The sequence below is a fragment of the Orcinus orca genome, chromosome 1, assembly GCF_937001465.1.
Source record: "Orcinus orca chromosome 1, mOrcOrc1.1, whole genome shotgun sequence".
Taxonomy (NCBI): domain Eukaryota; kingdom Metazoa; phylum Chordata; class Mammalia; order Artiodactyla; family Delphinidae; genus Orcinus; species Orcinus orca.
Window position 1 is genome coordinate 154,650,064 of NC_064559.1, and position 144,179 is coordinate 154,794,242.

General features: G+C 39.9%; 2 protein-coding genes across 5 annotated transcripts; one reads left to right on the plus strand and one right to left on the minus strand.

Moving 5' to 3' along the window:
• Positions 1-10,093: 10,093 nt before the first annotated feature.
• Positions 10,094-26,480, plus strand: SERBP1 (SERPINE1 mRNA binding protein 1). Of its 4 annotated transcripts, none has more exons than XM_004280761.3 (8): positions 10,094-10,536; positions 14,327-14,477; positions 14,974-15,114; positions 15,245-15,316; positions 15,957-16,031; positions 18,739-18,916; positions 22,477-22,650; positions 24,242-24,637. In XM_004280761.3, the coding sequence occupies exons 1-8, from the start codon at positions 10,224-10,226 to the stop codon at positions 24,296-24,298; spliced, it is 1,161 nt and encodes a 386-aa protein (XP_004280809.1). In that variant the 5' UTR covers positions 10,094-10,223; the 3' UTR covers positions 24,299-24,637. The 4 variants fall into 4 exon arrangements, with proteins under 4 accessions (XP_004280809.1, XP_004280808.1, XP_004280807.1 ...); XM_004280760.4 differs by having other exon boundaries at positions 10,112-10,536; positions 15,227-15,316; XM_004280759.3 differs by having other exon boundaries at positions 10,114-10,536; positions 15,912-16,031; positions 24,242-26,480.
• A 3,978-nt stretch (positions 26,481-30,458) lies between these two features.
• On the minus strand, positions 30,459-114,769 carry IL12RB2 (interleukin 12 receptor subunit beta 2). The gene is made up of 16 exons (XM_004280762.4): positions 114,661-114,769; positions 103,469-103,580; positions 101,732-102,019; positions 94,750-94,864; positions 93,656-93,840; positions 92,295-92,437; positions 91,033-91,183; positions 81,986-82,065; positions 69,056-69,275; positions 54,664-54,864; positions 51,183-51,281; positions 50,934-51,092; positions 46,780-46,917; positions 44,627-44,717; positions 42,162-42,261; positions 30,459-37,851 (listed from the first exon to the last, which is right to left on the minus strand). Exons 2-16 carry the CDS (start codon positions 103,542-103,544, stop codon positions 37,312-37,314), a joined length of 2,586 nt encoding a protein of 861 aa, XP_004280810.1. The 5' UTR covers positions 103,545-103,580; positions 114,661-114,769; the 3' UTR covers positions 30,459-37,311.
• Positions 114,770-144,179: the final 29,410 nt, after the last annotated feature.

Consider the following 144,179-nt stretch of genomic DNA (forward strand, 5'->3'; position numbering starts at 1 on the left):
ACCTTGTTGGAGAAGAGCTCCTAAAACCATCCAATTTTTAGACTGCTGGTATAAATTTCCCCAGAGGATTATCTTGTGGTAGGCCAATCCCTTGTGCTTGTGGCTGGGTAGCTTTCAGCAAGGCCTCTCATCTGACATTTGGCATTTTTCCTGGCAGGCAGCCAAGGAGACTGAGTATTTCTCTGTTTTCTTTTACTTTCATTCTTAACCATTTCCTCTCAAAATAAACAAAAAAGAACTTGGGGATTTTACTAGTGGAAATGTATCTTAAAAAGCTGTTTCTGAGGGAAATTTTGTAGCTAGAGGGGAAAGGGGGGAAAAGGAGATTTAGGGAATGGAGGAAACAGAGCCCTTACAATTATTAACAGAATTCAGAATTCCCTTGAGCTAGAAAGGTTCCATCTAATTTTAAAAGTTGTTTAAATTCCTCAAAAGAGAGGTATTCTGTAAGTATAAATATATGGTCAGGCACCTCTTAATGAGCTATGGAGAATCTCTAACGTGATTATTTATTTGTGCTGTGTCCCCAACATTTCCCTTTAGCAAATGTTTACAATGACCTTCTCTTTCCTAACATTTAATTCCCAAACTTGATAAAAAGTAGAATTGGCTTAAGTTTGGATGCTTTCTCTTCCCTCTTCTACTCATTTAGAAAGGTGTTAGCAGCTATTCATAAACCACTGAAATGATTATTTGGTTTTAGTGAAACTCCCCAAGAAAAAACTTTTTCCTCCTTTTTTTTTTTAGCATGCCTTGCTTTGTTTTAAGTGTTTTACAAGTATTAACTCATTGAATCCTCACAAACCTAAGAGATCTCTAACAATTACATCCCTATTTAACAGATAAGAAACCTGAGGCTTAGAGAGGTTAAGAACCAGGCCCCAGGTCAGTGGGGTGATGGTTTGATGCGAGGGCCTTTTTTCACACAGTCCCAGGATCAAGACCAGGCTCTGCCACCTCCCAGCATGACTGGCCAACTCACAATTGCTTATACTGCCTGTAACATGCTTGAAGCTCCCACAGTATTTCAACCAATCCCAGTGAAATCTGACATTATTCCCCTGAGAAATTAAGCGCATGCCAGTTCCTAATGGACTTTCTATCTTCCCTCCTTAAATAGGCTAACAACTCCTTTTGCTCCTGTAGAGGTTGGAAAGGATTCTATTTGTTCATTCCTTCACTTGACAGACACTCACACACAGGCAGTATGGCATAGCGTCAGAGTGCGGACATTGGAACCAGACTACTTTGTCTGAATTGTGGCTTTGCCATTTACTTGCTCAAGGTCACACAGCTTGTTAGTGAATCTTTCTGTGCCTCAGGTCTCTTACGTAAAATGGGTTAATGATTACACTGACCTCACACAATTATTATGAATTTAAAATGAGTTAATCTATATTAAATACTTAGTACTGTGCATGGCACAAGTAAATGCTCAATAAGCACAAAGTATCATTGAACAGCTACTTAGGAAATAGAAGTATGCCAGGCACTGCAAATAAAAGCACTTGAAATCTAGTGAGAAATAGAGGGCACATTCCGTCAATAGATCCACTCATGTGCTAAGCACCAGGCATTGGGGGGCATAACAGCTAAACAAAACACCCCCACCACAAATATTTACAAACTACTAGAAGAGGTAAATAGACAAATAATGACAGTGCAATGTAATAAGTACTGCAAATAGAGTAGAAATGAGTTATATTAGAGCATAAGAGCGGGTAGGGGTGCATGACATTTGAAGGTTGGAGGAGGCTTCTTCCAGGAAGTGAACTGAAGGTAAGACCTGATGGATGAGAAGGAATTTGCCACATATTACTAGAACAGGATGTGAATTGTAAGGTGTATAAAGAGCATGGAGCACGTGCATGGGATAGTGTGAGTAGTTTTACCTGGCTTAAGGAATCGGGTGCATGGGGCAGGAGGCAGGAAGAAGGTGAGGAGGCTGGAAAGAAGATACCACCAGATTATTAAAGGCCTTCGGGGCTTTGCTGAGGACTTTGGACTTTATCCTGTAAGTAACAGGGAGCCATGAAAAGCTGTCAAGTCTGGGAGTAATATGATCAGATAATCCAGACCTGATGAGATTTGAAGTCAGGGCCACAGTGATACTCCTAGAGAGATATGAAGGCCTGCATTGCAGTGCTGGCCATGGGGATGGAGAAGAAGAGGTATCTGGGAGATAATACGAAGAATTGTTAGAGTGTGATGACTGATTAGAACAGAATGGAAGGGCAGAATATCCTACATTGCCCTCTAAAGTAATATCCTTTTAGCTATGATGGGTACTTAGTTGGAAAAGTTTGAGGAGTACAGGTGGCATAATGGAAAGAACATGAATTTTTGGAGCCGCATGCAACTGAATTCAAATCTAGTCTCTACCATTTGTTGGTTTCATGTTTAGTGTAGATAACAATCCTACTTCAAAGTCTGTTATATAATAACATAAGCATGTAAAACACCTAGTACAGTGCCGGGCACATAGTACGCATGATCATTGTATTCTGGGATTATAAAATAAGACACAATCAGAGGTTCATGCCAGACAGCAGTGGTCCTTAGTCTTTTGAATGTCTTAGCTATTCATTAAAAAACAAAAAACTTTACAGAGATACCATCACATACCATCAATTCACCCATTTAAAGTTTACAATTTAATGTTTTCTAGTATATTCAGAGTTGTACAACTATCACCACAAGCTAATTTTAGAACTTTTTTTTTTTTTTGGCCAAGTGTCCTGTGGGATCTCAGCTGTATGACCAGGGATTGAACCTGGGCCATGGCAGTGAAAGAGCTGAATTCTAACCACTAGACCACCAGGGAACTCCCAAATTTTTGAACATTTCAATCACCCCTAAGAGAAACTCCACACCCATTAGCAGTCACTACCCATTCGTCCCCAAGCCCCTCCACGGGTGTAGGCTGCCACTACGAGAATCTGCTTTCTGTTTCTACATATTTGCTCTTAAATTCTTCAAAAGATCTGATGAAAGCAAGGTCTATTCTGGGAATATGCAAAATTTTGTATGGAATTTCTAGGAAAGCAGAGGCCCCAGCTTAAATTTAAAAGGAATACCCTTAACAAATTCAAACCCAATCTCTACAAAGTTGGCACTAGAGGAAGAAACTCCCTGTGGTGACAGTGGGCAGCAAGGCCTTGTAGCCCTCACTCCTGTGTCTCTGCCTAACCTGAGATCTCTGCACACACACAACTTGCTCTAAAATTTCTACACATAATCTCCACGTGTGAATGTCAGCCACAAGGATCCATCTCCTATAACCTCACCATTTGTTTCTTCTGGGAGCAGCAGAAACCTAAGAGATTCCAGCCAGCAATCAAGAGTAGTGTCTCTGAGGATTGGTTTAAGCTATTGTGATAACAGCTCCTATTCATTCGGTGCTTATTATGTCTGAGCATTGCACTTATAATTAACTCTACTGATTTTTCAATTTTAGGGATACCACCTGCACATGTACTATTTCAGTTTTTTGGTAGCTCCTGGTAAATAATATGATATCACCATGAAGAAACCTTCTGCCAACAATCTTTGTTTGGTACTGTTACATCTAACCTACTTCACAGAAGCCAAGAACAGTCAGAGTACGGAGAGGGAACTTTTAGTGAAAAAAAGCAATGTTTGAGCTCCTATGGGATCAATAAGAATGCCTTTGCGCTCTCAATGCCTAAAGTATCAGGTTAAAACTTCAAGAATGTGTTGACCTGGCTTCTTTCAGAATAACAAATGAGAATTTTGATTACAGAATATTTTTAAAAGATTTATTATTTATTTATTTATTTATGGCTGCATCAGGTCTTAGTTGTGGCACGCGGGATCTTCGCTGAGGCATGCAAGATCTTTCGTTGCGGCACAGGCTTCTCTCTAGTTGTGGTGTGTGGGTTTTCTCTTCTCTAGTTGTGGCACACTGGCTCCAGGGCATGTGGGCTCTGTAGTTTGCGGCACGCAGCCTCTCTAGTTGAGGCACGCGAGCTCAGTAGTTATGGCATGTGGGCTTAGTTGCCCCACGGCATGTGGATCTTAGTTCCCTGACCAGGGATGGAACCTGCGTCCCCTGCAATGTAAGGTGGATTCTTTACCACTGGACCACCAGGGAAGTCCCCAGAATATTTTATATTGTAAGCTTTATTACCATGTTAGTTTCTTCTTCTTTTTTAAAAGTTATTTATTTTATTTATTTTTATTTTTGGCTGCGTTGGGTCTTTGTTGCTGCATGCGTGTTTTCTCTAGTTGCGGCGAGCAGGGCTATTCTACGTTGCGGTGCGCAGGCTTCTCATTGTGGCTGCTTCTCTTGTTGCAGAGCATGGGCTCTAGGCGTGCAGGCTCAGTAGTTGTGGCTCGCAGGCTCTAGAGCTCAGGTTCAGTAGTTGTGGCACGTGTGCTTAGTTGCTCCGCGGCATGTGGGATCTTCCCGGACCAGGGCTTAAACCCGTGTCCCCCCCATTGCACAGGTGGATTCTTAACCACTGCGCAACCAGGGAAGCCCAAGGGATTCTTCTTGGCAGAGAAAATTAGAAGCAATCTGAAAGCACATACAGACTAAATTACCTTTGTATTCACTGTAAGATCTGTCTTCCAGTTCGCCACTCCAACCTCATGCTCATCTGGCTACACACTCAGAGATTTTTGGTTTTGCTTTTGTTTTTTGTCTTGGAATCTACAAGCTCCTTCCTACTTCATGTTCTCTTGCTTGCTGTTTCCTCAGCTTTTTCTTAAAGTCTTTGCAAGGCTGGTTTCTTCTCATTGTTCAGGCCTTAGCTCAGAGGGCTTTCTGACCATACAATCCAAAACAGTTGTCCCTTCCTCACATTATGCTCTCATAGTAGGTACCATTCTCTGAAAATGATGTCAGTGACATTTATTTACTTGTTTATTCTTTGCTTCTTTCCACCAGCATGTAAAGTCCACGAAGACCAGGGCCTTGCCTGTTTTGTTCACCACAGAATCCCTAGGACTCAGAGCAGTGCTTGACATACAGGTGGATGTTCAATAAATAGTTGTTGAATTAAATGTTTATTATCAAAATGAATAAATAGTATTAAGTGTGAAATATATTTTCTGTTTTCAAAGGGGTTTATACAGGTGCATTTGGAACTTCATTGGATGTATTTAAACCTAAAAACTTGCAATTTATTGTAATGTCCAAAATAAAATGTTTTTAAAATAGTAAGATGAAAAATAACCACCTTTTTTTTCCTTCTAAAATTTTTCTTTGGGTTTGACATATTCAAAATTAATTTAAATTAAAAGGAAGGGGAATACATGGAACAAAAAAATTAGTTTTAAATGGATTATAGGCCTAAATGTAAGAGCCAATACTATTTTAAAAATCTATAAAACTTTTAGAAGAAAACATAGGAGTAAATCTTTGTGATTTTGGGTTAGGCAAAGGCTTGTTAGATATGACAACAAAAGCACAAGTGACCAAAGAAAAATAGATAAATTGGACTTCATCACAAAAGACCATATCAAATTAAAAAGGTTTTATGCTGCAAAGGATACCACCAAGAAAGTGAAAAGTCAGCCCACAGAACTGGGACAAAATATGTAAATCATATAACTGATAAGGCCCTTGATCTAGAATACATGAAGAATTTTTATAACTCAATAATTAAAAAATAAATATACTAGTTAGAAAATAGCAAAGATCTAAATAGACCTTCTCCAAAGAAGATATACAAATGGGCAATAAGCATGTTAAAGATGCTCAACATCATTAGCCATTAGGGAAATACAAATCAAAACTACAATGAGATACCACTTCACACCCACTAGGATGGCTATAATCAAAAGACAAACACACAGGATATGGAGAATTTGGAACCCTCATAATTGTTGGTGGGATTGTAAAATGGTGCACGCTCTTTGGAAAACAGTCTGGCTCCTAAAAATGTTAAACAGAGTTACCATATGACCTAGCAATTCCATTCCTAGATATATATCCAAAAGAAATGAAAGCATATGTCCATACAAGTTCTACAAACAAATATTCATAACAGCATTATTCATAATAGCCAAAAAGCAGAAGTACCCAGATGTCTATCAACCGGTGAATGTATAAATAAAACACAGTCTATCTATACAATGGAATATTATTTATTCACAAAAAGGAATGAAGTACTGATACATGCAACAACATGGATGAAGTTAGAAAATATTATGCTAAGTGAAAAGAAGCCAGTCACAAGAGACCACATGAACCCATTTCTATGAAATGTCCAGAATAAACAAATCTATGAGACAGTAAGTAGATTAGTGGTTGCCCAGGGCTGGGGGTGGAGGGAATGGGGGAGTGACAGTTAATGAGTATGGGTTTCTTTTGGGGGTGATAAAAATGTTCTAAAATTAGGTAATGGTAATAGCTGCACAACTCTGTGAATATCCTAAAAACTTTTGAATAGTACTCTTTAGATGGGTGAATTCTATGCTGTGTGAATTATGTTTCAATAAAGTTGTGTGTGTGTGTTTTTTTTAAGAGTACAATGTAAGGGAAAAAAGGAAGGGAAGCTTAAAATCAAGAGTATCAACCTTCAAAGAAAGTTTGAGGTGACAAAATAGAGAGTGTAACATTTCTATTTTTAGCTTTGATATCCTAATTTTAGCAAGAGCCTAGACTTGAATATTATATTTAGCATTCCATACTCAGACATGGCGGATTTGCCCTTTTCTTCATAAGAACCACCTTTATTGCTTTTGTTTTAAAAATGCATTATATAGAGTACACTAAAAATCAGATTCTCTTATTTACATTTATATGATACCTGTATCCAGTGTCCCCAAAGTGTTATAATAGAATAATAGTTTTCTTTTGCTACAGGTGGTAGCCATGAAAGACTTTGTTCTCTCTATCATGCCACTCACAAGTATAACAGGCTGTGAGATCAGACTGTCTGGACTCTTCTAGGCAATATGAATTTGGGAGAGGCACTTAACCACAGTTTCCCCATGTGTAAAAGGGGAGTAGAGTAATATTATTTACTCCATAATGTTGTTCTGAGAATTAAAGGAAATGACTCATGCAAGGTATTCAGCACAGTGTCAAGTGCATAGCAAATGCTCAAACTGTAGTCCTTGTTAGTAATTACTATTATAATATAGCAACAGTTAGTAACAGAGACTTGAGATTTAGAAATAGGTAAAAAACAAGTTGTAATGTGGTTGACAACTGAGTATTAGCATCCTAAAAACAAGTGAGGGCCGGAAGGAGGTATAATATTCCATTTCTCAGTTACATTAACATCAGGCAACTATATTGGATATTTAATCAAGGTATTTGGATAGTTTTCAGCATTTACTGCTAGAAAACTCTAGAGAGCTTGCTATAGATAAGGCTGTGAAGTTGCACAAGTATTTTTCAGAGAACAATATGTGATTCAAGCATCACTACAGAGAGCTGATATTTTAAGCTACATTTCTAATCAGTGATATCTTATACCATGTCACCTTACAACTCCTGCCATTCATTTGAATAAGTCTGCAAGAAGTCTCCTTTTCCTTCTCTCTTGAGGTTTATTTGGCCAATATTTTTTCTATTGAGAGTAGCAGGAACTTTTAAATATTTTTAAAGACTATTTCAACTTCTCAGAAGAAAGGAAACATTTGCAAAAATAATTACATATAAAATAAAATTGTGAGATGTAAAAGAATTAGCATTTGGAGCTTTATTTGTATACTTTAAAAATGGGCTTTAAGGGCTTGCCTGGTGGCGCAGTGGTTGAGAGTCCGCCTGCCGATGCAGGGGACGCGGGTTCGTGCCCCGGTCCGGGAGGATCCCACGTTCCGCGGAGTGGCTGGGCCCGTGAGCCATGGCCGCTGAGCCTGCACGTCCGGAGCCGGTGCTCCGCAAAGGTAGAAAGTTCCTGTATTAACCAAAATTCCAGGAGAGACAAAAGGGAGAGAAGGAAGTTGAAAGTGCTTACAAATTTTTCCCGTTTTTCCCCAAACGTTTATTTATATTTTTACGTTATATTAATAGATAAAGTCCCTGAGGAGCATGACTGAAACTCAAAAATTCATAGCCATACAATTTCCCTACATGTAGCATATCTTTAAGTATTCTTGTTGTAAGAGTGCTTGGTGGTCATAAAGATCTGTCTGAGGAAATCAGAGACCTGTACATAGGATAAAAAACAACTAAGGACAGGCCTGCCCCACCCCCCAGACTGTGGTAGGAGTGGGTAAGTTACTTAGTCCCTCTGTGCTTCATTTTCCTCACCTTAAAAAGGCAATATAATACCTTTCTCATAGAGTTGACGTGAGGCTTAAATGAGATCACACATGTAAAGTGCACCAAGTACCTAATAAAATATAAAGTTTTAGCTCCTGACATTGTTGTGGCAGTGGTCAGAAAGGGGCAAGAGGAGGAGGTGTAGCAGATGTCTCAAAGATGCAGATATTAACAGCCCTTGGTAAAGAGAAAGATGTTGATAAAGCAGGGAGATCTTCCAAATGGCACTTGCGCTATTTTCAAAGGGGCATGAAGAGTATAGTCAAACACTCCTTGTCCTTTGTCTTGGTAGGAGCTACAAGAGCCAGAGCTCATGGAAGGAGGTGGGGTCTCTGTGTGAGATGGGAGTGTGTATGGCAGGGACTGAGGCGACAGAGAAATAGGTGACTTTGAGGAATGGGGGCTGGATTTAGAAGTAAGAAAAACACTAGGCTTGCTGCCACATGCTTGTAACACGACTCTTATTTTCCCTGTTAAGGAACTGATTTAAATTCTGCTCAGAAGTCGATAAGATTCCATTTGGCCATGTGACATACCCTGCCTGACATGCAACAATATTTAAATCTTATTAAATACTGTAAATTAACTTATGTTGACTGACTTCTATCAGAAATCAGAGTCTGGATTAAAGAGCTGATGTCAAGAGTCTCAGAGTGGAGTTAGAAGACTGGGTTAACTCCTGGCACTAGCACTTAAAAAGATGTGAATGTGGTACTGTGAAATGGGAAAATCACCTACCTAACAAGTTGTTGTCGACATTAAGGTTGTTCATAGCACCTGGAACATAGAGATGCATTTTTCTATATTTTATGTTAATGGAAAAAGGTTTTAAAATTATGATAGTACACTTACAGCGTTACCAAATATGCCTGAATACGCACTGACACTCTATTACATTAATGGACTTTAATATTCTCAACTAATATCAATGCTTTTAGTAATGACAGTTAATTCGCTGATATTATTTTCCTCCCCTCACTGCACCTCTCAGCAGACCACACATTCAGATGCTCTAAAATGTTATTTCTTGAGCACTTTTTACTGACACCCAATCCTTGGCTTGCCGTACACTAAAGGACAATTGGATTGACTCTAGAAAGTGTTTCTACAAACAGTGCCTTTTCGAGGCTTGCCCAGCGTCTGGCTAGTGTTGCAGTGTCAGCAGTTTACTTCAATTAAAGCACTAGTGGCAACACGGCATTCTTCACACAAGAAAAGAGCGCAACACTCACATATGATAGTTCAACTTGTCTTTTGGGTTGATTCTGCTGCTCGAGTTCAGTCCCCGCGAGAGGAAGCGTATTCCGCCTCATATTAAACAGAAGAGCCTCAATTCATTATTGGGGCTGCAGGAGGGCGACTCCAGCAACTGATCAGCTAGGGACTTGACACAGAGCGGGTCCTGCCTTCGTGAGGCAAGTGCGGCACCTCAGCAACCCTCCAGCCCTGGAAGTTTGTGAGTCTCCACTTGTAAGACTGGTAGTCACCTTGACCTCCCGGACAGGTGGGGAAAGTTAGCCCTGGGCCAGAGGCGGGACGTAAAAGCGAAAGCTCAGAACTTTCCCGAGCAAAACAAGCCGTTTTCCTGTTTTCAGCGCAGCTCGAGACCCGGAGAGTTTAAGGGTGGCGAGAGCAGGTGGCAGGGCTCCGCCCACCACCACTCTTCTCCTCCCTCTGCTTGCTGCTCCACTCCCTCGGTGAGGTCCCGCCTCTGAGGCGCGCGCGAAGAGTTGTCGCGCCGTGTGTTCTGGGAATTGTAGTCCTAACGCTGGGAGCCGCCTCGGGAGAGGCGACTTCGGCCTACACACCCCATGGTACCGCGCGGCGCTGGCCGCTCCCGGATGTCTGCCTGGCGCCGGAAGAGAAGACGGCCCCCCTCTCTCGGCCCGGCCATCTTGTGGGAAGAGCTGAAGCAGGCGCTCTTGGCTCGGCGCGGCCCGCTGCAATCCGTGGAGGAACGCGCCGCCGAGCCACCATCATGCCTGGGCACTTACAAGAAGGCTTCGGCTGCGTGGTCACCAACCGATTCGACCAGTTATTTGACGACGAATCGGACCCCTTCGAGGTGTTGAAGGCAGCAGAGAACAAGAAAAAAGAAGCCGGCGGGGGCGGCGTTGGGGGCCCTGGGGCCAAGAGCGCAGCTCAGGCCGCAGCCCAGACAAACTCCAACGCGGCGGGCAAACAGCTGCGTAAAGAGTCCCAGAAAGACCGCAAGAACCCGCTGCCCCCCAACGTCGGCGTGGTTGACAAGAAGGAGGAGACGCAGCCGCCCGTGGCGCTTAAGAAAGAAGGTAAAGCTGTGGTGGAAGGTGGGGGAGACCCGGGATGGAGGGAAGGAGCGAGGGGACTGGCGGCTACCACTGGCTTCTGGAGCTCCGAGGGTCCGCGGGAGACTTGGCCGCCGATTTCTTCGCGTTTCCCCCGCCTGATGAAAGCCAGGTCCTGCGAAGGTGCTGGGAGCGTGGTAGCCACAAGTTCAAACCGCCACCTGCAAGGATCCTGGAGCCACCCCTTCCCGCCTCAGGTTCTGAGCGGAGGAGCGTGGTCGGGATCCTGGGAGGCTGTTGTCTTCCCGCCGGATTCCTTGGCGGGCGAGCGCATGGGCCGAGGTTCGGGGAAGGGAGCTCCTTTTCGGAGCGTTTGTTGTTAATGGGATGGTGGGGCCTCCGCGGCTTCTTCCTGCTCAGAGCTTTCTCTCAGCCCGCCGCTCTGAGGTGCGGTTGTGTCTTTTAGGCTCCTGCCCTGCCGTCTTGTCCCAGGGTGGCGTGGGGTACCCCCGAGAAAAGCTGGGGGTCGGAGTTTCCACCTACGCCCCCCCCGCTACGTTCGAGCCTATCGGATGTTGTGGAGCAAGGTGCCCTTTTAGGTGCCTCCTGTGCTTTATCGTTATCCCCTCGCCCGCACCACTATTGCAAACTTAATAACTTGCTGGAGTGCGTCAGGCTGTTGGGAGGGAGAGAAATTTGGCCACCCTGGATTGAGCAGAAGCGGGAATTCTGAATGAAGATTGGTGATGGCAGGAAATCCTGAAGCTCGTCCTCGGGTCACGATCTTTTTCTCCGGCCGGACCCCCCGCATGCAGTGTTTCATGTGGTGTGGCCTGGCCTGGGCCTCGTGGTGCAAAGAGTGCCGAGGCTGTCACAGCGTTTAGCTGCTGCAGAGCCTTTTGGAGTGCAGCTTTTTCTCCCCATGTGCGTGAAGCATGGTCAGGATTTCATTGGCGGGTAGTAGTTGCTTCCAGGTCACTGTAAACTTCTCAGGACTGTCTTGAACTTGGTTTTTGCTCTCTCACTCGTTACTGGTTTGTCTTTTGTGATGGATGAGAAAGCAAAACAGTGGGGGATTAGAAAAAGTGTACACGATCCGTAATAAGTAGGTGTAGGACTTAAGCTTTGAAGCTTAAAGGTTTCCTTTATGTGTTGAAAATTGAAATTTTGCCACGTGCTTCTGAAAGGAGTTCTCATTAGCTTTAGTCGAATTTGATAACATTCAACTAATTTAAATTAAAAAAATCAAAACAATTGTGTTAGGTTTTGGTTTAGAATTTTTAGAAAATACAGAGAGCTTTGTGAGGCTTGGGGTGAAGAACCTAGGTGGTAAATAAAACAGTTGTATTAAAATTACAGGTTGGGGAGGGAAGCACAAGTTGGAGTATTAGAAAGCATGTATATACATCGTTTAGACTAAATATTCAGCTAAGTTTTATAGCAATCTGTAGCACAATGTAATAAATCTAATTTCTATGTTAAGGAACACTGGTTTGTGTATTTATTTAAACTGCTCAAGTTTACCTCCTTCATCACACTAATCCAAAGAAAGTACGTGAAAAAATGGAATCTGAAGTGTGTTCACCCCTTTTGAATTTTTGAAACATAAAGCATGGTTTAAACCCCTCATATGTTTTGATCATAAAGCCCATTTTTGAAATAAGCTCTTAGCGGGAACCTAGTATTTTAAATTACAAAGTTAAAAATTCATTTCATAAATTTATGACCAGGACCGAGTTCAACATTCAATAGTCTTTCCTTGGGAAAACTTCCATTATTACCTATCAACATTTTCCTTAGGTCAGCATTTCAGAGCACACTTAACCTTAAATTGCATAAAACACAAGCCTATAAAAATATTGAATGAAAAAAAATCGTTTTGAGGCCTTACCTCTTAGCAGTCAATTCTGGGCATTGGGGAAGGATAGACCTGTAAACAAAGTCCCTGCCTCTTGTCATGGGATTGATTGTTAACCTGATCATGTGTTCCTTGCCTTTGAATAGAGGTCCTGGCATGATCCTAGACTTACTTGCCTTAGATGTGTGTTTGATGTTTATATTCTTTGAATTTTGTAGTTTGTCTTTTGGCCATTTGAGGAACTTGAGAATTGACACCATCTACTCATTTGTTTTTTTAATGTTAGAAGCCTGGAATCTAGTGAAAATCAAGAGACGCTTGCATTTTTAAATGTCAGTCATTGGGTGGATTTATTTTGTAAGTGTTGTAGATTCTGTAAGCCTGATACTGGATATTGGGGTGGGGAAGCAAGCCATTGTTCAGTTGGGTGTGTGGCTTGGATATTATAAGGACTGGTTCCATAGCTCCACCCTAATACACTACCTCTGATGAAATTTATTTAAAATGCCTTGGTGTAAGATCTAAGATTTCTGGTCTGTCCTGAGAGTGTATGGAATGGACCTTAAAATTTCACTGAAGAGTTTGACATTTACCGTTTGACTTTGGCTACCAGCAGCCGAACAATTGGGGGCATCCTGGTGGTGTTACACTTTCTTAGAAAGAACCAGAGTGAACCAACTTAATTTCTTGCGAAACCAATTCCTCAGGTGCTTTTTGACTTTGTCAGAAATTGTGGATTGGGAATTAGAGCATACCTAAAATATTAGTCATGAATTTAACCATCAATCTACTTATTATCTTTAAGGCTACCAGTAATGCATATTGGTTGCCTTTCTGGCCTCTGACACTAACAGGAAAAAAGTAATGAATGAAGGGGGAAATCAGTAAATGCTTCAGCCATCACTTAGTTTCACAAGCTTCTATTTCTGTGTCTTGCTTAAAAGGGGTCCTTTTGTGTATGTGGTTTTTAAAGATTCTTTGGAAACGAAGATACTTGAAAGGGCAAACCAAAAAAATCTCCATAATAATAAAATAAGTGGACTATTTCCTGTTGGTTGCATAACAGTATGTTTTAAAAGTTAGGTGTGGTATGTATGTATATGTATACATATATATGTATGTAGACTGCAACAGGAGAGGAAAATGGTACTTTTTTGCTGTTATATAGCTATCTTCAACTATAGAGAAAATTTTTTATTGAAGTATAGTTGATTTACAATGTGTCAATTTGTGCTGTACAGTGAAATGATTCATCGATTATACATATATACATTCTTTTTTCTAATATATTCTTTTCCATTATGGTTTATCACAGGATATTGAATATATCAATAGTTCCCCGTGTTCTACAGTAAGACCTTGTTATCCATCAGAGATGTAATCTTAAATGCCATTTGTTTTCCTTTCAGTTTTGTAATTTCATAGAATCATCAGTCTTTTTACTCTGTTCTTTTTCTCCCCCTCCAGATTATATAAAATAAAATAATGTCTTCACTGGGGTTTTTTGGGGGGTCTTTACCTGGTGATTGTGTTGGTTTGCTTGGTTATTATTTATGAATGGCTAATGGTGTTATCTTTGGTATCTTTAAAACCAAAATGTATCATTTGCTTAAAATTTCTTTAAATTTAGAATTTTAAATTAAGAGACTGGCATCTTGAAAAGTGAGAGAAATAATGGCTACCCAAATGACTTCCAGGTCAGTTATAGAGAATGCTTTAGGGGAAAAAAGTGATTTGGCAAACTGAATGGAAGTTTGAAACAAGTTTATTTAAATAGGAATTTTTCTGAAGTACCTTGTTACACTTTAGAGATGCCCAGTGTTAGCCTTTTTCAGTGGGAAGTGCTAGTTAATGGACTTAAAGAGTAAATTTTTTTTTCTTTTAACAGCCTAGGCCTAGTTTTTTGTGTTACAAAAAATAATTTGCTTACGTGGTTTTTTTTTTAAATCATTTTAGGAATAAGACGCGTTGGAAGAAGACCTGATCAGCAACTTCAGGGTGAAGGGAAGATAATTGATAGGAGACCAGAAAGGCGACCACCTCGTGAACGACGATTTGAAAAACCACTTGAAGAAAAGGGTGAAGGAGGAGAATTTTCAGTTGATAGGCAAGATTGTTTCTTAATCTCTTCATGTTTTGTCAGTTTATAGAGAGACATCTTAACACAGATAAATTGAGCATAATTGCCAGGAAGCAGTGTGGCTAGTTAATTTTATCAGTTTTTCTAGCGAAACGTCTAAGTATGTGTTGTTGTTCTTAGGACATTTTGGTAACAGTTTTTAGTATTCAAACTTAGATTTCTTGTAATGAAACACTTCAGTTATGAAGGTTACATGTGTTTATTTTAATTTTTATGTATATTGGTGAATAGCAGTTTTACTAGATTATAATGTGAAATGAGTAACAAGGAAGAAGTATATGCATTAGTAGTAAAGTTTTAGAGAATGTCAAAGTAATTTTCTTACGTTGGGGAGTTTCCTAGTTTTGATTTCCTTTGGGATATGAGCCAGTAAATATGTTCCTGCATCTTTGAGCCTTTGAATTTCCCTTCTTCCTTTTACCAGAAACCTTAGAAGTATATAATATTTTTTTATTTGTTACAGACCGATTATTGACCGGCCTATCCGAGGCCGTGGTGGTCTTGGAAGAGGTCGAGGAGGTCGTGGACGAGGAATGGGCCGGGGAGATGGCTTTGATTCTCGTGGCAAACGTGAATTTGATAGGCATAGTGGAAGTGATAGATCGTAAGTCTTATATTGGTTTTTATTATACTTTTATATTTGAAGCTACTACTTTAATAAAACAAAATTTAAATTTCTAGAACTAAAGAGTATTATGTTAACTCAGTTTTGTTAGTTCTTTTTCACATTACAGTGGCCTGAAGCATGAGGACAAGCGTGGAGGTAGCGGATCTCACAACTGGGGAACTGTCAAAGATGAATTAACGTTGGTATTCTGGTTTTTTTAAATAAATACTTCTAATAAAATTGATCTTATACCTTACTAGAGGTTTGCCCATTAAATTTTTACTTGTCCCTGGGACAAGGATGGATGCTCTTATCTCAGAGCTACTTCCTTACAAGATAATGAATGCTTTTTTGGATATGTTTGGATTATAATGTATCAAATGACCAGTTTTTCTATGTTTCAAAAATATATGGTACTAATTTTTCTTTTCATATGGATGTATAGGTTTTATTGAAATCCTATTTTGAGGTTATTTGGGTATTATGTTATTGTATGTTTCTTATTTAATAATTCTTATTCTAGCTATTGACCCCTTTGGTGATGACAAAAATTTGAAAAGCCAGTAAGGCTTTATTTTAGAACTAACTGCTGTCATACTACTTTTTGAGTAATGTACTTGAGCTATAACTTGGATCAGTATACATTTTTAAATTATTTTCTCTTAGTGGTCTACTGGGGAGTAAATTTAGTAGGAAAAGACATTGGGAATGTGAGAATTTTAAAATATTTCTGTGAAGACTTTCAGCTACATGTAAATGGACCTAGATGCCTTTTTTTTTCTTTCTTTCCTTAGAGAGTCCCCCAAATACATTCAGAAACCAATATCTTATAATTGCAGTGACTTGGAGCAATCAAATGTGACTGAGGAAACACCTGAAGGTGAAGAACATCCAGTTGCGGACACTGAAAATAAGTAAGTGATTTGTGTGTACGGTAGCGGTAATGCTCGAGCATTGAAATGTTTGGGGTTTAACAAGAAAACAACCTGTAGGCTTAATGCTATTATTTATTTGCTTTTTAAAAGGAGAGACTTTATTGTACTCCATTCCCTCAAATAGTGTTTAGAGGAGTGGTTTACAAATGTATATGTTGGGCTCTAATGGTTTGACAAATAGAAGTGGTTATTTCTATTTGAAGTTACCATTGTCATCTTAAAAAGATACGGAAGATACGTATTTTAGTAAATCCTGTTAACCCTAAGCACAAAAATAGCTGTTTTAACCTGAGAAATATTTGGAACTCGTAGTTCAAAGTACTTTGGACTCTATGTAACTATACAAATTTTATTCTAATACAGTTTAAAATGAGAAAACATGACCATTTTAAAATTAGTTGCTCCATCTCCTTGAAGTTTTTTTTTCCATCAACATAGAATTTGGAACATAGCATTATTGGCTTGTTTTAAAATGTGTGAGGAGAGCAAGCACCAGAATATGTTGTCAGTTCACTAGAAGACGGTTTTGAAATTGTTTGTTCAAGGGTGTGGGAGAGTTTTAAAGACTCAAGTTATGCTAGTAGAAATAATTTAATGCCTTCCTCTGGTTTCCATCAATACAAGCAGAAGTTATATGCCAGGCATTTCTTTCGGTATGTGGTTTAAAGTCTTGCATTACAGATTATTTAGGTCACTAATTCTTAATCAGGGCATATTCAAATCATTTAGGGAGGCAATGCTTTTCTAAACTTCTCTTTTTCTCCAGAAAGAGTTGTTCTTACAGTGAACCACTATTAATGATTGGAAAATCATATTTTGTGGATTTGTTTGAATAAGGAATAATAATCAATTTACTATTGGAGAGAGTAGATAAAAATACATGGTGTTAAGTGATGTGTAGAACTTGGTAATATAAATTCATTTATACGAAACTGTGGAGTCTTAATTTTGTGTGGTAAACAATGAAATTGTGATAGGTGAGATAGATGAACCTTACGTAACATTAAGTACTTTACAAAGCTCAACATAAATGTTGTTCCCTTAATGAAGAGTTCATGTTTAACTCACTTTAAGAGTAATCTGGGGGGCTTCCCTGGTGGTGCAGTGGTTGAGAGTCTGCCTGCCGATGCAGGGGACACGGGTTCATGCCCCGGTCCGGGAGGATCCCACATGCCGCGGAGCAGCTGGGCCTGTGAGCCATGGCCGCTGAGCCTGCGTGTCCGGAGCCTGTGCTCTGCAACGGGAGAGGCCACAACAGTGAGAGGCCCGCGAACCCCCGCTCCCCTCCGCCTGCAAAAAAAAGAGTAATCTGACAAGATTATAACTTTATCAGAAGGAAAGGATGTTATTGATAGGGTATTGGAAGCAAGTCCTTAGCTCAGTTCCCAGGACTAAAAAGGGGGTATTGGGTCTAAAGACCATGATGATGACATTAGAACAGCCTCTAGTCTTACCCCAGAATAGGGGAGAATCTGAACATAGTATTATGTCTTGCATGTGCAGGTGTAAATTTAAGAAACAGCTTTGCCTGAATTTGATTAGCTTCCTTATGTATAGTTCTAGAGCTTCTGTTTTGTCTCATTTGATCCTTACAATCCTACCCTTGACGGTAGGTGTCATGGTTTCATGATATGATAAAGGTATGCTGAGTTCTTTTCTTGGCTGTGGTACAACTTACGAGTAGCCTAGGACCTTTTTTCAGTCTTTAGTTTTCTGATATGTAAACTGACAGGGTTGGACTTTACAGTCTAGATCTCATCAATTCAGTGTATACTTGGTCTGGGAAGTTTTAAGATGGGATTTGTCAAACAGTAAAGAGTAGTAGCACAGACAGGAGATATTTGAGCAAGGCTAACTGAATCACCTGCTATCTTTGGAAAGCAATGCTCCCAAAATAGCAAACAACTTGTTTGGTGACAATTGGAAATTGAGATTAAATAGTGGATTCCTAGGCCCATGCTTTGTTTCTGTAAAAAGGGAAAGGGATAATATGTAATAGTTATAGCCTGAGAATTATATTTAGAAATAACTAATTTGGTGTTAAGCATTGAAACCAGTATTTTGTAGAAACTTCCATTACTAGTGAAACTGTAGTCTTGTTTTCATATACCGATTCGTTTGAAAGTTGGAGTATATAACGTTAAGATCTGTAGAAATTAAAGATTTGCCTTAAGTGTTAAAGGATAGGGGAACAGTTCTTTTATATTCTAGAATATGAAACTTGGTTGCTTATGGATGTCCTAGATGATTACATTCATATATGTTATAAATTATGTATTGTGAAAAATTATGGAAATTAAAAAATGTGTTTTAGGAGAAGTTAGGTTAATGATTTTAATCACATAGTGTAAGTTTTAAAAACAGTAGTATGGTTTTAAAAATGTGTTCTAGGTTTGATATAGCCAATTCAAGATTGTGTTACTGATAGATGATCATTTAAGAGTTTATGAAGATGAATTGTATGTTCCTTAGTTATCCACGCTTTCAGTAATTCAAACATTGGATTCCTGGTCTCTGCCAAGTCACATGTTAGCCACTGGGTTACAAAGAAAACGGTGATTCTCCTGTCCTTGGGTAATCTAGAAGATTACCAACCAGCCAAGGTTAACTTCCTTACTTATAATTGTAAGTTATATGATTTTATAAGCCCCTTACCACGTGTAAAACTTAAAACATTTTCACACAGGGAGAATGAAGTTGAAGAAGTAAAGGAAGAAGGCCCAAAAGAAATGACTTTGGATGAATGGAAGGCTATTCAAAATAAGGACCGGGCAAAAGTAGAATTTAATATCCGAAAACCAAATGAAGGTGCTGATGGGCAGTGGAAGAAGGGATTTGTTCTTCATAAGTCAAAGAGTGAAGAGGTAAAATGAAGTTTTGTGGTGTTTGAAAATGTTCAGATGTCTTGAATTGCATTTACAATTTTTGTGTTAAAATTTCACGTGGGTAATCTGTTTATAGGATTATTTGAGGCAGATAAATTGCCCCAAGAGGAAAATAAACTGCATTATCATATAGTCTAAGAAATTATTCTTTCAAATTTGTGTAATATTTTAAAAAATCTTACCTAACGGAGTCATTAAGACTTGTATTAGGTTAGGCGGTTTGCATTTTTATGTGGGAAACTGTCTGCATATGCCATATATAATATCCAGGAATCTTTATCCTTCTTTACTGAGGAGTGATGTCTTGTAAAGACCAGAGAATTAATTTATGAGTTTCCTTTCCTTAGGAAACAAGGAAACTAATGAAAATATTTGAGAAAAACATGTGTGGCTTTTGATTTGGTAGCTTCTATTTAAGCCTTGGGGCACATTCTTAGAGGAAAATCTCACTGCTGTATCCTTTTAGGGTTTGTGTAAGTATGAGATTTTAGTCACAAAGTTAAATTGAAATGTTATGAAGGCAACCTGTAATAAAAAGATTCAATAAAATCCACATTTTAATTTTCTAAACAAAAAAATAGCTGTGAAATAAACTTGGAAATACTTTTAAATAAAATAGAGGTTTGGAGATGATTTTTTTTTTAAACTTTTTTTGTTGTTGCTGCTGTTGTTTTTTGCGGTACGCGGGCCTCTCACTGTTGTGGCCTCTCCCGTTGCGGAGCACAGGCTCCGGACGCGCAGGCCCAGCGGCCATGGCTCACGGGCCTAGCCGCTCCGCGGCATGTGGGATCTTCCTGGACCAGGGCACGAACCCGTGTCCCCTGCATCGGCAGGCGGACTCTCAACCACCGCGCCACCAGGGAAGCCCTGGAGATGATTTTTTAAACATTGACTTCATGAAGGTAGTATAAATGAGGATATTGTCAATTCCTGTAGGGAAGAAAAAACATCTTCCTTCATTAGAATGCTTTTGGTTATTTTTTTGTAGTTCTTGGAGACAAAGTTGTTTTGTGTATCTGTAAAACAAAGAGAATTCTTTATTTAAAGAACCATGAAAGTTCACTTCGGGGAGATTGTTCATTTGAACTAATTATTAAACTGTTCAGGTTAATGTGAAAGAGGTTTACCTTGGCACCTTGGAGACAATTATTCATGACCTTTTTGGGGTCCCGATGGAACTTTTCTCCAGAATAGGACACACAGATATAAAATGTTCTGATATATTGTATCATTAGTATCATTAATACCCTGAAGCCTCTTCATGCATTTTTTAGACATCAGGTTAGGTGTCCCAGCTTTAAGTATTATTTTACATCGAGCTTTTAAGAAATAACTATTATACAAGGTGATGTATATAATTAGAAATTTTAGAAAATTATAAAATGTGAAATTGCTGGTGAGTAATCTTGAAATCAGGACATTTTCATTATCAAGCCACTTTTGTATGTTTGGACCCTTATAGTTATGCTGCCTTTGTGATGTACGTACATGAAATCCAGCCTTACTGGCATATATGGCCTTATCATTTGAATACAGATTGATCCCAACTTAGAACTTTTTGGTTTTTTGATTTTAAAATGGTGTGAAAACAATGCACATATAGTAGAAACCATAGTTCAAATTTTGAATTTAGATCTCCCAGGCTGAATATGCAGTACTCGCTACTCTTTTGTGATGCTGGGCAGTGGCAGCGAGCTGCAGTTCCCAGTCAGCCTCCTGATCATGAGGGTAAACTGATACACTTAAAACCATTCTGTTTTTCACTTTCAATACTGCATTTAATAAATTATGTGAGATATTTAACAGTTTATTATAAAATAGGCTTTGTGGTTTTGTGTTAGATGATTTTGCTCAACTATAGGCTAATGTAAATGTCCTGAGCACATTTAAGGTAGGCTAGGCCAAACTGTGATGTTTGGTGAGTTAGGTGTATTAAATGTATTTTGGATTTAAAGATATTCAGGTTTTATCAGGATGCAACACCATTGTAATTTGAGAAAGATCGGTATGATAGGTCTTCAAGTTTGTTGTATACAGTGCTTTAAGTACTCTTTCTCTTTTACTTATCTTCATCTTCACAACAAATATGAAGTAGTTAGGGAAAGAAAGAAACTTTGAGAAATGGAGAACTGAATTATTGACAGCTGAGACCAGAGCTCTTATTTCCTCATTGTCATACAGTGCTCTAGAAAAAAAACTTTGTAAAAAATTTATCCTACTAGTTAACTTGAAGGTTGGGGATGTAACCTGAACATCCAGACTTCCTCTTTATTATTATAGTAAAACCTTCAAGATGTTTTCAGTAGTATATCAACTTAAGTTTTTTTGTTTCTGTGCTCTGGAAACCTATAAATGCTTTTAATTGATAAATTGATATCATTGCAATAGCTAACGTTTAAAATCAGAGACTTAGTATATATCATTGACTTTAATTTGCTAGTGATTTTGTGGGTTTGCATCTGTGTTTTATGCTCCTTTATAATATTTTAAAAAGAATCTTCTGTTGCCTTTAAAGTTCACCTAAAGGGATGACATTTAATTTGGGTATTCGATGATTAAAGGAATGAAAATCTGTGTAAAAATACAAAATTTATTTGTACTTAAAAGGTAATTATTAACAGTTGTAATATTACAAGCTATTTAGAAAGAGTGAAATATCTCTTCAGAAAAGAGGATTATATGTGTATTTAGAAAAATTAAAACATACTTTAAATTAGTATGAGAAGTTTCTAACTAGAAGATTAAAACCCATTCACCCCAAGCATACAAAAGAGATCAGATATTAAGCAGTGTAAAATTCTCTGGCCTTTTTTTGCAGAGTCCATTATGTAGCTTAGGATCTGGGTTTCCCAAATATGATGACTTCATTTTTAAGAAGGTTCCTGTGGTAAATTTAAGGCATGGTTTTATTTGTGCACAGCTTTTCAAGGTTCCTTTCTTATGTAACGTTGTGTTTCACTTGAATTTGTAGTTCTCCAATTTATATGGAAGAACACATAGTTATATATGAACAGAAAAGCATTTTGAGAAGTTTATATATAATTTCTTTCCCAGGTCATAGTTGGAAGAGTATAGAGCAAAAGTTCTCTTTAAAACTTAAATATTCAATAATGTCTCTAATAGAAATATATACCATCTATCCAAGTCTTCCTCAGAGGTTCACATTGGAATGCTAATCTGAAGGGCATATTTTAAATGTACTTATTCATACTTCACTGCTAAAGATGATGATTCAGTAGGTGTGAGATGGGGCCCAGCCACTTGAATAATTGTGATTATATCTCTAATCAAGACTTGATAATATCATCTATAATTTAAAGTTAAGGGAACATGAAATAGAGAAAAGTGAAGGGAATTATTCCTCCTAGATTACTGTAGCTGATCCCAAAGCTTACTTATTACCTGTAGAGGTGTTTCTATATTTTTTCACACAAAGAGCAGGTTGGATTTTTGGTCTTTTTAGGAGAAAACTCATTATTTAGAAGTGTGCAACATTACTTTCCTATTAATCATCCAGTGGCCTTCACTTAAATTTTTAGGCTCATGCTGAAGACTCGGTTATGGATCACCATTTCCGGAAGCCAGCAAATGATATAACGTCTCAGCTGGAGATCAATTTTGGAGACCTTGGCCGCCCAGGACGTGGTGGCAGGGGAGGACGAGGTGGCCGTGGGCGTGGTGGACGTCCAAACCGTGGCATCAGGACTGACAAGGTAGTTTTAAGGCTTCTTTTACCCTTTTAAGTAATTCGAGGACCTCTTTCCATATATCACTGCCCTAGGTCCTTTTGGGGACATAAGTCGAAGAAGAAAAAGGTTGACATGCATGCCTTTAAGAAATTGCATTTTAGGTTATATTTTTTGTTTAAAGCACTTATGTGACTGAATAGTGCTGCCAGTAGTTAAGTTTACCACCCTTCATCGAGTACTTATCTGGTGCCAGTTATGGTACTGTGCTAAAAAAACAAAAACAAACAAAAACCCCACCATTTTACAGAAGATGAAATTCAGGTGAAGGGAACCAAGGTAATTCTTGGCCTTTGGTAAGGTCTGCCTGAAATGCCAAATACTTACTTTGCCTTGACAAATCTTCACTGCTTTTTAGGGCTCAGCTTAATAAAACCTTTGTTTCCTTTGTATAATTTTGTGGCATTGACTGATTGTTTTTTGTTCATGAGAGCTGTTCTGTAAGTTGGGATTCATTTGTGTCCTATTTTCTGTAATCTCCATTGCCTTGTACTAAGTGTGACAAAAAACAAATTCTTCTGAAATACGTTGATAGAAGCCCTAGTAATTGGTAGATTTGAAATGATCTGTCGGATGCCAAAGTCCATGGTTTTAATGACTAGATGTTACTAAAGTATTAGCGATAACTTGGGTTAGTTTATTGTCTCTTATGGTCTACCTAGGAAACAACCATAATGTCCTCCTGAATTCTCAACACCTGATATGCAAATTGGGGGACCCATCTGCTTGATTGAGTCTGCCAATGTTTGATTATAGTGGTAACTTAATATCCTAGATTTTATGGTCACCCATAACAATGTAGTGATTTTTTATTTCTTTCTGTGACATGGGTTCTTTTTAAAGGCATTGTGTATATGGATCTTTTCAATACTTTTTTGTTTTGTAAAAATTTGTATTTTGACTGTAAATAGCCATGAATGTGCTGCTTCAGTAATTGTAATTGGTTTCTTAGCCTGCTGTCATATTGCTGCCATTCTTATTTAGCAAGTGGGGAAAATAAAAGGATACTGAACAACTGAGTAAGAATCCACATACATAACCTTGTGTGAATCTACTTGTGTGATTTATTAGAAAAATAACCCATGCTGTTGCCTAGGGAGTTTTCTGAGATCTTGATAGAAATTTAGGACAAGGCTCATTGCAAATATTTGTAGTCCTATTCTTTTTTTTTTTTTAATTGGAGTATAGTTGGTTTACAATGTTGTCAGTTTCTGGTGTACAGCAAAGTGAATCAGTTATACATATATCCACTCATTTTTAGATTCTTTTCCCATATAGGTCATTACAGAGTATTGAGTAGAGTTTCCTGTGCTATACAGTAGGTCCTTATTAAGTATCTGTTTTATATATAGTAGTGTATATATGCCAATCCCAATCTCTCCCCAACTGTAGTCCTATTCTGATCCATAATTTTGCCTTTCAAAAGTAAAAGCTTTGACATATTTTACTTATTGTAATAAGACTAAGTTTTTTCCAGAATTCTGTGTCTAAATGTAGACACTGGAAATATATTAATAAGATTTGAAAATCTTTAATTTTGCTTCTGTTTCTTTTTCAGTCAAGTGCTTCTGCTCCTGATGTGGATGACCCAGAGGCATTCCCAGCTCTGGCTTAACTGGATGCCATAAGACAACCCTGGTTCCTTGTGGACCCTCCTCTTTGAGGCTTGCATGCTTAAGGATCCCAAACGACTAAGAAATTTAAAAAAAAAAAAAAAAAAAAAAGACTGTCATTCATACCATTCACACCTAAAGACTGAATTTTATCTGTTTTGAAAATGAACTTCTCCTGCTACACAGAAGTAACAATATGGTAGTCAGTTTTGTATTTAGGAAATGTATTGGTAGCGGGGATGTTTTCATAATTTTCAGAGATTATGCATTCTTCATGAATACTTTTGTATTGCTGCTTGCAAATATGCATTTCCAAACTTGAAATATAGGTGTGAACAGTGTGTACCAGTTTAAAGCTTTCACTTCATTTGTGTTTTTTAATTAAGGATTTAGATGTTCCCCCTATTACAAACTGGTTTTAAATATTGGACATAATAGCAGTTTTAATACCTGCTTTGCATTTTCACACATGGTCAACTGAGACATGTAAACTTTGATTGTCAAATTTTATGCTGTGTGGAATACTAACTACTTTATGTATTTTAACTTAGTTTTAATATTTTCATTTCTGGGGATAAGGTCTTTTTTCACTTCTCATGATAGCTGTTATATATGCTAGATCTTTATATACAAAAATATCCGTACTTGAACAAATTCAAAGCACATTGGTTTATTAACCCTTGCTCCTGCATGGTTCATTAGGTTCAATTTATAATTGATTCACAATTTTAATTACATTTACTTTTAAAATATGTCACTTTCCTGTTTTAAAAACCAATCTAGACACCTTACTGGTGAAAGTTGTTTAAGCTACTTATTGTTGATAGACACATACTGTCAAGTGAAGTAGTTTTATGGGTGTTGGGTTTTTCCTCCTCCAGTAGGGTGGGTGGAACAAGTTAATTTGGCTAATGCTTAATATTTAAACTGCTCTGTAAAGTAAGTGGCCGCTCAGTATGATTTGTATGTGTGAAAGGTCCCAAATCAAAATTGTACATCCATAATCAACCCTTCAACCCTTGTTCTAAAGAAACCAAAGGGCACTGGTTAGTATGGTAAGTGGGGGGGTATGTTAATTTTTGGAATTTGGAAAGCAGACAGCTTTACTTTATAAGGTTGGAACAGCAGCACCATCCATGAAATACAAACCAAAAATTTTACTGTTTCTGAATTTCCTATATTGCTATTCATTTTGGTCTTAAGTTGATAGATTCCACAGAAAGTGATAAGTATCTTTTACCTCTTCCTCCCTTAGAGAATTAGGTTAATAATGGATTTCTTGATCGAGAGCATCACCACTGACTAAAACATACATGGAGAGAATAATCAAACAGGCTTTCTAGGACCTTTTTTTTTTAAGTCTTCTGCAACATTTATTGATAAACAGGAAAGGGGTTTTATTTACAGTTTTGAAGATCTTTTTGTCACTATTATTAGTAATTTTCTATCTATGGTAATGTCCAGTTTTTAAAATACTTTATGATTTAAGACTTTAAATCATAAAATGTCTGTTTAGCTGATTAGTTCTCCCCTATACTTCTAAATGAGAAATTGTACAGTACAAGAGTTGTTCATTGGGATTAGATTTATTAACCTAGTTACCTACTAGTTTGACATCTTAGGAAGGAGGTAATTGGTTTTTTTTTAATGATGGATAAACTTGTGCTGGTGTTTTGGATCTTATGATGCTGAGCATGTTCTGCACTGGTGCTAATGTTTAACATAATTTTATATTTACAAACATACCTGCTACCCAGAGGCAAGTATTAATTTAGTCCATATGGACTTTTACCCCTCTTGAGATTGCAACATACACACTCCTAAACACACTCATACATAAGTGTGTTTAGACTTAGAAGTATCTTAACTCATTTCTGGACATGAATGTGTTATAAACCTCCTGATTCTAGCAACATATAAAAAAACACTGCTATTAAAAACCCATCACAAGTTCTATTCATTGTCAGCCATTGCTGGCATTCTGTCACTAGAGAATACACAGCAATATCTGGTATGTTGCAAGCTTTCAAGATAGCTTGGAATTTAAAAGTTGGTCCATTAGTTGTATCTGATGGATGTAAATTTGCCTCCTAGTTCACTTTGTGTCAAGAGCTAAAACTGTGAACCTAACTTTCTCTTATTGGTGGGTAATAACTGAAAATAAAGATTTTATTTTCATGCTCACTTCTTAAAAGTCATAAAAACAATCAAATAGGAGCCCATTTATCGTCATGTGTTTTCTGACTATGTGTGCACCCCCAAGGGTAATGCTCATATTTCTTTTTTCCTCCTTAAACTTAGGTTTTGTTTATGTGGGGTGTTTATTAAACTAGGCTGTCAACATTTGGGAGGGATACCTATTTTAATTATTATAATAAGAAAGTTCTTGTAAAATGAATTTCAAGGACTGACAAGACAATTGGCATTTCTTTTTAGCAAACCATGTTTTTGAGCGTGAAGGTTAACCATACTGAATGTCGGGGGGTCGTTTGTTTTTTGGTGGCTGATAGAATGTTCTAATGAACTTTTATCTTGATGCTTTTAAATGGAAATAATGCCAGAGCTTATATTTTTTATTAACATGTTTCCAGTTTGCATTGATGATTGGGATGAGGTCTCTTTTTTTATAATTAAATGTTTTGAGACCTGTGCAGAGTTATGAAAGATTTTAATATGTGTCGCTAGGCACTATACGTCTAAGTTTACTCAGTTTTATTTAAAAAGTGGAGGCAGGACATATATCTAGTTGTAAATACATTTGGGGCTTGTTGGTGTGGGTGTGGAGGGAGAATATTAAGTGTTCATTTTGATTGTGTTATTTTTCGAATTGCTGTAGATGGTTGTCCTGAAATAGAAAAATTTTGTTATGCTGTTAGGGAGTTGCATAGAAAGTCTGAATACGGTATATTGGATTTTTAAAATATATTTTTAAGAGCACTAGCATTATATGGAAAGAATCAACAAATAGTAAAGGGCTAAATAAAAACTTAGAAATGTGGAGCTACTAGAACTGGAATGATTTTGACTTTAAGGTAAGATCATATCAGGTATACTAATGAACATCTGTATCCCAACGTTGAAGTAATTGGTAAAGCAAATTCTCAGGCTCTCAGATGCCTGTAGTTCTACTTTGTAAAGAAAATAAATAAATGCTTAGAAAATAGATTCTAATGCAGACATTTGTAATTCTGCTGAGATTAACGTGTAAATAAATGTTTAGGGAGTCGGAACACTTACAAGCCACATCTCCAGGTTCACTGGAGAAAGCCCGGAACGTGATGACTAGAATGCTTTACAGTAGTAACAAGGCAGTAAAATCCCTAGTCAGATTTTCAGTTCTAGTAATTAGTGAAATAATCTATAAACATTGTAAAACTATCAGGTTTTACCATTGAGCTGTATGTTAAGTGGCAGCTTTCAGAAATTTGGGCTCAATGATTTTTTGCTCAGCCTGGGTTTACCTATGACATGTTCTCTCAGCTTCAGAATCTTACTTGATGTAAGTTAGACAAATAGAGAAGTGATCGAAATAAGTCAAGCTGAGAGGAATGCATTAGATCAGTAATATGGGGAAAGGTTGTAACCTAAAGGATAAGCTTAATTTCAGAAAGTGATTAGGATATAAATTATTGAAATCATTACTAACATTGGAAATGAGTAATGAGTATCATTTAAATAAGTGCTATGTCTAAGCCAGGGGTCAACAGATTTCAGCCTGTGGCCTGTTTTTGTATGGCTCCTGAGCTAAGAATGGCTTCTACATTTTAAAAGGATTAAAAATTATTCTATAAAGATGTGTGTAGCCCACAAAGCTTAAAACATCTGGTCCTTTACAGAAAATGTTTGCTGACCCCTGATCTAAGCATCACTCTCAGGTCAACATATAAGTTCTTTTTTTAAAAAAAAAAAGTTTACTTCCAGGTACAGATTAAATCACCCTACCTCCTGGGAAGTTGTGAAATTAGAAGTATTAAAAAACATTTTTTTTTACCCCTTACCTCTAATCAGAATAAGGGCAAGATACTTGATAGCTTCTTAGTAAAGAAGATCTTGTTATTTAAAAAATTGTTTAGCTTGCAAATTCTGAAAGCTGTTAGGAAAGTATAAATTTGCTAAAACAGTATATTTAGTGCCCGATTATAGTTTTTCACATTTAGTGGCACTTAACCACTTAGTGCTAAGATAATTCTGTTGTGCTAATTTTGACTTTTCCGTAAGATGACAATTATGAGTATTTTGTATAGGTAAGAAAACTAATGTCTCTAACTCCATAGGTTGACTGGGGTGGGAATTAATGGCTTCTGAGGACTGCATTTCTCAGCTTAACCAGGAGGTTATCTGGGCAGAATCTAGCTTTTGTGCCATTACTTCCGTCTTAAATAACGGAGTCAGTTGTTCGCTTCTGTCGTACAAAATAACTGGAAGTCAGTTCGCTTTGAAATGGAAGGAAAGAAAAGGTGAGAAACGGCCTGTTCAAGTTAGAAAATAATTTACCAAATTACATTTTTGTTGGAGATGTTAATTACATAGGTAGTGTTAAATCAGTAACATTTGTCCCTTTTATTGCCCATTGAGGAGGGTATGACAGTTCTATTGCACTTGAATGTGTATTCTGGCACTTGAAGGTGTACTCTAAGTCTTGTGCTTGGAAAACATAAAAGAGATACTTGCTGATAACTAATCTGACAATTCTGGTTCATAATGGATTTTTAAAAACTTTACAGACAGTACCTAAAGTGATGAGAATTGCTCTGAACTGATCTTGCTGTGGCTTTACTCCTTAAATAGCTGCTTTAGTGTTACTGGTATGGAAATGTGAAAAGCAAAGGGCTAGTGAATATTTAGGATTTTGTTATTTGGAGAACTGAGAAGTTATTTGGGAAGTAGTTTGTTTGGACAGTATTGTTTACACTATATACAATACATAGTATAATATACACTGTATATAGTTTACACTGTCACCTTAATTGCAATTGTAGTTGATTTCTCTTACAGATTTTAGGACCTAGAAAGAGCTTCAATTTGAAGAAATGGCACAGGTTTTCATCTACCTAGAATGGAGATTTTGTGTAAAGTGATGCAGTTGAACTTGGTTCTTGACATTGCCCAGAATTTTGTCAGATTGGATCTCAAGTTGATGAATAATGTCAGAAATTATGGGAACTTTTACATGTTGAATTCGTTGTTTCACACCTTGGGTGTAATAATCTATAGTGAAATGTTACTTTGTTTGGCAGCCATACTGACAAAAGTTAGATGAGCACATGTTTAGGCATTTTGTCAAAGTGCTCAGGGGTTGACTAAACACATCAACGAAGATGGTAGAATCCTCCCCACCCCCCCCCCAACACTATTTCATAGCTGAAAATGTGTAGGCTTACATGACTGGCAAAATGAACTAAACACAGAAAACCTTTCTGTTTAGAGATACAGTGGTTTGTCTTTTCTGTGGAAATTCTGAATTTCCAGTGAAGCTTCCACATTTTTTTTTCCCAGTAAAAGAGGAAGACCTTTTCCTAAAAACTACAGATAATTTGGTTTCAGCTTGCTCTTGTGTACTTGTTTATCAAGGCTTCACTTAGGTGCTACAGTTGTAGTAGCTTCTTAAATATGCCATGGAAGACTGGATTGGATAAAACTACTTTTCATGCAGGTGTTCATTGGTCACTAATCATACGAGGAAAATCAGCATACCCAGCCACGTATATTGTGTGTGCTTCAGACCACTGTGTTTTGTTCATAACAGTATCCCTTGAAGATTGAGTGGCACTTTGTCACTGTATCGACAAAATCCAGTAGATGAAAGTGTTCAACATTGAACAGTTGGATTGGCCCACCCCCACTCAGCCCCGCATTTTGAGTCAAATGGTAGAGCTGGAAGTCACGTTGACAGAAATAGAGAAGTGCTTTGGAGGCTGTATGATACCAGGTGAAAATATTTGCTTGAAGAACTTAAACCAGCACCTCAATTACAGCAAAGCATGGATGTTCCCCCCACCTTTTTTTTCAGGATCATCAGTTTCTTGCTACTTAAGAGTTATTAAACTTTAAAAATAACTGCAGATTTTTAGAGGAAAAAGTTTGAAGAGTATCTGTAGCTGGAGAAATTACTGAATTATCCTTTCTACTTATTTTATCTATTTTAAGTATGTCAAAAGTGGGTTTTGTTTTTTCTTTTACATCTATACAACTGCTCTGAAAGCTATCCTGCCATAGACCAGAGGGAGTCTAAAGGGAGTGTTCATAGGTATGCAAAGGAATCCAGTCATATGCAGTTGTTAAAGTGAAAGGAGAGAAAACTTAGAAAACTAGTATTTTCTACAGTATTGTGAAAAGGCAAATGGTCTTTTAACTCCCTTTGTGATGGGGTAAAGTAAGATTTCTGCTTCTAAATGAATTCTTGTGGCATCCTATTTTCACCTTGAGAGATTTTTTTGTCTAGGGATGAGGGTCTCCAGGCTCTTCGCTTTGAATAGCACAGGAAAAACCCTCTAGTTAACACAGGCTACATTTTCAGCTAATGTGCAGGAGGATATATAGTTGACATTTTAGTAAGTGAGTTAGATTTTGTTTCCTAAAGGAACAAGTGTGTTTCGTTACTAATAATTTCTATCCAATTTCAGAAGAATGTTTTTGCAGTTTTCTGAACTTGCAAAAATGTTTCAGCTTGTGGGTGTTCTACCTTTCTGGTGAAAATTCAGGGCCTTTGAAAACAATTTAGTCTCTGTGAGAATCTCATAACAGCTTTTATAAGTATTTCATTGGGTCCAATTACCTATGGGTAGCAAAATATGTGAAATTGGAAAAGGGAAGGTATTGTGGGCCTCACCTGACATTCTCTTGCCTAGGCAAGGCCCAGGTCTCTTGTGGAAGAATTCCGTACAGTTGTGGAAATTGAAAAGTGGCCAGAATTGATGTAAAGGAACCCCAAGGTAGCACATAATAGGTTTGTATGTTTCTTGGAGATTCGGAGCCAAATTAAGAATGGTTTTGCCACTTGTAAATAAAAGAAAGGACGATTAACAAAATGTGGAGCCAGTTACCATAGAATGAAGGAAAGGCATTTATGTTTCAACAGTTCATACAAGCAACACAGTTGAGTCAAATGCAGCCCTACTTTTTACTTAAGAAATAACCATGTTTGGAAAAAATCAGGTAAGTTGGATGGGGTTATAGTTATTTTAATTAAAGAGAGAACACACTGCTCTGGTTACTTTTCTCTTTCTTTGAAAGGCATAATGTTTTCATAGTTTTAAATACTTACCAATTTCCTTAAAATAATGGACTTTCTCAGGAGTGTTATTTCCCTTCTGTGGCCTTACACAGTGTGCCTTGTATTGTAGGATTTAGATTAGCTGGGTAGATAAGTTAGCAAATTCAAGAGTGCCAAATTTGTTCTGGTGTCATGCTTTTTGGGTAGATTTCTCAAGAACCAAGAAGGCTCTAGAACTTTAGAAGTACAGAGATGCCAGTTTTTGGTTACCTAGTAACAATAGCTTCAAAGATTTTTATGGACTCACAGTTACAGTCAACTACAGTCAGAACCCTAATCGATATAAATTTGTTGTGTAGTCACTTGCACAGAAAAGAATTAAAGTAGTTGAAAATTATGCTCTAAAACCAGACCGGTATCAGGTACTAATTGTGTGACTTTGGTTAAGTTACTTGTATCACAGTTTCCTCATCTCTATAGTGGAGATAACACCTACCTTAAACCAGTCATGGTGAGAACCGTCTTACACCCCTTAAAAACTGCATGTATTAAGTACTGTGTTAGAGGTCATTGATCATTATTAACAATTACTGTTAGAATGGGAATAAGGCAAAATTTGGCTTTTTATATAAACTTTGTATTTCAAAGATCCATTGCTTCAGTTATTACTCTAACATCCCCCCCCTCCCCCCGCCTCACCTAGTGTGGAAGCTACTTTGTCTTTTCTACCCTCTGACTGGAGTATTAAGGGTCGAAGTGCCAGACAGGAGGTGGAGGATGAAAGAGACATGGGCCATAAAGAAAGTGGTGAGTGTCTGTCATTAGGACCCACTGTCTCAGGTCTTTGGAAAGAAATTGGTAATATTTTATATTTCATTGACTCTCCACTTCTAACAGTAATGAGCCTTTGTGATGAAAGGAATGCAAAAGTGTAATTTAAAAACCTGTGGCTGGATGTAGTCACTGTTAGCATTTTGGTGTATATTTAGATTTTTTTTTGCATTGCTTTATAAAAGTGAGATGATTCTATTCAGCCGTTTTAACCACTTGCATGTCAGACATTTTTATGTTTTTTTTAAAAGGCTGCATAGTATGCTTTGCATCAATTCTAAGACGCATCCCAATTTCAGTCACGTTAAAATTATGTGGAGGGGGCGGGGAAGTGTGCACCATAGCAATCAATGGCATATTACAGTTTAATTTGCATTTTTCCCTATTCATAGCAAAGTAATGAGGTGTCCCCTAAAATTGGTGGCGTCTTAGACTCCATGAAATTCAGTGATTGATTGTATGCGTGATTTAACCATGTCCCTACTGAAGGGCATTTAGGTTCCTCTCCCTATTATAATCAATGCTGTGATAAATCTTTTATAGACTATGATATTTGTACTGTTCTTTAGTCTACATTGCTAGTCAAATTTTATTGAATATTGCCCAGGTGCCTCCAGAAAAGAGCCAACTAACATTCCTGTAGCCAACCGCAGTTCTCTGATTAATAGTCGCTAATTTTTTCATTACTGTTGCTAATTTGGTAAGGGAAAAATGGTACTTAATTTTTATTTCTTTGATTACAGCTGGGGGTTTTTTATGCTTATCGGACATTTATATGTATTTTATGAGTTGCTCCATTTTTCTTTGAAGTGTTGGCTTTTATCATATTGATCTGTAAGAGTGCCTTATTAAGTATCTTGGCATGTCTTGCAAATACTTTTATCTAACTTGGTGTGTGTGTTTTGCAAAGTTTTAATTGGAAATTTATTCCTGTGTAGGCTGTGATGTAAAAATATGACTTGTTTCTTTCTATCATCAGTTGGCCAGTTGATTAAATTGCTTATCTTTTTTTTTTCTTTTAGGTTGAAGAAGAGGCCTTTCTGATCTCTTTTATTCTAGAGATTGATTAATTTGAGGGTTCACCTATTAGCCTTTCATAAGGGTGGATAATGTGAGTGTCTTTGTGTCCTGCAGGCTAGGAAGAGAACAACAGGGCTTCTTTGGAGGGCCTGAGCTGGGACAGATGACAACTACGTCAGGTGAAAGAAAAAGAGCTTGATCGAGAAAACCAAGAATCAAACACGGGGGGGATTGACTAGAATAGAATGTGCCTAGTTTGGCATTTCTTTGACTGGCCTCTGGGAATTGGAGAGTTGCAGCTGTAGGCTATTAATGGAAGCTGAGAAATTGGGACAGGGTGGAGGGGAAAAGGCACTAAAGGGAAGGAACTAGATAACACCAGTTTGGCTTTCCTATTGCCTATAAGGAAAACAGAGGCCCAGGAAATAGAATTTCTGGCTTCTGGAAAAGAGGGCCCTTTTAATTCAGGGTAATGATCTGTACACAGGAATTGGTAGAGATTCCCATGAATTCATTGAGAATGAACTTGGACTATTTGTAGTATTTAGGTCCCAGAGAATTAAGGAATTTGATGTGTTTTAGTAGAGCAGAGATTTCTGGGTTGGCTTTTGGATATAAGGAGAGAGGATTTAAAGAGTTGCAATTTTCCTGAGGAATGAAAGCCTGGCTATATGAATATTAGTGAGCTCTACCTAGTCCTGGTAAACTAGGCAATCTGATTTGGGATTTTGACTGTGTGTGGGCAGAAAGGGAGATAACAAAAACTTTGGGGCAAGGGCAGAATGAGGTTACCCATCCTGTCATTCACGGAAAGAGGACATTTTATCTGGCAGGGTGAGCAGCCAAAGGCATGTTCAAATATGTTTTTAATATAAGAAACTGCTACATGTTTTACAATAGTGCTGTCAATAAACGGTAGGGTAGAATGGGGGTTGGGAATGAAGAGATTACAAGCAAATGCAATTGTCTCAATAAAGAGGAAGCAGGCACAGCTGGACTGGCTTCTGGAATAGAAGGAACAAGGTGGAAGTAGTGGCAGAAGACATCTTTTACTTTTTATTGATAGCCTACTATGGACCAGGCATGGTGCTGGAGATTGCCATGGTTCCTGCTTTCCAGCTATTTGCAGTCCACTAGAGGAAGTAAGTGCATCATGCTAGGGGAGCACTGAGGAGGCCTCTGCATCCTTAGAAGGAGCCTTTAGGGGTCAAGGAACTCTCCCTTAAAAAATTTTTTTTCACCTTTCAGGAAAGCAAGTGAGGACTGCAGTACCACCTGGAGTTTTAAGGGAGGGGAAAAGGTGTGGAGGGGAAAAGGGAGACTGGGGCCTGTGTGTTGAGGCCAAAGGGGTAAGGCAGCGGTCCCAAACCTTTTTGGCACCAGGGACTGGTTTCGTGGAAGACAGTTTTTCCGTAGACGGGGGTAGGGTGGGGGGAGGGGGGATGGTTTCGGGATGATTCAAGCACATTACGTTTATTGTGCACTTTATTTCTATTACTATTACATTGTAATAAATAATGAAATAATTATACAGCTCACCATAATGCAGAATCAGTGGGAGCCCTGAGCTAGTTTTCACTTGCCGCTCACTGATAGGGTTTTGATATGAGTCTGCAAGCAATTGATTTATTATGGTCTCCGTGCAGTCAAACCTCTCTGCTAATGATAATCTGTATTTGCAGACGCTCCCCAGAGCTAGCATCACTGCCTCAGCTCCACCTCAGATCATCAGGCATTAGATTCTCAACCTAGATCTCTCGCATGTGCAGTTCACAGTAGGGTTTGCGCTCCTATGAGAATCTAATGCCGCCACTGATCTAACAGGAGGCGGAGCTCAGGCAGTAATGCCAGCGATGGGAAGCAGCTGTAAATACAGATGAAGCTTCGCTCGCTTGCCCGCTGCTCACCTCCTGCTGTGCGACCCGGTTCCTAAGAGGCCATGGGCCGGTACCTGTCCATGGCCTGGGGCTTGCGGACCCCCGGGGTAGGGGAAGAGTGACTAAGATGGCTATCAGGTAATCAAAAGGAAAGTAAATATAGGAAAAGCAGGTATTGCAAGAAAGAAAAGTTGGCTCTTATTGTCAAGAGGTGATAGGTTGGCCTGCTTCTGAGGTGGCAGCTTTGTCATGGCCCATTGCAAACAGTCAAGGGGCTCCACATCCTGGGTGCAGACAAGCCAGTACTGAAGCTGCTGAGATGCAGGGAACCATGGTATGGGGGTGCTACACAGCAGCTAAATAGAGTAGAATGGAGATGTAAGGAAGAAGCTTAAGCTTTTCAAATTAAGCTCGGAAGAACTAAACGTGTTAGTCTGGAATAGCAGGAGGCATGGATGAAGTGTTGAACAAACAGAGCAAATGCTCATTTCAATTTCTAGAGCTCTGAGGGACATCTGGTAAACCAAAGCTGCCTCAGCTCCAGTGTTTGAGTGGGATGGTGGTAGGGTGTATGACCCAGGCTTGACAGGGATTTAAGAAAAAGGTTTCTGGACCTTTCATCCCATTTGTTTGCAAAGAGTACCATTAGCATGTAGACTAAGAGTCTTCTCTATCAACTTAGCAGAAGTGCCTATAGTTAAGGGATAGAGGCAGTGATGGGTGAAGGGAGGATGATAAGCCAGAGGCCATATCTTTAAAGTTTTCCAAGTTCATGCTGGGGAAAAGAGAATTATCTTCCATGCTCAACTTGAACTGTCTGAGGACCAGCTCAAGAGTTTTCTTGAGGAAGGAAAGCAGGATGCCTTCAGAAGGGATGACTTATGAGTGCAATCTAGGCAGTTTGGTCTTAGACCCTGAGGTAGCCCTGGTCCTAAAGGCAGTATGAGCTGCAGCAGAAAGAAGAGGGAAACACAAGGGGTCAGAGAAGCTTTGGCCCACTCTTTTACAAGACATTGGATTTCAGAGAGGGGAGGCTGCTTGCCCAGGGTCCTACAGTGGGTTTAGCAGTAGCTTTCCACCATCAAGCTGCTTTCACTGAAAAAGGGTGAAGGCAAAAGAAAACAAACGGGCAAAACTAAGGAAAAGGTACATTCTTAGGCTTCTACAAATAAGGACAACCATGACCATCTTGGGAGCCCTTTTATATTGGTGTTCACTGGGGTCTTTTATGCCTGCATATGTAAAACTAGGTCGATCTGTTTTGAAGGTACCCAGTAATTCTCACTAATATGTCCATCATTTAGAGTTGTGCTCTCCAATACAGTGGCCAAGTGTCATATGTGACTAATTACAATAAAAAGTCAATTCCTCAGTCATACTAGAGATACATCCCTAAGTAATCAATGGCCAATGTGGTTAGTATCTGTTGGATCAAACAGGGCAGCTATACATAGAACATTTCTATCTCAGGCCTATTGGACGGTACTGATCTAGACATAAGACCTGGTTTGTAGTAGCTGCTTTATAAGTTGACCCTTAAACAATGTGGGGGTTGGGGTGCCAACTCCCCTGTGCAGTTGAGAATCTGCATATAACTTTTAGCTGGCCTTCCTCATCTGTGGTTCTGCATCCATGGGCTCATCCAGCAATGGATCATGTAGTACTGTAGAATTTATTATTTAAAAAAATCTGTATATAGGTGGACCCATGCAGCTCAAACATATTATTCAGGGTCAACAGTAAATAGTTGTTGGATGAATGGTCCTCCGGACTGTCTGCCATTGCTAGTAAGAGTTTTGGTTTCCACTCTTGCCTTTCTCCTTTCTGGCCAACATAGCCAAGAAAGTTGCAGGAACCCAGATTGGAGTCTCTAGGTCCACACAGCAGAGGATGTGATCTTAAGGCTCTGGAGAAGGCAAGATGAGGTATCTTGAGATGAGATTCCCCCTGAGTTGGCTTGCCTGCCCTCTAGCTGCAACCAGACGTAACAACCACTGGAGCAGGTGGCTGGGGAGATGGGGCACGCTGTGCCACTTGGAGGCACATCGACTTTCCAAACTTCAAGCTTTGCCACTCAGAGCATGAGGGAGCCACACCCCATCTTTAACTGATCCAGAGTCAACTTTTTACCACAGGAGGAGGTGAGTGGGTGAAGGGAACTCGAGGGGAAAATGGAAAGAGAGATGTGCTGAGGCAGTTCTTCCCAAGGGTCAATTATGGGAGGCTCACGTGAAGGGAGATAATCTATGTTGGAGGGTAAGTAGCCCTCATGGGCAGGAAGGTAGTCCACTGGGAGGACTGTCGAGGAGCTGGCTGGGTTTCCCGGTGTTGAGTCGGGGCCCTTGCTCCCCAGCACCTTGTACAGATCCACCCCTTGTCCTGTCTCTGCTGTGAGAGCTCTCAGAGGTGGGGGGCTCGAGGCACTGTATCCTGTGTCTTCCTCAGAGGTATAGTGACCTTGGACTCCTTGTCCCTTTTCTGGCCAGTTGGGGTGATGGGAACGTCTGAAGGCTGGGGTCACTTGGTGAAGGACTTTGTTGATGACCAGGATCTCAGGTTCCTCGGGAGTGGGCCAGTCTGTCAGGAGCCTATCCAAGGCCAGCTGCGTCTCCTCCTGAAAAAGGGGAGGAAGAAACTCATGTGGCTATGTTGAGTAAGTAGCCATGACGACCGACTTCTCCAGGGTTCCAAAAGGCCTGGCAGCCTGCACTGCCTAGTCAGCTCGAGGTGGAACACTGTGGGCCTTTACTTTGTGAGGTAAGAGAAGCAGTTAACATTGCTGGGGAGGCAGACAGGCAGGAGCCGTGGACTCCTGTCAACCCCAGCCAGTGAGCGATTCGCTACCCTGCTCAACCTTCAACTAGACTTGTTTCTGGTGAGTCAAACTGCACCAGCTGCTTTTCCTCTAGCAGAGAGGGTACGATGGTGTGCAAAGGAAGGGCTGAGCTTGCATCTGTCTGGGGATGAGGCACAGAAGAATTTAAAAGAGTCACACTAGGGCTGAATCCTGAGAGATGTATAGTATTTTCCAGGTAAGGAGGTGGTGGGCAAGGAGAATTGGTCTATTCTGGAACCTGCTAGTTCTTTCTTAGGACAGACACACTGAGGCTTCAGAAATAGAAGGAGGTCACATGTTGAAGGGACTTTTATGGGATGCTAAAGAGTTTGGGCTTTGATACAACTACTGAAGGTTTTTTGTCAGGGTAATATCCTTGTCAGTTATGCTCATAAGAAAGAACCCTCTGGAATAACTTTTTTGGAAATGATGTTCATCCTTTCTTCCCTACAGCTAATTTCAGTTGGTACTTTTCTTGGTTTGTCTTTCTCGACATCTAATTGGTTACCAGCTCTTCAGTGTCATATCTTTCCTTTCCAAACTTATTACTGATTCCTGAGTCAAGTTCAAGCACTTTATTAACATTTCTTTTTACAGGCTTTATTGGGCTCTCTTTACGTCCTTGAAACTATGTTTTATGCTGACTGCTTGATCTTTCTGAAGCAGATCTCCAAAGCCTGCTTTCATGAAGCCCCTAGTGACTGTTCCCTCCACTGGATTCCTACAACAGCAAAGAAGCCACCTGTTAGGTTCTTAGCACAAGAAGCTTTATGCTGTCACTTTTTTTTTTTTTTTTTTTAACATGTCTGTAAGCTATCTGCAAGTAGGGACCATGCCTTAAGGGAGGAGGAGAATAACAAAAAATAGCATTAGGACAGGGCAAACCCTGAGGACTAGTCCCAACTCGGAGACTCTACGGCTTGGGAAAACTCAGTCTACCTGTCTGGACTTTGGATCCCTCATCTGTCGGATGCCAAGTTGTGCAAGAATGGTTTGGTTTGGACTGGCCTCTGATGTCCCCACCCTTGCCTTGAGCATGGCAGTGGTCCCCAAAGTGAATGACGATGCTGTCTTAGGGTAAACTTCTGCAAAGGGCGCTGAGCAGCCAGAGGGTACGTGTGTACTTTTCTTTTGGGAGCCTGCTTTTTCCCTATCGCTATGCAAACTGGCCCTGGCACATTGGTCTGGCTTGGAACGTGACTGGCAGCGGCCAAAGTGCTGAGACCACTGCTATGGAAGAGATCTCACTGGATGAGGATCACGTTGTTTTCACAGTGCAAGGCTCTGCCTTCTTGAAAGCTCTGGCAGTATCAATAGAGGCTGTTCCTCAGAGCTTTTACAAAGCAGCCCCCCTGGCTGACAAGTCCTGGGGCAAGGCGTCTTGGACCACTAATAACTCAGGTACATCATGGAAACTATTTTAAGCTTTTACAAGCTCAAAATAGATAACATCCCAGTGATCCCCTTTATGACTGGGCCTTTCCCTCTAGAGCTTTAAGACCCATGGCTTTTTAGCCACATTTTAAGAAATGGTAGGGGGATGTAAAGTCTGAGAACTTAAAGCACATTTTGTTGGAGGTGAAAGACTATTGTGTTTCTGATGTCTGCCCCAGCCTGTCACCAGGAGAGCAGTTTGGGTCTTTAAAAACAGTCTACCCCTTCAAGGGTCAAGTGACATGGGGTTCTGAGGCTGCCACAAGGCCATCATAGATGGCATGTTTAATTTTTTTTTATTTTCTAATTTACTGGTTATTTTTGCAAAAGAAATATATGCACATAGTTTTGTAAAAAAATTTTTTTAAGTTCAAAGGGAATTTGTAATAAAAATTAAGTGGGCTTCATGCCTACAGCTGCCTCCCCAAAGGCAACCACCATTATCAGTTTCATATTTAGGCTTCCAGAAATATCCTGTGTACATGTTGGAGACTGTGTGTGTGTGTATAAAATCATCTTTTTATACAAATGAGAACCCACTTTAGACAATTAGTACAAACTTTGCTTTTTTTCACTTTTAAATATATTAGAGATGTTAGACACATATAGATCTCATTTTTTTTGAGTAGTTGCATAACATCCTGTTGTACAGATATACCCAAATGTTTAACCTAGCCCCCTGGTGGCAGGTTACGTTATGGCTTCTATTTATAATGCTGCAATGAACATACTCATACTGTACAACTTTGGGCATGTGTATGGCAATTTGTTATTTTTTCCATGTGTTACTTTCTCTAACTCTTTGTCTTTCTCAGCATCTCTTCTAGGCTTTTATGGGCTCTTCAGTGGCTCTGCATGCCTCTGTATCCCCTCATGTCCAGGCAGTGGCAAATAGAGGCCATGATGCCACAGCTACCAGCTTGGGAGCCAGGTGTCAGCGACTGACCCAGAGCTGCTTCTCACTGTGCTATTTCAGGCTTTTAGGACATGGGACTGTGGAATCTCCACATTGGAAGAGAGAGATCTTAGAGCTCAGTTGATTCAGTTCCTGGTACCTGAATCCCCTCTAATACTAGCAGTGGCATCCTTATTGAGTGCCTTCCCATAGGTCATCACAATATTGCCACCAAGTGAGGGCCCAGTGTGTGAACACCTCTTGAGTCAGTCTGTTCAGCGCAGAGGTTTTGACTGCTGGAAACACACCCCTCACCCTGTGCTTAAGATCTTTTAGAACGTATAGTATAATGGAGGACAGCACATCCTGCTTGTATGTGAATCCAGGGTCCACCTACTAGCTGACTAACACTGGGCAAGTTACTGAGTCCTCTGTCCCTCACTTTCCTCATCTGAAAAATGGGGATAATAATATTACAATCTCATAAAGCTGTTGTACAGATTAGGTGTTAATGCATGAAAATTTTTTTTTAAGTGCCTGGCATAGAGAAAGTAATGTATGTTATGTGTATATATAAATGTAAATATATTATTATGTAATACTGTTGTATATCATATATAATTATATGTCATGTATAATCAAATATATATCAAACATCTATCATATATACGACATATACACGCACATACATATACTGTTATTATTATACTGTTCTTGCTACTGTAACTTAACAGCAACAAAACTCCTCAATAGAGAGAGGAGACTTCAAGTGTAAATTTTCCTGGGAAGAAAATGAATGATCTTTGCCTTGTATGAGCCATGTGCTTTACATGGCATCTTACTTAGTCTTCACAACAATATACATGAGAGATATTGTCAATTCCTATTTTACGGAGGATGAAACTAAGGCTCATGTCATCGGGCAAGCGCTCAAGGGTCATTGACATAGTAAGTGGCAGAGGTGGCCTTATTTCAAAGGCATTAAACTGCGGTGACTTAACTTCCTACGGAGGCAGACATGGCTGGGACCAGCTCTTTCTCTGAGAGGCGGCTGGTACCACTGGCTTCTGGATGAGGCATGGGTGACTGAAGAGAAGAATCTTGGAGGAGGAGGGCTATACGATGCGAGAGTGCGGGGCTGCCGAGGCGCCGGGTGATGGGAAGAATGTGGGCACCCCTCTCCTCCCCTTCAAGACCCTCCGTCAGAGACAGACCCTGCTGCCCGCTGTGAGCTGCTCTTCCCTCCTAGGACTGTGGCAGCCGCTCCCTGCGTGTCCTTTACTCCCAGCACGCTCATCTGCAGCTGAGCAACCTCTCCTGCCTTCAAACCTTTTCAATGGAATGACTTACTGGCTTCCTGCCAAGACCAAAATAGTCTGGGCTCTATTTATCTGTTCTGTGCTCACACAGGATGGGGAACATCACAGTAAAGCTTCAGTGCTCTTGAATTTGGATGAGCCAATGCTCAGACTAGTGCTTGGCAAATATATTTGCTTTTAAAATTTCTTTTGAAGTGAGCTGAGGTGAGGAGAGGAACAGAAGGCATAGAGAGGAATGAAAAGTTATGGGTCTTTTAGTCTTGGTCATAAGCTTCAGAAAATTCCTGTGCATGGGAGTGATGACTCAGATGGTAACCTAGCACTCGTGATAAGCAGCTTATCCATAGGATCTAAACAGGTTTCCCTGTACTACAATGAAAGACTTAGATGTACTGATCACCAGAACCCCATCGACTGACCACTAAGGCTTTATACCTTACCTCCACAATGGGATATTTCTTGGCCCAAGTGCTATTCGCTGGGTCTGGAATTTCTTTGCTACACCACTGAGGTCTGAGGGCCAAAAGGAGAACAAATACCCTGCAGGTAAAGAAAACAGTGACATGGGTTAAGTGGGCACAAGGTGGCATGGAAGCACAGTGACTTCAGTGTAGGGGTATGCAAATGAGTAAAATGTAAACACTGCAGGAGAAAGATGATGCATCGTCCAAGTCTGGACTAGTTTTCTGTGAAGTTTGGATAGATGATAAAGACTCGTGGTGCAACCGCTTAGGGTTTGCTAAATAAACTAGGGAACTTTTGCTCGGTGTAATGTTTAGCTATCACTAAGCAGCCAAGCACTCACTCAACAAACGTTGATTGAATCCTTAATGTATGACCAGCACAGTGCCACATGCTGGGGATAAAACAGCAGACAAGAGGACATGGTCAATACCCTTGGGGAGATTACTGTTTATATTTAGTAAATTAGAATGTTTATAAAGAGCTTGTAATGAAAACAAAGAGTAAAACGGGATACAGGTGGTATAAACAGCTTGGACATAACCAATTAAAAAAATGCCAAAAAAAAAAATACCAATATGGAAATATCCAAACTATTAAAGTAGTTGTATTTGGTGATCAGAGGGTCTTTTTATTCTTTCCACATCTCTGGGTTTTGAAAATATTTTAAAGTGAGTTTATTATGTGGAAGAAAAAATCCTAAAAATGTTTCTCATATGCATATGACTTAACTATTTTGACTTTTTAAAAAAAATTTCAAGACCAATATGAAGCATTTTTAAAGACTTGGCTTTAACACACTTTGTTTAATAAGAAAAGTAAGCTTCTGGCACGTGCTCAACCCTTTGAAACAAGAGATGAGGCCATGTGACTAGGTTTTTTCCAAAGAAATGTGAGCAGAGGTACCTGTGACCTAGTATAGATCATGCAGATGAGGAAAGTACCCAAGGGATGGTGGGCCAATAAAGTGGAAGACAATTGGATCCCTAAATGACAGTGTGGAGCAGAGCTGCCAACCAATCTGGATGACATACCTTAGAACTATTATATAGGAGAAAAATGAGCTATTTTATTAAAGCCACTATATTTGGGGGCTCTTTTTTTTCTTTAACAGCAGAAGCCTCCACCCTAACTGATACTATTTCCCTGAAGAGAGGATGCATGTGATCCTAGTTGACTCTTTGAGTTCAACTTTTTCAAAGTCTACCTAAAGAGAGCTCTGCTTTGAATTATCTATCACATATGGGGGAACTTCAATAAATGGAAAACCTTTCAGACAGGTTCAATGACTAGTAGAATGACTTTGAGCTAGTTTTATTTTGACCTCTTCTCCTACATTACACAACATCTGAAGAAAACTATTGAATAACTCATTTAAAAAATTCTCTTTACCAAATAATACATGTTTAAAGAAATTTTAGGAAATACAGTTAAATAGAACTAAAAGCACTATGATTCTATCCCCTGTTATAACCACCATTAATGTTTTAGTGTATGTCCTTGGAGCAGACAGTATTAACTGCCGTCCAATACCCATTTTCCCCTCTTAGAAAGGGGACCCTGATTTACTGGGACAACAATAAGCCCAGCTAAAAGGCCACAGTCTTAAGCCTTCCTTGCCTCACCAAGTTCTGGCTAATGAGAGGTAACCTAAAGTGCCATGTGTGACTTCTTCATGTGTCTTGAAAAGGTGGGTGTGGGCACCTCCCCTCTCCCTGTAGTTGTAGAATGCAGGCACGATGGCCATAGTTCCTGCAGCCATTGGACCATGAGGTGAACTTGATGATGAAAGCCAATGTCGGGATAGTGAAGCAGAAAAAGAAGGAGCCTAGGTCTCTGATGACTGGGGACCTCCTACACCAGCCGTTACCTGAGTTTACTTACTTTACCTGGGTGAGAAACTTAGCTCATTTGTCATATTTTTATGTTACATACAACCAAATTAAATGCTAACTAATATAACTTGCGTGTCTGTGGGCACGTGTGTATGCACTATTTTTTAAAAATGAAAGTACATGTTTTGCAACCTGCTTTTTAAAATGTAATATAGCAAATATTCATACCATTTAATTTTCTTCTACATCTTTAATGAATGCATAGTATGCTGTATAGCATGAAATATACTGTGATTTATTTAACCAATCCCACGTCGTTAGGCATTTAGGTTGCTTCAAATTGTTTTCCTTCTATGAACGATACTTCAGTGAACATAGTTGCCACTAAATATCTGTATATACCTATGATATACTTAGATGGGAATTGCTAGGTGAAATGTTTAATATTTTTTAAAATTAAACATATACTGTCAACCCAAAAAGGTGACTATATTTAGTGTGCTACCAGCGATGTAGGAGAGTAACCATTTTTTTGACCCATAGCAGCAACAGCTATTATATGAAAAAAAAAAAAAATTTACCAAAGTTGGCAGGTGTAATGAACTTACTTTTGCCGGAAGCAACGCACTGAGAGAACGCCCACCATGATGACACCCATGCAAATGCTTGGTGCCACAAATGTGCTCCAATTGGCTTTACCTGAAACGAAAAGTTAGCATACCCTGTGACTGAGTTATCGTCAATGAACATTTCTAAATACTGACTGTTGTGTGAACCCGCTGGGCTTTACCCACAGCTCCTGGATAGCTAGACTCAGGAACAAGGCCAACTCTCTTTCGCCCATTGAAGAAGGAAGAAAGGGCCCAAAGGGGCCAATACTAAGGTTCAAAGGAAGGAGCTCCAGCCCTACAAGGGCTTCTTCCTCTAATAGGTGCAGAAGGAAAGGGAGTGTGGTATACAAAGCACTGGTTGTGAACTGGAAGCCCTGGATTCCATTCCTAACTCTGCCGCTGACTGATGTGTGGACCTCAGATTCCTGATCTACAAAAGGTGAACGATGACATCTACCTTGCAGGTTGTTGTGAACATTAGAGATGGTGTATTTAAAGGGCACAGCCATGTACTTGAACAGAGGAGGCCTCAAGAAATGGTAGCTATTAATTTTACCAAACCATTGGATAAGCCCTCTGTCTACCTAGGGTCTTTGAAATTGTTCTGATTCCTTCCTATGACATGTAAATATTTCACTACGTGTTGGAATTTTTCATTAATTCATCCAACATGTATTGAATGTAAACCATGTAACAGGCCAGATTAGGTGCTGTAATACACAGGTGAATGGGACATAGGCTCTGAAGACAGTCCAGGAGACAGATGTGTAAACACGTAAACAGTAAACCATGATGCCACGGGATACATGTAAAAACAGCATGTACAAGGCTGTGTCACAGAGAACAGCATGGGAAATGGCTTCACGAGCAGCTCAGGAAGGTTTCCCAAAAGGCAGGATGTCAAAAGTTTAGAGTCGGATGGCTAGGAGTTGGCTAAGTGGACAAATTAGGGAAGTGCAGACTAGACAGCAAGCACGGAAGGAGGAAAGAGCGAGTGCTTCAGCAACCGCAAATAGTCTGGCCTTGCTTTCCAGTATGAATGATGAGTATGCGGCAGACAACAAAGCTAGATGGATGAACAGGACCAGGTCGTGCAGGGCTTGGTAACAAAGCAGTTATTTCGTGTTGAGTGCCTGGTAGTATGGCCAGGTACAGGCGTGTAAAGCAGTCACATTACATGGTTGTGGGCAGGATTAAACGAGTAAACGTATGTGTTACATGTGTTGAATTGTGTCCTCCCACCCCCAAAATTCATATATTGAAGTTCTAACTCAGTAAGTACCTCAGAAAGTGACCTTATTTGTAAATAGGGTCATTGCAGAGGTAATTAGTTAAGACAGGTCAGGCTGGAGTAGGGTGGCCCCTAGTCTGACATGACTGGTATCCTTGTAAAAAGGGCAATTTTGAACAAAGAGAAACACACAAGGAAAACTTTAAGTGAGATGAAGGTAGAGATCTAGAAACCAAGGAATGCCGAAGATTGCCCCCAGTCGCTAGGTGAGAGGCGTGGAACAGATTCTCTCATAGCCCTTGGAGGAAGCCAACTCTGTTGACACCTTGATCTCAGACTTCCAGCCTCCAGAACTGTGAAGAAATGAATTTCTGTTGTTTAAGCCACTCAGTTTGTGGTACTTTGTTACAAGAGCCCCAGCAAACTGATGCAGTATTCAAAGAGCTTAACACAGTGCCTGGCACATAACTATCTGATATGCAGTAGCTGTATTATTTTTGGGATTATTCTCATCATTCATTGAACAGATATTCATTTAACAAGTACTATGTGCTGGGTGCCATTCTAGACCTTGATGATAGAGATTAAACAGATACTAGTCCCTGCCTGTTGGATTCAGAGTTTTGAATAGGGGTCAAGTATAGCGCATTATGAAGGAAATATGGATGTGCATTTGGGAAGGCTTTCTGGAGGGGGCAACATTTTTGCTGAGTTTAGAAAAACGAGTAGACACTGTCTCCAAGCAGGCAATGTAATGGTAGGGCACTCTGGTTAGAGGAAATAGGAAGGGCAAAGGTATAGCAGCAAGAAAGTAATTAGTGAATTACAGAAAATCTGATAATCTCCATATCAAGGAGTGGGAGTATACTCCTGTATAGGAATTCACAGTGGACTTGCCCTCTCTAAGGGTGGTTCTTACCTTGCAGACAAAATTCTCTTTCATTTCCTTGGGGGCTTTCACCAGCAGCTGTCAGAGCTGTCATCCATAGAATGTATGTCACTCTGGGCCGCAGGCTGTCTATGGGATGAGAATTTGGGGAGACCCTATAGGGAATTTCTGAAAGGAAGATAAATATAAAGGTTAAGGCACAAATTAAAGGAAATATCTGAATGTGGGCTCTTACTCATTTTTATTTGTTAATGCTTCATTTAATTTGAAAGAGGAAAGCACATTGCTGCTTTAAAGTAGTCCTAATTCATTAATACTTAACACTTTAAAAGGCCCTAGGCACTGTCATTTATGACAGCACCACTTCACAGCATATCAGAAGAATTACATTTTTTTCCTGTGGTAAAATCTTTTCAAAGAATTTTTATTATTTTGCTTTTGAAACTATTTAGCTGTAGTAACTTCTTCTATTTCCTATGACTATAATGTTTCCGACATTTATCAGGTATATTTGAGAACTCCTGGGGAGGAAACTAAATGTACAAATTATTTTCAATGGAATTTTTAAGCAAGCTAAGTTTAGCAATTAATGAAATAGACATTTAATAACATTTATTAATTCTGACTTTCTTTTTTGGTAAGTTCTGGGTACTGGTCTTAGTGGGTTTAATCATTGATCTGCTTCAATTTGACATAAAATCTAAAAAATGAGAACAATGGTACTTAGATTTATTTTGGTAGTTCAAGGCTAGACTGTCAGTTCTTTATGCTTTTAACACCCCTGCAGGTTCTCAGCAAGTAAGATTTTGGTTTTTGAGCAATGTGTTTATGCTGTTTTTTTCCTCCAAGAGATAGGAATATCGGTAGCCTTTAGTAAATAGGCAGTCTCCTCCTCCACGGATCTGCTGGGTGTGAGTTTTGGAGTGACCTCTCAAAAACTAAGGGGGGCTATAAAATCGAGGCAAGAACTTTGACAGGTGTAGCCTACTGGTTTGCTCAGCAGACTCGTGTGTGTGCTGGTGATCAAAGTGGAAACTAGAACTCAGCACTTTGTGCCTCAACATTTACTGTCTCACAAACCCCAGGGCAAGTCAGATCTTGACCTTGTTTGCTGAATTTATTTCAACAGTCACACATATTTATTGAGTGTCTGCCCTGGACAAGGCCCCAAGGCACAGAATCTGCCTCAAAGAGTTCACCATCTAGTAGGGAAAACAGACCCCTTACACTCACTCACCCCTACTTACTATGTGTGACCAGCAAGATGGAACCCTGTATTATTGCATCCACTCCACCCAAAGGAGCTGAGGCCTGAGCAGATCATGTAACAGCTGTGACTATCAGAGCAATTTCTATATGTTACATCCTTTTGAGGAAAAGTACCATGTGGAACATTCCCAAGCCTACTTTAACCTGATGAAATTGCTTGCACAGACTTCAGCTATATGATTACACTAAAATGTCTCTTATTCCCAAGGCAGGGGACTAAAACAATAATTTGGGAGAGACTTTCTGCTCATCTTTCTGCAGGAAAGCATAGGCGAGCATCAGGGAGTCAGTCGTCCAACTGTGTTAGGGCATCCTTAACTCCAGGAGTGAATGAGCCGTTGGAACACAAGGGAAGGAGTTTGAATGATTTGTTGGGCCAAAAAAGTTTACACGCAAACACAGATACATGCACATGTGTATATTTGAAGAATAAAAATAGAAACTATGGGGGAAGCCAAGAGGAGGGTGATGGTGTCAGCAGTTTGGCTGGCAAATAGGTTGAGGCGAGTAAAGGAAGAAAGAAGTCATGCAGGAAATACTGGTTCTGCTGCCTTGTCTGGGCTGTGATCTCTGGCAGAGATAAAGGAGGCCATTCTGTTCTTGGATCTGAAACTTTAGGTTTAAGGTGGTTAAATGACAAAGGCACCAGTTTAGGGAGATGTGATGGTTGCCAATCATCTGAAAGGTCACCAGTAAGAAGGTCAAGTGGTACCAGGCAAAACAGCTGCATGGCGCCTGGAAATCAGCTTTTATCTAAACATCTGCATTGGTTTGACAAAGCCCACGGCAGTATTAACCCATTTGTTACTCAAAAAATACTATTTTTATTAAGCACCTACTGGGTGCTTGGCTGTATTATAGGTAAGGGAGAGACAATGGTGAGCTAACTGCCATGGCTTCTGCCCTCATGTTGGCAAAAACAGCCAAGTGATAAGTAGAATGTGTGTGCCCATAGAGCAGTGCACATGGCAGTATCAACAAACTTCCAGAGGAGTGGCTGTGGACCCAAATCACCTGGGGAATGCAGATGCCCCGCCCCAGGGCTACCCCGCTCACCTGCCCAGGCAGGCAAAGTGTTCCTACTGCACCCTGCTTGTGCTGTTAGGGGCCGTGACAGAAGACGCCTCGGAACTCCATCCTCCTTTTGCTGATGTGGAGCCTCTCTGCTTTCTTTTTCCCTCCTCCTCAACCTACTGCCCTCTACCACTCTCTAGAAATGGCACTTGTGGATTTGCCAATGATTTCTGGTTGCCCAATGCAATAGTAGGTGTCAGTCCTTGATTACAGCACTTACATATCACTTTTGTGTACTTTTCCATCTCCCTGGGTACACTGTGAGCTCTCTGAAGATAGGGAACAGGTCTTTGTTCATCTGTAAGTGCTAAAAGGGAAACCATCTAAAACTGGTACAAAACAGGGCTTTGAACCTGCACCTCTTCCCCTTTAAACTTATTTTAAAATACCCTTACACAGACTTTAGATTCATCAGATTTGGTGCAAAAAAGGTAGGTAATTTCTTCAACATCTACAAGAGCAGATTTAAGAACCATCTAACCATGTTGATCTTGTTGTAAATAAGTATCTTGGTTTAAATTCTGTCAAAATGAAAAATTGGTGGGGGGGAGCAAATTTCATATGAAGTATTCCAAATGGCTCATGACGAGATCAATTGATTCATCACCTTTGGTGCATTTCAGAACTGACCCCGACAATGGGGAGCAGTTCTGTTCAGTGATCTGCTGTATTTAACAATGGTGGATTATTAAGCTGATTATTTTAAGATCTTACAGTGGAATACTATAAAGCTGTTAAAAAAAGAATGAGACAAGTCCACATGGATTGATGTGGAAAGATCTCAGTATGCATTATTGAGAGGCAAAAGTAACGTGCAGATCAGAATACAGATGTTTATCCCAAATGTATGCTAGTGTATGCATTAAGTTTTTTTCTGGACGAACACACAAAGAACTGCTAACAGCCTAAGTATGGAGGAAGGGATAATTTCCACTTTATATCTTTTTGAACTATTTGAATGCTTTTACTATATACAAGTATTATTTATGTAATAAGAAATTAATTAGCTTTAAAAGTCATAACTTTTAGAGAAGCAGTACTGCAGATCTAAGGTCAAGAGAGAGGACCAATTCCTCAGGTTTCCCAGGTAAAAATCACTCTGCAGGCAGCCCTCTGACACCTACATCTCAGGCTGGCTTTGTTACATTCTTCTTGGACCTAATAGTTCTCACGAAGGAATAAAATGGTTGCTTCTTTATGATAAATGCTCCCGAAAGAAAGCCAGCTGCCTATGAAATACTAAAGGGAAGCTCAAGCCAGGAAAAACAAAACAAAACTGAGTAAATCAAAGATTAGAACATTAAATCTGGCAAGTGACTTGGAACTGCTCGGTGAACGAGTGATGAAACCATTTGAGATAATGCTCCAGCCAGAATTTAATTGCTTTAGTCTTACAGCATAATTACGGGTCATAAGGAGTTACTTAAATTGTATTTTATCCATTTAAGGAGAAAATAATATGCTATGATGATATTTGCAAGTGTGGTGATTCGAAGATTCTCCAAATGCATTTCCTGCAAGCCTCAAGGGTCTATATAATAGTATCAAAGCACGCTTATTGCTTTTTGAAATGCTGTCTCCCCATATGAGTAAGCTCCTTGAAAGCCTCGTCCAGTAACTTCATTTCTTCAATTTGCTTGGCACGTAACACATATTCAGTAACTTTGTGTGTGTGAGCGTGTGTGTGTGTTTAGATGTCTATTTTTCTTCATTCAATTAATTTCACATATATTTATGGAGCACCTCCTAAGTGCCTGGTATGGTGCTAGCACTTGCACACCCTTGTGTTTTCCCAACATCTAAACAAGAAAGACCCTGCTGGCTTTGTTTCTCACACATACCACAAAGCTGAGGCTGGGAATCGGAGTCCTGTTCCTTCCAATATATCCTGTAATGGAGGATGCAGCCCATTTGCTCCCGGGCTGGAATTTCGTTCCATGAAATTAAAATGCTCCCTTTTTCCTCTGAGATGGCATTAATGTGGGGGCCACTCAGTGGTGCTGTGAAGTAGAACACAGGAGGCTTTTGTCACCCTCCAAATCCAAACCATTAAACTACAGCAAAATTGGGCAAAAGGTCCCAAGACTCACCTTTGTGCTTAGAGTTACCCCGGATGGAGTTGCATCCTCCCTGGTCCCCTGAAAGTGCATGCACGCGGATTTCATAACAGATGTAGGGTTTTATGTTTTCTGCAAGACATAAAGACAGACGCTACTCCGGGTGAAACAAGGATTTAAAGAAAAGCACACAGACAGCTTTTGAAACAAAACTCACCTTCAAGGAAAAACTTTGACTTTTACAAATAAATTATTTGCTGTTTACAGAAAAGTAAGGGTGATGTTTTGCAGACATAGCACTTCTAATTCCCTAGATGCTTATCAGGCTCTGACAGGGCAACATGGGATGATACATTCAGGCGTGACTAATCAGGGGTGCTCAGTGCAATCTATCCCCTTGTTCCCCCCCTTCCCCCACTCCTCGTACCATGTTCCACTCAGATCTCAGTTGTTTCACAGCTTGGAAGATTAGGAAGATACCTGGGAATGTTAATACTCCTTCCTAGCTTTTTTTTTTTTTTTGCGGTACGCGGGCCTCTCACTGCTGTGGCCTCTTCCGTTGTGGAGCACTGGCTCCGGACGCGCAGGCTCAGCGGCCACGGCTCATGGGCCCAGACGCTCCGTGGCATGTGGGATCCTCCCGGACCGGGGCACGAACCCGTGTCCCCTGCATCCCTCTCAACCACTGCACCACCAGGGAAGCCCTCCTTCCTAGCTTTTAAAGTGCCACACTTGGCAGTTTTCTGTCAGTCATGAAGTTTATTGGCAAGTCACTCTTCCCTTCCCGAACTCCCTATTTCCATGAATCTCAGATTTCTACTTCCTGTAAAGAAAAGTCCCCTCTCATAGATACTGCCCATGACATATCTTTAAACTCCCAATGAAGTTTAAAGGAAAAAGATGATTTCTGTTAGGTTCCTAACTGTAGTCTCATGTGGTCAGGGTAAGGACTCTCTCCCATATTGTTCAATGCCCTGCCGTAGGTAGGTCTGGTCCCCTACACTGACAATTGATTAGGGTTTAACATTTTCTTTTTTGGGAAGAAGAATTTTACATCACAAAATAATTTACTAGTGTGTGTGTTATATAAAAATCCATTGTCCCTTAAATATTCCAGCAAGTAGGTAGTATATGAAGCGCAGAAGTGCAACCAGTACCGTCAGAAGGGACCACGAGGAAATCAAAACTCACACCATGGGTGAGTTCCAACTCGTATCCATGAACCGAGTGAAATGGAGCGAGGCTGCAATCAGCTTAGTCCTGTAATCCAAGGATACTTTGTGGGTAGCCTCCAGACCCAGAAGCTCCGAGGGCAACACGGAATATGGAATCATTTCATTTGGGAGGGGCTGGTGCCTGGCTGCTCTGTCGCTAGTTCTAGAAGGGACCCACGAACCACCGTGCCATGTGGGAGTTCCAGATGAGCTCATTAGGCAAATGGTTTCGTTGCATTTTGCCATGCAAAGTGTGAGTTCAGGGCAGAGGCCTTGGGGAGCTGCTGCATCAGAAGTTGTGGGTTCCTTCTTATGAACAGCCTACCCTTAGTGGAGGAGGGAGGAAAATGTGGCTCCATAACTTAGCTGACATTTTCCTTTCTATGAAGAGCAGAGCCCTAGCAAGCTTGTTCCCCAGTTCTGAGCTTAAGAACTCCTGTTTTACTGGCTAATTCTTACATGAACACCCCCTAATCATTGTCTGCTCCCTACCTCAAAAATTCCTTAGCCTTTGCTGCTGGTGGATGAAGCCCATACTCTTTTTTTTGTTGTTTGTTTGTTTTGTTTTTGCGGTACATGGGCCTCTCACTGCTGCGGCCTCTCCCATTGCGGAGCACAGGCTCCGGACGCGCAGGCTCAGTGGCCATGGCTCACGGGCCTAGTCGCCCCGCGGCATGCGGGATCCTCGCGGACCGGGGCTCGAACCCGCCTCCCCTGCATCGGCAGGCGGAATCTCAACCACTGCGCCACCAGGGAAGCCCTAACTAACCTAACTTTGATATGCAAATAATACCATTTCTCTTTGGGAAAATTAAAATAAGAATTTCACTAATAGGTTTTTGGTAACATATTCATCGGTAAGTAAGGGAGGCCTCTGAGTACTTTAAACACAAAACAATCTTAGAAGCTGACTGTGGGGCTCCCCTGGTGGCGCAGTGGTTAAGAATCTGCCTGCCAATGCAGGGGACACGGGTTCGAGCCCTGGTCCGGGAAGATCCCACATGCCACAGAGCAACTAAGTCTGTGCGCCACAACTACTGAGCCTGCACTCTAGAGCTCGCGAGTCACAACTACTGAGCCCCACTGCTGCAACTACTGAAGCCTGCACGCCTAGAGCCTGTGCTCCGCAACAAGAGAAGCCACCGCAATGAGGAGCCCGCGCACCGCAACGAAGAGTAGCCCCCGCTGGCCGCAACTAGAGAAAGCCTGCGTGCAGCAACAAAGACCCAACACAGCCAAAAATAAAAATAAAAAAATAAAAAAATAAAAAAAGAAGAAGCTGACTGTGGCTAACAGACAGAGTAAGACACTTCAGAGTTTGTGAATTAAGAACTTGAAAAAAAATAAACCTGAGACTTTGCCCTTTAATGTTTGTTTGGCAAATGTCAACTGCCTGCTGTGTGACTAGGACTAGATCTCTCCTCTGAGAGAAGAGGTTAAGGATTCTTTTCACTGGTCAGGAATGGCAAGCCCCATTTAGGGATTGATATGATGAAAGCTAAAGGGCAAGTGTCAGACTCTGACGGGAGGAAGATGTGCACCACAGCAATCATTTATAAAAATGATTAAATGAGCCTCTGGCTACCTTGTTTTCCAATTGTCCAATGTGGTTTATGCTCAGGATTGAATGGCTGACTATTTGTGAGATTTCTTTTTCGTTTAAATTCATATTGTATGATACAGAAATTTAGGATGTGCTTGCTCCAAGGGTAAAATGAAATTGTAAAAAAAAAGAAAAGGCATTGATTAACTTCTGTCCAATTATTTGAATACATTTTCAGACACTTTCTATCACTTGATTTTAACCACTGACAGATTCAGAATTTGAGGACTAGAGACACCAATTATCATATAGATAATTCTGGATTTGTTATCACACAACTAGTAAGTAGCAGAATTGGAAATGAAAGATCTTCTGGTTTCCTCATCTGTACAATGGGTATAATAAGTCGTGCTACACATGACTGTTCTCAAAATTAAATGAACTCCCAAATGCAAGGTGTCCATCACACTGACTGGCTACTACTTAGCTCTCAGCCATGCTTGTTGGGTTCATTATTCAGTCATCTTATACGGCACTGTATCAGGCACATAAGTTTTCCATAAATTCTAGAGTTTTTAGTTAATCAGTGAGTCTTCTATGGCTGCAGTGGTGCATCCTGATGGGCTCTAGGTCAACACTATCCTTCTTCTCATGCAGCTGCCTGTAACTGAAGGCATGACTCTGGGTTCCCACCTGCAATTTCCTCAAAAAACATGAACTTAGAAACCCTCTAGAAGGAAGGTGAATAATTAAGTACCTGAAATCAGAGCAGACAGGTTGTAGGGGGGACTCCACAGCCAGCCTAGAGGGGGCTGCGTGCTGGCCCCCGGATGGAGTTCCCTCCATTCCACCACATAGTCCTGCACAGCAGCGGCAGCTTTCCCTGGAGGTGTCCATGTCACCATGAGGTTGTCCACGCCCTCTGAGTTTGCTGAGACCTGTTGAGGAGCCAGCAACCCTTTATGGGGAAAGAGGGGGAGGGGTAAAAATAAAATCACAGTGGATAAAGACATAGAAAACAACAACTCAACCCAGCAAAGTTGTAGCAAGAACCGATTTCTTTTAAAGAACTTCAGGTTCACAGATTTTGTTCATCCAGCTTCTTAGATCAGTGCCAGGACCCTATGTAGTGTTATTTATGAAACTATTTTCCCCTTCACCTTCCATTTCACTTCCCATTTCTGTGTCCCCAAAGGTACCTGCTCTAGTGAATATAATATGCATCCGTCTCATCCACCTCCCATATGTTTATTTACATATATATGTGTCCTTGAGAATTAGTGTTGCTTTATGCTGGTGTGTTGAATTTTCATGAAACATGTTTGGAGTAAATCTAATGCATTTGCTAACTTTTTATTTCACTCAACATTATGTTTCCAGGATACATCCATCCTGCTGCTATATGAAAATCCAGCTCATTCCTTCAGACTGCTGCCTCAACCCTGTCTTTGTCCAGTCTCCAAGTGACAAGCAGTAGCTTCCTTCCAACTTTTTGCCAACACAAACAAGGATGCAATGAACATTCTCTAGCATGTCCTCATGTGTGCCTGTGCAAAAGTGTCTCTCTCACCCTCCTACACTGTTGGCGGGAATGTAAATTGGTAAAGCCACTATGGAGAACAGTATGAAGGTTCATTAAAAAACTAAAAATAGAGCTACCATATGACCCAGCAATCCCACTTCTGTGCATATATCCAGAGAAAACCATGACTTGAAAGGATGCATGCACCCCGATATTCATGTTTACAATAGCCAGGACATGGAAGCAACCTAAATGTCCATCGACAGAGGAATGGATAAAGAAGATGTGGTACATATATATTAATACAATGGAATATTACTCAGCCATAAAGAGGAACGAAATAATGCCATTTGCAGCAATGTGGATGGACCTAGAGATTGTCATATAGAGTGAAGTAAGTCAGAAAGAGAAAGACAAATATCATATATCATTTATATATGGAATCTAGAAAAATTGTTCAGATGAATTTATCTGCAGGGCAAAAACTGAGTCACAGATTAGAAAACAAACTTATGGTTATCAAGGAGGGAAAGGGTGGGTGGGATGAACTGGGAGATTGGGATTGACATATATACACTACTATATATAAAACAGATAACTAATGAGAATCTGCTGTATAGCACAGGGACCTCTACTCAGTGCTCTGTGGTGACCTAAATGGGAAGGAAATCTAAAAAAGAGTGTATATATATATATATATATATATATATATATATATAAAATATATATATATATGTATAACTGATTCAATTTGCTGTACAGCAGAAACTAACACAATATTGTAAAGCAACTATACTCCAATTTATTAAAAAAATTTTTAATATCTTTATTGGAGTATAATTGCTTTACAATGTTGCGTTAGTTTCTGTTGTACAACAAAGTGAATCAGCTATAAGTATACATATATCTTCATATCCCCTCCCTCTTAAGCCTCCCTCCCATCCTCCCTATCCCACCCCTCTAGCATTGAGCTGATCTCCCTGTGCTATGCAGATGCTTCCCACTAGCTATCCATTTTACATTTGGTAGTGTATAGATGTCAGTGCTATTCTCTCACTTCGTCCCACCTTCCCCTTCCCCTCCGGTGTCCTCAAGTCTGTTCTCTATGTCTGCATCTTTATTCCTGCCCTGCCACTAGGTTCATCAGTACCATTTTTTTAGATTCCATATATGTGCATTAGCATACGGTATTTGTTTTTCTCTTTCTGACTTCACTCTGTATGACAGACTCTAGGTCCATCCACCTCACTACAATTAACTCAATTTCATTTCTTTTTATGGCTGAGTAATATTCCATTCTATATATGTGCCACATCTTCTTTATCCATTCATCTGTCGATGGACACTTAGGTTGCTTCCAAGTCCCTGTTATTGTAAATAGTGCTGCAATGAACACTGTGGTACATGACTCTTTTTGAATTATGGTTTTCTCAGGGTATATGCCCAGTAGTGGGACTGCTGGGTCATATAATAGTTCTATTTTTAGTTTTTTAAGGAACGTCCATACTGTTCTCCAAAGTGGCTGTATCAATTAATATTCTCACCAACAGTGCAGGAGGGTTCCCTTTTCTCTACATCCTCTCCAGCATTTATTGTTTGTAGATTTTTTGATGATGGCCATTCTGACTGGTGTGAGGTAATACCTCATTGTGGTTTTGATTTGCATTTCTCTAATGATTAGTGATGTTGAGCATCTTTTCACATGTCGGTTGGCAATCTGTATGTCTTCTTTGGAGAAATGTCTGTTTAGGTCTTCTGCCCATTTTTAGATTGGGTTGTTTGTTGTTTTGATATTGAGCTGCATGTGCTGCTTGTAAATTTTGGAGATTCTTTGTCAGTTGCTTCATTTGCAAATATTTTCTCCCATTCTGAGGGTTGTCTTTTCGTCTTGTTTATGGTTTCCTTTGCTGTGCAAGAACTTTTAAGTTTCATTAGGCCCCATTTGTTTATTTTTTATTTTATTTCCATTACTCTAGGAGGTCGGTCAAAAAAATCTTGCTGTGATTTATGTCAAAGAGTGTTCTGCCTATGTTTTCCTCAAAGAATTTTAGAGTGTCTGGCCTTACATTTAGGTCTTTAATCCATTTTGAGTTTATTTTTGTGTATGGTGTTAGGGAGTGTTCTAATTTCATTCTTTTCCATGTAGCTGTCCAGTTTTCCCAGCTCCACTTACTGAAGAGGCTGTCTTTTCTCCATTGTATATTCTTGCCTCCTTTGTCAAAGATAAGGTGACCATAAGTGCGTGGGTTTATCTCTGGGCTCTCTATCCTGTGCCATTGATCTATATTTCTGTTTTTGTGCCAGTACCATACTGTCTTAGTTACTGTAGCATTGTAGTAGAGTCTGAAGTCCAGGAGCCTGATTCCTCCAGCTCCTTTTTTCTTTCTCAAGATTGCTTTGGCTATTCGGGGTCTTTTGTGTTTCCATACAAATTGTGAAATTTTTTGTTCTAGTTCTGTGAAAAATACCACTGGTAGTTTGATAGGGATTGCATTGAATCTGTAGATTGCTTTGGGTAGTATAGTCATTTTCACAATGTTGATTTTTCCAATCCAAGAACGTGGTCTATCTCCGCATCTGTTTCTATCACCTTTAATTTCTTTCATCAGTGTCATAGTTTTCTGCATACAGGTCTTTTGTCTCCTTAGGTAGGTTTATTCCTAGGTATTTTATTCTTTTTGTTGCAATGGTCAATGGGAGTGTTTCCTTAATTTCTCTTTCAGATTTTTCATCATTAGTGTATAAGAATGCAAGAGATTTCTGTGCATTAACTTTGTATCCTGCTACTTTACCAAATTCTTTGATTAGCTCTAGAAGTTTTCTGGTAGCATCTTTAGGGTTCTCTATGTATAGTATCATGTCATCTGCAAACAGTGACAGTTTTACATCTTTTCCAATTTGGATTCCTTTTATTTCTTTTTCTTCTCTGATTGCTGTGGCTAGGACTTCCAAAGCTATGTTGAATAATAGTGGTGAGAGTGGGCAACCTTGTCTTGTTCCTGATCTTAGTGGAAGTGGTTTCAGTTTCTCACCATTGAGAACGATGTTGGCTGTGGGTTTGTCATATATGGCCTTTATTATGTTGACCTAAGTTCCCTCTATGCCCACTTTCTGGAGAGTTTTTATTATAAATGGGTGTTGAATTTTGTGAAAACCTTTTTCTGCATCTATTGAGATTATCATATGGTTTATATCCTTCAGTTTGTTAATATGGTATATCACATTGATTGTTGAGTATACTGAAGAATTCTTGCATTCCTCAAATAAACCCCACTTGATCATGTTGTATGATCCTTTTAATGTGCTCTTGGATTCTGTTTGCTAGTATTTTGATGAGGATTTTTGCATCTATGTTCATCAGAGATATTGGCCTGTAGTTTTCTTTTTTTGTGACATCTTTGTCTGGTTTTGGTATCAGGGTGATGGTGGCCTGGTAGAATGAGTTGGGGAGTGTTCCTCTGTCTGCTATATTTTGGAAGAGTTTGAGAAGGATAGGTGTTAGCTCTTCTCTAAATGTTTGATAGAATTCGCCTGTGAAGCCATCTGGTCCTGGGCTTTTGTTTGTTGGAAGATTTTAAATCACAGTTTCAATTTCAGTGCTTGTGATTGGTCTGTTTATATTTTCTATTTCTTCCTGGTTCAGTCTCAGAAGGTTGTGCTTTTCTAAGAATTTGTCCATTTCTTCCAGGTTGTCCATTTTATTGGCATATACTTTGTTTGTAGTAATCTCTTATGATCCTTTGTACTTCTTCAGTGTCAGTTGTTATTTCTCCTTTTTCATTTCTAATTCTGTCGATTTGAGTCTTCTCCCTTTTTCTCTTGATGAGTCTGGCTAATGGTTTATCAATTTTGTTCATCTTCTCAAAGAACCAGCTTTTAGTTTTCTTGATCTTTGCTACTGTTTCCTTCATTTGTTTTTCATTTGTTTCTGATGTGATCTTTATGATTTCTTTCCTTCTACTAACTTTGGGTTTTTTTTTGTTGTTGTTGTTCTTCTTCTTTCTCTAATTGCTTTAGGTATAAGGTTAGGTTGTTTATTTGAGATTTTTCTTGTTTCTTGAGGTAGGACTGTATTGCTATAAAGTTCCCTCTTAGTACTACTTTTGCTGCATTCCATAGGTTTTGGGTCGTCGTGTTTTCATTGTCACTTGTTTCTCAGTATTTTTTGATTTCCTCTTTGATTTCTTCCGTGATCTCTTGGCTGTTTAGTAGCGTATTGTTTAGCCTCCATATGTGTGCATTTTAAAAGTTTTTATTCCTGTAATTGATATCTAGTCTCATAGCGTTGTGGTCAGAAATGATGCTTGATACGATTTCAATTTTCTTAAATTTACCAAGGTTTGATTTGTGACACATGATGTGATCTATCCTGGAGAATGTTCTGTGTGCACTTGAGAAGAAAGTGTATTCTGTTGTTTTTGGGTGGAATGTCCTGTAAATATCAACTAAGTCCATCTGGTATAATGTGTCATTTAAAGCTTGTGTTTCCTTATTTATTTCTGTTTGGATGATCTGTCCATTGGTGTAAGTGGGGTGTTAAAGTCCCCTACTATGATTGTGTTACTGTTGATTTCCCCTTTTATGGCTGTTAGCATCTGCCTTATGTATTGAGGTGCTCCTATGTTGGATGCATAGATATTTACAATTATTATATCTTTGTCTTGGATTGATCCCTTGATCATTATGTAGTGTCCTTCTTTGTCTCCTGTAATAGTCTTTATTTTAAAGTCTATTTTGTCTGATATGAGAATTGCTACTCCAGCTTTTTTCTGATTTCCATTTGCATGGAATATCTTTTTCCATCCCCTCACTTTCAGTCTGTATGTGTCCCTAGGTCTGAAGTAGGTCTCTTGTAGACAGCACATATATGGGTCTTGTTTTTGTATCCATTCAGCCAGTCTGTGTCTTTTGTTTGAGGCATTTAATCCATTTACACTTAAGGTAACTATTGATATGTATGTTACTATTACCATTTTCTTGTTTTGGGTTTGTTTTTACAAGTCTTTTCCTTCTCTTGTGTTTCCTGCCTAGAGAAGTTCATTTAGCATTTGTTGTAAAGTTGGTTTGGTGGTGGTGAATTCTCTTAACTTTTGCTTGTCTGTAAAGCTTTTGATTTCTCTGTCGAATCTGAATGACATCCTTGCGGGGTAGAGTAATCTTGGTTGTAGGTTTTTTCCCTTTCATCACTTTAAACATATTTTGCCACTCTCTTCTGGCCTGTAGAACTTCTGTTGAAAGATCAGCTGTTAACCTTATGGGGATTCCCTTGTATGTTATTTGTTGCTTTTCCCTTGCTGCTTTTAATATTTTTTCTTTGTGTTGAATTTTTGTTAGTTTGATTATATGTCTCGGCATGTTTCTCCCTGGGTTTATCCTTTATGGGACTCTCTGCACTTCCTGGACTTGATGAACTATTTCCTTTCCCATGTTGGGGAAGTTTTCAACTATAATCTCTTCAAATATTTTCTCAGACCCTTTCTTTTTTTCTTTGTCTTCTGGGATGCCTATAATTCGAATATTAGTGTGCCTACTATTGTCCCAGAGGTCTCTGAGACTGTCCTCCATTCTTTTCATTCTTTTTTCTTTATCTGCTCTGTGGCAGTTATTTCCAACATTCTATCTTCCAGCTCACTTATTCGTTCTTCTGCCTCAGTTATTCTGCTATTGATTCCTTCTAGAGTATTTTTAATTTCAGTTATTGTGTTGTTCATTACTGTTCGTTTGCTCTTTAGTTCTTCTAGGTCCTTGTTAAATGTTTCTTGTATTTTCTCTATTCTATTTCCAAGATTTTGGATCATCTTTACTATCATTACTCTGAATTCGTTTTCAGGTAGTTTGCCTATTTCCTCTGCATTTATTTTATACTCCAATTAAAAAAAAAAAAAGAGTGACTCTCTCTCTCTCTCTCTAAATGCACAGAATTTCTTGATTATAGACTAAATTCACCTATTTCACTAAATACAGCCAGGGTGATCTCTAAAATAGTCAGTCAGTTGACACTCCAACAAGAAAAGCATAAGAAGTTCTCATTTCCCCACCAGCACTTGGTATTTTCTGACTTTCTCATTTTGCCAATCTGGTACATGTAAGGTGGTATTTAATTGTGGTTTTATTTTCATTTTCTGATTTCTTATGAGGCTGAGCTTCTCTTCCCATATTACTAGCTGTGTGACTTTCCCCTTCTCATACTTCACTCATTTTTTCTGTTGTGTTTCCTGTCTTCTTCCTGACTTGCAGAAATAGCTTTTATATTCTAGATATTAATCACTTGTTAGTTTTCAACACCAAATATATCTCACTCCAGTCTTTCAATCTCTGAAAACTTTGTGATGTGTTTGTTGCACAAACATACTTTGATGTGGGTAAATTTATCCACAGTTTGTGTATTTTGAGTCTTGTTTATGAAATCCTTCCATTCTGGGGTCACAAAGATACTAAACTACATTTCCTCCCATTGGCTTTTGGTTTTACCTTTCACATTTAGGTTTTTAATCCAAATCTAGCTAAAGCATATTTTTTTTAAGGGAATAAACTTTATTATTTTTTCCACACAGTGAGTCCATTTTTCCAAATGTGGTTTCATCCCTGTCCCACACCAAGTTCCACACATTCATGGGTTTATGTCTAGGTCAGCTTCTTCACCAGAACACACTGGTTACATTACGAGGCTCTGTGACACCTGACTATTCGGTGGTTAAAGTCCCTCCTCATTTCGCTCTTCTTTTTACAAAGTGGTCTTGGGTATTCAAGAAACTTTATTCTTCCATATAGCTTTTAGAATCAGTTTATCAGAGTCCTCAAAAATTTCAGCTGGTACTTTTATTGGAATTATATTAAATTTATAGCTCAATTTAGACAATGTTAAATTGTCCCATTTATAAATATGCTATTTGAAATTATTTAGGTCTCCTTTTATATCTTTTAATGGAATTTCAAAAATTCATCCTTAAAGTTTTAATGCATTCTTTTTTAGGTTAATTCCTAGACACTTTATACTATTAGTTTGCAATTTAAATGGCATCTTATTTTCTACTGCTTTTTCCAGTATTAATTTGTGTATGTTATTCTTATTCTGGCAGACCTGCTAAACTCTCTAATTAGTTCTAATAATTTGTCTATTGCCCTTGTTAAAATTTCCATGTAATAATCTTATTAGCTGTACACTTAAAATATCTTCTCTTTTCAATCTCTGAATTAAATCTTATGCTTTTTTTTTTTTTTGCTTTTATCTTGTAATTTTAGAGAGAATGTTCCTACATATCTTTATTACGATGATGCTTGTTGCATGTTTTTGGTAAAAAGTCTTAGCAAAGCTAAAAAGTTTTCTTTTCTTCATAGCTTTCAAATAGATTTTATTTTTATAAAATACTACTTATTTGGGCTTCCCTGGTGGCGAAGTGGTTGAGAGTCTGCCTGCCGATGCAGGGGACACGGGTTCGTGCCCCGGTCCGGGAAGATCCCACATGCCGCGGAGCGGCTGGGCCCGTGAGCCATGGCCGCTGAGCCTGCGCGTCCGGAGCCTGTGCTCCGCAACGGGAGAGGCCACAGCAGTGAGAGGTCCACGTACCGCAAAAAAACACCCAACAACAACAACAACAAAAACTATTTATTTACTAAAAACTTTGCTTTACTGAATATTTTTCTACATCTGTTAAGAACATATCCTTTTTTTTCTCTTTCAGTATTAAAGTAATGAATTACAATGATGCATTTTTCTGATACTGATCTATCTTTGTATTTTTGGGAGCAACACCTGCTTGATCATTCTGCACTCGTATTCTTTCCTTCTATTATTTCTTTCTTTTTTAATAGACTTTATTTTTTAAAGCTGTTTTAAGTTCATGGCAAAATTGAGTGGGAGGCACAGAGATTTTCCACACACCCCTGCCCCCATACACACATCGCCTCCCCCACTATTGACATCCTGCATCAGAGTAGTACATTCTATAAGATTCTTGATAAATATTTTAGAATACTTCTTCCCTTTCATTTACTTTTTTTCTCTTATTGGGACTCCTTTTAGGTGGTTGTCATTACTTCTCTTTTTATTCTTTCAGTGTTTTAAGTCTTCTCATTTTTCAAATTCTTTTCCCCTTTTGATGACTTTTCAAAGAGTTTCTCATCCAATCTTCCATGTACTCTTTCAATCTTCAGATGAGTCCTTTCTGCAATCCAACCCATTGGGTGAGTTCATTATTTCAACAACTGAACTTTCCATACTGAATCTCTTTATTTGGGCCTTTTCCACAACCACTTATTTCTGATTTATGTTCCTAGCATCCTCTCTTATCTTTCTAAGGATACTTATTATGCTTATTCTAAACTCTTGCTCTTTCTGTTGTGCTGGTTATACTTCCTACCATACAGGTAGTCCCATTTGCTGCCTTTCTTTCTCAGAATTTGTGCCCCTCAGATTTCTACTAATTTTCTCCTTTGGGATCATATTTTATTTTCTTGGATTGATCAGCAGCCTTGGCCTTTATTTTTCTGTTGGGGGAGGAGTGAAAGTTTAGCCAGAGCTCATGCTCCTCCAGGTAAGTTTAGGTGGGGTGGAAGAGTTTTTCAGAGAGGAAAGCCAGGGAGCCTGTAATGATTCACCCTAAGCTCTGCCTGTCTCCTGTTCCCCGTAGGTGTACCTGGCAGCTCCAGAACCTACCCATGTCTCTGTGGATGGCACTGCTCTTCATGGAGGGTAGGGCTGTTATTCTCTTTTATAATTGCCAGGCCATGGGATGGGTGGCAGAAGAAAATCACAGGCACTCTTTGTCAGGTTCCAGGGCTTCCTTGAAGTTACTCTGCCCTGCCCTCCAGACTTTCCTGCCCATAGTAAAAATGCCCAGGTGATGGACATCTCAGGGCAACAAGGGGAAGAAAAAGGAGTGCAACCAGCAAGTGCTACCTCAGCCCTCCCCCTTCATCATTATTACCCATCCACAGGCATTCAGCCATCCAGTTCTGTCTCTCCTGTGGTTATCTTCAGGGAAGGTTTGGTGGTGAGAGCCTGGAACCTGTGTGTTGGCTCCCTTGCCAGGAACTCGAATTCCCCAGCCCTGGTTCTTTATCTTCATTTGCCTTGGTATCTTATTTTCTGGCTATGTCACAAGTTTGCTTTTGTTTTGTTTTCTTTTGGAGAATAAAATGTATTCATTCAGTAATATGTATTGAGCACCTAGGGTTTGCAAGACCCTTTGCCAGATGATGGGCTAAAATAGCCAAAGAGCCTTTCTAACCACTGCTCTCTTTGCAGTTAGCTAAGTAAATCAACCTGGAATTGCCCAGCCTCTGAGTCACCACACTTGGCAGGAACCAGCCTGAATTTCCTCTCCATCATGTTTGCCAGGGCATGCTCTCTCCTTTAGAACTCTGCTAACAACTCACCTCTCTGACACCTTTCAAAGTTATTCCTTTAGCCTCTATCATTCGACTTCCCATCTCCATTTTCACTGAGAACTTCTAAATAGAGTTATGGAGTCATAAGGTATTTGGAAGAAGTGCCCACCTAAGAGACAGGTGGCTTGGTTTTTCAGTCCAGCTCTGCCACTAATTGTGTATATGATCTTGGCCAAGTTACATCACCTCCTGGGGCCTCAGTCTCTGACATCTGTGTGGGCCTCTATTTATGGCTGTACTGCTTTCTGTTTCTTGCCATAGTTTCAAGAATTCTTGAGCATAGGGACTGGTCTGAAATATTAAATATGTTTTACTTGTTGACTGGTGGCTTTAGCACACATTCAATTTTCATCATAAACCAACAAAATCATTCTAGTGCTTCTTGATATGCAATGCTGTGGCATATACCTTTTACAACAAAGTTGTCCCTACTTCCTCAAAATCAACATAATTCTGCCTCTTGGGGTGTTATTTTTCTCTTCCTAGAAGGAAAGCTATTTATGTGAGTAGTGTGAACATATATTGAAAGAGAGGGAGACAAAAATCATGGTATGCTATTCCTACAGATCATGCAGAATTTGCGTAAGACAAGAGGGCTCCAGGATGGGACCATGTGGTTTGCAAATCTGTCCTCCAGGTCTCACTGGGGTGCACAACTACTCTTATTGGATGGTTTAGGTGTGGTATTAGGAGAGACAATAGGCTCTTGAGATTTCTGGGAGTAGGACCCTCTTAGTCACAGCTCAGTTCTAGAGAACTGTTTCAATATCCTACTTTACCACCCCTCCACGCTCCTCCTTAAATAAGAGCCTCACCCTTATTTAACACCTTCTATTATGAGAGGAAGAAGTGTGTCTCTTACATCTTTTTTGCTATTGGATCCCATCATCTTTCAGCTCCCCAGGAACTTCATTCCATTAATGATCCCCTTTCCCCTTTCCCTTCAACTCTTTCCCACCCCATTTCTCCTTTTCAACTTATATGCCTGCTCAGACCTCACTTTAAAGCAAATCCTCACGCTCGCACACCTGCACTACTTCGCCTGGCTAACACCATCTTGTCTCTCCATTTCTGTTCACATGTAGCCTCCTCTCTAAGCCCATGCTTCAGCTTTTCTCTGTTCCTAGAGTGCCCTGTGCACACCTCTAATATTACACTTATCCTGTACTGCAGTTTACTTGTTTATATGTCTATCCCTCCCACTGGACAAAATATCAAAATATAACTGTAGGACCTTGACTGTATTTTTTACCTCTTGTGAATTCCAGTTACCTTATATAGTAATCTCAATAAATTTTTGTTGAATCAATAATGTAGAGGCCAACTCTAAAATAATGAATGTGTCATTTTGAGAAGCTGTTTCCAAATCTAAATAAAGAAGCTGGAATGGGCCCAGAAACTTCAAGAAGCTTATATCCTCAAGACCCATCTGCAGTGAGGTTTAAAGAAGTAACGTATTTTGACATACTACATCTTAACAAGAGCAGGATACTAAACAGTGGTAAGATCTCAATTTCCCCCCAACAGAATTCCCTTTAAAACTTATATACATAGTACTTATTCATTGAAGAAAAAAAATTTAAATATAAAAATCACCTGTAATACCATATTGTAGATATGGTTTCTGTTAATATTTCCATGTACATTCTCCTAGATTTTTTTTTTACTATGTTAAAATGTGTATTTGTGTAAATATATTTTTTAAATGACATCATACCATGTATACTTTTGAAAGCCTACTTTTTCACTTATTATGTGCATATTTCCATGCTAATAAAAACATAGCTACAATATCACTTTAATGCTGGAGTGGGATTAAGGTGGGTGAGGGTCATGACATATTTAACCAATCCATCCTCTATTATTAAATATTTAGGCTTTGAGGTGTTTCATTATTGAGGTGTTTCATTATTTCAAAAACATTTCAACAAACATTTTTGTGCTTACATTTTTTTAAGCTCATGCCTTATTATTCGCTAGGATACATTTCTTTTGTTGTTGTTGTTGTTGCATTGGGTTTTTATTGCTGTGCATGGGCTTTCTCTAGGTGCATTGAGTGGGAGCTACTCTTCATTGAGGTGCGCTGTCTTCTCATTGGGGTGGCTTCTCTTGTTGCAGAGCACAGGCTCTAGGCACGTGGGCTTCAGTAGTTGTGGCACGCAGGCTCAGTAGTTGTGGCTCGAGGGCTCTAGAACGCAGGCTTGGTAGTTGTGGTGCACAGGTTTAGTTGCTCCGCAGCATGTGGGATCTTGCTGGACCAGGGCTTGAACCCGTGTCCCCTGCATTGGCGGGTGGATTCTTAACCACTGCGCCACCAGGGAAGTCCCGAGGACACATTTCTAATGGCAAAATTTCTTGATCGAAAGATATGTTCATATTTAAAGTTTGTTAGTGTTACCAATTGCCAACTTTCTCTTAAGAAAGTTGTACCAATTTACACACCTGCCAGCAGTATACAAGGGTATATTTTCCCCACACTCTCACCAATATAGGTTATGCTAATTCTACTTACTCTTTCTCGGTCTGGTTTGATTTCTCATGTTTTTTCAAAATTTGCATCTCATTGATTGCTAACTAGGCTAAAAATTTCATATCTTTATTATTACTTTTATTTTATATTTATGTTTTGAGTAGCCTGTTCATATCCCATGATCTCGTATTATTTGAAAACTTATATATACAGATAATCAATCCTCTTTTCACCAAAAATGTAGCATACACTTTTCTTAAATTGCTCTTTGCATTTTAAAGCCTTATTTATGGTGTTTTAAAATTTTTTACTTTACTATGCATAAAGTTTGAGATTTTTTTCCCTATAGTTAATCCATCTTTTCCTTCAGGTTTCATGCCTTCCCCACATGAGGCAGAGATTACCAGTTACCTACCAAATACTCTCTCCTCAGCTTCTTTAGCAAGGGAACAATGTATTTCTGAGCCTCCTTTGCAGTTGGGTGTGATCAGGTGAGCAGTTAGGGTCAATGACTGCAAGGGTTGTTGTGTGACCTGGGGCAAAACTCCTGAAGAGGGAGAGTTGAGGCTTCTCCCTTCTTCTTTTCTGTTGCCTAGAAGGAAACAGCTAGAGCTCCAGCAGCCATCCTGGACCACTTCCATCTTGTGGATGGAAGTCAACTTGGCAGTGGGTACGGAAGGAAGGAACCTGGAGTCCTCACAATGTTATGAAGCTGTCACACTAACCCTGGGCTGTCTACCTCCAAATTTCTTTTATACAAGAGAATAAATAAGTCACTGTAGTCAGGCCTTTGGTAAGAGCAACTCTTACTCCTAAGAGCGATTCCTAACTCATATGCCAACCCAAGGTTATATCAATATTTATTTGTATTTTTATCTACTATATTACCTCTACATTTACAGATGTACGACTGAAATGACATATAACCAAGGTTCGACAGTGTCTATAAGATAATCATTTTTGGTAGAAGCTTCTTCAAAATGATAATTGCTAGACCCCCATGTGGATAAACTGTTACACTGAATTTTAAGGAAGGATCTAATTATAGAGTTTTATTCTATCAGGCATTTTTTGAAAAAGTTAGGCCAATGATCTTGACTTGAAATACTTTTATTATACAGATCTTGAGAAATAGCTTTAATATCTTTTTTTTTTTGATGAATTACGGGCTTACATCCTAAGTTAGTTTTCAGGGGATGCAACTATAAAATGTGTATAGCTAGTTGGGAGGTTTTCAGTGTAGATAATTGGATACATATCTAAATTTGTGTAATAAAGAGCTGTATTATAGCAACATTGTACTATAGTTCCATAACAGCCAGAATTTCATTTTAAGACTATTGGTTTTAAAACATACTTTGACTATAGATATGGTTTTTCTAGAACTTGACAACACATATTATTCTTGCTTCTGGAAAAATGAGCCAGATAAGAGCGTTCAATTTAATGTAATGAATATTTCCTTGACTAGTATTTATTAAGCACCTGCTACGTATTAGTCTCTGTATTTAATCTCACAATGACTTGTAATTCAGGTAATAAAATCCCTAGTTTAGAGAGGGGGAAATTGAAGCTCAGAGGTGTTAATTCACTTGTCCAAGGACACTCACTGGCTAAATGGAAATTTCAGACGGCCTCTGAAGGCTGTTGACTCCAAATTCTAAACTCCTGTGTTACTCATACCAGGCCCTGAGCTGGACCTGAGGGAGATAAGAGATTAGTAAAACAATTTCCTTCAAGTAATATTAAAGAAAATTTGATACTTACCTGCCCCACACAGGTCCGTTATGTTAATATGAGTGGGCAAGGAACTGCCTTTCGAGTTAGCTGCAGACACGGACACAGCCCAGTTCCCAGTTCTGGGAATGACCCAGGTCCAGGAGGTGTGTTCTGTGATGTTCTGTAGTGTGGCTTTCCCCGCTGCTACCTCCTGCAAGGTCACTCGATAGTGGAGGATTTTTCCTTTTGCCTCTGATAGACTCAGATTCTGCAACAAAACACATCTCCTTACTATGTACTCTCAGACAACGTCACTGGATGCTCTATGCTAGGACCTCATGACTACCAGCAGCAGGTGGCTACACTGGAGTGACCTTTTTATTTACATCTTCTCATCTCCTCCACTGCACACTTTCATGTCTCCACCCAGCCCCGCCACTTAGAAGAAAAAATCAGTTAACATTTTTTAAAGCTAATTCTTAAAAACATATTGATTTTCCTTTCTTGCTTCAAAGTGACACTTCCTAATAGGAGAAAACTCAATTACATTCAATGGAACAAGTGAGGGATCTGGACTCAGAAGATCTGGGTTTGAGTTCCAGCTCTACCAATCACCAGCTGTGTGACCCTGGGCAAGGCATTCAGACCCTCTGAGTCTCCATTTCCAAATTTGTGAAACACACACACGTATATATTTTTACATAGAAAGTGCAATGCTGCTCCTGAAATCAAAAACAAGCTTTCTAAGAGCTAAACTAGTAAAATCCATACTTAGTGAATTGGATTAGCCATCTGTGCTAGGAAACTAAGACACTGTTTATAAATGTGTGACTAACAAGTTTTGGAACTGCAAGAATTCCAATTGAGATGGCTTGGGAACAATCCCAGAAAGTAAGCAGAAAACTAATTATTTGTACTGTAACCCTGTTTGGACAAGGACCATGGGAAGCAGAAGCATTGGAAATGGGGAGTTGCCAAGGCCTGTGTTGGCAGTGCCTGTCCATGCCTAGTGCAGGGAGAGAAAGGCATTGCTCACCAGACTTAAGCATCACAGTTTTCTTGACAAGACTCTTCCTTCCATGGGGTGTGGGGTGGCCTCAAGCCGCTGAAAGACACACCTTAGGGTTGGCAAATGCCCCTTTCTCTGGTTCTCTGCTCCCTAAGCAATCTTTTAATAATTTGGTTTCCTATGTCATTTATCGTCATTTATCTGTCAGGAGAGGCTGGGCTAACGTGAACATCTGGTTCACTTAAAATTTGTATTTTTCACTTAAAGTGAAAAAATTGGCCTTCTGATTATAATTTGGCTTCTGAAATAATTAGCACGCTGGGAGAGGATGCTCCTATCTGCTGACTCAAGCCTTCTGGTTGGCCCAACAGCTGCAATTCTCACTATAAATTAATGCATGAACATCCAGCTTTTTATATTTCAGGCTCTAGGAGCTTGAATAATGCAGATCATGCCCTAGGTACCCTTCTGGATCCACAAGGCCCAAGACTGGGTCATAAACACACTGGGTGAATGCCATGTTGTTGGGGGCATTTTTGGGCGCACGTTCAGCCGTTCCCTAGAAGACATCCTGTGTCCTGGCAAGAACTAAGAAAGCTAGCGCTGCAAACATCCATCAGCTGATCTCATAGGCCCATTGTGTGGATTAAAACAAGTGAGTGCTTTTGACATTGTGATGTTCTGAACTGTTATTAATAAACATGCCCTTTGTCATAGGAGAAAAAACAAGATAAATTAAAGCAAAAGCTGGCTAGGGAAGACCATTCCCTCAGCTCTCTCTCCATTCTTCCCTCCCTGTCCCTTGTGCAGTTCCAGAGGGACTCCCATCCCAGGCACCCCACCCAAAGGCACTCCCCAAGAGCTAACTGGGCTCACAAAGCTCCCCATTCTTGCCAGGAACCCAAGGGGCAATAGGGAAACAGCCTGCATTACCACACGCTCATTATTGTTCACAGACACCTCATCAATCTCATGCAATCCAGCGGTAGAGTGCTGACAGAAGGGAGGAAACGTCAAGTCCTCTCGGATCCAATGAACCTACCTAGAGACCGCTGTGGAAATCCAGCTGATCCCAGTGATGTAGTAAACAGAGGTGTGGGTTGGAAAGATGAGTAAATGTTCCCAGAGGGCAGGGAAGGGCTTGGACCCACCTTGCATTAGTTTTGAGTTGCAAATATCAGTGAGAAGGTGAGGATGGGGCCAAGGAGTTAGACAAATAAATATGGTATCCCTTGAGTTATGCTTGTATAAAATGTCAAGCTCCAGTTTGGCTATAAACATCTCTCAGATAACTGGTCTCCTTAACCAAACTGGAAAATGGGTCTAACTTGTCCAGCAGGGTCCATAGAATAAAAGATTCAATGAGTTCAATGAGCCAGTGGGAAAACAGGTATTTAGCTGGAGGGGCACTCAGTCTCCTGAAGCAACTAAAAAGAGTGTGATTAGGTTGGTTAAAAAAAACCCAGTCACATCAAGTTTGCGAATCCTGTATATAATGCATTACCCCTTGATGACACGTGGCCCTGACGGAATGGACTATCATCCCAGAACAACAGAACAGGAAGGGGTTCTACAGATTAACAACGAATTCAGTGTTTCATTTTATCAACGGGGAAACTAAGCCCTGGGGACAAGAGATGACTTGCTTAAGGCCACTCAGGGGACAGATAGAGGGGCTGAGAGTGGAATCCAGGGCTCCTGACTTCTGGATTCATGACCCCTCCACTCTGACTCACTGCTCCCTCTAACGGCAAGCGTGAGACAATGAACTGGTGAGTACGAGCGCCATGTTGCATAGTTGGATCCCCATTCACCCTTCTGGCCCAGAGTTGCAAAGCAACTGGAAAATCAACAGTGGGCATGAGGTCAGCAATTTGGGGAGAGTGGAGATCCAGAATTCTTTTTTTCCAGAGCCAACGAGCCCTGAGTCAGAAGGAGAGAAGCTCTGAACCGAGAAAAACCTTGGCCTGAGGAGCCAGCTGGGTCTTCTCAGATAAATTTATTTTTACTCTAGTGTTTGTTTATTTGGGTGGGTGAGAAGGGGGAATCTATCATTTATTGGGCCATACCATGAGTCAGAAGCTCTACATCCTGTCATATTTATTCCTTATAACTCCTCATTCTGATGAGGGTGCTAATGCTTAGAGAGGTTAAGAAACTGACTCAAGAAATCCCTACAAATCTAAAAAAAAAAAAAAAAAAGGTTCTGAAGAACCTAGGGGCAGGACAGGAACAAAGACGCAGACTTAGAGAACGGACTTGAGGACACGGAGAGGGGAACAGTAAGCTGGGACGAAGTGAGAGACTGGCATGGACATATATACACTACCAAACGTAAAGTAGATAGCTAGTGGGAAGCAGCCACATAGCACAGGGAGATCAGCTCGGTGCTTTGTGACCACCTAGAGGGGTGGGATAGGGAGGGTGGGAGGGAGGGAGATGCAAGAGGGAGGAGATATGGGAACATATGTGTATAGCTGATTCACTTTGTTATAAAGCAGAAACGAACACACCATTGTAAAGCAATTATACTCCAATAAAGATGTTAAAAAAAATTAATTAGGGCTTCCTTGGTGGCGCAGTGGTTGAGAGTCCGCCTGCCGAGGCAGGGGACACGGGTTCGTGCCCTGGTCCGGAAAGATCCCACATGCCGCGGAGCGGCTGGGCCCGTGAGCCATGGCCACTGGGCCTGAGCGCCCGGAGCCTGTGCTCCGCAACGGGAGAGGCCACAGCAGTGAGAGGCCCGCGTACCGCAAAAAAAAAAAAAAAAAAAAAAAAAAAATTAATTCAAAAAAAACTCCCTACAGAAAGGTAATGCGATATTTTAGTGCGCCCCCTGGTGGATATGAGAGAGGAGGGCGATATCCAGACGGAGTCTGGGGTCCCTAGGAGCATCTCAAAGACAGGGTACTTCCTGCCCCTTCTTGGGCAGTGCTGAGAGTGGGTTTCAAGCCAGTGGTCCTACTGTTGTTGTCACCCTCTCCTACTGGTAAGAATACATTAAAAAGGAAAAGCTGCCCACTGCCTCTCTCCCTTCAGTCTTCTTTCTGCTCTGCCCTGTGGAAAATGATCTAAACTTAGTGAGCGTAGCCTTTCTGACTTCGCTTTGTCTGAGAAGCAAAGAGTGAACAGCTCCCTCATAAACCATTATAAGAATTCTGCTGCCTGAAAAGGCTTTCAGCATCAAAAATAACTTGGTGAATGTAATCCAAGAAAGGACAAAGTCTGATGCATTTGTGAATGCGTGCCCCGTTTGTGTTTTGAAGTATATTATAGGAAAGGTGTTTCTGTGAATTGATAAATCATTTCCTCTTAAGACTTCAAAAAAACTACTGTACTTATAATAAAGTAATATTTTATTTCTGAACTTCCCCTGATGCAAATAATAACTTTTAAAAAACTGCTAGAGCTTAGCCTGTATCAGAGAAGAGAGTCTGTAATCAAGACCCCTTGGAAAGCTGGGCAGTTTGAATACTTATTAGTCACAGCTTTATCTGTGAAGATTTTTTGGGTTTTTTTGGTTCTGGAACACTGCTGACTTGGTTCTTGTTATTCGGGAAGATCTTTTGCTTTTCTGCTCCACCACCTAGCAGCCACATGACCTTGGGCAAGTTATTTCACCTCTCTGAGCCTCAATTTCCTCATCTGTAAAATGAGGATAATTCTATATCCAGCATAGGCTTATTGGAGGATTCAATGAGCTAAGGGAAGTAAACTGTTTCAAAAGAGTGTTTGGTGCATGAGAGATATGAAGACACTTGGTGGGTACTCTTCTCTCACTTAACTCTAATATAAAAATCATCATAATTGGCACTTTTCCCATCGTATTTATATGGCTCTTCTATTAATCTTGACCTGGCTTATACCACAGCTCTCTATGGAAGTTTCACCAGTGCCATACAGTTGATTACAAAGTATATGCAATGTGTGGGTTTAAGTCTGGGTACCTTGACTTCAGAACTTATGACTGCCTTCAGCAACCCCAGTCCAAAGTGAAGACAATCCTCACCTGGAAGTTTTAAAAATCACTGTACTGGAAATTTCCATCTGTGGACCTATCTCCCCACTAGCCTGTCAGTTCTTCTTTGCATCCTCAGTGTCATGACCAGTGTCCGCCTCCTAAGAATGACCTGGCAAACACTTTTCACAATTCTTATTTTCATACCAACCTCATGTTATATATACTTTTATTATCTGCACGGTACTCATGAGGCAAGTAAGGCACAGAGAGTTTAAGCGCCTTGCTCAGGAACACACAGTAAGTGGTAAAGCTGGAGCTTGAACCCAGCTAGCACAGCTGCTCTATCTGGAGAATGAAGTCTTAACTGCTGGCATGCTGGCACGTAGTAGGCATCCCCCAGGTGTTCCGCTACTCTGAACTGATTTAATTGATAGTCATACCTCCTGGTCGTTACCCGGGCATAATGATGTCTATCTTGTTTTACAGCTAGAAAACAGCAAAATAATGGAAACTTTTTAAGAGCAAAGCTTTAACTCCCCTTCCATCTCTGTTTTCTATCTTCTGTTAATTCTCTGCTACTTACTCTTATCTTTGTCACTGACCACATTCTGCTATCCAACCCAAATTCCCTGCATTGCATCTGGTACAGTATGTGTGACTAGTAAGCAAGGGAAAGCAACCTGTTCTGTCTGAAAATATCTCCAGAAATGCTGTGCCAGCCTGTGATGAGACAGGGTTGGGAAAGGGAAGGAGAGAGAGTTGAATACTGCAGCAAAACTAATCTTCCCATCTGCTGCTTTTGTATTTAAACATTGATTCTGAGGTTGGATACCTCCTATAATTATATAAGGGCCTCAGGCTCCTGGAAGCCAATCTTCCCTGGGGATTTACAATAGACCTTTGTCCTCCATCAATATAAACCAGGTTACAAATAATACTGTCTACTTTTACTGAATCCCTTTCATATGAGGAGGCCAAAGAATTCATCCCTTCAGTGCAATGTGATACAGGTTGGAATATTCTTCTTTCACCAAAGACAAAGACAGGGAGAAAGAGACCAAGTGAATGTACTGAATAAGCCGCTTCTGGTCTCAACAGTCTGAGGCTGTGCTGTAAACTGGTGTACGGGGCTGGCTCTTTTCTCTTTCTTCTTGACTTCTATGGTTCGAGGGTAGCTGTTTATCCAAATGAATTACTTCATTGAACAAGTGAATATAAAACACCCAGTTTTTTCCCCACCTTTGGAACCAAAAGATTCCCTATCTCTCTTCTATCTTGCTTGTTAAGGCTCAGGACACTGGTTGTTGTCCACTACAGGAGGGAGCTCTGCAGCCTTCAAAACGGGGCTCTCCTGACCTGAGACAGGCTGCTATCTGGAGGGTGAGCCCCTGGCCACTGTGCCATACTGGCACTTAGTAGACACACCAGTTGTCAAAGACATAGTAGGAAAAAGAGAATGTAAAATAGCTCATTCATATTTTTAAAATCAATTACATGTTGAAATGATAACATTCCAAATATATCTGCAAGTAAAATATATTATTAAAATCGTCCCCCTGTTTCTTTTTACTTTCTAAAATGTGGCTACAAGAAAGTTTTTTTTTCTTTTTTTTTTTTGCTGTTCGCGGGCCTCTCACCGCTGTGGCCCCTCCCGTTGCAGAGCACAGGCTCAGCGGCCATGGCTCACGGGCCCGGCCACTCCGCAGCATGTGGGATCTTCCAGGAACCGGGGCACGAACCCGCGTCCCCCGCATGGGCAGGCGGACTCCCAACCACTGCGCCACCAGGGAAGCCCTACAAGAAAGTTTTAAATTATGCATGTGGCTTGCATCCGTGGCCTGCTTTATATTTCTATGGGATAGCACTTCACTAATGTGATCCTTCAAGCCGAAGTCGTGTCCCCAGGGGTTCTCCTGTCAAATGTTCTCCCATCCTTGTCCTGACTAACTTGTTCTTCTGGGGAGCTCCAGTATTAACTTCTCTTTTTTTTTAGGGTCAGAAAACTTTAATAACACCTGGACAGAATCAATACTAACAATTTAAGGGGCAGTTTATACGTGATATTTTCTAAAGATTTAAACTATTCCAAAAGATTTTATCCTTAAAATTGTTTAAAAAAACAAGCTAACAAACAAAAACTTCACCCTATTTAACCCTCAGCAACTCGACTGTGGACTCACTTTACCCACACCTCGAAATCCTTCCAACCAATTAAGAAACTAAAAAGCAGAAACTCACGTGGGATTCTGACTGTCAGGCCTATCTTTCGATGTGTAGACTCTCCTATGCCCTTTGTCCTTCTGATGCTCCATCTTTTAACTGCAGTGACTCGCTCATTGCCTGAGCTCCACTTTGTTCTATGGTTCACAAAGTTAGTCAGCTGCATGGAGAATGGACGATGCTGAAATCTGCAGTATTACATTCTGAAAGGTCCTCTCCGACTCCTCACTCCTTCCCCTGCCTGGCCATCATCCCCCCCAGCCGAACCTTGAACCCCTCCTTGAACCTGAGGGCCCTCACCACCTCCTTGCTATTTCTGTCCTCCTGCTGGACTGTGAGCTCAAGGGCATGGAGCCTGGACCTGGCTTGTTCACTTCCATATCCCCACATGCAGCACGGGCTCTAGGCCTAAAGAGGGGTTTTCATGTATGTGTTTGCTTGAATGAATAAATGAATGAGTGAGTGAATGAAGGAGTGAATTCAGCTCCATCTGCACACAGGTATTTCTCTTCCAGACCCATGGCCCAAACCACCATTTCAGAAAGTTTGTGACTTGCTATGATCGAGACAGTGAGAGGACACTGAAGAAATTTACAGAGGAAATTGGAAAGGTTAATGTGGCTTTAACCCATCGTCATATCTTTTCATACATCATCCCCATATATATGCGAAGTGACTTTCTTCTTAAAGGATAGAAGCTGTATTAACTGAAGGAAAAGTGTGCTGGAATCATGGATTGAAATGCTTTGTCAAAGCAAAGGAAACGGTATGAAAGTTTGTGCAGAAGGAGATGATAGAGGGAATCTGAGGGAAAGAATTGGTGACACTCCTCCCCCCACCCCTTAAAGGGCTCTAACCCAACACTGAGGCTGTTGGTAACACAGCAACAGTTTCTACCTGCTATTGCATTTACTGTTTTAACAACACCCAGGTGTTTTTGCTTGATTCATAGATTAGGTTCTACTTTTTGGCTTCAACATAGAAAGTATTTTTTCTCTTAAAAGCAACTATGGGGACCTCCCTGGCGGTCCAGTGGTTACGACTCTGGCTTGCACTGCCAGGGGCATGGGTTCGATCCCTGGTTGGGGAACTAAGATCCTGCAAGCTACGTGGTGTGGCCAAAAATTTAAAACTAAAAAATTTTTAAAAAGCAACTATGGCAAAAAATAGTACAGGATATTTTTGAGGAAATGGAGTTTTTCGGAGAAACCAAGGTGTGGGAAAATGAGTAACTATGTGGGAACCAGAACATCAAAGGTCTCCTTTACCCTCAACATATTCGCACACCCACCTTCATAAATCACACGCATATAGATACATTCATACACATTCACACTCAAACACCCACACATATACACCCACACTTATACCCACATGTATCCCACACACACCTTCACACTTACTCACTGCGGAGGGTGATTCACATGTTGGACTTTAACACCTAATGTGATGGTGTCAGGAGGTGGGGCCTCTGCAAGTTGATTAGGCCCTGAGGGTGGAGCCCCCATGGGTGGGATTAGCACTCTCTAAGAGACCCCAGAATGCCGTCTAGCCCCTTCCACCACGTGAGGATACAACAGAAGTCTGCAACACAGAAGAGTGCCCTCACCCAACCATGCTGGCAGCTGGATCTCAGACTTCCAGCCTCCAGAACTGTGAGAAATTGATCTCTGTTATTTATAAGCCCCTAGTCTATGGTATTTTATTATACTAAGACACATACATGCATAACATACATGCCCGCACACACACACACGCACTCACATATACACACCCACACACTCACATCCCTCCCACACATACAAAACTCCCACGCATTCACACACATGTGCACTCACTCACATATACAACACACATGCACACACACCACTCCAGACACGCACATTCACACATCCTCAACTCCCTCCACACACACCGGGGCTGCACCCATTCAGCACCAAGCTGTTCTCCCCTAGTGTAAACATCCTACAAAAATGAAAGGTCATCTCACTTCTCCCTATCTGCAAGAGAAACGTGTTCTCTCTTTGTTCACAGGCTGATGGGGTTTTACTTGGGGCTTCCTCTGGTGCCAAAGCCCCAAATTCCCCTTTGCAGTGGCGGGGCGTCCCCCTTATCTGGTTTCCCAGTATTGATCAAAGTGAAAAAAGAAAAATCAGCCACCACACACGTCTTTGCTTCCTTTCCCCAGTGTGGTCTGACTGAGGCCCCACCACAAAGCACTTGATCCGGCTACAGTGTTTCTTTCTAGCCTGAGGTTTAGATGAGTTCCTTGTGTCACAGCACAGCCCTGTATGTGAGACTCCCAAGCCTGCCTAAGGGGGGCAAGAGGAATCCCCAGGCGGATGAGTGGGAGAGGGGTGGTTCCAGAGGGCAGTATTTCCGCCCAGGAAAGGCTTCCAGCACAAGCACCACATCATGGAATCCTCTCATGGGAAATCACTTCCCCTCCCTAGACCTCAGTTTCCGTGTTTGTAAAACGAGTGTTAGAACTGCATGCTGCTTAAATGCCCTTTGGCTCTAGAGGTCTGGGATTCGTGGTTCTGGGGTCCAGAGCAGGACTGCTCATCTCAGCAACTCCAGCTGGGGTTTAATTGCCTCTCCCAGGTGGGTGGAGAGGCAGTTGAAGAAGCCCAGGATTCGACAGAGAAGGACTAAATCCTGCAATGACCCTATAAAACTGAAGACTGGGTCCAACTTTCCTTTCTCAGGCTGGACCATCACTGAAGGTTTTGAAGGTGCCCTGTCACGACTACCATCTGGCACAAGGTTATAGAAGCTTCTAGTATTTACATTTTTGGTTTCTTATTCAAGTCGATTCCAGTCCAAAGCATCCTTCTTGGGCCCACAATTCTGGCTCCACAAAAGGAAAGATTTTCTAACTTCTCAATAAGAGATGCCATCGAGGCATGGGCTTCCTCCAAAGCGATTCTCCCTGTCCCAGAAGGTCCCAGCTATGTGTCTGTCCTGGCTGGGCTGGGAGCAATGTTTATGAGAGAAAGCGTGGACTAGCAGAGCTTTAAAGCCTCTTTGAATTTCAAGGCTTCATTTCAGAATCTAAGCTTCGTGAGGAATAGCGACAGGATCAAGATGAGTAGCAGAGAGGAGTTTGCATACACAAGCTTGCTAAGCATTACCTGTTGGCTAACAAATAATTATTTTGACTTTGCTCTGACGTTGGTTTCAGGGTACCCTGCTCATGCCTGTTCTAAATTCTCTCTGTGACCGTATACACAGATATAGCACCAGGCACATTGCTTACCCTGTTAGGATAAAAATCATGATGCAGTATCATTTAATTTTTCCTTGGTGGCCCCCGTGATTTTTCTGCATTTGTGTCTTCTCATTGACTGGGCCCTATGACGGCCTTGTCAGCTCTGCAGGTACCAGGCTCATTACCCTCATTCTATCGAGAGAAACCCTAGAGTAGAGAGGAGTGAAATGGGACCAGAACAGAGTATCTTTTCAGATAACTGTAAAGTACATTTTGGGAGGAGGGATCTTTATGGGAGGAAGAATATTCGTTTTAACCAGTCGCTTACTTCTGAAAATGAAAACCAATAGCCAGGAATTGAGCTGGGTTCTTCTATACTATTTACAAATCACGGCTGCTCTAAACGCCTTGCTTTAGGAATAATCTTGCTATTAACAATGCTTTATTTTAAGATAAATTTTAAGCTGCAGCTTTAGTTTCGAAGGGAAGAACTTGATTATGACTCACCAAGCTATTTATAGTAGACTCCTCTTATGCCAGACATTTTGTGTGTGTGTGAGAGAGAGAAAGGGAAAGAGGGAGCAAGAGCTCATTTCTTAAAACTGAAGAAGATTGCAATTATCAAAATCTATCAAGCTAACCCCACCAGAGGACTTCATTAGTCTGACTTCTGGTTTCATGCTCATCAGCTTCATAATTCCAAAACTGTTTATTTGCCCTTAACTAGAAGAACTGTCGTAAAAGGGATGTAAGTTTTGGGAAATAAAACCTCTTCTTATGAACATGCCAATTAGTAGCTCAATTCAAATAGTTATTTTTTTGGACAAAGATGAGTCATGCTGTAGCAGAAAGAGCGCTGGATGGGTTTCAGTCCCAGCTCTGCACTTAGTAGGTGGGTGACTTTGAGAAGAACCTCCTTTCTTGGACTCTCAGTGTTTTCATGTGTTAGTGGGGATACTAGTATGTACCTCTTAGAGTTTCTGTAAGGATTAAGTGAAATGATAATGCCAGCTTTCAGTACTCTGTAAAACTTTTACATTTTGTAATAACATTAGGCCTCATTGTTTTCTGGAAGGTTGTCCAGTTTACTACTGTTTTACTACTATTCGTAAGGGCTGCTTCCTTTTCCTATTCCTATTATTTTCTACTATTATTAGTATTCCTGAGGTAGAGCAGCTTTTTTTCCATCCTTTCCCTTTTCAATGACCATAGAAAACATATTGTTTTCCATTTGGTTTTTTTTTTTAACATCGTTATTGGAGTATAATTGCTTTACAGTGGTGTGTTAGTTTCTGCTTCATAACAAAGTGAATCAGCTACACATATACATATATCCCCATATCTCCTCCCTCTTGAGTCTCCCTCCCACCCTCCCTACCCCACCCCTCTAGGTGGTCACAAAGCACCGAGCTGATCTCCCTGTGCTATGCAGCTGCTTCCCACTAGCTATCTATTTTACATTTGGTAGTGTATATATGTCCATGCCATTCTCTCATTTTGTCCCAGAATGTTCCTCCTCCTTGTGTCCTGAAGTCCATTCTCTACATCTGCGTCTTTATTCCTGTCCTGCCCCTAGGTTCTTCAGAACCTTTTTTTTTAGATTCCATATATATGTGTTAGCATACGGTATTTGTTTTTCTCTTTCTGACTTACTTCACTCTGTATGACAGACTCTAGATCCATCCACCTCACTACAAATAACTCAATTTCATTTCTTTTTATGGCTGAGTAATATTCCATTGTATATATGTACCACATCTTCTTTATCCATTCATCCAATGATGGACACTTAGGTTGCTTCCATGTCCTGGTTATTGTAAATAGTGCTGCAGTGAACATTGTGGTACATGACTCTTTTTGAGTTATGGTTTTCTCAGGGTATATGCCCAGTAGTGGGATTGGTGGGTTATGTGATAGTTCTATTTGTAGTTTTTTAAGGAACCTCCATACTGTTTTCCATAGTGGCTGTATTAATTTACATTCCCACCAACAGTGCAAGAGGGTTCCCTTTTCTCCACACCCTCTCCAGCATTTATTGTTTGTAGATTTTTTGATGATGCCCATTCTGACTGGTGTGAGGTGATACCTCATTGTAGTTTTGATTTGCAAGAAGCCATATTCTTAAACATCCACAGCTTTAATTTCCCCACAAATGAATAAGTGAGGTTGCATGGTCACTGTTGGGCATATTGTATGAATCAGAAGAGAAGGTGTACTGAGTGGGGTCAAAGGGTGGACATGCTCGGGGATGGGAGGGAACCTTGATCTGACTGGAAGTGGGTGAGGGAAAGATGTGATTGTGTGGAGGCAGGAAGTCAGAGTTCTCACCCTTGTTTGGGAAAAATAAATGACACAGAATCAAGCATCATGAGGATCTGGCTGAGAAAATGAGCTCCAACACAAACTCTGAAGGCTCATACCAAAGCCACTATGGAAACAGAAGGTCTTTTTCTGGCCTTGAAACTTATCATTCAAATATGTAATTCTCTTCATATGTCAATTATACCTCAATAAAAACAAAACAAAAAACCCAAATCTATAATTCTCCTGAATTTTAAGTGGACACTGCAAACTTACCTTCCAGAAAAGAGAAATCTGTTGTCTATTGTATTCAATGTGCTGTCTCATGTACCAGACATCTAATGTTCCAGTAGGCTCTGTTTTGAAGGGGGAAAAAAAACAGTTTCATATATACATATATATCTATACAATATGAAGACTTTGGAAGTCAATTGGTTATTCATTAAATAATTCAGGGGGAGTAGGATTATAGGATAATTTCAATTTTCTTTGTGTCCCAGTATCTTCCTTTTTCTGCTGTTACACAATGAACATGTATATATCTTTGACTACAGAAGTCAGAAAAAACAAGGTTACCTTGAAGACAAATTTTAAAAAATGACGAGGAAATTAGATTCTTAACTTACTCTTAAAACGTGTATTAGTAAAACAACTCAAAGAAAGTACGTCTGGTTAATTCTTTTTTATTGGAATGCAGAAAGAATTCTCAATAGAAAAATAAACATAAATCATAAGGGAAACATTTTTTTGATCCTGTAAAAATACAAAATACAAATGATGAACTTTGTGTTCATCTCCGTTCCTGAACTTATGCTGGAGTATAATTATTTGGTTTTATGATCACTAGACAATAATCTATTTGTAAGGAGGCCTATCTCATTCATCTTAATACTCCTCATACCTAGCACAATGCTTAGAATGTAACAGACTCCCAGTTACTCTTTGTTAAATGATGAATAAGCAAATGAAAAAACCAGGCAATATTATCTACTTGATGCTGAAACACAGGCTGAACTCATAGAAGAAATAATCACCAATCCATAAGACGATGGTCAAATATTACCTAATTTAATTTGAGAAAGTCAATAGAACATACTTGAAAAGAAACTGAATAATCAACTCCTGTGTCTAAGAGTGTGTGTGTGTGTGTGTGTGTGTGTGTGTGTGTGTGTGTGTGTGTGTGTGTGTATGAATGGGTCAAGTAGTTTTACTTCTCCCACTGTCAGATTTGTTTTGATTTACAGCCAGGGGTGGAATCAGCAGAAGCAATCCCTGAAAACGGCTTCAATTGCACCAATTTTACTTGTGTAACAGTGACATTCAGAGTATATTAGGGTGAGGCTATCTTGGGGTTCCTTTTGGAGCAGCAAGTTCCATTTAACCAGATGGAAATTTCCAGAAACTAAGTCCCATCTGGAGAGCAGAAGACAAACAGCCAGAGAGGGGAGAAGAGAAAGAAGGACAGGGAGGGAGCACATGTCCCAGCACATACTATGGGCAGGCCCTTTGTGGGCCCATTCAATTACATCTCCCGTCCTCCTCAGCCCCGTGATGCACTAGCTTCAGTGCAGTGGTTAAAGTGTGAGCTCCAGAGCCAGACTGTCTATGGGCAAATCCCAGCTCTGTGATCCTGAACAAATGTTTACCATGTCCTCAAGCCAGGTTCCTCATCTGTCAAATGAGGACAGTAATTCTACACATCAGATGGGGCTGTTGTGAGAATGTAAATGAACGGAAGAGTGCTGACACATGCTAAGTACTCAGTAAATTTTGCTGCTGTGTTTTCTTCCTTTGAGAACTGAAGTACTGAGAAGCTAAGGAACTTGATCAAGGTTCCAGAACTAATCATTGGAGAAGCCAGGCTTTGAACACAGCTCTGTTTTATCACATAGCCTGTGCTCTTTGCGCTGCATCATGTGGTTGCCTGGCTCTGTGAAGGGTTATGATTTCTCTATAAAACTTACATCCTCCATCAGGTACACCTTTCTATTCTCTTCCTTTGTCACTTCCTCTTCCTGCCTCTCTCGCCTTTGTCTCTCTTTTTTTATTTCTAAACATTCACTTCTTTTCTTCCCCTTCTCTTCCCACCAGTGGTAGTATTTACCCTTGCAGCCAGGAATTAGAAGTAAGAAATGTGTACAGAAGACATTCTGAAAGTGCTCTCAATCGTTCAGGATTACAGGGAGCCAGGAGTCAAGCTCAGAACTTTTTTTCTGCTAGTCCAGATGCATAAAAGGAAAAAAGCACAGGCAACAGAAGGAAAGGGGGCCTGACATTTATTAACCACCTACCATGTGCCAGGTAATCTTTGGATACTTTATATGCATGATCTCACTTAATCCTCACACAAGGCAGAGGGTACATGTGATTATACCTGTTTTGCAGCTGAGGACAAGGAGGTTGACAAATGTTAAGTGATTTACAAAAAGCGTGGAGCTGGTGATGGCAAAGCTAAGAGCCGAGCCCAGGTCTCACTGTCTCCAAAGACCCCGCTCGTCCGTTACAGTCCACCGTGTTGAGCAAAGATCTGAACACTCCACAAACTAGATAATCCAGACATTGACTACATAATCAGGATTTGGAAACTTGGGTGTGCTCAATGTCAAAGCCAGTGGACGTGTTCCATGGTGCTAAATGTCTTCAGTCAATTACATATTGGTAAGAAATTTAAAGGGAACACTCATTGCCTCATTGCCTCTCATTGTCACTCATTGCCTCTACAACCTACCAGATTATCACAGAGCTAAGAATCAAATTCTAGAGTCATATTTTGTTCACAGGATAAATTGCAAGTGAAGCTGAAATTTTAATGGTGCCCACTTGCAGCATAAGCCTCTATGGGAGAGAAATCATTAGCTAAATCTGTATGAGTGTCAAGCGTAAAATTTCATGACCAGGAATGTCAAACCATTTCTGCTTAGAGCAACTTAAGGGCTAATATTAGAGACAATCTTTGACATTCAACTGTCATAAAATCACTTAAAGTCCTAACCTCAGTGTTATCTAACAAAAGACAGATAAAACTACTATGGGTAGACGAGAAAAGGTAAGTCAAAGGCCCATATGTCCAAGTGACAAAAAAAAGATGGGTACAAATGATTAAAAATATGAATATTGAGAAATGGAAGTCAGTTCTCCTGAGATGAATGTACCTTCAAGGTAAAGGAAAAAACCACTGGGTTAAAGAGGAGGGAATCACCAATATGAAAAAAGAGGACATCCTAAATTAAGCAGAAGATCAGTTTAACTGACCTAACTGACCTCGAGGGTTCTTTCAACTCTAAATCCCAAGATTCTAGGATTCTGTGAAACAGCACATGTGGTAAATAAATCAGGGCCAAGCCATGTGCTGCTTCTGAGGTTAGCATCCGTCTCTGAAGCCAAGGCAAGTGCAAGGGCGTAAACAAGAGCAATTGAATTGCAAGTGGAAAGCAATCCCTCCACAGAGATTTGAGCAGGCAGTGGAGTGGAGTAGAAAGATCTCTAAGAACAGTGAAAATGGAGAATTTAACACAAAGTAAATATGAAAAAGGAATATCTTGAGAGATTTCAGGTAGTGGGCTAAATTGAACCCATGAGAATATTTTGGTCCAAACCATGCTCCAAGCAGGACAAGATAGAGATAAGTCATTTGCCATCTTGGTTACTCCACGTCCACTCTTTGGGCTGTGATACGTTTCTCTAAAATCTAGTTTCAAATAACTCAAACAGATTTACAAACACCCATTTGCTTAAACAATTTTTTAGTGGTATACTCTTGCCTTTATATGTTACCCCCTGCTATGTCTCCATGGGAAGCCCTACACAGATGCTCCCACCCTTCCTCCTCTTTGATAACTTTCAACAGTTGGTTCACTCTCTCTTTCCACTCCTTTCTGTCACCATTTTTGGTGGCTCATCATCCACCCTGGTGTTCCTTCCCAATGGCTGGTACTGTCCCTCCCTCCACCTGCTCACTTCCAATGATCTGATTCTCTCAACTTCTTCACTGAGCAAAAGGAAGCAATCAGAGAGGGATTCCCTAATCTTTCCACCCTGGAAACTTTCGAACTTCCCCATCAATTCCCTAACACAGCACCCCTACTGATTTTACTGTGGATGAAGCATCCCCACCTCCATCAAAGACCAACCCCTTGAGTTCTGGATCCCATCCTCTTGCTTCAACAAGGATCTCTCTCCCACCATTATCCTACTTCCTGTATCATTAATTTCTCCCTCTCTGCTGGGACCTTATCATCACCTTGCAAATATACTGTATTATCTCTGATCCTAAAAGCAAAAACAAATAGGGAATTTCTTAATACCACATCCTGCTCCAGCTACTGCCCAACATCTCTGCTCTCCTTCACAGAACTTCTTGAAGAGTTGTGAATTGTCACTGTCTTTATTCCCTCACCTAACATTCACTCTCAAGCAATGCCAATTGATTCTGTCCCCATCACACTACTGATGCTGCTCCTGGTCGGCAATGAATGCTATTTTGCCAAATCTAATGATCACTTCTCTATTCTCATTTCATTGGATTGATTGGCAGCATTTGACATAGCTGAATACTCCACCATCTTTTCTTTTCTTAAAGAAACATAACCTTTCAACATCCAGATCACAAGTGAAGAGCTTGTTTCTTAATAGAAGCAGAAATGTTTCATCCATACTAAAGTCAATGGAGGCCTCATGTTAGAGTGCCAAGGGAAAAAAGTGAGTTGCAAAAGATTACATACACATATAATTTTGATTAAGCTCAAAAATAAGCAAAACTAATCACTGTTTAGAAATACATACATTTCTGAAAGCTATGAGAAAAAGTATGAGGATGATATAAACACATAGTCCAGAATAGTGGTTACGTATAGTGAAGCGTGACACGGTAAGAATATATTGGTAATTTTATAGCATTTAAGCTGAATGGTGGGTTTCTAAGTGTTCATTTTATTGTTACGCTTTGTAATGAGAAAGTAGCTTAAACTAGGATAGTCAGAGTAGCAATGGAAAGAATGAATGCATTTTGAATGTTTTAGAAGAGTCAACTGCTGGTATGAGGGGATAGGAGAAAAGGAGAAGTTAAGGATGATTTCTGCATTTTTGACTTGAGTAGCTAGGAAGATGGTGGTGTCAATTACCACGATAGGAAAGATTGAAATAGAGGCATTTTGGAAACATTTTGCTTTGGAGAAAAAAATAAAAGTGTCTATTTAGGCTATGTGAGGTTTAGAATGTCTGTTGACATCTAAGTGAAGATATGGAATAGGTGATTGGAACACAAACCTGAAGTTCTGGAAAGAGTCCAGGACAGAAACTATATTCTATCTTTCTCTCTCTCTCTTCACCTACCTATCTAGTTTTAGAGCCATGAGACTGAATGAGGTCAGCTGGGAAAAGAAGGGGGTCCAATATAAAGCCCTACAGATTGAGATTAAAAAGAGAAAGATGGCCAGCAAAAGAGACAAAGAAGAACTGACCAACATGGTAGAGTAAAAACCAGGAACAAGGGATTTCACAGAATTCAAGAGAATCAAGTACTTCTAGGAGGAAATAGCTCTTTTCTTCTACTGCAATAACCTTGGAGACCACATGTTCCAGATGGAGGAAGGCCACAAGATTCCCTTTGGACTTTGCAGGTTTTTCTTGGTGTCATCTCTTCCAGGAATCTTTCCGTGACGTTCCAAGATAGACTATAAGCTCTTGAGTCTGAGGATCTGACTGGTTATCATTATGTCTGAGCACCTGGCATAGTTCCTGATATACACACATTCCTCACAGATCATCCAGAGAAGTATTTTTCCCCCAGTGGCTTCTTTTGGAGGGCTTCATGGAAAATATTTCTTCCCATTTGGGTGATCACTACCTTGTCAAATAGTTAAGCTCAGGCATTTACTTCTTCCAGGATAGATGTTGGGCTTAGAAGAGACCACAAGAAGAAGAAAAAAGGGTAGGGACACTCACTGGATCTAAAACATAACATTTTCCCTCTAACGAAAATGTTTGTAGGTAAATCCCTTTAGAATGTAAAGAACCATTCATTCTCATTTCCTGAAGCCTTAGGCAAAAAGATGCAAGTATAATAGTTTCAAGTTTAGCTAGTTTAGGAGTCAGCAAACTATGGCCCATGGACCAAATCTGGCTGATTCCTTATTCCCTGTTTTGGTATAGCCAGTGAACTAATAATAATGGTTTTCACATTTTTAAATGGTTGAAAACAAGTCAAAAGAAGAATCATTTTTAGTGACATGAAAATTTTATAAAATTCAATTTTCAGTGTGCAAAAATAAAACTGTGGACACAGCTTTGTCTATGTATTTGTATACTGTCAATGGCTGCTTGCCTGTGATAACAGTAGATTTTAGTAGTTGTGACAAAGATCACATGGTCTGCAAAGCTGAAAATATTTACTATATGGACCTTTATAGCAAATGTTTGCTGACTCCTAAGCTAGACTTACCATCTTGCTTGCTAACTAAGATGGTAAAATAACCTCTAGTATTTAATTGTTCACACCTAACCTATCCTAGCAATAGTTCAAAGTCACAAATGAATGAATAATTGTCTAGCTTCTTAACGTGAACATGGGTGGCTGCAGCTGGTAGCCTTGCATTTTCTCCTCTTTGGGATCTCTCACCAATCACCTATGCCATCACCACAGTGGGGGAGGACTCCTCCTTTGCTGCTCTGGCACTAGTATGAGCATTTAACACTTCCTTTATTAATTGTTCACAGTCACATTTAGCAAGACCAAACATATATTTAAGACTGAAAAATGGTGAATGAACAGACAGAAACATGTAACTGATGATACAGCTCTAAGGAATGGCTCGTTCATCTTTATTTTGGAGTCTCCTCCTGGGTGTTCAAAATGATGAGGGAGTGCCTTCCCCCCAACATCTGGGCATATTCTCAGGCATGTTTGGACACTATGCAGCCCAAATTCAGGCTGTTTTCCCACTAGAAGTAAAATATGATTGCTTGTTTCCCAGTATCAGGCCCACTGATGGTTACTGATCGCTGGACTGTCCTCCCAAACATAAGAAAGTTATCTCTTTCCTTCCACCCCTTACTTAGTGGTCATTTTAAAAGTGTTTTTCATGGAGGACCATGACAAGAGTTGAATTTAATGACATGGGAAAGGGCCATATGGAGTGAATAATACCCTCATTCTCTGCTGGAGTGCTATAAATAACTGTGCCCAATCCACCAGGAGATAACATATTGCTCTGTTTTGAGTAGCCAAGGCTGCAAAGAAAAAGCTCTACCATAAGATCATTCAGTTTTAGACAGTAACTAAAAAAAAAAAAAAAAGAAAAAAGCTTACTAGTATTTTTTTTTTAAATGCCAAGTTATACATCCGTACACATCTCAGGGGTCAAAAGGAAATAGTGTTAAAAAAAAATTCACACCTTTTAGGTTTACATCAGTTGATGTTTCATACAGAAACTGATGACAGGAACAGCGGTTAGAGGTGAAAACCATGAAGTTTAGAGTAAGAGAAAAGAGATCCTACAACAACCCACAGAAAGATCAAACACAAAAAAGGGAGATTCAGACACTGAAAGGAAACCAGCAGAGCTTGGTAGCGTGGTGTATCTCAGAGAATGCGTTTCTCTCTTTATGAATGTTTGCAATTACTCTGAATAAGCCAGCTTCCTTGGTTCAATTCATAATCATCTACGAGTTCATAACCGTAACAAGTTGCTACACTCATTGTTATGATGGTGGTTTATTTTATAGGATATGAGAAAGTTACCATCCTGCCTTGGGTTTTTAATGCAACAGATAAACACTTGAAAAAAAAGAAAGAAAGAAAAACCTTTTCATACATCTCTAAATGGGTCATTATCAAGTGTGAGTAAAAATGATAAGAATTTACAAGCCCAGAGTTTCCCTAGTTTATACTTTAGCTTAATGTGATATAACTTAAAAATTTTCAGCCTATTTACTACCTTGGACTTGGACATAAAATATGGCCCATTTCCAAGAATTTTATCTGTACTATGTATAAATAAAGTCTAAAAATCCATGAGGTATTTTTAAAATGCATTACTTTGACATTGTAATAAAAGGATAACAAGAGTAAGCTCCGGAGTATAAAAATGACACACATTTAAACAGAGAAAAAGTGGCTCAACATTAATTTAAGAGACTTTTATCATAAAATGAGAGGAATAAATTATAATTGCTGAATGAATTCATTTAAAAATATTTTTTTAAATAGCGAAATGCAATTATTGTCAGAAGAAAGGAAGAGTATACAATTATTCTACAATTTATATATTATTTATTTTATTAATAGTTTACATCCTTGAAAGTCACTGGAGTATCACTGATAAGTGTCATCAGTTACCAGAAATCACTAGTAGCTCACAGAAAATGAATGTAGCTTAATCATTAGGCTAGTTTACATGCACACATATCTATAAGTTTCACAAATAAGGACTTAGCTTTTCTGACATTAATGCTTCAAAATCTCCAGATAATAAAGCAACAGATTATATGTCAATTACTTTTCCTCTGAAACAAATTTTCATAAATTATGAAGCTGTATACTGTACCACTGAGTGCTTTTGAAAACTAATATTCAGATGGCTATTTTTATATCTCCAAAGATTTAGTATTGTCATAAAGTTCATATAAGCATTTTTGCTTTTTCGATTATACTTCAATAAAATTGTCTTCCCAATAATTACCAAAAAGAAAAGTCCATCAGACTTAAAAGTATATTTGATCTCCTCTTTATAGCTATGGGCAGTCTAGTGGTACTCATGTGAGCAGTGAGTATCAAAGGTTTGAAGAAGTGCAGTGCTGTAACATTTGGAGGAGAGAAGATTGCCAGATGTTAAACTTTATTTTAAAATGTTGTCTCCAGAGCTTACCTTTTTTCAAGCTTTTAGTATGGCTTATAAAGCCATATTAATTTTCATAGAATCTAAAGGGTAAAATGTATCAAGGTTTAATGGTAAAGGAATGAAATTACTGGTTGCAGCTTTGTGGAATAAGAGAAAGTAACTGAGAAAGTAAGTGAAATAGAAATAAGAGATATAATCAAACATTACTGAGGCATAAACTTGTAACCAGCATGATAACATGTGGCAAACAGGAGTAGGACTTACCTAATGTTAAAAAATTTTTAGCAATATAAACATATCTCCCTGGACAGCTTCAATACTTAAGTCAATGTCAAAATGAGCTTGTTAATTAATGCACTCATACTTTTTGATTCAGTAACAGTTCTTTAGAGATTCTATTCCAAGGAAATCATTACATCTTTCTCTCTCCTGTCTTTCCTCCACTCTATCCACCTCCCTCCCCTCCGTTGTTTTTTAGACACATACCTTCTTCTGGTGTTTGTGTTCTCAATGATTCACTCCAATCACTCCAACTACCTTTATAAAGATGTAACTTAGAGGAAATCTGAAATTCATATTCTGTAAAGGGTTTCAGATCCAGCAAATCATGTCTTCCTTTGGCATTTGTGGCATTAACCTTGAATCCAACAAGATTTTTAAAAGTGCCTGTTAATACTAAATTAATTTAAATAAAGGTAGGAAAACCAGACCAGATAACGCTTTTTACTTTTCAAATCTGTCATTCAATAAGAAGAAATATCAATGACTGGGTTACTGAATACACGTGATGTTAATCTGAAACAATAGCTTCTCATTAATAAAACAAAAAACTCCTGGGTCTAAGAATCCATCTATATGGATTCCAAGGGGGGATCCCGAAAACAGCTGAAAAACAAGATTGAAAAAGGGCCTTGAAGAAGCTTGTTTCTACACTAGAGATTATTCTTTATTTGGTTACAACTAAGATGTGATGAATGTTTTAACACAGACATAAAACTGGTCCCAAACAGAAAAATTTAATTATATAAGAAAATTATATAGGAAAAATTATAGGTGAAAAATTTAATTATTATACCTCTCTACATGTGGAGCTGATCCTTTGTTATTATTATAAGCCATTATATTTTACAAAATACTGGAAGGAATTATAATCTTATATTTTTTATTGTAAAAAATTTAATGTTTAGGGAAATTCCTGGTGGTCCAGTGGTTAGGACTCCATGCTTTCACTGTCAAGGACTGGGGCTCAATCCCTGGTAGGGGAACTAAGATCCCACAAGCCACGTGGCATGGCAAAAAAAAAAAAAAAAAAAAATTAATGTTTACTATTACATCAAAATGTGAAGCTTTTTCTTTGGAATATTCAATTCAGATAAGCCCCTCTTTGAACATTCCCTAATATTTCTCTTTCCAATATGTTAAAAAAAAATTACTAAAAAGTAATAATGGAAGTAATGATGGGGTAGGGGGTAAAATAACAAGGAAAAATGACTCACTAGAAATAAATTGTAGGAAATTAATGTGGATTTACAGAAGCCTGTGGCTTAAAAAATTTCGGAATCAGTGATCAAATTTTAAGATATTTCTTAATAAACAGAAGTGTAAGTGACTGGTATGTCTCAAATGTGTATGTGTACTTTTGGGCTAAATATTCTTAAACTCCATATTTTGCTGGTATGAAAAGAGAGATCTGGGCATTGCTACTAAGAACCCCTCCCTGGTTTCCCCTTCACTCTAGAGACCATTACCATATTCCAGGACCTGCTGTTAATGGGCCGATATCTGAGTCGATTAAGCAGCACCAGACCCTCATCTCTCCACTGAAGGGTACACCTGCTCACGGAAGCATTTACAAAGTTGATTCTGATGTCCCACGGAGGAAGAGGCCTCACTGGTAACCAGGACAAAAAAAAGTGTGATTCAGGCTCCATAATTGGAAATTGTCTTATGTATTGACATGGGCTTACAAAGAGTTGAACAAATCTCATTTCTAAGATGCATGGCTACTAAACTTGGTGAAATAGACAAGAGAGTAGTCCCTGGCTTTTAGAAAGAAGAAAAAGTTGGATTCATTTCTAAATCATTAAAGTAATTCCCTTTAATCTACTCTCATTTTTACTAAACTACGATGAACATCAGTAATAATTTCGATTCCATTTAATTCAATGATTGAAAGAAAACCAATGTGCCAAAACCCAGGAGTTCCAGTGGCTGAGAAGGTAGAGGTGTGGTTAGTGGTGATCACCTCAGAAGGAGAAGAAATATTGGTAGGAAAAGCCATAGGAAAGAGAGCAACAGAGGAATAGAAGAGAAGAATAAGAGGGAAAGAAGGTGGCTAGAGATGATCAATGTAAAGAGATGGAAGGTAGAATGGGCAGAACTTTGATAGGAAAATATAGAGTAGATACCGACGTTCAGACTCACAGTTAGCAGTATGTGTGCAAAGAGGTGCTTTGGGAAGAGAGAAGAGAGACACATAGTGTGAGGCCAGAACTTCAGGCAGGCCTGAAGCCCAGTCCTACATGGGATGTTGAGACCTTGGGAATGCCTGGGATTGGCCTCTGATTCAACTGGGCCAATTACATTTGCTCAGAAATGTGCTGGGACTGGCTCACTCTAGGTCCCAAGCTGATGAGAGGGGAGGAGGTAGGTATTCTCTGAGGAAGATGGATTGGTACAATGATACACTTTCTTTATAGGTGGCACCTGGCTGCTCTAGCCCTGCAGGCCAACAGGCAGCCTATCTCAGAACAATGGAGTAGCCATGGGGGTGAAAAGACACCTGAATAACCTCACATGACCCTTGCCTCAGTCAGATGGTATCACTGGCAGCCAGTGCCTTCATGGGATTTGAGGCCAGGGGGCTCTTATTTCTCCAACAGAGAGAATAATGTTCAATATCCCATTTTGAACATCTCTCTATAGCTCTAGAGACATACATCCTTTTGCTTGCATCAAAGAAACATCTAACCTTTGCCTATGCCTACTGGCCACTTTCCATGAACCACTGTCCCTTTTGAAACAATCACACATAGAACATTCAAGTGATTTAAAAAATAATATTCACGTGCTAAAGATCGACACTTACAAAAAGTGAAATAATACATACCTATGTCCAACAATGTGAATGAGGATGGGAATGAAGAAGCACTCCCAAGACTATTGATAGCAGTAACCTTGGCTGTGTAACTAGATTCAGGTGATTCAGGGGTTAGGTTAATTCCAAGGTCCAAATGATCACAATAGTGATCATCACATTGCTTCTGCAAGGTTAAATTTTTTGGTCCCTTTAACCTGTAAATGAAAGACGATTGTGTTTAGCAAGATACTTTATGTGCTGTTGCCTTCTTAGCACAAAGGAACAAAATGTTCATATATTTAAAATTCCTCACATTTTTAAGGTCAGTTTTACTACTAGGGGATACACAATGGGACTATTTGTATTCTGTGGTCATAAATAGGACCATACTTCACCCCTCTCTTTTTTTTTTGGTAGGACTGAGACTTTTTGACATTCGTATGGGTGAGTAACCATCTCTACACTGTCTGAATTCCCAAAACCCTGGCTGACATCTTAGCTCCTTAGGACAGATCCAATCATCCAAAGGATCCATGGCCACCTTGGCATTTACTGCACAGAAATGCCAGATGCTGGTACAGACCGGAACCCTGAGTCCCACTGCCTTTTCCTTATCTCCTACTCACTTAGGCATAGTGCTACCAGCGGGATCTTTGGAGAGGATTACAGAATCAACTCCAAGGAAAAGAATCTCCCAGACTCTCTCTTTTTGTGAACTCTCAGGTCAGGCAAAGGTGCTTTAAAAAGAAACTCCTCCAAGGCAAATGGAATGCTACCACAAAAAAGAGTCTACTTATAGACTCTAAGAGTCTATACCATGACCCTAAGAGTCCACAACTGCAGAAAAGGAAAGGGATATAATGCAGCCAGTTTAATCCTATAGAGCAGGGAAGAACGAGTACAACATGGGCCTTGGATGCCCTGAAGAGAACTCTGAGTTAGTCACACTTTAGATGAATAAACCAGTTTTACTTGATGAACACTAGAATTTTTTTTAAAGTATCTAATTATCTAGAGGTGTTTATTGCTTCTCCTCTCTGGTAAAACTAGAACTGTTCGGTACTTCTAAATGTCATCTAAGAGAAGACCTACCAAAAAAGCTGCAAAAATACAGTCTCACTCACTGTAAAGTATAGGCAGTATACAGGTGGGTGTCTTGTCCTCTATCCCAGGTGCATCTCACGGTCCCACGTTCTCCCTTCTGTATACAAGATAAGTTTTGAGGCTGTTCTGGAACAACTTTAAAAATAAATAACAAAACCACCTATTTTAAATAGCACACAGGTGATACTTCAATTACATTGTTATTATTTGCCAACAAGATAACAATACTTCCCCTATGTCTCCTATACCCAGAGGAGCTGGGAGCTATTTCAGATCCCATGAAGTTCAAATTTGCCTCCTAGGCATGAATTTCTTCTAATAACCATGGCAATAATAGTGAATATGGATCAAACAATTATTATATGCCAAGTCCTATGCTCAGTGTTTTATGTGTGGTTTTTCTCAATTGGAAATCATAGCAGCTACATCAAGTACCTAAGACTTAGAGATGAAGTATCTTGCCCAAGATTACAAAACGATGAAGTGGCAGAATCAGGTCTCCAGCCCAGGAGTGGCTGACTTGAATCCAAACCTTTCACCACCATATTTTACTGTTCTCCCTGACAGGTGAACGTCCAGTGCTAGCTCCATTACCCCGGTTGATGATGAGTTTACTTTTTTAGAATGAAGCCCATTCAAATATTAGAAACGTTTAAAACTGAGGGGCTTTCTTTCTCCATTGACCTGAGATTTGTTGCCAAGGCACTTTTACGCACTGGCCCTTAGTCATGCCTTCCTGGGCTGTACCACCTGAATCTAATTTCTGCAGCATCACTTGGAGCACTTAATGAACACGTATAAATTAATTCTTTATGTACACAGACATTGAGAACCTTCCATGGGCTAGGCAGTGTTAGCTGTGGAAATGCAAAGGTGAACAAGGCAGGCATGGTCCCTTCTATCATAAGGTGTGTATTTTTAAATGAAGCCATTTTATAGTCAAAGACAGAACTCAAAGCTACGAGTTTCTCAGATTTAATGGAGATAAGAGAGAATACTCTGTTACTGGGTCATCTCATTCTACCCTAATACTGAGACCCAGATGTAGACAGAGGCTTCCTTTGGGTGAGATAAAGCAAGGGTACCACCGAAGCCCTAGACACTGTCTGCTCAGAAAAAAAGAAAGCTGTAATTGATGGAATAAAAGCTTTTTTTGTCCTTAGCACACACCATAGATCTGGGGACAGTAAGTACCCACTGTGTGATCTTGCCCAGATGAGCTTCTCAGAGCTTCAGTTTCTTCATCTATAAAGTGAGTAGAACAATATGTAGCTCATAGAGGTTTGTTTAATGGAATAATAAACTCTTTCTTTTCCTAGGATAATAGACTCATATGTGTATATATAGATATACATATATACATGTATACATTTATATATCTGTATATACAACCGCTTATGACTAATACTATGTTAACTTTTCATTTTATGTACAACTTCTTGTTTATCTTGGAGGTAGTCATTTTCTTGTTTTTCCATTTGTTTAGTTTCCTTATTATTAATATAATTCTAAACTTTCAAGTCAATTGTCTGAATCACTGTTCAACATACTCAGAAGCACTGAGAATTCTATTTGTTTCATCTGCTTGGAGACCAGTTTCCGGGAGCCTTGTGAACTTTCCAGTAAGATGGGTTTGCCTCTGTGCCTGTACACAGCTATCTTTCTGGAACTGCCAGACCTCAGTGTCCTGGAAATTCCTTCTCTTTTTTTTTTTCCCTGTGTTGGATCTCCTGTTTCTTAGATCCAATGCTTTCTTCTTTCTTTATTTAATTACTTGTGCTGGTGGAGTATATCCTCCAGTGGTTCCCTGGGAAAGGTTGCAGGAGAGGAAATATTTTGAACATGGCTAAAAATGTCATTATTCTACCCTCACACTTGACTGATACTTCGGCTGAGTATAGACTGTGCTTAATGGGGTCTCTTTTCTTTCATTCTTATGGATTCTCAAAGAGATCATAACTTCTGGGAACTTTTAGTTTTTATTTTGGGAAACATTTTTGAATGATTTCTCTGATAATTCTTATCTGTTTTTTTCTTTCTAAAAATCCCTAGTTTCATAGGTTGGACCTTCTTCTCTAATTTTGTATTTTATCTCCTATATTTTAAAACTCTTGATCCTTTTGCTCTAATATGAGGAAAAAAAACTCCTCAGTTTACATTTCTTCCCTCCTATTGAGTTTTTCATTTCCACTTATTTTTTTTTGGGGGGGGGATGTTTTTTATTCTCTGAATATTTCCTTTTTATAGCATCCTATTTTTGTTCCACATGCAATATTTGCTCTTAGTTCCTAAGTGTATCAAGGATAGATTTTGTTTCTTAACATTTCTTCTCCCTGAATACATCTGTTTCTTCCACTTTGCTTCTATGCTTTGTTCCACATGTTTGTTTCAGTTTCTGTTCTCCATGTTAGGCATTTTCCTCAGATCCTTGTTTTTTTAATTTTTTTATTTTTGGCCACCCTGTGTGGCTTGTGGGATCTTAGTTCCCCGACCAGGGATTGAACCCAGGCCCTTGGCAGTGAAAGCGCTGAGTCCTAACCACTGGGCCACCAGAGAATTCCTGGATCCTTGTATTTTTATTCATATATAGGAGGGGGAACACTACATTATAGATTGGAGCTCTGTGGGTATGTCAGTTGAGGGACATTTGTTGACTCTGGGTTTCACTCCAGGGTGATCTGACAAGGGTTTCTTAGGAACCTCTATTGCAAATAATTTTAGATATTTCCTCTTAGCCTGGTCTGATTTCCAGAAAAGGATTTTCTAATCTGCCAGGAGGAGGGTACAGGTCTGAAGGGAGCTATATGCCAATGTCCTTTTCATCCTTCTGTTTTTCAGTGCGTACCATCAATCTCAACTGAATGGGCTGAAACTAGCTCAGTGGCCCTCTGATACCAGGCCTCCAGGGCTATGCCAGTGTAGAAAAGCAGCAAGTAACTGGATACATGAAATTGGGAAGGGAATCTGAGAATCTGTTTTTTAAATAGATTTTTCAATTAAAATCTCCCATTTTTATCCCCACTGCTACCCTCACTCCCAGCAATATATGGTATCACCAATTTCTGTCTGTCTGGGGTGGGAGCTTCTGCATTAAATCAGGTTGCATCTTGAAGTTTCTCACTGCCAGCTGTAGGCTAAGCCAATTATCACTGGCCCACCTGTTTTCCAGCTTCCAAAACTTTGTTGCTGTGTCTCCCCTCCGATTCCTTTTGTCCTTTAGGGTTTGTGCCTCTAGAAAACTTTTTTTTTTTTTTTTTTACTGCATCTTGGCTTTATTTCACAAGGAATGAAAGTAAATGCATGTGTTCAAACCAGCATCATTACCCTAACGCTTCATACAGTCTTTTGATGACCAAATGAGATAAAGTACCTGGCACTTTTGCTTAATGAAAAAGTTACTCACCCTCACCTTTACTCCTAAAAGTTTGCAGAGCATCTCATTTTAAAGACCACAGCTCTTACCCACAAATCAAGTCAACTTTCTCGGTGTGAGTTCCCTGGACCATGAAATCAAGGTGTCTACTTCGGCCCAGGACTTGGTTTGGGCAGAGACTGTCTGTCCCAGGAGAAACCAGATGTGATTCTCTTCAATACAAATATATAATAGCTGATGCTAAGGAAAGGTCAGAAATCAAAGTCTCTGAAAATTAAAATGGTTTACCATGTAATGAATTGTTATGCGTATTATGCTTATTATTTTTAAAAGCCCTACTTACTAGGTGAAATAAAAGGTCTTAGAAAAACAGCTTTCAGAAATATCAACAGCTAAACATATATTGAAAACAACTAAGCAAGGATCCATTGTCTTTCATTTATTTCCTTGATTGTCCAAATAGTTTGTGGCCCAATCCTCTGAGGTTAGGTAGAGCACTGGTTGTTTAGTTACCGCACAATTTGGATGAGCTCCAGGCAGCAGAGCAGCACAAGCCCAGGAAGGGGCCAGAAAGAGAAGGCTTAAAGGCCATTTACCCATTCCCAGTTCTGAAGAACCAGTCAACTTTATGACAGGCCCACTGAGAGTATGCAATGGCACTATGGGCTACTGCTTATCACAAAAAAGAAAATGGGCTGCTCACTCCCTCACTAGATAGGTTTAAGCTTACTACACTGGGTGAAACCAACATTCATTGTGACTTTTCTTGGAATGACTAGCCATACTCAGAAAAAGGTGTTGCTTCCAGTCAGTTCTTCACCTCAAAGGTGCTAAACTTGTTCAAAGAGCAGCCATTTGATAGTGTGGTTACCACCTGAGTATGCTGCACAAGCAACATTCCAGCAGTGTCACCCAACTGAGCTGCACTGGGCAGATACCCCTCATTATCTCCCTAGATCTCCTGATGCTGCAAACTGTCACAGATGTATCCACAACCTCTGGATGGAAAAGTAAACAAATGAGGGCTTCCCTGGTGGCACAGTGGTTGCGAGTCCGCCTGCCGATGCAGGGGACGCGGGTTCGTGCCCCGGTCCGGGAAGATCCCACATGCCGCGGAGCGGCTGGGCCCGTGAGCCATGGCCGCTGAGCCTGCGCGTCCGGAGCCTGTGCTCCGCGACGGGAGAGGCCACAACAGTGAGAGGCCCGCGTACCGCAAAAAAAAAAAAAAAAAAAAGTAAACAAATGAAAAGGGGTTACATCACTCTCATGCACCTAAGCAAAGATAGGAAATGGAATGGAATGGCTTAAGGACATCTGCAAAGATACTGACTTTCAAGGCCATTGTTAGCCCCCTAAATAAGAAGAAAACACCTGCAGCACTGTGGACACCTGGAACTGACATCACAGGACTGAGAATGTCTGATACCAATATGGTATGATGGTCTGTAAGATTGTGAATTACCTGGATGAAATATTCAGGTGTTCTGAGGACAAGGGAGGTGAGGACTAATGGTGTTTTTAAGAAAAAATTTTCATTTTGTCTATAACCAATGCTTATACTTCCTTTCAAGAGAAACAGTCTCAGCGCTCAGCATGCTGCACACACGAAGAAAAGAGTAAAACCGATGGAACTGCAACCCTAGCGCTCATCACTTAAGTGCCTCCTATGTGACCGGTACTAGGTTAAGCACTTTGCATACAAGGTGTCATCTAATCACTACAACCATCTTATGAGGTAGGTGTTAGTATCTTCATCACACAGATGGAGAAACTGAGACTCAGAGAATTGAAATTGTCTAAGAGTCCACTGCTAGTGGCAGTGTTGAGATTCAAAGCCCAGGTACCTTTTACTACACCACAGGCTATCAGAGCTGAGAGTACGTGACCCATAAGTGGTGTGAACAGGAGCCCCTGATCTGGAAGAGGAGTACAGGACCTAGTTTATGCCTCCGTGCCCACAAATGATTTGCTTAGACGTTTGCTTGGTGTTCTGCTCAATGCTTGTGGCTGACCTCCAGGAAGACCGCCTGGTACCAACCACCTTCTTATAGGTCACAGAGAAGAGGTCCCTAGAAGAGGGAAAGAGACTCTTTCCATCCTGAAGAGTCTCACTGAGCTCTATGTCACTCTCTTTATGAGAGGGACCCTGTCCTCGCATCTTGGTCAGTCAGCCTACTGCAGCAATTCCTCCCACTCTTCTTATGCCTCTCACCTGCCCCTTCGGAGCTTCCCTGGATACACAGAGGCACAGAGTGCCGTGGGATCGCTCAGGGCCTATGTATGCTCACTGGCTCGCTGGGCTAGGCCTTTAAGGCTGCAGGCTGCAGGCTGCAGGAAGGTGTGCTGTTGGCTCACCCTGTGCACTGTGGCTCAGGCTGCAGACGCCAACTCTGACATCTTAGTTCTTTCTCCCCACGGCTGCGTGAGGAGCCCACACACAGTGCAAGCAAGCAGTGCGGGGGAGTTGGTGCTCTGTGGGTGAACTCTGACCGATGGCAGACTGTTAACTCTTTCACGTGTCACTCTATTTCTATATGTTCTTTCTGGGGATGTCGCTACTGACCAAGAAACCAGCTGTATCTTCTGTTGATGCCAAGGCCAGCTCAGTCACTTAACCACCTTGTGTTTGCTCTGCTCCTTTCCTAGTTCATTCCCTCACTCTTGCTTCTCTAGAACTGTACAACTCCCCTCCCCCCATGAAGTCTTAGCACGTCAGTTTTGTCTCAGGCAGTTTTCTAGAAAACCCAGGAAAAGATACTAAGTATGACAATAGTTCTCTCAACTTCTGCTAAGTCTGATAACCAGTGGTCAGGAGTGAGGTGGATGGAAGAACTATTTTTTGTGCATTAAGTCAGAGAGAGGAAAAGTGCTCAGCCTTGGGTATCAGCCTGGGCTGCATAAGTCAAAAGAGACATCTCTCTTCTCTTTAGGGGGCAGTGGCTTTGAACAATTCTCATAAGTAAGAAGGAATGAAGACTCAGCTGTGGAGAGCCATTTTCCTGCCATTGGAGCCCACGGGCAATAGGTAAATGGTCTTAATGGCCAAAAAGAGGAGCGAAAGAGAGAGGGGAGGAGAGGGGTGGAAAAGAGAGAAGAGAAGGAAGAGGAGACTTACTAAATGTGATCCCAGTTCTATTGATCTCTGGACTTCTTACATTGAGGTGCTCATGTTACTATCAAGATTAAATGTATCCAGGACTTCCCTGGTGGCGCAGTGGTTAAGAATCTGCCTGCCAATGCAGGGGACACAGGTTCGAGCCCTGGTCCGGGAAGATCCCACATGCCGCGGAGCAACTAAGCCCGTGTGCCACAACTACTGAGCCCATGTGCCACAATTACTGAAGCCCACGTGCCTAGAGCCTGTGCTCCACAACAAGAGTAGCCACCGCATTGAGAAGCCCGCACATCGTAACGAAGAGTAGCCCCCGCTCGCTACAACTAGAGAAAGCCTGCGTGCAGCAACAAAGACCCAATGCAGCCATAAATAAATAAATTTATATTTAAAAAAAGATTAAATATATCCTTGTGGTGGGAGAGGAAATAACACTGTCTTCTACTTGGATTTCTGCTTAATCATGACAAATACAAGAAGATCACCAATTTTTAGGAATTCAGGATGGAATGCTCACCACCAACGGAGATCTCTGCCCCACATATTCGAATCTCGTCATTACTGCTACAGGCCAGTTTGCAGACAAACAGGGTTGTACCCAGGGGAAGACCTGTGACTTGCGAGCTGAGGGAATGACCATGCTGAAAATAGATTCTTCTGTCAAACTTGTAGAGGATTAACTTGTTAAAACTGGAGAATTGCAAGCAGCCTTGTTTGGTCTTCAAAGAGCACGAAATGTTGACAGCTGACCCAAGTGAAATTACATGGGAAGGCTGCACAGTCACATCCCCTCTCTTGCACACATCTGCAATAGACACAAATGCAAAAGACATAAGATGGCATATAAGAAACCCATTGCAAGATGGAGGGTTTGTGTAATTCCCCAAAGCTGGATAAAACTAACCCTGTCAAATGATGGAAATATACATAAGCTACATTGCTCTGGCTGTATTGGTGAAGCACAATGAGGAGAGAAGGCAAACATATTGAAGGCTAACTGTATTTGAATTAAAATGTACATCCTTCTCAAAACAGTAATACTATAACCAGAACTATAAATAGGAAAGTGGTGAGAAAATAGGGTTGGAAGAACATTCAGGAGCACAGTTCTAGGAAAAACCAATCTCCCTTATATGCAAATTATTCACCAGACTACTAAAAATTACTTCCCAGAATAAATCACATTTGTTTCCATCCCCACTTATGATTTATAACACTTACTTCAATACTCATACCAAAATGATGAACAAGCTGTTAGAAATGTTTAAAAGGCTATTACAGTTTTGGGTAGTACTCACTACTGCTGATGAAAAAAAGAAAAAAACCCTCAGAATTATAGACTCACCTTGAATTTTTAGATGTGATATAAAGCCTCCACTGAAAGCCTTTTTTGGTAATTATCAGATTGCTTGGATCAACTACCATAAACAAATTGGTAAAAAAGTTATTCAAATCAAATAAAAGAAATACTGAATTCTGAAAAGTTTCCATTTTTATTTTCAGAACTAAGTCTCTTTCTCTCTCTTATCTTACTTATATTTTTGTTTTCTGTTTCTTTGATCCTAAGGGGCCAGAAAGTAAAAAATAAGATGCCAATAAAAACAGCAAAGAGGGCTTCCCTGGTGGCACAGTGGTTGAGAATCCGCCTGCCAATGCAGGGGACACGGGTTCGAGCCCTGGTCTGGGAAGATCCCACATGCCGCGGAGCAACTGGGCCCGTGAGCCACAACTACTGAGCCTGCGCATCTGGAGCTTGTGCTCCGCAACAAGAGAGGTCTCAACAGTGAGAGGCCCGCGCACCGCGATGAAGAGTGGCCCCTGCTCGCCGCAACTAGAGAAAGCCCTCGCGCAGAAACGAAGACCCAACGCAGCCAAAAATAAATAAATAAATAATTTAAAAAAAAAACAGCAAAGAAAACGCCAGCCATTATTTTTTTAGCAGAGCTGAACCATCCATGAATACCCTCTGTTAAAATGCACTATAATGTAAAACATTCATTCATGATGCCTATCTTGATACCTAGTCATTTTGTTAAGAGGAAAAGATATCATTGGACTCTTAATCATTAGTATTAATGAAATAAAATACATATTAGTTAACAGACATAGAACCAGACTTATCCACTTAAACTTGACAGAAGATTGACTACAAAAGACCAACTACCAGAACATTTACCACAAATGCATATTCCATCTATAACTGAGAATTTAAACCAAAAATCCCTCCACAGATTAGATTACAGAAATATCTTACCTATTTTTGCTTTAACTAACAGCCACACGATGATAAAAATAAGTGCCAATGGGCACCCGTTAACTGTATGTACCATGGACAGTCAACTCTGGAATACACCTCTGTATTCTTCCTTGTAAAAGAAGACAAATTCATTCATGTTAAATACATTCACAAAATACCAGAACCAATACTATTCAGAGGGCTTAAAATGCCCCTTTAATTTTCTTCACGTTGTTAAGATTTTTTTTTTTTAATGAAGTTTACCTTTAAAACTAGTAAACTGAAAATCTTAGCCACCTCTAACCCCCATGTCCTTTAAGCTTCTTGGGGTCAGCAAAGGGTGGGGGAAGAGATCTGGCCTTTGGAGTCCTTTAGAACTGGTTTAAATACTTTGAGACTATTGGGCAAGTTACTTAACCTTCTGAGCTTCAGTCTCACACAAAGCTTTTTTCTTCCAAACAGGGCTGCATCAGCATAGTCAAACACAGTAGTATTAAATTCCAAGAGTAGTGAGAATTTCTTTCTTTTTTTTAATTTTTAAAATTTAAAGTCTTTTACTGAATTTGTTACAATATTGCTTCTGTTTTATGTTTTGGTTTTTTGGCCGCAAGGCATGTGGGATCTTAGCTCCCTGACCAGAGATGGAACCCACACCCCCTGCTTTGGAAGGCGAAGTCTTAGCCACTGGACCACCAGGGAAGCTCCAGTAGTGAGAATTTCTGATCTAGTTATGTGCTTCTGGAAGTAACAGGAGATTAAAAAGTGGCTCATAGGCCCGTAAGCCATGGCCGCTGAGCCTGCGCATCCGGAGCCTGTGCTCCGCAACGGGAGAGGCCACAGCGGTGAGAGGCCCACGTACCACAAAAAAAAAAAAAAAAATAATAATAATAATAATAATAATTTTAAAAAAGTGGCTCATAACCACACACACCCCGGCCCCCCCCCACCAAGAATTTAGTAAAAGATTGATCTCTTTGGCAGTAAGAAAAGAATTCCAAGCGTTCTTAGGGGGCTGTTTGGGTTTTCTATAGAAGTTCAATTTTGTTTGTTTGCTTGTTAATTCATTATTTATTTATTTTACTGAGTATTTTTACCTTGAATGATTTGGAAAACGCAAGCTAGTGATTTCTGTTTGTTTCCAAGTTTAAATTTAAGGAATGACTTTAGCAAATCCCTAAATTCTATTAAAGGTGGGCCAGAAATTCATGAAGCAGGCTGAAAAGCTGTGTGATGTTGGGCCACTGGCAACCAGCCAATGCAAATGTTCACCTCGCATTCCCATACCTAGAAATGGGCCAGAACGTACTGGAGAGCCTCAGAAAAATTCACTTATTCATTCAACAGTGATGGCTACCTTTCATCTGCCAGGCACCGTGTTAAGTGCTAGAGATACAACAGTCCTGCCCTAGTGGGCTTCTAGAAAGTGTCCACTTGTTCTTTCCTTTTTTGCGGTACACGGGCCTCTCACTGTTGTGGCCTCCCCCGTTGTGGAGCACAGGCTCCGGACACGCAGGCTCAGCGGCCACAGCTCACAGGCCCAGGCGCTCCGCGGCATGTGGGATCTTCCTGGACCGGGGCACGAACCCACGTCCCCTGAATCGGCAGGCGGACTCTCAGCCACTGCGCCACCAGGGAAGCCCCATTTGCTCTTCTGACTCCTCTGCCTCTAACCCAATCATCACTTAGGGTAGCCCCCAGATAATATCAGCATCTTTTCAATAGTCTTTGCTGGTGGCTCTTCCTCCTCCTCCTGACTGTTAAGTCTTGGAGGACCTCAGTGTACTCAAGACATTTTTGTCTCTATTTCTAGTCTCTCCCGAGGGATCTCCTCTGGTCACCTGGCTCTAGATACCATCTGTATGCTAAAGACTCTCCGATGCTTATCTTCAACTCAGACATTGCTCTGAGCTCTAGTCTCATACGTATGTCTCCTTGACATCACTTCTTGGACATCTAAGAGACTGCTCAATATTAACATATTCAAATTGAATTTTTGGTCTCCCTTCTCCAAACTGGTTCTTCCTCCAGCCTTTTCTACCTCCATGAATAATATTTTTATCCCCTGAATTGCTCAAAAACCTAGACGTCATCCTCGATTCCACCCTCTCTCTCATGCCCCACAGCCAAACCATCACTAAGTCCTGTCAATTTTATCTCCTGAATACATCACAGATCAGTCCACTTCTCTCCATTTCTACCGTCCTCACCCCAGTCCAAACCACTGTCCTCTCTCCCCTAGATGACTGCAGTAGCTCCTTAATGTGCCTCTCCATCCATCTTTGCCCCTTTCTAAGTCATTTTCACATAGCTGACTACCTTTTAAAAACATACATCAGATTATGTTACCTGCTTCATATCACCTCTATTTAAAACCCGTCAACAGGGCTTCCCTGGTGGCGCAGTGGTTGAGAGTCCGCCTGCTGATGCAGGGGACATGGGTTCGTGCCCCGGTCCGGGAAGATCCCACATGCCGCGGAGCGACGGGGCCCGTGAGCCATGGCTGCTGAGCCTGCGCGTCCGGAGCCTGTGCTCCGCAACGGGAGAGGCCACAACAGTGAGAGGCCCGCGTACCGCAAAAAAAGAAAACAAAAAAAAAACATCAACAGGTCCCCATTGCTGTTAGAAAAAAAATCCCAAGTCCTTACCATACATGAGTCTCTCAGCCACTGCATGGCTTCATGTCTCCTATCTTGCCACCATCATTTGCTCTACGTTTTTGCCTTGCCAGCTCTGCTTCATTCACACTGGCCTTCAGACTGTTCCTTGAACAAGACATGCCCTTTGCTGCTCCGGGGACTCTGCGCTTTTCATTTCCTCTGCTAGAATCCTCTTCCCCTGGCTCTTCTTAGTGGCTGACTGGCTTATATCTCTCAGACCTCAGATCATGTGTCACTTCCTCAGAGAGCCCCTCCCTGACCACTCAGCCAAAGTGGTCTTGGCCATCTCCTTTCTACTCACCACCTTATTTACTTCATGATACAATCTGTAACTATCTTGTTTATTTATTTGATTGTCTTATTTGTCATCTGTCTTTGTGCTAGAGTTTAAGCCACCATGACAGCAGGAACTTTGACTGTCTTGCTCACTGCCGTATGCAAGCACTTGGCATTGGGAAAGAGTACTCAATATGTCTTTATTGAACGAGAGAAGGGACGGAGGGATGGAGGGGCTATAGACAATTCCCTATAAACGTCCCTGTGGTAGGCAGCATAATGGCCCACCAAAGATGTCCATGCCCTAATCCCCAGACCTGTGAATATATTATGTTGCACGACAAAGGGACTTTGGAGATGTGACTAAAGTTAGGGACCTTGAGGGGAGGAGGTTATCCTGGACACCCAGATGGGCCCGATCTAATTATGCGAGTCCCTAAAAGTGGGTGAGGGAGGCAGAAGGGTCGGTCAGACAGCTGTAGAGCGAGGACTGTGCAGCTGCCTTTGAAGATGGAGGGAGGGGGTTATGGGCCAAGGAAGGCGGTGCCTCTGAAATCTGGAGATGACCCTCAGCTCACAGATACTGTAAAATGTATTCTCTGGGTCTTGGTTTAAAATGTTTGAGAAACACTGATCTAAATTGAAATCCAACAGTTTTGCTCTCTCTAAATCATGAAGGCCCAAGTCATGGCACACAATGGCTTCTGTGAGCTAATTCCTGTCTTCATTACCAGCCACATCCACCACTGTTGACACTGTTGTCTAGTAACACTGAGCTGCACATCCCATGCCAATACATGCTTCTGTGTCTTTGTTCATGCTATTCTCTTACATTTCCACTGTTCTTAGACTGGCTAAGTCTTTTTTTTTTAGTGAATGGTATTTTTTTTTAATTTATTTAATTTATTTTTGGCTGTGTTGGGTCTTTGTTGCTGTATCCGGGCTTTTCGCTAGTTGAGGCGAGCAGGGACAACTCTTTGCTGCGGTGCACAGGCTTCTCACTGCGGTGGCTTCTCTTGTTGCAGAGCACGGGCTCTAGGAGCGCAGGCTCTAGAGCGCAGGCTCAGTAGTTGTGGCGCACAGGCTTAGTTGCTCCGCGGCATGTGGGATCTTCCCGGACCAGGGCTTGAACCCATGTCCCCTGCACTGGCAGGCGGATTCTTAACCACTGCGCCACCAGGGAAGCCCCAGATTGGCTAAGTCTTACTCATCCATCCCAACTCAGCTCAGGCACCTTCTATTCACTCATTTATTCAACAAATATATATTTAGCCATTGCTATGTGCCAAGGACTTGGGAGAGAGTGGAGAAAAAGACAGACAAGGTTTTAGGTCTCATGGAACCAACATTCTGGAGAAGGTAGACAAAAGACAAATAAATAACAAACAAATACCTTCAGATAATGGCGAAAGAATAAGAGAGGCTAAGGGGAGAGAGAACCCGAGGAGGAGAGAAGCCAGTCAATGAAGGTGTTTCTAGGAGGTGAAACTTGAGCTGAGATTGGCACAGGCCAGACAAAGACTCAAAGAGACTTCCTGACAGAATAAATGTTGAGTGCAAAGCCTGGAGGCAAAGGAACAAGCTTGCTGTGGTTGAGGCATAGAAATAAGGTCAGGGTAGCTGGGGAAAGTGACTCTGGGGAGAATGGTATGAAATGAAATTTGAGAAGAAGGTAGGAGCCAGATCTACCATGGGCTTGTTTGCCATGGAAGGGAGCCTGGATTTTACTCTCCAATCTATGGGAAACCATTGGTATATCATTAGAGGGTTTATTTATTTATTTAACTGGGTTTTAACTAGGGTATCACAAGATATGAATTACATTAAACACAAATACAAAAGCAAACAAACAGAAAAACTAGTCTTGGCTCTGTGTATGGAGGCTGGAGTAGAAGCAAGCAGACCAGTTAGGAAGCACCTGGGGAGGCCCAGGTAGGAAATGATGGTGATGTGGACCACAGTGATAGCAGCAGAGATGGAAAGAAGTAGCCAGATCTTAGCCTTATGGATGTCTTCAGGTAGACTGAAGCCTCCTACTAGTATCTTCATAGCATCCTGGCATCCTCCTATCTTAGCACCTGTTGTATTAAATAGGACTAATTTCTTCCGGTATCGGCTTGTCTCCTCCGTTAGCTTGCAAGTTCCTCATGGGCAGAGGCCACAACCCGTGGCACATAAAAGGCATGTGCTGAACTGAATGAAATTTAAATGGTTTTTGTTTTTTACTTCTTGTTTAGTTTAATATAACTACAATACATTAAAAGTATATTAAATCTTATTCTGCTACATGGTGTTCGACATCATTAATAAGTCTTTTTTTATTGTAGCTACCTTAGTTTAGTTTAAAATTCATTAGTTTTCATTAAGCCTTGGAATATTCTGGCATAAAGGAAATTATGGATTGAATTAGAAGATAACGGAATGAACAGATATATAGGGATTAAATAGGTTTCTGCTTCTTAACTGCAAAGGGTATCTACAGGGTATCTTTCAATGTGCCTTGCAACTTATGAAGCGATAACATTCTCCAAATATTCAATAGTAAAACATTACTTGGTTATTATAAGAATTTTAAAAATGTATATATCTGAAATATGTATATATATGATAGATATATATACACACCTATATATGAAATAGGCAAAATAGAGGATAAATTTGAGTTTATATAGTACATTGATTCAAACACAAACATGCTCATTTCCTCTGAATGACCAGATAAAATAGCTGCTTCATTTATAAGAAACTCAGAACCCCAAAGACCTTCAAGTAAATGAGGTATCTTCCAATAAAATGAAACCTCCTATCAACTGTAAACATCCTTCATACAGCCTGCCTGGAGGGTCAATATTAAAACTACAACTCTGTCTTGAATCAGAAAATCAAAGAGTGTGCTATGTCACTGACTCATCACTCAAGTGGTGACAATTTCCAGACAGTGAAAACAACATCTCAATGAGGGGGGCGGAGACCAGCCAGAAATAAAGCAACTGGCAGGAGGGCAGAGACAATTCCCCCTCAGTAAGCCTCTCTTTCCCCACTGCTCCAAGAAGCACAAAATAAACAGCTAAAATCATATTTGACTAGGCTAGGAAAAACCCTTACCACAGGTGGTAATTTCATGTAGGCTAGAACTCTTCCTACTTCCACATCACTTTTCTTCTGTAGCACCATAGTAAGCTCAAGGGGCAGCATGGTATTGTGGAAAAGAAAAAGGCTAGTGAATCTCAGTTCTACTGTATGCTGTTAACTGTCAGGGGGCCATTTCCTCATTCATGCAATGAGTTCAGGAATACCTACCTAGACAAAGTTACTAGGAGGATGAATATGCCAGTGTCATGGACCCATGAGAATACCTAGCACAGGGTAGGCACTCCACTGAGGCTAGCTCCCATTTTCCCTTCTGGGTCCAGCTTTTGTATCTCTTTTCTAAATCGTTTACGACTTTCAACGTATTGGAATTGTATGTTTTGTTAGACTAGGAAAAAGGTCATATGTTAGGCAGTCTTAGCCCTGGCTATCAAAGAATTTAATAACTCAGAGGAGGAAGGAACCTCAAAGGTTAGCCAATAATTACCATGTCCTACTGCTCCTTCCCCCTCCCAAAAGCTGACATTTGAGTCTGGGCCACCAGAGAACAACCAAGTGATTGTTCTGAATGTGCATTAAGGCTGTCTGCCTTATAAATCCATGCCGTTAATTACCCAGGTGACGCAATGAGGCAGGGTACAAAATCATTCTCTTCTGTCAGCAAAGCTACTGATAGACATATCTTACTGGTGGCAGATCAGTACAGAGACAACACTTTGGAGGTCATGTATTCTACATTCCTCATTTTTTTTTTTTTTTTTTTGCGGTACGCGGGCCTCTCACTGTTGTGGCCTCTCCCGTCGCGGAGCACAGGCTCCGGACGCGCAGGCTCAGCGGCCATGGCTCACGGGCCCAGCCGCTCCGTGGCATATGGGATCTTCCCGGACCGGGGCACGAATCTCTGTCCCCTGCGTCGGCAGGTGGACTCCCAACCACTGCGCCACCAGGGAAGCCCTACATTCCTCATTTTATATACAGATAAACTGAGCCCTAGAGAAAACAAGGGACTTGCCAAAGGTCCAAAGGTCACATTAATAGCAGAATCCAGATCAGAACGGAGGTGTCCCAATTTCTAATCCAAGATTACTTCTAGCAGGTAAGATTGCTTCTGATCAGTTGCAACTATAGCAGCATACAACTAGAAATAACGCTAATATTAACACTGCCCTTAATACTACTGCTACAGTTTGTTGATCTTTTATTATGTTTGATGTACATGACATACAATCTTTATGATACCCATCTAGTAAAGCACTTACAATGACTAATGCTTTAGTTTTCAGAAGGTTGAATCACCCACCTCCCTCAAAAGAAGATCAAACAATAAAACCCAGTGTACATACAATATGTAACCATCTCTAATGATCTGTTCCACTCTGAGGATGGAAGAGGAAAATCAGGTCCACCAAGTAGCTAACTTGCAACTCAGCCACTGGAGCCAACTTCTCTTCCCCATACCTTTCCATGGGCTATGTCATGAAAAAGAAGAGTTTCCTGACCAAAGCATCATCTCCTTTTTGCTTCTGAGTCTACCATTTGTTGAAAAATCGAACAAGCCATAACACGGACAAACCCTAGCCTGCCAGCCTCAGATCATCAAATCACCCCCTTCATAATGTCATGTCAGATGGCTTAAAGGGGAAGGAAAGTAACCACATCAACCCCTTCTGCTTTTTCTTCTTTCTAGCCAACAGTTTCAACCCCCATTACATGAGCCGAATTGGAAGCACACCTGTTTTCCTTTCTTATGCAGCTGCTGAGGTTCTCTTGAACCTTCTCTCATCTCACTGGTTAGCATTCGTAGTCCTAATTTTACCCATTTACAGGAACTTTCTTCTCTTGCTTGAATTCAGGAGACTTCTGAAGTTTGGGTCCCTCTCTCTCTCTTTTTTTAAATTTTAGGGTGTTTTCTCCTTTCCCGCTTTATGACCTCTTTATAATTTTTCTTAACGAAGATCCCCTTATGCTTTTTTCCCTTCTTTCCTGTTTTTCTGGAATGTTCTGTCAGACCTATTCGTCTCTATTTCCAATTCAGATATATCACCCTGGACATAATATACTGGCTCCTGAAATGTTGTGTGTAAACAAATTACATTTAAAATGCATTAGGGAATCTTATCAGGCCCCAACCCCAGAATCATGTGTATTGTGAACTGTCTTATAAATTGAACAAGCATTCCTACAATAGAGCAATAAACAGGAAATAAAGAAAGAAGAAATAAGACGTGGATGGAGTCTTGAAGAAACAAGGTACTTTCAGATCAGTTGGTGTTATTTGCTATGTTTTTTCTTTCTTCGATTAGCTTCACAAGGCTACAATTTTCATGGCACTTGTTCAATTAAGTTTCAACAATCCAATCTTCTCTAATTTCACTCTCTGCATCCTTCAATAGCTATAAATAAAATAAGCCATCTTTTACTGAAAAGGATGATATACTGGAAACAGCCTGGTATTTAGGGCCAGAGGATCATCCTGGGGCCAGGTGTCATCCTGCTTTCTCCACTTCTACCTGTGTCATCATCACAAGTAACTCTGAAAAATGGCAATCCACATTTATTGAGAAAATTAGATCTCTTTCACTAACTTTTCTTCCTTAGTTTATTGGAAAGGTCTCTCCTTTGACACATTTAACCTTGAAGTCTCTATTCGTGGACAATGGCATGGGAGTGGCAGGTTTATCCTTGAGTCTTGTAAAATCCTGGCAAGTTTTGTAGCTTCAACCCGAGTCTTTTCTTAGTGCTATAAGGCATTAAAAATATTAAAGCACATTACAATTTCTTTGTTTTAAGAGTTTTCTCGGAATTTCACAACTATCTTAATATAATTGGAGGCACCCTGGGTCTAGGGGGCAGACAAAGACTAACGATCACCATGCTACAATATTCCTCAAGGTTTCTTCTATAAACTAAAAATTCAACCGAAATCTCGACACTAATAATCCCATATCTCAGCACCTCTGCCTGTTTTACTTAATATTTTCCTTTTACTGCAAAAGGGATGTAAATTAAGATTCTAATCTTAATAATCTTTTATAGGCATTTACTTAGCAATTTATCACAATGCAGAGCATGTGACTGAGTTGTTAACATTTGGTCTTCTACTAAATAAAGTAACTATTGGTATCTCTATTCTGCAGGTGGAGAGATCTGCAAGTTGATCATGATAATACAGAAAAACCAGAAGTAAATTCAGAATTAGATAAATTAGAACTACCTTCCATGCTTGAGTTTCCTCAATTGTAAAATAAAAATAAAGATAGCACCAAACTCACGGGATTATTGTGGGAGTTAAATGAGAAGCTCTTAGCAAAGTGCCTGGTATATAGAAAGAGCTCAATAAATACTATCATCCATTATTATTATTATAAGAAAAAAGATAATATCATTTACTTATCAAGGACATTGTTAGAATTAAGCTAGACAGCCTTGCTTTTTGACCTCTCTCTTGGCCCATTCATCTGGCTCATCACTGAAGAATTAATTTGATTAAAACTAGATCCCATACCTCCTTCATAAAAGGTGACTTCATGCCACTTATAATTTATGACATACTAAGTGTTCTCATAATTATTGTCTTCCTAAACAGTTTTAACTTTTTTGAGGACAGGAAGTGAGACTTACGTTTCTTTATATTACAATGACCAGCACAATGTCTTGAACATAACAGATGTTCAATACATATTCATACTTTAAAAACACATTGTTACCATTAGCAAAGAACACCACCATGTTCCAAGAAAAAAGGAAATTGGACAAAGCTTCTTTGGGATTTGGGTTTCTTTCCAGATTAGCCTGCACAAATGTACATGCAGAAGTTGAGAGCAGTGCTGTGAGTGTAATTGCAAAGATGACAAATAATTGGCCAAAGAACAAAGCAGGTACAATTAAAAAAAAAAAGTCCACAATTGAGAAATGATGTACATCTACTGTACTTATACGATTCTTCTCCCATAAAAATCTCACATCTGCTTTAGAATTTTTTCCACACTAGAACTCATTCTAATGTAAGAAAGATTCAAAGCTTGCCAAAATTTGGGAATTTATGTAAGCATCATGACAGTCAAGAAACATGATACATGATAAAAGAATGCTGCAAACTCTTTTAGAGCCTTTTGTGCCCAAGAAAGTGACAGTAATGAATTGAGAATTTCACATTAAAATGGAGGGAAAGAGTATCAGCTCTCAGCCACTAAGGTCCTTTCAGTTATATGCTGGACAGAGAAACAGGGCACTGTACCATTCCTTGTTAATGGGAACCAGAATCTAATGTTTGTTTGCCCAAGTGGAGGTGGATATAATGTTTTGAGTCAGAGGTGCAAAGGCAAGGAGCACAGAGTCTGGAGCCAAAATCCTGTAACTCACTATCTCTGTAAAAGTGTGAAAGTTTCCACATCTGTAAAACGGGAATACTTATAACCAGTTCACTGAGTTTCTAAAGAATTATAGAGGATAACAGTGATACTCAAGGGCCAAGTCCATAGTAGGTGCTCAACGAAGACTTTTATCCACACAGGATATACTCGTAGGGGATTGTAACAGACATTCGGAGTTTTGCCTTGTTCTTTTGAGATACCAGGAAAAAACTTTTTGTATGCATTTGCATTGCTATTCGTAAAACCTGGATCTAATCGCAGGGATACTTAATCTCCTCCAATGTTTGTATTTACTGCCCCTCAACCAAGTGAAAAGAGCCTCTCTAAAGAGACATTTCACAGATGAGAAAAGCGACTGGCCAGGCGGCTCGCCCCAGAGCATTCTGCTAGTGACTAGACAGGTGGGGACTCTGCGTCTACAGAGGCCCCAGGAAAGTGCTGCGGAGAAAGGGACAATTCACCCCCATGCAAGACTAAGTAAGACTCCTCCATATCTTATTCACAAAAGATCCACTTCCGAGCCGCGAGTCACGCCCGTGGGCCTGGCCCCTGACGGGTACCCGCTGCCGTTTCCAGACACCAGCCCTCCCCTCCTCACGTTCCCACCGTTCTGCGAACGCCTTGGAAACTCAATCTGAGCGCCCCTCCGCTCCATCTGGCCAACCGCGACCCGGCACTCTCAAGCGAACGTCCAGCCCACAGTGAGGACCCAGATGAGCAGAGGCCGCCCCCAAATCCCCCTCCCCGGGAGAAGCGAAGCACGAAAGCCGGGGGTCCCAAGCGTCCGCGCCCCACCGATTCCCCGGCCACTCACCGCGCGTCTCCAGCCCGCGGGCCCGCTGCGGGGCGGCGCGGAGCCGATGGCCCGGGTGCTGCGGGACGCACGTGCGGCGCAGGCAGTGTGCGCTCCGGGCGTTCCGGTGCCCGTGCGCGCCCCGCCTGTGACCCCGGGGTGGGCGCTCCGGCGGCGCAGGGGCGCGCGCGGACGTGCGTCGGGCGGCGCCCGGGCCGAGGAGATGGATGTGGCCGTGGTCGTCGGCAGAGGGAAAGCGGCTGCACTGTCAGCTGTCGAAGCGGGCCGGCCAGGGTCCGGTTCCGCTCCTGGCGGGCTATGCCCGTGCCAGTGCCGCCCGGAGCAAGGTAATTACCGCGGCACACGTCGGGTTCCCCTTCTATACAAGGAGGGTAGGAAAGCCTCGCTCCTCAGCCGGGGTGGTGAGGTGAATTAAGCACCAGGGTATGAAAAGCACGGCCGAATCATGTTCTCGCCCTTCACCGCCACGGGGAAGCGGCACTTCGTTGACACTCTGTAGAGAACTTTCCTCAGAGACGTTCTTCTGTGCTTGCCCAGCACTTACCACACCCTAGTGCTGCGGTCACCGAAGCGGGCTGTGTGTAAGACTGGGTGTGAGAAGAAAATACTAGAACTTTCGTTTGTGTTTGTAACTAAAAAGTAAGAAAGAATTCACATTAAATAGGTGGCATGACCCTGACTCTAAATGGTCCCATGTTCCATATGTTATAAGTGGGATTCTGAGGGAAGAGGGAAAACTGTCCAAAATGCAGAGGGGATGACAGCGGTGCTTTTACTTATGACAATATTTTATTGACGCTAGGAATTCAACTCTAAGACGTACTATTTTTTTGCTTTTTTTTTGGTGGTACTTGGGCCGCTCACTGTTGTGGCCTCTCCCGTTGCGGAGCACAGGCTCCGCACGCGCAGGCCCAGCGGCCATGGCTCACGGGCCCAGCCACTCCGCGGTATGTGGGATCTTCCCGGACTGGGGCACGAACCTGTGTCCCTTGCATCGGCAGGAGGACTCTCAACCACTGCGCCACCAGGGAAGCCCCGTACTATTTTTTATACACTAGTAAGAAAAAGAACTGTCTTATAAACTTGTGACATAATGCTTTCTTGTCACTTAGAATATTTTTAATTGAAATTTTTATTTTCAAAAAATTTTTTTATTTTATTATTTTATTTTATTTATTTATTTTGGCTGCGTTGGGTCTTCGTTGCTGCGTGGAAGCTTTTCTCTGATGGCCGCGAGCGGGGGCTACTCTTCGTTGCGGTGCGTGGGCTTCACATTGTGGTGGCTTCTCTTGTTGAGGAGCATGGGCTCTAGGCACGTGGGCTTCAGTGGTTGTGGCACGTGGGCTTCAGTAGTTGTGGCCCATGGGCTCTAGAGCGCAGACTCAGTAGTTGTGGCGCACGGACTTAGTTGCTCCACGGCATGTGGGATCTTCCCGGACCAGGGCTCAAACCCGTGTTCCCTGCGAAGGCAGGCAGATTCTTAACCACTGCACCACCAGGGAAGCCCCTAAAATTTTTATGTTTTAAAAAATATCCCTTTTAGATTTATTAGACATATGTGTTTGCTATCAGTCTTGTTCATTTGAAAAGAAAAAGGAAAATAGAAGCAAAATAAATTTGGTTAAAATATTCTTTAGATACATTCGCGTTCAGTCTGCAACATTCCTGATGACTTTTTTGTTTCACTCAATATCATCTTCAGTGACATGAGTATTAATAAAGCCACATTTCTTAAAAGAATGTCCCACTGTTACCTCTGGGATGTTCTTCCCTTCCACTGAAACCAATCCAGGCTTGCTTAGTATGTGCAGAGCCAACTCCATCACCATACCGTTTGGGCAGTAAGCATAAGACACCTCCCAATTTCTTTTTAATAGATCGTTATTGGAGTATAATTGCTTCACAATACTGTGTTAGTTTCTATTGTACACCAAAGTGAATCATCCATATGCATACGTATATCCCCATATCCCCTCCCTCTTGAGCCTCCCTCGCATCCTCCCTATCCCACCCCTCTCGGTCATCTCAGAGCATGGAGCTGATCTCCCTGTGCTATGCTGCTGCTTCCCACTAGCTAACTGTTTTACATTTGGTAGTGTATATATGTCCATGCTACTCTCACTTCGCCAAGGCTTCCCCCTCCCACCCCATGTCCTCAGGTCCATTCTCTATGTCTAATCTTTATTCCTCCCCTGCAACTAGGTCCATTAGTACAATTTTTTTTTTTAGATTCCATATATATGCGTTAGCAAATGGTATTTGTTTTTCTCTTTATGACTTACTTCACTCTGTATGACAGACTCCAGGTCCATCCACCTCACTACAAATAACTCAATTTTGTTTCTTTTTATGGCTGAGTAATATTCCATTGTATATATGTGCCACATCTTTATCCATTCATCTGTCGATGGACACTTAGGCTTCTTCCATATCCTGGCTATTGTAAATAGTGCTGCAGTGAACATTGTGGTACATGTCTCTTTTTGAATTGTGGTTTTCTCAGGGTATATACCCAGTAGTGGGATTGCTGGGTCATATGGTAGTTCTATTTTTAGTTTTTTAAGGAACCTCCATACTGTTTTCCATAGTGGTTGTATCAATTTACATTCCTGCCAACAGTGCAGGAGGGTTACCTTTTCACCACATCCCTTCCAACATTTATTGATTCTAGATTTTTTGATAATGGCCATTCTGACTGGCGTGAAGTGATGCCTCATTGTAGTTTTGATTTGCATTTCCCTAATAATTAGTGATGTTGAGCATCTTTTCATGTGCCTCTTGGCCATCTGTATGTCTTCCTTGGTGAAATGTCTATTTAGGTTTTCTGCCCATTTTTTAATTGGATTGTTTGTTTTTTGATATTGAGCTCCATGAGCTGTTTGTATACTTTGGAAATTAATCCTTTGTCCGTTGTTTCATTTGCAAATATTTTCTCCCATTCTGAGCGTCCTCTTTTCATCTTGTTTATGGTTTTTGTTGTGCAACAGCTTTTAAGTCCCATTTGTTTATTTTTGTTTTTAATTCTGTTACTCTAGGAGGTGGGTCAAAACAGATCTTGCTGTGGTTTATGCCAAAGAGTGTTTTTCCTGTGTTTTCCTCTAAGAGTTTTATAGTGTCTAGTCTTACATTTAGGTCTTTAATCCATTTGGAGATTATTTTTGTGTATGGTGTTAGGTAGTGTTCTAATTTCATTCTTTTACATGTAGCTGTCCAGTTTTCCCAGAACCACTTATTGAAGAAATGTCTTTTCTCTGTTGTATATTCTTGCCTCCTTTGTCATAAATTAGGTGACCATATATGCATGGGTTTATCTCTGGGCATTCTATCCTGTACCATTGATCTATATTTCTGTTTTTGTGCCAGTACCATACTGTCTTGATTACTGTAGCTTTGTGGTATAGTTTGAAGTCAGGGAGTCTGATTCCTCCAGCTCCGTTTATTTCCCTCAAGACTGCTTTGGCTATTCGGGGTCTTTTGTGTCTCCATACAGATTTTAAGATTTTTTGTTCTAGTTCTGTAAAAAATGCCATTAGTAATTTGAAAGTGATTGCATTGAATCTGTAGATTGCTTTTGGTAGTAGAGTCATTTTCACAATATTGATTCTTCCAATATAGGAACATGGTGTATTTCTCCATCTGTTTATGACATCTTTGATTTCTTTCATCAGTGTTTTATAGTTTTCTGAGTACAAGCCTTTCTCCTCCTTAGGCAGGTTTATTCCTAGGTATTTCATTCTTTTTGTTGCAATGGTAAATGGGAGTGTTTCCTTAATTTCTCTTTCTGATTTTTCGTTGTTGGTGTATAGGAATGCCAGAGATTTCTATGCATTAATTTTGTATCCTGCAACCTTACCAAATTCATTGATTAGTTCTAGTAATTTTGCATCTTTAGGATTATCTATGTATAGTATCATGTCATCTGCAAACAGTGACAGTTTTACTTCTTGTTTTCCAATATGTATTCCTTCTATTTCTTTTTCTTCTCTGATTGCCATGGCTAGGACTTCCAAAACTATGTTGAATAAGAGTGGCAAGAGTGGACATCCTTGTCTTGTTCCTGATCTTAGTGGCAATGCTTTCAGTTTTTCACCACTGAGTATGATGCTTGCTGTTGGTTTGTCATATATGGCCTTTATTATGTTGAGGTAGGTCCTCTCTATGCCCATTTTCTGGAGGGGTTTTTATTATAAATGGGTGTTGAATTTTGTCAAAAGCGTTTTCTGCATCTATTGAGATGATCATATGGTTTTTATTCCTTAATTTGTTAATGTGGTGTATCACATTGATTGATTTGCATATATTGAAGAATCCTTGCATCCCTGTGATAAATTCCACTTGATCATGGTGTATGATCCTTTTAATGTGCTGTTGGATTCTGTTTGCTAGTATTTTGTTGAGGATTTTTGCATCTATGTTCATCAGTGATATTGTTATATAATTTTCTTTTTTTGTGATATCTTTTTCTGATTTTGGTATCAGGGTGATGGTGGCTTCATAGAATGAATTTGGAAGTGTTTCTCCCTCTACAATTTTTTGGAAGAGTTTAAGATGGATTGGTGTTAGGTCTTCTCTAAATGTTTGATAGAATTCTCCTGTGAAGCCATCTGGTCCTGGACTGTTGTTTGTTGGCAGATTTTTAATTACAGTTTCAATTTCATTACTTTAATAGGTCTGTTTATATTTTCTAATTCTTCATGGCTCAGTCTTGGAAAATTGTATCTTCCCAAGAATTTGTCCATTTCTTTGTGGTTGTCCATTTTATTGGCATATAGTTGTTTGTAGTAGTCTCTTATAACCCTTTGTATTTCTGCGGTGTCAGTTGTGATTTCTCCTTTTTCATTTTTAATTTTATTGATTTGCTTCCTCTCCCTTTTTTTTCTTGATGAGTCTGGCTAAGGGTTTATCAATTTTGCTTATCTTCTCAAAGAACCAGCTTTTAGTTTTATTGATCTTTGCTATTGTTTTCTTCATTTCTATTTCATTTATTTCAGCTCTGATCCTTATGATTTCTTTCCTTCTACTGACTTTGGGTTTTCTTTGTTTTTCTTTCTCTAGTTGTTTTAAGTGTAGGGTTAGATTGTTTATTTGAGATTTTTCTTGTTTCTTGAGGTGAGATTGAACTGCTATAAACTTCCCTCTTTAGAACTGCTTTTGTTGCATCCCATAGGTTTTGGGTCACTGTGTTTTTGTTGTCATTTGTTTCTGTGTATATATTTTTTTCTTCTTTGATTTCTTCAGTGATCTCTTGGTTATTTAGTAGCACACTGTTTAGCCTCCATGTATTTGTGTCTTTTACAGTTTTTTTCCTGTAATTGATTTCCAATCTCATAGCATTATGGTCAGAAAAGATGGTTGATACGATTTCAGTTTTCTTAAATTTTCTGAGGCTTGATTTGTGATGCAAGATGTGATCTATCCTGGAGAATGTTCTATGTACACTTGAGAAGAAAGGGTATTCTCCCACTTTTGGGTGGAATGTTCTATAAATACCAATTAAATCTACCTGGTCTACTGTGTCATTTAAAGCTTTTGTTTATGTATCTATTTTCTGTGGATGGTCTGTCCATTGGTGTAAGTGGGGTGTTAAAATCCCCTACTATTATTGTGTTACTGTCGGTTTCTCCTTTCATGGTTGTTAGCATTTGCCTTATGTATTGAGGTGCTCCTATGCTGGGTGCATAAACATTTATAATTGTTATATCTTCTTCTTGGACTGATCCCTTGATCATTATGTAGAGACACCTCCCAGTTTTGAAGATGTTAAATATGAAAAATGTACGTCTTAGACATCACAAAGTACAGTGGATTGCTTTTATGAGACTGTGACATGTAGTTTACATACTTCAGCAATTTATCTACGTGAATAATTTGATAAAAACAAATCCTTAAGTTATAGAATCTTAACATCACTGCCTAGTGAGCTGGTGAGTGACTGTGAAAATTATTTGCAACAAAGTTAAAAGAATCTAGTTAAAACTGAGCTATTATTTTTTTTTTTTTTACGAAGAAGGCAAATATTTTAAACTCGCTGATCTTTTCTGTAATGATGTGTCTCTTAGTAGTATGTTACCTAATAGATATTTTTGGAAAAAAATAAAAAACAAGGCTTTTTTGTCCCTTCAAGTAAAGATAACATTTCAACACTGGGTGAGAAAGTGCTATAAAGAGAACATTTGAAAACAAATATTTCAAAACGTTACCACTATTGTGGGATTTTTTTTTTTTTTTTGCTAAAAATATGTAACTTTGTCACCTACAAAAAAATGCTTAAAAAACTTGGAAACAATTTACTATCTTTTTCAGTCTTTCAGTTGAGTAATTGAGTGAATTTTCAACCCAGGTGTTAAAAAATATGAAAATGCAGCAGCTTCTGCTCAGTTTGAAAGGACGACTAATCAATATCAGGAGTAATAAAATTATGTAACCAAATGTTAATAAAAAGCTTATATAATTCATAGATTAGCTTATTTTTCTACAATTTTTAGTGAGAAGAAAGGCTTCTTATTTTGTTAATAAATTATTCAAAAAATGAACTTTACTCTCATTTTAAAATTAATTTCTATTTTTGTGTACATTTTACAATATATATGTTGGAAATTTATATTTATAATATATATTTATGTATATATAAAATTTTTAAGTAAATTTTTTAAAAAGCTGACCATATATTGGGGATATATTCTCAAGTCCCTTTTTTCTTAAGGCATGCACAATCTAAAATGTTTAGAAACCACTAGTCTGTTAACTTCTAACTGAAGCATGTTATAAAATTGCTAAATCAGACACAAGATGGTATTCCAGTACATCTGAGCCATTTTCTGTAGGGGAACAGATGAGAGGTATTGGAGAAAGGACTTGAATCAGTTAAGCAAGCAAAACAAATTATGAGAAAACTATAAGATGCAGGCAACAATGATAGCCTTCATTATTCTCTTCTTTTCCCTGGATGCAAATAAATCAGAAGATGACTTATCTTACATAAGCATTATTAGAGAAATTATCTTCTTCTAAGTTCATCAGTAGCTCATTCAATTTAGGGTTAAATATTGAGGGAAAGCTCGTGCTAATAGTTATTGATAACAGGGGTTCTCCCATCCTCCCTGCATCCTTCCTGTTATTGTAAGCTCCAGGACTGCAAGGAGTCCTGTCTTGTTTGCCCCCTTATCTCCAGCACTTGGCACAGTGAGCAGCACAGAACAGGGGCTCAACAAATACTTGTTGAGTTGAATTGACTTGCTCTGGAGAGATCTCATTCTCTTTGGTCAACCAAAGTTATAAGTGGTATTGAATCTTCAAACTTTCAACAGAGTTAAAAAAGAATAGTTGGAAAATTATATATAGTTTTGCTTAGCATGTCAATGACCCTTCCGTATGGAATTTAACCATCTGTAGAGGTCTTTCTGTTTTCTTTTTTCCTTTCTTTTCCTTTCCTTCCTCCTCTTCTTTGAATCTCTGGGGAGTTTCCCTAGTAGATACATGGTGGTTGTCAGTGGTTGCCTATCTAGTTAGAGAAAAAAAAATCTTGCTTCTGTATTTTCTGAGAACAAGCCCTAGACAGTTGAGAAAGGCTGGTGAAGCAAGAGCCTAACATACAAACCAAACTATCAACCTATGATGGTTAGGATGGTTAAGTCTTTGGATATGAGATGGTCATCTGTGTAGCTATAGCACTTGCAAATCAAAAGCTCAATTAAGTGAATAACCACACTGACAGTGACAAAGACTTTTCTAGGAAATACTAGTTCAGTTTCCATTTCTGGTATTTTGCATTCCTTTAAATGTCTATTTTGGCTCATTGTTGATACCAGAAGTCCTGAAAGTACTTAATCATACTGTGCTATGAACAACTGAGTGTCATTTGTCAGAATAAATATTAAGAGATGGTTGCCAACATAGTGATTTAGTGCATCAGACAAATGCTGGCACACTTAAGCTTGGTAAGAAGTTTTGACATACATTTTAACCTTTTATTTTAATAAGAAGATTAGAATCTAAGATTAATTATTCATTCTTACTGCTTCACTTTGCAAAAGTTCCATTTCTGAAAGTTTTTGCTTAATTATCAATTTTACTCATCTGTCCAAAGTGTTACACTGATAGGACACCAATGTAACTCCTAAATATACTTATAGTGTCATATGTTGAAAATATAAAATATTGTAGTGTAAGATTCTTAGATTATTTGTGATCCCCAAAGATTCTTAAAATGCAGAGTTGTAACTTTTCCACAACTGACATTCAGCAAGCGCAGATGTTGTTTATAGATGAACAAACCACATGGAAAATGCCGTGTCTTAGATAGGAACAATGCATTTACAAGAGGTTTTTAGGTTGCCAGAAGCCTTATTAAATGAAAATAAAGCTTAAAGAGTAAAATGAGACAGGAGGCAAATTTAAAACACTGACAGCCACAGGCCCTGCACAATATAAGTTTGATTCGCAGTCTGGCTTGGCTCTTCTCAACAGCTAAATCTAAGAGACATATGACACACAGGATTCACAGATCCCATCATATAATGGCTTGTAACCTGGGCATCAGAAGCAGAACTTGCGGTGGCCCAAGAGAAAGTTCTTAGGTTCTTCTAAAGAGGAGAGTGGTTCACATAAAAGACAAATTTCTCACAAACATTCCTACATAAAATCACACAGTAGATTCTTATTTATTTAATTAGTTAGTTAGTTATAGATTTGCTCAATGAAAATCTAATGAAGGGCACTCTGGAACATAGATGCTTGGTGAGCATTAACATTCTTTTCTATGTATCAGTCTTTTAGGCTCCAAATATCTCTTTGCTCCATGCTTTCCATACATAAAAAAATACTCTCTGGAATGGACTTGAGGACACAGGGAGGGGGAGGGGTAAGCTGGGACGAAGTGAGAGAGTGGCATGGACATATATACACTACCAAATGTAAAATAGATAGGTAGTGGGAAGCAGCCACATAGCACAGGGAGATCAGCTCGGTGCTTTGTGACCACCTAGAGGGGTGGGGTAGGGAGGGTGGGAGGGAGACGCAAGAGGGAGGAGATATGGGGATATATGTATATGTATAGCTGATTAACTTTGTTATACAGCAGAAACTAACACACCATTGTAAAGCAATTATACTCCAACAAAAATGTTAAAAAAAATACTCTCTGATTTCTGTAGTGAGATAACCTCCAATCCTGTCCCGTCAATGTATCCAGCTCAGAGCCAAGCTTTCTGGGTAGTGAGCAACAGTGGCTGCCTAGTGAGCTATGACTCCTCTGGTCCACTGCCTATAACCGCCAGACACACATTACCTGTACCCCACTCCCTCACCCATGATGTAAAGTGGTGGAACAGGAACAATGAATGCTCCCCTTTGGAAGGGAGAAAAATGTGAGACACCGGAAGTCATTGGTCTGAAGCACTGCTATCTGCTGGGTGATGTATTAGTGTTTTTGATTTTAGTCTACAGGACCTCTGTTAAAACTGAGACAGAATCTCAATTAAGTATCCTTTGCTACAAGTCAAACACAACAGAGTAATAATAGGGTAAATTAATAATTTGGCCTTTCTTTCTAGTCCCTCCCTCCAAAGTAATAGTTTTTTTTTTTTGTTTTTTTTGCGGTACGCGGGCCTCTCACTGTTGTGACCGCTCCCGTTGCAGAGCACAGGCTCCGGACGCACAGGCTCAGTGGCCATGGCTCATGGGCCTAGCCGCTCCGTGGCATGTGGGATCTTCCCGGACCGGGGCACGAACCCCTGTCCCCTGCATCGGCAGGCGGACTCTCAACCACTGCGCCACCAGGGAAGCCTCTAAAGTAATAGTTTTGTGAGAATCTTTCCACATTTTTCTTCATGTCTTTATAGATGTATAGGGTTTTTTTTTTCTGCTTTAAACAAAAATTGAGTCATTCTATCTATCTTTTGTTTTTCTTTACCACTTGGCACAAACTTCATTCCACAAGATACATAATAGATCTAATTCATTTATTCCATAGCTACAAGTATTCCATACTATGTATATACACTAAGATTTATTTGACCCTTCTCTTATTTATAGGTCTTCAGTTTTGTCCTATTTTCCTCCAAACAAAACTACAACATACTCACCAAAAGAAAAATATTCTTAAACATAAACATATACAAATGTATAGCGTGTAGTAGAATCTCACATGTGTCTTGTTGAATCAAAGGGTTTGAGCTTTTTCACTTTAATATATTATGCAAGATTATTATCCAAACTGTAGTAATTCACACTCTTACGAGCATACCACATCATCACTAACAATGAATGCTATCCATCTTCTGTAATTTTTATCAATATAACAGGTGAGAAATGGTATCTCATTGCTTTAAACTGTATATCCTTGACTACGATCATCTTTTCCTATGTCTGATAGTTTTTACAGATACGTATTATTAATTTATCTCAGCCTACCTTCAAATAATGTATAATGCAAGACCTTTACAACAGTAGGCTTCTATCTTCATATCTTCTGTGCTATTCCATTGCACATTTTACCTTCATACATATTACAAGCCACACAATACATTATTACTACTTTTGCTTTAACTATCTTTTAAAGAAATTTAAAAATAGAAAACAAAATTTTCTATATTTCCCACATATTTTTCATTGCCAGCACCCTTTATTCCTTTGTAGAGATCAAAGTTTCCACTGGGTATCATTTCACTTCTGTCTAAAGAAATTCCTTTAACATTTCCTATAGTGCAGGTGTGCTAGTGACAAATTTTCTCAGCTTTTATTTGTCTAAAAATGTCTATTTCACCTTCATTTTGCAGTATTTTTCGTGTTTATATAAAGTGACAGGTTTTTTTCTCCGTAGCATATTAAAGATATTATTCCATGGTCTTTGGGGTTGCATTGTTTCTGATGAGAGTCAGTGGATTTCTTATCTTGTTCTCCTATATGTAATGTCCTTTTTGCCCCCTTGATGTCTTCAAGATTTTCCTCCTTATCACTGATATTCATATTATATTATGATGTGCTTTGGTGTGATTTCCTTGGTGTTAATTCTGCTTAGTGTTTGTTGAACTTGGTAGATCTGTAGGGTTTTTTGTTTTTGCCAAAACTGGAAAAATATTCAGACATTGTTCCTGTAAACCTTTTTTTTTTCAGTTTTTTTTTCTCTTTTTGCTTCAGCTTGGATAGTTTCGATTGCTGTGTCTTCAAGTTTATTACTCTTTCTGCTGCAGTGTCAAATCTGTTAAATCTATCTAGGTTTATTTATTTATTTATTTATTTTTGGCTGCATTGGATCTTTATTGCTGCGTGCGGGCTTTCTCTAGTTGCGGCGAGCAGGGGCTACTCTTTGTTACGGTACACAGGCTTCTCATCATCGTGGCTTCTCTTGTTGCAGAGCATGGGCTCTAGGCGTGCAGGCTTCAATAGTTGCAGCATGCGGGCTCAGTAGTTGTGGCTTGCAGGCTCTACAGCACAGGCTCAGTAGTTGTGGCACACGGGCCTAGTTGCTCCGTGGCATCTGGGATCTCCCTGGACCAGGGCTTGAACCCATGTCCCCTGCATTGGCAGTGGATTCTTAACCACTGCACCACCAGGGAAGCCCCCTATCCAGTTAGTTTTAGAAAAAATTTTAAAATGTTTATCATCTTTAGAAGTTCCATTTTTAATAGTTTCCTTTTCACTTGTTATCAGTTTTTCCTTTTAATCCTTGAGTGCATTTATAATGGTTGTAGTAAAGTCCTTGTCTGCTATATCTTTCATCTTTGCTATTTCTGATTTTATTTCTATTGCCTGCTTATGAGTCACATTAATTGTGCTTCTTTGCCCATGTAGTAATTTTTTACCGAATCCTAGATATTGTAAATGTTACAGGATCTACAGAGGCTAAAATATTTGTTATCTGGTCCTATACAGAAAATAAATTTGCTAACCTTGCCCTAGATGTATAGAATCATGTTGAGTATAACTGCCAGTACATGGAGTACACAGCATGCAGTTGTCTTTTAAAATCCTACCCCACCCCCGCCTTTCTTCTTTCTTTCTTTCTTTCTTTGCAGTTAATACATCAGTACTTTTTTTTTTTAATTAGGCAACAGTCAAGAATATAAGAGTGGAGAGCAAAATAAACAATGCCCTTTGTTCCCCACCCTCATCACAAACCCAACAACTATCAAATTTAGTTTAGGGAGATTTTGGTCCTCTTATTATATCTATCAGTCCATCCAGACCATACTTTGATAGTGACACCTTCTGTTGTTTGAATTTATGCAAAGTCCCAAGCAAACACAACTTTTAGCTGGGTCTACTGTTAACAATTTCTAACCTCTATACCCACTTTCTATTCATTGTATTCACAAACATACGCCTTTCTTTGTGTGGGTACATTTGGGACCATGGTATACATATTGGTCTTTTCTACCATTGTTCATCTTGGAGTTCTTTCCATGTCAAAGTGTGTAAGCCTATCTCATATGTTTCTTAAACAACTTCCTCACATCTATAACACAAATAGGCCACAATTCATGAACTAGTTTCATTTTAATGGACATTTTGTTTTGTAATTTTCCATTATCAACATGATATTGCAAGAAACATACTTTACATAGTTTATATACGCATTTCTGAACATTTGTGGCTATTTCATGGGATAAATTTTGGAAGTAGAATTTAAGCATCAGAAAAAGTGCATGTTTACAATTTTTATTGAGATATAATTGACATATAACATATTTCTTTCAGGTGTACAACATAATTATTTGATATATGTGTATATTGTGAAATAATCATCACAGTGTCTAATTAATGTCCATCATTCCACAGAGTTACGATTTTGTTTTCTTGTGATGAGAACTATTAAGATTTTCTTAGCAACTTTTGAATATGTAATACAGTTTTTTTGTTTTTTGTTTTTTTTTTGCGGTACGCGGGCCTCTCACCACTGCGGCCCCTCCCGTTGCGGAGCACAGGCTCCGGACGTGCAGGCCCAGTGGCCATGGCCCACGGGCCCAGCAGCTCCGCGGCATGTGGGATCCCCCTGGACCGGGGCACGAACCCGCATCCCCCGCATCGCAGGCGGACTCCCAACCACTGCGCCACCAGGGAAGCCCTATAATACACTATTATTAACTATAGTCACCATGCTGTATACATCCCCAGGACTTATTTATTTTATTTTATAACTGGAAGTTTGTACCTTTTGACCACCTTCACCAATTTCACCCACTCTCCATCCTCTGCCTTCAACAAACACCAGTCTGTTCTCTGTATTCACCAGTTTGGTGTGTGTTTGTTCGCTTTTTAGATTCCATGTATAAGTGAGATCATACAGCATTGTTTTTCTCTATCTGACTTATTTTACTTAGCATAATGCCCTCAAGGTCCATCCATGTTGCTGCAAATGGCAGTAATTCCTTCATCTTTATGGCTGAATAATATTCCATCATATATATACACACAACTGATCCATTTGTCCATCAGTGGACATTTAGTGTGTTTCCATATCTTGGCTATTGTAAATAGTGCTGCAATGAATTTTGGGGTGTGGATACCTTTTCAAGTCATTGTCTTTGTTTTCTTCCCTGAAGGAGAATTGCTGGATCATATGGTAGCTCTAGTTTTAACTTTTTTGAGGCGGCTCCATACTGTTTTCCATAGTGACTGCACCAATTTACATTTTCACCAACAGTGCACAAGGGTTCCCTTTTCTCCACATCCTCTCCAACACTTGTTATTTCTTGTTTTTTTAATAATAGTATTCTAACAGATGTGAGGTGATATCTCATTGTGGTTTTGACTTGCATTTCCCTTTTAATTAGTGATATGGAGCACCTTTTCATGTGCTTGTTGGCCATCTCTATATTATCTCTGGAAAAATGCCTATTCAGATCCTCTGTCCAATTTTTTAATTGAGTTGTTTGTTTTTTTGCTATCGAGTTGTATGAGTTCTTTATATATTTTGGATATTAACCCCTTTCAAATATATGACTTGCAAATTTTTTCTCCCATTCAGTAGGTTGCCTTTTCATTTTGTTGACAGTTTCCTTTGCTGTGTGGAAGCTTTTTTAGTTTGACATAGTCCCACCTGTTTACTTTTGCTTTTGTTGCCTTTGCTTTTGGTGTCAAAGCCAAAAAATCATTGCCAAGACCAATGTCAAAAGTTTACTGCCTGTATTTTCTTTTAGGAGTTTTATGGTTTCAGGTCTGATGTTCAAGCTTTAATCTGTTTTGAGTTAATTTTTGTGTAACATGTAAGAGAGTGGTCTAGTTACATTCTTTTGCATGTGTCTGTCCAGTTTTTCCTGCACTATCTATCAAAGAGACTACTTTTTCCCCCTTGTGTATTCTCGGCTTCTTTGTCATAAACCTACATATGTGTGGGCTTATTTCTGGGCTGTCTATTCTGTTCGGTTGATCTGTGTCTATTTTTATGCCAATATCATACTCTTTGATTATGATAGCTTTGTAATATACTTTGAAATCAGGATGCATTATGTCTCTAGCTTTTTATTCTTTCTCAAGATTGTTTCGGGTATTAAGGGTCTTTTGTGGTTCCATACAAATTTTAGTATTGTATGTTCTTTTTGTGAAAGAATGCCATTGGAATTTTGATAGCAATTGCATTGAATCTGTAGATTCTTTGGGTAGTATAGACATTTTAACAATATTAATTCTTCCAATCTATGAGCATGGACTATGTTTCAATTTGTGACTTCTTCAGCTTCTTTCATCAATGTCTTATAGTTTTCAGTGTACAGGTCTTTCACCTCCTTGGTTAAATTTATTCCTAAGTATTTTATTCTTTTTGATGCAATTGTAAATGGGATTGCCTTCTTATTTTCTCTTTCTAATAGTTTATTATTAGTGTATAGAAACCTCACTGATTTTTGTATATTGATTTTATATTCTGAAACTTTACTAAATTTGTTTATTACTTCTCAGTTTCTTTGCTTTTTTTTTAGTTGAGCCTTTAGGGTTTTCTCTAATAGTATCATATCATCTGCAAATAATGATAGTTTTACTTCTTCCTTTCCAATTGGATGCATTTTATTTCTGTTTCTTGCCTAATTGCTCTAGCTAGGACTTCCAGTACTAGGCTGAATAAAAATGGCAAGAGTAGGCATCCCTGTCTAGTTCCTGATCTTAGGGGTAATACTTTCAGCTTTTCTCCACTGAGTATTATGTTAGCTGTGGACTTGTCATGTATAGCCTTTATTATGTCAAGGTCTAGTCTCTCTGTTTCCACTTTGTTGAGAGTTTTTATCATAAATGGATGTTGAATTTTGTCAGATAACTTTTCTGCGTCTATTGATATGATCATATGATTTTTATCCTTCTTTTTGTCAATATGATGTAACACTTTGATTGATTTGTGGATGTTGAACCATCTTTGCACCCCTGGAATAAATCCCATTTGATTATGGTATATAATTCTTTTAAGGTATTGTTGGATTTGGTTTGCTAATATTTTGTTGAATATTTGTACATCTATGTTCATCAGGAATATCGGCCTGTAATTTTCTTTTCTTGTAGTGGCCTTTTCTGGTTTTGATAGTGAGGTAATGCTGACCTTGTAAAATGAGTTTGGAAGGGTTCCCTTCTCTTCTATTTCTTAGGAAGATTTTGAGAAGGCATGATATTAGTTCTTCTCTAAGTGTTTGTTAGAATTCACCAGTGAAGCCATCAGGTCCTGGACTTTTATTGGTTGGGAAGATTTTGATTACTGATTCAATCTCCTTACTAGTAATAAGTCTGTTCAGGTTTTCTATTTCTTCATGATTCAGTCTTGGTACTTTGTATGTTTCTAGGAAATTATCCATTTCTTTTAGATTGTCCAATTTTTTGCATATAATTATTCATGGTAGTCTCTTATGACCCTTTGTATTTCTGTGGTATCAGTTGTAATGTCTCCTCTTTCATTTCTGATTTTATTTATTTGAGTTATCTCTCTCTTTTTTTTTTGGTGAGTCTAGTTCATATCCCCTTTTAACTTTTTGTTTTGTTTACTTTTATTTTTCCTTTCTAATTGTCTATCTCCAGTCTTACTACTTCCCAACTCACTGACACTCTCATTTATATAATGTATCTTTCCAATTTGCATTCTGTGTGTTTATTCACATACTTATGAATTTATGATAAATATCTAACATTGTTATGTTTTAAAAAATTTAAATGAATGGTGTTGCTTTATAAATTTAATACTGTTTTCACAATTTGTTTCCCTCTCAACATTGTGTTTTTATGATCGATTCATGTTGTTACAAGTAGCTTTGGTTCATTGTTTCAGCCTGTTGCATAACATTCCTTCAAAAGCATAATCCACATTTCCACATTCATTCTCATATTGATGGGCTTCTCAGTTGCTTCAAACTCCTTGCTGCCACAAATAATATCTTGAACATCTTCGTGTATGTCTCTTGTGCATGTATGTGGATGTTTCTCTAAGGTGTGCACCCAGAAATAGAAGTGCTGAGTCATAAGTGATGCACACACTCGAATGAACTAAGTACTACAAGATTGCTCTTTAAAATTGGCTGCACCAGTTGGCAGTCACATGAGTGGCATGTGAGGATATCCATTTCTCCTCATCTTTTTCAGAAACTTGTACTATCCAATTGTATTAGTTTCCTAATGCTTCTGCAATAAATTACTACAAGCTTGGTGGCTTAAAATAACACAGATTTTTACATTCTTAAGGTCAGAAGTCCAAAGCGGGTCATATTGAGCTAAAATCAGTTTGTTGGCAACGTTGCACTCTTTTCTAGAGACCCTAAGGGAGAATCCATTTTCTTGCCTTTCTCAGCTTCTAGAATCAACTCACATTCCTTGATTCACGGCTCCCTTCATCTTCAAAGATAACAATGGTCAGTCAAGTGTTTTTCATGTCACATCACCCTAACTCTCCCTTTCCTGCCTCCCTCTTTTACATTTAAGGACCCCTGTGATTACATTATGCTCACTTGGATAATCTCCCTCTTTCAAAGTCCACTGATTAACAACTTTAATTCTACCTTCAACCTTAATTCTCTTTTGCCCTGTAACCTAATATATTCACAGGTTCTGGGGATTAAAATGTCAGGATCATTTTAGGGGGGGGCACATTTTTCTGCCTACCACACCAACTTTATAGTTCTTGCCAATTTGTAAAGCACCTCATTGTAGCTAAAATGTACAAAAAAATCGTATAAACTGATAAGAAAAAAATGAATAGAAAATGAATAATGGATATAAATAGACAAGTCACAAAAGGAAAAACCTGAAGTGTTAATAAATATATGGAGAGATGCTCAACTTCACTCTTAATAATAGGAACACAAGTTAAAACTACACTGAAACCACTTTTTTGTAACAATTTGAGATATTTTTGGTAACAGTTTGAGATATATTGAGATATAGTTATCATACCACATAACTCATCCATGTGAAGTGTAGAAGTCAATGGTTTTAGTATATTCATAGAGTTGTGCAACCATCACTATAATCAATTTCAGACTGTTTTCATCACCTCCCAAAGAAACACTGTAAACTTTAGCTATCACCTCCAACCCTTCTAACCCTCCTGACGGGAGGCAACCACTAATCTATTTTCTGTGTCTGTAGATTTGCCTATTCTGGACATTTCATATAAATGGAATGATATAATATATGGTCTTTGGCAGCTGGCCTCTTTCACTTAGCATGATTTCAAGGTTCATTTGTGTTGTAGCATGTATCACTAACTTTATTCCTTTTTCTGGTTAAATAATATTATTCCATTTTATTGATATACTTCATTTTGTTTAGCCATTCATCAATTGATGGACATTTTGGTTGTTTCTATCTTTTGGTGGAATGATGCTGTTATAAGCTTTCATGTACAAATTTATGTGTGGACATATGTTTTCATTTCCCTTGGGTATATTCCTAAGAGTGAAATTGCTTGGTCTAATATAACAACTCTATGTTTAAGTTTTTGAGAAATGTTCAATCTGTTTTCCAAGGTGGCTGCATCATTTAAAATTCCTACCATCAGCAGTGTATACAGGTTCTTCACCAAAACTTAATATCTGTCTTTTTATTATAGCCATCCCACTGTGTGTGAAATGGTATCTCTTTGTGGTTTTCACTTGCATGAGACCATTTTTTACCTGTCATATTAGCAAAGATCAAATTTTGAAAAAACACTGAGATGGAGAGTATATTGGGAGAAAACAGGCACTAACCAACATTGCTGGTGGGAATGTGAATTAGTGCAACCTCTAGGGAGGTATTTTGGCTATTTGGCTTATTTATTGATATTTTAAATGCACAAAACCTTTGACTTAACAATTCCTCTTCTAGCAATTTGAACTTGAGATACTTTTGCATATGGAAATGTGGAAAGTGATTTACGTACAGGGCTTTTCACAATGGCATTGTTTGTACCAATATTAATTAATATGGGACTGGTTATGTAAATGGAATGCAGTGCTACACTTTAAAAGAATGAGGCAATTTCATATGTACTAATATGAATTTATCCCACATATTTATTGATATGTGAAGAAAGATGGGGTACTGAGCAATGTTCCACTATGCTGTCATTTTAGTTTTTTTTTTTTTTTTTGCAGTACGCGGGCCTCTCACTGTTGTGGCCTCTCCCGTTGCAGAGCACAGGGTCCGGACGCGCAGGCTCAGCGGCCATGGCTCACGGGCCCAGCTGCTCCACGGCACGTGGGATCCTCCCGGGCCGGGGCACGAACCCGCGTCCCCTGCATTGGCAGGCGGACTCTCAACCACTGCGCCACCAGGGAAGCCCTATGCTGTCATTTTATAAAAAAAAAAAAAGAAAGAAAAATATATATTTGCCTGTGTATCCCTAGGATATCTCTGAAAGAATGCATAAGAAACCAAGAGTGATTTCCCCTGGAGAAGGGAATTAAGTGGCTGAGAAAGAGTGGGAGGTCATTTTTAAATAGTATTTCTTTCTTTTTGTATTTTAAATTTTCGAACTATATGTATGCTGTAGTTATTTTATGAATAATTTTTACTTAAAATTTTCTGCATAAAGGTCTGGCATTACTTATTATGCTAATTCCAACTTTATCTTTTGTTATAAAAGAAATCTTTTTATTATGTTTTTTAATTGGAAAAAAATCTTTTTATTATGTTTTCTAATTGGATATTGCTGGAACCAGGGGGCACTAATGATTTTTATATACAGATCTTGTTCTGATAAATTATTATAACACTCTGTTATAATAGTTAATCTTATTGGTTATCATAGTTTATCTTTTTTTTATATAAATGATTGTATCACCTAAAAATATGAAACCTTTGTCACTTCTAATTCTTATACTTCTTACTTTTTTAATTGTCTTATTGTGTTGGTTTGGTGGAGTTTTCCTTGACCCATTTTCACTAACAGGTCAACCTTGAGTGGTTCACAGAATTATTCAAGCTTTCCATCAAACCTGGGTCTGAGGCTATGTGCCTCTTCTTCTCACAAGTAGTGAAACTCCAGTCCCAAAGGTCTGTAATTATTTCCTTCACTCCTGTGAATTCTGCTTTAGCTCCTACTCAGTGCTTTTACTTTGGGCCTCTCTTCATTTCTGGCAAATGGGGTAGTTCTTTCTTACTTTTGGCTTGGCTGTGTATTTTAAACAAATGTTTTTAAAAATTCAGAATTTCAATGTATTTGGAGTTAGAGACAGCTTCTTATATCACCTGCTATATTATTATCAGGAAGTCTCCATCTGCTTTGGACAGAGTGTTTGTGTTCCCCCCCAAATTCATATGTTGACGCCTTAATCTCCAGCGTGATGGTATTTGGAGGTAGGCCTTTGGGAAGTAATAGGTTTGGATGAGGTCATGTGCGTAGAGCTCCCATGATGGGATTGGTGCCCTCATAAGGAGTTAAAGAAACCTAAGCTCTCTCTTCACATTGTGAGGAAATCAAGAAGACAGCTCTCACAGGAACCTGACCATGCTTTCACCCTGATCTCAAACTTCCAGCCTCCAGAACTGTGAGAACTAAATATTGTTATTTAAGCCACCCAGTCTCTAGAATTCTTGTTATAGCAGCCCAGACTAACTAAGACACCGTCTGACCACCACCCCTTTTTAATACCCATTTTTGTCCCTATTTCTTTTCCCAGTCATTCAAATATGGATATATCAATATTTGTCAGAAATTTTGACCCTCTTTGGTTCTCTTCATATTCTTTTTCCATTGGTGTATTAGTATTCTACTGCTGCATCACAAATTGCCACATAGGTAACAGTTTAAAACAATATATATTTATTATCTCAGAGTTTTGGTGGGTCAGGAGCCCGGGCATGGCTCAGCTGGGCTCTCTGCTCATAAAGTGTCTCACAAGGCTGCACTCATGGTGTTGACCAGGGCTGTGACATTATCTGAAGCATGCTGTCCTCTTCCAAGCTCACAGGGTTGTTGGCAGAATTCATTTCCATGCAACGATAGAACTCTTGGTGGCTTGTTCCTTCAAGCCAGCAGAAGAATCTCTTTGAACGTGGGGAAGGCCTCAGTCCCTCTTTTAGAGGGCTCATCTGATAATCTCCCTTTTAACTGACTCAACGCTAACTGATTTGGGACCTCAATTACACCCACAAAATACCTTCACCTTTGCCATATAAGGTAGCATAATTACAGGAGTGATACCCTACCACTACTACCATTTTCTCTTGGTTAGAAACAGGTCACAGGTTCCACACTCAAGAAAGGAGGATTATACAAAGATATGAATACAAGAGAGTGAGAATCATAGGACTGTCTTAGAAGTCTGCCTATCACACTTGGTAATCTTATACTTGAATACTATTTGAAATTCACTCTTTAGCAGGAATGAATCTCAAGTCTGTACCTTAACTTCAGTTTCTTTTTCAATAACCATTTCAACCATCTAATGAGCATCTCTGCTTCTGTGGCTCATGAGCATTTCAAACTCGATACAGTAAACCTTGATCAATGATGTATCTAATTCTCACATAAGGAGATGATTGTGTGAGTTCATAATTTAAACTTAGCCTTTAAAGTCATGAGTTTCCTCTGCACATACCCATTCCACAAGCTGATCTTTTTCACTTTGTTAGGGCTAGTGCATTAAAAGCTGAGTTTCATTGGCTAGGCACTCAGCTGGGCTAACTACTAAGTCACTTGCTGTTATAGAGCACTGCCTCAGGCTTCAGCATCCTTAGAAATTACACGTCATGCTCCTCAAGGGTCTCTTTAGAGTAGTCAAAACCACGCACACTATAAGGTGTTTGTTCTGTATTTTTAAAACTCGACTTCCCTCTACTCCTCTAAACCAACTATTTTTCAAGTTGTTCATAGGTTGCTTAACGCTATCACCATCCTCCAAACCATCCAGTCTTACAACTCTAAAGTAGTGGTGTGTGAACTTAAGTGGTGATATTTAAGAAAGGAAGGAATCTCCTGATTTATTATGCAAAGAAGCTTTTGCGAATGAGCATATGTGCATTCTTTTCCAGGAATGATGCCCTTAGCTTTCTTTAGATTTTCGAAGGCGTGCATAACTGAATAAAACTGACTTAGAGTTAATTTTGTTTTTTCTCTCTCCTTTTTAACTTTGGCTGGGTTGTCAATTTCTTTCAACATTGCCACCTTGATATTCTTAGTATTTCTATCATCACTAGCGGCATCCTAGTTCAGGTATTCATTGCCTTTGTATTATATTCCTAATTACTCTTTCGCCAATTTAATCTTCCTAAAGCCCAGATTTGAACATGTGTTTAGCCAGTCAACCATTCATTCAGTTTACAGTGCCAATTGCTGAGAATACCAAGATGGGTAGATATTTCATATCCTCAATCTTTTCCCATTTTGGTGAAAAGAAACAGATATAAAGATATTTTTAAACAACAGCATATGTGCAAGAGTAAGTTTTACTATGTGTATACTGCTATGGTAATAATCAGAAGAGTATCTAATTCATCCTGAGGGAATAAAAAACAGAGTCACAGGATGTGACACTCACGGTGGGTCTGGAAGGATGAATAGGAACTTTGCAGGTCCAAGGGAGCGTGGGAAGATCATCAATGGAGATGGATTGTATGGTTAGATGTAAGGAGTCAAAGTGTAGGTTGAGCTTGGGAAGGTTTGAATAATTTCTACGAATCCTAAAGATGCACGGGGTGGAGTGTGGGAAATGAGCTGACATGTAGGGTTGGTCAGATTGGAAGATTCTCATTTGTCTTTTGTGAGGACCCATGAAAGATTCAACCGTCCATTCCATTAGTGGCAATTTGTTAAATGCCTGGTATGGGTTGGGTGTTATGATAGGCCCCACAGGAAAGAGGTGATAAGAGACACAAATTGAAATTTTGTAAAAGAGTAGAACTTAAATGTTCTCACCAAAAAAAAAAAAAAAAAAAAGGTAAATATATGAGGTGATAGATGTGTTAATTAACTTGATGCAGGGAAGAATCCTTTCACAATGTATGTGTATATCAAATCGTCATGTTGTACACTTTAAATATCTTACAATTTTGTTTCTCAAATATACCTCACTAATGCTGAGGGGAAAAAAAGAGATGTGTAGATAAGTAATCATAATAGAGTTTGATGAATTCTGTGAAAGTGGCCATCTTGTAAAATGGGGAGGCAGATCAGGGAAGCTTTTTGAAGGAAGATATATGAGCCCAGGGACTTCCCTGGTGGCGCAGTGGTTAAGACTCCACATTCCCAATGCAGGGGCCAGGGTTCAATCCCTGGTCAGGGAACTAGATCCCACAAGCATGCCACAACTAAGAGTTCACATGCCACAACCAAGATCAGGCACAACCAAATAAATAAATATTAAAGAAAAGAAAGTGTTATTAACAACTGCAATGTATAATCATTGTACTTTAAAAAAAGAAAAGCTATATGAGCCCAGTGTTTTGCACATAGAAGGCACACATTAAAGTTCCTTGCATGATTACATGGACAAGAGACTGGCTGGCTAATATGACAGGGAGGGGTCTCCCAAGTAGAGGACAAAGGAATAAGCATGTTATGTTTAGGGAGAGAGAATTATCCTGAAGTATATAGAGAACTGTTGAAGCACTAAAAACATTGACCTAATTCTCCTTTTAAGTCTTGAAATAGAGAGGAGAGTGACCTGGAGGAAGGAGAGACTGGGTACTCTGTGAGTGGGGCAGAGATGCAGAGGAGAATATGGAATTAAGAGACATTTAGGAACAGATTCCAAAATAGGACTCAACCAGATTATGGAATGTCACATAGAGGAGGATTGTGAGTTCAGCTTTGGACAGGCTGAGTTTGAGGCAGTTTGGAGTTATGACGGAGGATGTCTAGTAGGCAACTGGCTATATAAGCCTGGTACTTTGAAGAGAGATCTAGCCAAGACATATAGAAGGCATCAGCATGAAGGTGGTGATTGAAAACATGAAAGTACATGAGATCATCCAGGGAGATTTTATAAAGTCCTTGGGAACCTTAGAAACACTAATCTTGAAAGAATGTGAGAAAAAAAGGGATAGACAAGAAATTGTAAGAGGCTGGGGAAAAATCAGGAAGAGAAAGAGACCATGGAAACTGAGGGAGGAACTAACTTAAAAAGGCAAGGAACTGTCCAAAATGATAAGTTCTGCTTCAGAGGAGTGCACTTAGTCATTAAATTCATTTGTGAAATATATATTGGGAACATAGTCTATGTCAGGTTCTAAACATTAAGAATAGAAGCAATTCTAAATATTAAGGATAGAAATTCAGAGTTTGGTGGCTTACATTTTGGTAGAGGAGTATTTATATAAGCAAATATGTACAATGAAATATTTAAGGTGTTTGATCAAAATTTCCGTAAGGTATACCAAAAAACACCAATGCAAGAGAGACCAGTTCTACCTGTGGAGGGCAGGGGAAATGGAAAGGATTCATATAGAAGGTGACATATGCGAAAGTATTAATTGGATTTGGCAATTACCTGCGTAAGAGGAATTCTTTAGAGGTAACGAAAAAGGTCAAATTGTAGTTGGTAAGGAGTAAATGAGAAATAAATAAATAAGAAATGTAAGTTATCCTTTCAAGAAATTTGGCCCTGAATACAAAGGGGTAATTTCAGGTTCTGTCTCGTTCTCTCTCAGCTTCTGCTTCTGGTGACTTCTGTCTGTATTGATCATGTTTTTATTTATATATTTATTTATTTATTATTGAAGTATAGTTGATTTACAATATTGTGTTAGTTTCAGGTGTACAGCAAAGTGATTCAGATATATATATATATATATATGTATATTTATGTATATACATACATATCATACTATTCTTTATTCTTTCATACCGTATCTTTATCCATTTATCTGTTGATGGACACTTAGATTGCTTCCATGTCTTGGCTATTGTAAATAGTGCTGCTGTGGACATTGGGGTGCATATCTTTTCGAATTAGAGTTTTTGTCTTTTCCAGATATATGCCCAGGAGTGAGATTTCTGGATCACATGGTAATTCTATTTTTAGTTTTTTAAGGAAACTTCATACTGTTTTCCATAGTGGCTGCACCAATTTACATTCCCGGTAACAGTGTAGGAGGGTTCCCTTCTCTCCACACCCTCTCCAGCATTTATTATTTATAAACTTTTTGAAGATAGACATTCTGATGCCTCATTGTAGTTTTGATTTGCATTTCTCTAATAATTAGCGATGTTGAGCATCTTTTCATGTGCCTGTCGGCCATCTGTATGTCTTCTTTGGGGAAATGTCTATTTAGGTCTTCTGCTCATTTTTTTTTTTTTTTTTTTTTTTTTGCGGTACGTGGGACTCTCACTGTTGTGGCCTCTCCTGTCGCGGAGCACAGGCTCTGGACACTCAGGCTCAGCAGCCATGGCTCACAGGCCTAGCCGCTCCGCAGCATGTCGGATCTTCTCGGACTGGGGCACGAACCCGTGTCCCCTGCATCGGCAGGCAGACTGTCAGCCACTGCGCCACCAGGGAAGCCCTTCTGCTCATTTTTTGATTGAGTTGTTTGGTTTTTTGATATTGAGTTGTATGAGCTGTTTGTATATTTTGGAAATTAAGCCCTTTTTGGTTGCATCATTTGCAAACATTTTCTCCCAGTCTGTAGTTTGTCTTTTCATTTTGCTTATGGTTTCCTTTGCTGTGCAAAAGCTTTTTTATAAGTTTGATGATCATGTTTTTTACTTTCTGTGTTTTATGATGCTTTGACATTTTGGGGCCTTGCAGACCTGGGGAGAGACCTCCCCTCCCAGGACTAGCTAATTCCTAAGATAGTAAACGATTTGCTTTCAAACACTTCATATACAGATCAACTGTCTTAGTCAGCTCCAGTTGCTATAACAAAATGCCATAAACTGGATGACTTAAACAATAGACATCTACTTCTCAGAGTTCTGGAGACTGGGAAGGTCAAAGTCAAGGTGCCAGCAGATTTGTTCCTGGTGAGAGATCTCTTCCCAGCTTGCGTATGGCTGCCTTCTTGCTGTGTGCTCACATGGCCTTTCCTCCGTGCGCTCTCATGGAGAGAGATTTCTCACTCTCTTCCTCTTCTTACAAGGACACTAATCCCATCAGGAGGGTCCTACCCTCATGACTTAATCTAAGCCTAATTACTTCCCCAGATCCTCACCTCCAAATACTATCACACTGGGAACTGGGGCATCAACATATGAATTTTGGGGGGACACAAACATTCAGTCCATAACACCAACTAACCTAAAGTCCATATCCCTGAACACCTCCTTTATACAATTTCCATGCATCAAGTCAGTATTTCCCCTTCCTCAAACCACCCCACGTCCGAGTACCAGACGACTAAAGACCACCTTTATAGCCCAGAGTCCACTGGGATTATTCAAACTACCCAATCCTAAACTTGCTCAAACTTGCCTGCTCTGCCCCGCTCATTCCTTCCCATGAAAACCCCCCAAAAGGCTGTAGGACATGTTCTCCCCTCACTCTTTCTGCCTCCTGACCAATCCTGGAACTTCCCTATGTGGCCCTGCACAGTGTGGTGTGCCCCCTTCTCTTGGGAACTGTGAGTAATAAAGCTCACAGTTTCTACAGTGAGGTATCACCTCACACCGGTCAGAATGGCCATCATAAGAAAATCTACAAACAACAAATGCTGGAGAGGGTGTGGAGAAAAGGGAACCCTCTTGCACTGTTGGTGGGAATGTAAATTGATACAGCCACTATGGAGAACAGTATGGAGGTTCCTTAAAAAACTAAAAATAGAACTACCATATGACCCAGCAATCCCACTACTGGGCATATACCCTGAGAAAACCATAATTCAAAAAGAGTCATGTACCACAATGTCCATTGCAGCTGTATTTACAATAGCCAGGACATGGAAGCAACCTAAGTGTCCATCGACAGATGAATGGATAAAGAAGATGTGGCACATATATACAATGGAATATTACTCAGCCATAAAAAGAAACGAAATTGAGTTATTTGTAGTGAGGTGGATGGACCTAGAGTCTGTCATACAGAGTGAAGTAAGTCAGAAAGAGAAAAATAAATACTGTATGCTAACACATATATATGGAATCTAAAAAAAAAAAAAAATGGTTCTGACCCTAGGGGCAAGACAGGCAGGAATAAAGACACACATGTAGAGAATGGACTTCAGGACACGGGAAGGGGGAAGGGTAAGCTGGGACAACGTGAGAGAGTGGCATGGACATATATACACTACCAAATGTAAAATAGATAGCTAGTGGGAAGCAGCCACATAGCACAGGGAGATCAGCTCGGTGCTTTGTGACCACCTAGAGGGGTGGGATAGGGAAGGTGGGAGGGAGACTCAAGAGGGAGGAGATATGGGGATATATGTGTATGTATAGCTGATTCACTTTGTTATAAAGCAGAAACTAACACACCATTGTATAGCACTTATACTCCAATAAAGATGTTAAAAAAAAAAATCCTCACAGTTTCCTTTCCATGTCATCACTCAGTCATCTCTATAAAATAAATCCCAAGAACAATCAAGACAATGTCTCGGATTTAATATTACTAATGGGAGAAGTTGTGATTAAATTTGTTTGTCACTGTATTATTAGTTCTTTAAGGCAGCTATAAAGAATTACCACAGGGGCTTCCCTGGTGGCGCAGTGGTTGAGAGTCCGCCTGCCGATGCAGGGGACACGGGTTCATGCCCCGGTCCAGGAAGATCCCACATGCCGCGGAGCAGCTAGGCCTGTAAGCCATGGCTGCTGAGCCTGGGCGTCTGGAGCCTGTGCTCCGCAACAGGAGAGGCCACAATAGTGAGAGGCCCGCGTAACGCAAAAAAAAAAAAAAAAAAAAAAATACCACAAACTAGGTGACCTAAACGATGGAAATTTATTCTCTCACAGTTCTGGAGGCAAGAAGTCTGAAATCAAGGTGGACCATGCTCCCTCTGAAGGCTTTAGGGAAGAATCCTTCTTTGCCTCTTCCTAGCTTCTGGTGGCTCCCAGCAGTCCTTGGAATTCCATGGCTGTAGCAGCGTCCAATCTCTGCCTATTTCTTCACATGATGTGTTCTTATGAGGACACCAGTCATTAGATTTAGTGCCCACCCTAATCCGGTATGACTTTATCTTAACTAATTATACCTGCAGAGACCTTTTCCCCAAATAAAGTCATATTCTGAGGTTCTGGATAGACATGAATTTTGGAGACATTATTGAATCTAGCACAGTCACTCTCCAAACTGGTATGAGGCAGAGTTCTCACATTAGGCTGCTCACATAGAGAGCTTATGCTGCCGGCTGTGCTTACATGCAACAACCCAGCTTCAAGATGGAGTTTCCTATCTAATTGAAACATACACAGATTCAGAGGAGGAATTGTTGAAAATAAATGCCTTCAAAACATTGATTCTTGGGACTTGCCTGGTGGTCCAGTGGTTAAGACTCCACGCTTCCAATGCAGGGGGCATGGGTTCAATCCCTGGTCAGGGAACTAAGATCCCACATGCCAAAAAAATAAATTAAAAAAAAATGATTCTCTAGAGAACATATTTTTAAGGCTTACTTGTTCCCAGGCATACACTCCTGCCTGTGGGAGAAAGTTAAGATTGGTGATGGGGCTCCTTGTTGAAGAGGCAGTACTACTGGTTCCAAGAGACACCTGAGCACGGCTCAGTGGACCAGCCAGTGTGTCCCAACAGTGGGACCCTCTGAGAAAGTGAGCTTCTGAAAAACTGATTCTGGTTACCTCTTCCCATCCAAACCTGGCTGGCAAGAGGCCAGGGAAGACCATGAGAATTTGCAGGAGCAAGACCTGGAAGTAAAGTCTAGGTATGTGAGCTCGGCATTTGGACTCTTTCCTTTTAGAGATGCCAGACAAATGTGTGACTGAGAAGCTCCTTGAGAAGTCCCAGGAGTTGCAGGGACAAAAAAATGGATCTCAGAAAATGTTCCCTGGTAAACTCTACAGGCATTCAGTTGGGATCCTGAAGGGCTTCAGCCTTTGAGTCAATGGGAGTACGAAATAGGCTTCACAAGAACTCCAGCCTAGCTTTGCATTATTTTAATCCCAGATTGCATTAAGATGATCTACCTCTCGCCAAACTTCCTGCCAAAAGTAAAAGTCAACCCAGGGCCCCAAATTGCCTTCATATTTCTTCATGTACAATGTCTAGAATTCAATAAAAAAGAATGAAGCCTACCAAAATAATAATTAACCTAAACCAGAAAGAAAATATGAACAGAGCCACAGGAGATACAAATGTTGGTGTTTTTAGACATGATTTTAAAATAACTATGAGAATGTGTTTAAGAAATTAAAGAACAAGATGAATAATTTTGTCAGAGAACTGAAAACTATAAAAATGAATCAAATGGAAGTTCTAGAACTGAAAAATAAAAAGTAAGCACTGAATAGATTGATTTAATAGTAGATTTGATGCAGCTAAAGAGGAAATAAAATTGGATATATGTCAGAGTCAAATATCCAGACTGAAGCAGGGAGAGACAAAAGAGGTAAGTGACACGTAGAACACAGTAAAAAGGTCTAACATACATAGAGCTGGAGTCCATTGAGAGAGAAGAAGGCAAAGAGGACAGAATCCAGGCTATATAAAGAGCTTCTAGCAGCAGACAACTCAAAAGAAAGATGGGCAAGAGACTTGAAGGCACTTCTACAGAAGAGGGGTTATGGGCTGAATTATGCACCCCTCCCCCAATTCATGTGTTGAAGTCTTAACCCCTAGTACCACAGAATGTGACCGTATTTGGAGATAGACTCTTTAAAGGCGGAAGTAAGTTAAAATGAGGTCATTAGGATGGACCCTAATCCAATTTGACTAGTGTCCTTATAAGAAGAAATTAGGACACAGACATACACAGAGGGATAACCACGTGAAGACAGGAAGAACATAGCCATCTACAAGTCAAAGAGAGAGGCCTCAGAAGAAAGCAACCCTGCTAACACTTTGATCTCAAACTTCTAGCCTCCAAAATTGTGAGAAAATAAGTTTCTGTTGTTTAAGCCGCCTAGTCTGTGATACTTTGTTATGGCAGCCCCAGCCAGCTGATGCAGAAAGTATTCATAAGGCCAGTTAATACACGAAAAGGTGTTCAACCTCACTAATCATCAGGGAAATGCAGATTAGAAA

Coding starts and splice junctions, on each gene's coding strand:
- IL12RB2 (XM_004280762.4), bottom strand. CDS start 103,544: ATGGTACATACAGTTAACGGGTGCCCATTGGCACTTATTTTTATCATC. Junction 92,438..93,655: donor ATTCACATTGTTGGACATAG/GTATGTATTATT, acceptor CCTGGTTACCAG/TGAGGCCTCTTCCTCCGTGG. Junction 51,093..51,182: donor GGGTAACTCTAAGCACAAAG/GTGAGTCTTGGG, acceptor TCTACTTCACAG/CACCACTGAGTGGCCCCCAC.
- SERBP1 (XM_004280758.4), top strand. CDS start 10,224: ATGCCTGGGCACTTACAAGAAGGCTTCGGCTGCGTGGTCACCAACCGA. Junction 14,478..14,973: donor GGAGAATTTTCAGTTGATAG/GCAAGATTGTTT, acceptor TATTTGTTACAG/ACCGATTATTGACCGGCCTA. Junction 16,032..18,738: donor GTTGCGGACACTGAAAATAA/GTAAGTGATTTG, acceptor ATTTTCACACAG/GGAGAATGAAGTTGAAGAAG.